The sequence below is a fragment of the Vanessa tameamea genome, chromosome 18 (genome assembly GCF_037043105.1).
Source record: "Vanessa tameamea isolate UH-Manoa-2023 chromosome 18, ilVanTame1 primary haplotype, whole genome shotgun sequence".
In the NCBI taxonomy this organism is placed as follows: Eukaryota; Metazoa; Arthropoda; class Insecta; order Lepidoptera; family Nymphalidae; genus Vanessa; species Vanessa tameamea.
Window position 1 is genome coordinate 10,970,514 of NC_087326.1, and position 144,071 is coordinate 11,114,584.

A 144,071-nucleotide genomic window follows, 5' to 3' on the forward strand; every position below is an offset into this window, starting at 1 on the left:
TTGTAAAAATTAAGACAGTAGGGACTTTAAAAAAGCGTTTTCTTGCAACCTCAGACCAGTGACGTAAGCTATGAGAAAAATATTTTTTGCTATTGACTTCATAGACGTTGCGACTATTAACGATTCTTACCAAAATTGTGTAAGTACAAACCATACTTCCACCGAGTATAGATAGACGCCTGATATTTTGATCTGAGGGAAGACTAATTTTATAAAAGCATAGCATATTTAGTGTCTCTGTTTGTACTTATTAGATTTATGTACTTGGTACCCACCAAGTAAGATTATATTTCTGCTTGCCACAAAAAGCTTTATTGGATCTCAATTTGCCTTCACCGGGATACTCACATTCTTTCTCAATTGTTTTGTGTTCTTTTCAATCTATCTCTATCTTAAGGTCTGTTTTGAACTCTTTAGTAGAACTCAACTTAAACTTATAAATGTAATCTTATCCTCAACACCTAATTCTTCCTTTTGTACTATATATTTTTCCATACAATTAAATTAATTTTCATGCTACCCTTTACAAACCCTTTAATTCCTTATTTATTTATTGTATATAGTACTTGTTGTATATAATGATATGTTCATTTATACATCTTAGTCATCTACACTTTATTATAGTCTGTTGTCTGAACTTTATTATAGCTGTTTTAACAAAAATATCACGTTTGTTATTATTATTTTATTCATCGTAGTTTCTATTCCTTGAATATCGTCAAACCTTAATCATTTTCATTGAAGTAAACCTTCATCATCAATTCCTTAAACCTTCATTTTGCATTCTATTTTATATTGTATTTCTCTTTTATATATATTGAAGAAAACCCATTAAAATTCATCATGTTTCGTAAAATTCCAGCGATTTATCTAGTTAACTTAGTGACATGAAATTGGCATAGACTCAATTCTTGAAGAAAATATGTCTTATTAGGTTTTAAGTTCTACTCTAAGAGTTATAGCTTAAATTGAAAATCAGAGCACATATTTGATGCCGTATTAGGAATTAATAATGAGCGTAGAAAATCCCAGTGTACTATTTACTTTTGTAAGATTTATTTATTTGAAACGATACTATGTTTTTAGAGCATACCTAAAAATAATAGCAAAATCTTAAGGTAACCACGTAATATAATTTTTATCTTAGGTAAAGTACTTTACATGTAAGTTATCTTAATTGAAAATGCTATTAAATAATACTAATATGTTATTATTATTTAAAATTAACACAACAATATGTTTGCTCTTAATAAATAATTATGAAGTGCAAAACCAAGTTTACGAACTAAATGAATAAGGTTAAGAAAATTATACGTATGTATAATGATTAAACGATTGTATCGCTTAATCATCAATCGTAATGAACAAATACTTAATAAATTATTCTAGTAATTATATTATGTAACCTACGTATAATATTTACTATATAATCATACATATAACCTTAAATTAATTATTTTTATATTATGCTTAAAGTAGAAGATTATATTTTGGAAATTAAATGAAATAGTCTAAAGGTAATTCATGCTTTTATATTATTTTATGAATTTCAAGAAACCGTTTAAAAAAATCGCAATAGAATTAATTGGTCTCTTCGGCTGTATGTTTTGAAGCCTTTTCCACCATGTGTGATGCGTGTATAAATAAATTATCTTGTCAAATGTCAATTGTCAAAAATCTATACATAAGTCAAAAACATCTAAACTCATATTGTGATTAATAATAAATATATATAAAAAGTTATTGATTTATATAGCTTGTTATACTTTATTAACTCCTAAATAGAACTTAAAGCTATGCAAGACTTCACAAGTATATTGAACATTATATTCATTATAAGCGGGGGTGTGTTAACTTTCGTGATCCTATTCATTTTCGCAAAAAGACAAATAACAAGATTCGCCCTTCGATCCAGGCGAGGCCCTCATATACCCATTGGTGCGGCAGCGAAAAAGGTGACATTCAACAGAAATCTTATTTAATTTTCTTAAATCTGTAATAAAACTATTGGGATTTTACGAGTTTTGTAAAGTAAGATTGCAATAAATTAAAATAGAAATAGTGAAAAAATACCATTGTTCTTACTAATAGACTTATTTTTGAACAAATATTAGGATTCGTATTAACAACTGATATCATAAAGAAATATTTAAAAATATTAGTTTTCATTCCAGTGCTTAAAGAGAGAAATAGAACGTCGTATAGAAGCAGTTCCTCGGATCACGCACGAACCACGCCTGCTATGTGCTGAGCCCTCACACTACATACTTGAACCACAGCAGCCTTATCACTATAGGTTCCGTGCCGTTGATGATGTTAAAACATTAGGTAAAACTAGTTTTGAACTGTTTATTTCAGCTACATAGAAATAATAACCAGATCCTGTTAAAAATACTAAAAGATAAACAGCCATAATTTATTTTGCTCTGTACTGCCTTGAAGTAGTATTAAATTTATAACATCTTAGGCCCCACGTTACCTGAACATTGGTTGTGAATGAAATGATTAATATATTTATAGTGCTAATATATACTGTGAGGTGCTGACAAATTACTATCAGGTGGCTGATCAGCCCATTTGTATTCCTATAAAAAATACACATATACAACTCTATGTGATTTATTCAGATACATACATAGTATGTTAAGAATAAATTTTTTTTATTTTTGACACATGAATAATATAAATGTAGATTGTAGTCAGGGCCAGATCTACCATATAGCTTTTTGGGCTTCAGCCCAGGGCCCCGTGGTTTCAAGGGGGCCCCAGTTGAGTCAGGTCAAAGTCAAAAATAGATAATAATGCATAATAATCCATAACTTTATTTATTTTAAATTAAACAGATCATATGGTTTGAAATCCTGTAATTTCAAGTCCTGCAATTAATCAAACGCATTCAATTAATTTAATTCAAGTCTACATTCATATATATCTTAGGTGGGCCCCTAAGTAGTGTTAGCCCTAAACTTACGGTCTGGCCCTGATTGTAGTTATATCCAATGGGATGGCATATTAATGATAGTCTCAGGAGTTCGCCTTCAATAGTAATATTTGAATTAGGAACAAATATATAGGTTTAATTTTACAAGACTGAATTTTATGAATGTCTAGTACATATGTGTTTTCATTTGTAAATTATATTCTGTATAATAATTAATAATTCCACTTCCTGCAGAAGACGAAATAGCTCGTCAAGATCCCGTCCTGAAACGTCATTCGCGCGAGTCTCTCCGAGCATTTCTCCTGTCGTCTCTTGCGGCACCCCTAGATGGTCGAGGTCAGAAGTTGGTCCACCAATTCTGTGACGCTTACGAGTCAGCGAGACACCACCCCGCCGAATTTGGCGAAGATGAGTACAGATCGTACAGTCGGTTGCTATTGAAACTCCTGGATGCGTAAGTTTTAGTACATTGATAAGGAAACTAACATTAATATAATTAATCAGCAATCAGGTAATTACAGTGCCCGACTGCTGAAGAGCGTGTCGTGCGTGGGCGGCGCGCGTGCCAGCCCGCAGCGCCGCCCCGCGCGCCTGCTGGAGCCCGCGCGCCCGCGCCCTGCGCCGCGCCCCGCCAACCACTACACCGCGCTAGAGGTACCCCTACACTGCCTGACACATGACCCCCAGTACACCTGCTGACATTATTTCTTGATGGAATCATTTAACAAAATCATCATTAGCTATAATATTTAATCACTCAGGATGTCGATCAATGTTTTAATGTTAAAACAAGATTATTTTAAATTATACTGACAATTGTTATAAATTAATCAATATGTTTTTCTGAATATGTTTGCAGAACATGCCGGTGGAGGCAAAACTCGAAGAGGAGGTGCTCCGGGTCCCAGTAAGGAGCCCTACCGAGCCGCTGGTCAAGGCGCCAGCCGATGAGACTGCTCTCTGAGCCCGGCGCGCGCGGCACGACGCGCAGACATTGTAGATACACAGACACCCTAGGGTGGTGCATGACTTCACCATATGGCTGTACCAGTGGAAGTGAACATAAACAACAGTGCAGCATTAACTACAGTGGGACATTATCACATGTAACAATTTAAAAGGAGGTGTTTTACATACGAAATGGAAAAACATACTCCTTTACTTTTTATTTGATTTTATTTGTTGAATAAATATGATTGATCAATGAGATAAACGTCATCTCCCTTTTGGTAAAACGTTTCTAGACTCATAGAGACGATGATTGGAACTGGAAAGTGACATTGAGTGAATGTAACTATTGTGTACAAAGAATTCATGATTGTATAATATAAGTTATATGTGATGTAGTTATTTAACAGGTAATATAAATGTTAACTTATTTTGTAAATAAAAATATCATACTTGAGTTAAGAAAAGCTTCATTTAAAAAAAGTATGAAGTTATGTAGAAAAAACTCATACTTCTCTCTATTATTTAGTGTAATTTTAATTAAAAATAGCTCAGATTTGTTTATGTAATCACTCGGACATATTTAGTGCGCATGTGTGCGTATCATTATAACACATCCGTACTATATTTATTAGTATATAGATATTTTAATCAGTCTCACCGATAGGACATTTAGCTACATACTATAAACATGATACATCTTTGCAGTGACATTGTTATAAGATGTTTAGTGTTCCACAGATAAAAAAACTATATGTTATAATAAGTCTAGTAATATTTATAGCATCTATAAAACGTGATCTCTATGTAAAATATATTGAATAATATAATCAATGAATGTTAACATTATATAATGAAATAAAAAACATTTTAGTATATATTATTGTTTTATTAAACATTTTTGATCAATTGGATACAATATTGCCATCTTTTTTTTTTCACAAAAAAGCGTTTCGTGTTTTAATGTTTAAATACAAAATAACAATGTCAAATAATCTTTAATAATATAATAATAATAACTTTAAACTTGTGGCATTTACGTAATAGGTGGTAATCAATAAATTTTAGTGTCAATTTAAAAAAAAAATTAGTGTCTTAGGCTAGGGAAAACTATTGAATATAGCATTTGATTGGTATAGACATTTTGAAATTTTTATTATTAATCTAAAAAAATAGGATTTGTCTCAAGCAATAATAAAGTTCAAATTCAGTCTTTCACTCAGATATTTAAAGGCTACTTGAAACTCCTTATTATAGATTAGACATATGAAATTAAATACATTGTTTTATCTCTGGTTTTTGAAACGCTCATTAAAGGGAAAAATTGATTTAGCTTTAATCTGAATGGTCATTGGTCGGTCACACAGATGACGCAATAGACGACCAATGAGCGATCAGATTGTTAATTAATTATTCTGGCTGATGGTTTTAGAAACTGAAGGTTACATGATTTTGATTTAGAGAAGCACCATAGAGAGGAATTACTAGAAGGTAAGAGATCAATATCTCCCATTTAATTTAAATTAAGAAACCAACCCTTAGATCTTAGATGTTATGTCCCTTGTTCCTGTTATTACACTGTTGTCTTTGTATAGTACTTGGGCAGATTAACATTTAAAAACGTTGTTCATGAATTTTATAAATATCGTAATATAATACATGGCAACACTCATTTTAATATCTCATTAACAAGCTTCTGAATCTTCTAACGCGATAGCAGTCTTTCCATAATTCATTTGCCTGTAAAAATATTTTAGTTATTCAAATAATGCACTAATATTCTTATTATTAATAGGATATCAGCGTTATTACAATATGTATAGCACGTGCTTATGTGTTAGTACGGACAACAAAAAATCTTAAATCTTTGTTTTCGAATAAAAACATTATGTTGATGAAATACTTATTTTAGCGTTGTTATATAAAATGCAATTCGAATGACAGCAGTCACTATTCCAACATGGCAGGCAAAGTATAAGAATAATAAATTTAACGAGTACGGACTGGAATTTCCTTTGAACGTTACTACAGCCGTTGTAACCCCTATTTTCTCCCAGCCCGTTATATCTTGCGTCATTATATTTACTGATGAAATAACATCATTAATAAACGCTAAGTGGTGGGTTACACTGACCTTGAACGCGTCTGACGGGGGACAGTCGTTCCTATTCTCATTTTATTTATTATTTTTATACTTTGAACCTCGTCATCTCTATGTAATTAGTTAAGGATTACGTAAAGAATAAGCACAATTAGCAGTCTTTGAAATAAAACTTTGCTTTGTATTACTGCTGTTGACATTTTTAATGAATTGTAAATTAGCCATGAATAGTTATAGTAAAAAGTACTACAGAAACAAACACACCATCTCCTTAGATCTCTTCAATATTCCTCCTTTAGCATTGAAAAAGAGAATTAAAATATATTAAGCACAACGTTTTTTTAAAACATTTTTTTATATCCAAATGTGTTACATATTATATTGTTTAAAACAATGCTTTGTATATCTTTAGCCGATACGGCCTACTGGGATCTTAATTCTTGACTGAATATTGCAGCCCTAAGCCCAGGCAAGTACCGCTCAGTTTTCGTGAGCTTAATTTGTATTTATAATTGATCTCGTACTTTGTGGAAACAACGTGAGGAAACTTGCACGTGTAGAATGAAATACTGACACACGTCTGTACTGACTCGCAGCGAGTGGTGTTATTAGTTTCAAATATCATCTATATAGGATTTTTACGTTTTTAATTGTATTCCAATTTATTTTCAAACTAAATATTCTATCTTAATTTCCAAATTATCCTCATTCTTGAATACCGAAAATAATATCAAGAAGACTTTCAAAAGTATTTTCTTAATTGAAAAAATAACCAAAAATATTCTTCGTACACTTATATATTGTACTTACATCCTCATCCAGATCTTCTGCGTAGTGAACTGTTCCGTGTGCCTCAGTGCGAGCAGAGCGCGCTGGCAGCAATGCGCCGTGTTCGGCTCCCGGATGGTGTCGCGTGTGTGGCACAGCCATTCCAATAACTGCCGCGGTGGGTAGGTGACATGTGGAAAGATACACCATTAAAAAAAAACCTAATCCGTATTCGTTCCGTTAACCAAGGAGTGTTATCGTGGACATGTGTCTCACTTGTTGTGAAAGTAAAGTGAGTCATCTAATCCTTAGGGCTGCTAAGTACTGTCAGTACCGGTCAGCCACTCACCGGCAGCGCGCAGGCGCGCCAGCTGTGGCGCCCGACGAGCGCGGCGGCGGCGCCGGGCAGCGCGCGCCGCAGGGCTCCGCGCGCCGCGTCCGGCTCGAGGGACCAGAAGCCGCTGAATACCACCACGCTCAGGAAGAACACGTCGCACAGGAACAGCTTCTGCGCCTCGTCCTCCGTCCTTCGAGATACGAATTCGTGCATTTCGATACTGTATAGGACACCGTTCCGATCGGTACTCAGTGATTTAGTTGACGATATTAAAAAATATATTTACTCGTTAAAAGCGACTTGCGTCCGTGCCAGCAGCTGCAGAAACCAGTCCGTGGTCGATTGCTCGTCGGTCTTGGCGGCCTGCAGCGCCGGCAATATGCAGCGAAGGAAGTTCTCTTGTTCCCTTTGAAGTGCAGAATTTTTTTTCAGTAATCGAATGGTTAACATCAAAATTATAATGAACTAAAAATATATATTATGGTGGTACAGACTCGTACATTAACATAATATTACCATGAATTGTAAATAGCTCATCTATTTATGTATATCTGTTATTTAGAATCATTTTAAATATATCACCGGTCTCGTCGCCTTCGTATTTTGTCACGTTTAAACGTACCACGTACGCGTGACATTTATACGTTATACAAATATATATCTGAATGCCTAGTTGGTCTAGTATAAGGCCGCAGATCCGGAGGTCCTGATCTGAAATCCCATATCGGCCGTTAAAAAAATATTGGGTATTTCTTTCGACAAATTCACGGTAACAGCCCGGAATTTCGAAATCATTAGTGTACACTAAACATTAGCAACTTTGCGGGCCTCGGAAGGCACGTAAACTCCGTTGGCCGTGCACCTAAACTGGTTCCGGTCGTGTCGGATTTGCCTTCCCATCGGATTACGAGAGTGCATCTGTACTTTCACCCCCACTCGTGGTCTAACTGGTCCCCATCGAGTCAATCAAGCGAGCGGCACGCACGGCGGGCAGGCGGCGTGCGCGTCCACCAGCTCGTTGAGCCACACGAGGCCGCGCGCCGCCAGCGCCGCGCGCACCCGCGCCGCGCGCCGCAGCAGCGCGCCCGACACCTCCCACCAGCCCGCCGGCGACGTCATGCGCTCCAGGTGCTTCGTGGGCAGCCACGCGCACGTCTCCAGGTACACCGGCCACACCTGCGACAGGCCGCGGTTATGGTTGCGAAAGTAGCTCTGTCTGTTCCAGCTTCGCGACCAGCGCAACGAACGGAATTTGGTATGAAGCGAGCTTGAACCTCGAGGTCCTCACACAAGTCCTAACATCTGACCGACCCCTAAAACGCAAGCGAAACTAGCGCGCTATAAATGAGACGGTTTGGTAAAAGTATGTAATACGTCGATATCGCACAAAAAAAAACAAACAAAACTTCCGCACTGGATTAAATTACGTGAGGCGTTCGATTGAGATATTCATTGGAATCATTACTGAAATCTTATTATCAAAACACAACAGCACTGAGTTTAAAATATATGTATCACGTATATTCCATATTTAAATTATTTACGACGCGCTGTATCGCAGTTCAAGATTCTACAAGGGTTAATATTAGGTCACTAACCTCTTCTCATCTGTTAATAAAACAGACAATTCTCTTGTTGGAAAAGAGTAATTATTGTAACTTTACGATCAAGTTAATTCTGTAAAATTACTATTAAAAAGTGTCAATAATACTACTTAAATAAGGAATCCGAATTCTCACTAACGACTTGCCAGCATATAGCACGCAATCTCACACACAAATACAAACTTACTCACACACGCGTGCAGTCACATACATGCATATAAGACATTTTGTTAGATACATTAATTTAGTTTATTAATTACTTTATCGTACTTGTTTTGTTATCTGTCCTACCTTGATTAAAAATTGGTAAAGTTTTGAAGAGGAACTGACTCTCGACACAGCTAACGCTAGTTCGAGACACGAGGCTAACATAAAATTGTAAATACTGGTTATTTGGTTCATTGATATCAACGGAACGTAAAACTTACCAAATGATCATCGTCGAGAGCCGAAAAATAGTTTTCGACGATTTGCGAGAGGAGGGTCCTATTGGCGTCATGTATCCTATCCGACTCCAAACATTCTTTGATAATCCTCATCTGCTTGATGAAGAGCAGCTCCTCGGGGTCCTGACTCGACTTTGGTAGCTGATAGAAGGACTCAGTGAGACAATTCTCAAGAGGTGTTCGGATGTTGTTCGGAGGTACGGTTCGACAGAAGATCGGGAGGTTTTCGAAGAACAGCATTATGTCAGATTCCTGAGTAGATTAATATTTGCAAGGATAATATACATGATGTGGAAATTATTGAATTAAATTTATAACACGAGTAACTTAACTAGACACGTCCCTGTCCTGCGCGGAGCCCTGTCTTGTCCGCTTAGTACTGATAGCATATTAATTACCGTTGCGTCTGGTACGTCTTTAGCGCGAGGTGTGTAGTTAAGTCACACGGGCTGTAATGTTGTCTTGAAATTAATTAAACGTATGATGATTTTTGGCAAATTTCATGGATAGATGTAAGTATATAACAAACGCTTTTTAACCCTTATTGGATTATAGTATATATTATAAATGCCAAGCCGAACAAAATCCTCACAGAAGAGTCGCTTCAACAAACCTCGCTGCGTCCGGGCACGATACTCTGCAGGAAGTTCTCGATCAAACGTTTGGCAGACACCGAGGTGCTAGCTTGCCTGGCCGCCAGTTTCACGCAGCCTGCCTTCCAGTGATAACCCCTGTGGAACACTTCGTGGAGGAAACAGAAGTCAAGAGGTGGTAGAGGCTTCGGGTAATCCGCTGAGAGAGTGTGGAGTATGGCCAGGAGAACCGCTTCTGGGTAGTCGTAGGATGGAGAAGTCGCCTGTAATTAAAAAAAGTATTAAACAAATTATTCAGCATCTTGGTTACATGTTGAGACTTTAAACTGCTTAAAAAACCGTTTAACGTCCATCCAAGGCCACTGTACGCTGACACGTGGTACCGTGACAGATGCCTGAACTGGATCCAAGACCCACTGGTGAAGAGGATTCTGGTGGTTTTTAGTGTTATGAATTAACACATTCCGATGTAATGCCGTCGCACCTGTCTCCGGAAGCACTCCATGAGGCCGCGCACGACGCTGGCGGGCGGCAGGTGCGCCAGCGACGGCGGCTCGCGCGCCTGCGGGCCGTACACGCCGCTCCGGTACGACTTGATCTCGCGCTCCATCAACTTCGACACGAGGCGCTGCACGCTCGGCAGAGCGATTTGGTTTGAATTCTTGAATACTTCCGGCCAGACTTCGCCTGAACGATTCAGTGGAAAAAGATCATTTTCGTAATTAAAGCTCAGGACTTGGTGATGGCTAATCTGGGTAGGCAGCACCTGCTCTTGTTTAGAGTTGGACAGCACTCCAGCTACGACAACTAAGTAATTGTTACGTCTACAGACGTTTAAGGAGCGTCCGAAATACATAAAACTTACAAGAACGACAAAGTCAACTGTAAGCTTCCAAGAGATGAAAATAAGCAACTGCGAAGGAACTTAATAAAGTATCGACACCGGTGTGATCCCGGGCCCATTATATTGCACTAATATTACGTTTGTCCAAAGTTAACATTGTCAAAATTTAACAATTTATTTTGAATTGAATGATTTTTCTGCCTACCCATCCCTCTTGGGTTGTGATTGTTTTCTACAACCGCACATTGATATCATTAAACGCCATTAAAGCTGTTTTCAGTGAACATTTCAAAACATACTTACAAGGCACATAGTCGAGTACATCCTCGGGTTTCCGAGCCGCGTCGGCGGGCGTCTTACAGTACGATGGCGGCAGTTTGACTGTACGTCGGTAGATCTGTTACACACACATAAGTACTAGCTTAAAGCTATTTCACTGGCCGCTTGTCAAGTGGAATAGTTTAAGCGACTGCTCCGATTCGGACGTCCTTGTTCTTCTGTTACCTGTACATGTAAAACTACTAGGCACTAACAATTTAATGCATTAACACTTTGGTATTTCGGGGTAAAATAACTAATGCACTTGTTTCTTCAAAGTTATCACTTATTAAGAACAAGTAAGCACAAATAAAGTACTCGGGAAAGTCATTGGTGTTACTAAGACAGGGCTAGGGTCACCAAGCGTGCTTGAGCTGGTCGTATTCTTCTCATTCTGGCAAAACGGCCAGCTTGCTCCTATCTAGTAACATAAAGTCGTTTTGAGTATGTATTGCTTCAAGTCCTACCTCGGGTATATCTTTGAGCTTGTAGTCGTCGACCCTGTAGAGCGCCAGCGCGTCGCAGGCGGCGCCCAGCACGGCGGGCTCGTCGGCCTCCGCCACGAACTGCCACAGGCGGCGCGCCGTGTCGCACACGAGCTGCTCGAACTCCGCCGTCGGCACGCGCAGCGCCGGGATCTCCGACAGCAGCTTGCACAGGCTGCATCAGGCACGGTTCATTGCGACTCAGCCGATCAGCGACATGTAGATCAAATAACTTCTAGCTAGCGAGTATAGTTTAAATCCTCTGAATAAGTTACTAATTGGTAAATCATATGTAAGTTACTTTTGCAATGTAACATTAATTTATATATTTCGTTGACCCATGGGGCCTCCCTTGTTCTTCTACTTCTAGCGATTTCTCTGAAAATAACAGGCTCCCTGAAAAACACAAGTGGTCACATCTATTTAGCTGGGCGAACTGGAAAAAATAACATTTCGCCAGGACGAAATTTTCAATTACCGCTTGCTACCTGCGTACACAAAACGAAGGTTCCGGGAGTACCTGAGCTGCACGGCGGGGCGCGAGTCGCGCGCCAGGCGGGGCTCGATGGCGCGCCAGGCGCCGGGCGGCGCCACGGCGGCGGCGCGCCACAGCCGCGCCAGCGCCGCCAGCGCCAGCGAGCTGGCCGCCGCGCCCGCGCGGTCCGAGCAGCGCGTCAGCAGCGACGATATCACGGACACCAGCTCCAGGCCGTTGCTGGACGGCCTGCGGGCGACTCGTTACTCAGACTTATGGCGCCGGGCTACAGGAATACGATCGTTGTTATCGAGACTTCCTGTAGCCCGTTCCAACGGCCACTAGAGAATTAAGAAAAATAAACAATATTTGATATCGAGTTGACGCATCTAACTGGCTTGGATATTCTGTGATATTCGTAATGGATTCTCGAAAAAAGTCATTTAAAAATCGGTAAATAAATTTATAATTTTACCTTTGATAATGAAGCCAATTTTTTTCATACAAGTTTTGTATATACACTGAATATGCCATAACCATCTCGGGTGTGGCATAATCTCGTGAAAATAAATGATTACTAACCGTAGCTCACATATCTTCAAAACGGCCTGCGCACGCGCCGCGTCGAGTTCCCACTTCAACTCCGCGGGGGAGCTCTCCGACAACGTCTCCTGCAGGTACGGGAAGCAGCGGGCCTGCGCACGCGCATGAGTAAGGTAAAACGTTTCGCGAAATAATAATAGAATGCCAACCACACTTTAGCTATTAAACAACAATGCTTTGTTGTTCTTATAAACTGGATCAGTGAAAAAGGGCGTGGGTTGACAGCACATAAGCAATTCTATTTATTAACTAATATCAAAGCCTACACACATACGCAGGAAATATTATAATAAAGGCGAATGTATGGTGCAGTCACAATACTCTGAAATTTTTCCGACCGGAAAAGATCATGTACGGGACCCATGGTTTACGAGCTTTCAGGGACACTGAAGTGGAAGTACTGACTTTCGAATTCTGAGAATTATGAATTATTATATCGAATATTTCGTAAAAAAAATTTTATATAACATGTTTGTCTATGAATCGAGAAATAAAATGTTTTCAAAGATGCGTTTATTTCTTCATTTACTGCGGAAATGCATTGAGGTATCTTGTCTGTAACTAATAAGTGTATCGATCTAATTCATAGAAGAGGAATCTTTAAAATAAGGACGCAGCGTATAGCACAGACAGACACACATACCCGCACACGCCGTATCTGTTTATCGTTTACAAATAGAATTAAAAATACAGTGCAACGCATTTAATGCATTTGCCAGTTAACTTGCCAGTTAAAAGCCCACCTGTGTTTCGGCAAGACTCGTATAGAGCATGATTAGCAGAGAAATTGGAACGCCTCTTCCAACTTTCAACTTGTTCAGTATCGCTACCAGCGCTGGAACGTTTTCCTGTCAAATGTTTTTTTTTTTTTAAATATTACCAACTCGATTCATTTCCTTACTATGATTAATGTCATTGAATAAAATGTAGTTAACTAAAGAACCGAGATTGCCAAGTGTTTAGAAAGCGACTTAACCTCAAGACCACTGAATCATCATGTGCTAAATTTGTTTTTATAATTCATTACGTGCTCGGCAAAGAAAATCATCGTGAGGAAACATGCATGTGTCTAATTTCAATGAAATTCTGCCAAATGTGTATCCAATAGATGGCTAGTCGAATAGGCGGTGCGATTGGCATCTGGCATGGCAAATGGTCATAACTCAGGAGTCAGGACTGTTGCGTTACAAAAATCAACAGTTGACCTTGTAACAGCGCTGTATGGGTTGTTAAAAATAGGTATATCGATGTATTATTTAAATAAAATAAAATAAAAATACTGATTGTAAGTTAACATTATGATGTAGTTTTTAAAGATATTCGATACAAATGATACAAAAATCTTTATCGTGAATTCTTCGCATCTTCAAAGTTACAACATCAATTCTCTCAGTGGCACGACTTTAGGCTGTATTGCCGCCAGCACAAAAATAATCTTAGCAGAATCTTAAGTTACTGATTAAAAAATCGTTTGTATACTTAATAATAATAATAATAAAACGTACGTTTTGTATGTACGTCAGAAAACTATTTAAGCCATACTCACTTTAGTTGTAGCCATCAATGGCAAACCCTTCAAGCACTCCAACTTAACACCCGGTCGGACATCGTTCGCTATTTTATACAATAGTACTGGCAACACCGTCACTGAAACTTCCTTCTTCACTCGTACTAAATCGATAATCAGCCTTATACACTTCAAAACAATGTCCAAATTCCCATGCCTGTCCATTACAATCCCTATAAAAAATGTTAGTAGCTCCAATTTCAACTGTTCGTTCGTGTTCATCAAACCTTCGATCCAACTCTTTAATTTGTCCTCATTATCTCTCAATCGTTCCCAGGTATTAAGCAACTTATAATAAACGTACAGTTCTTTGTCGACGTGAACTAGGGCTTGGAAAGTTGCATTCGACTTTAAATTCGCTATTAGAAGGCCCGTGTCTGGATTTTTGGATTCTTGATGTATGTCTACGATTTTGGAGGCTACTTTTAAGGCGTTGTTTGTTAAGTATGACGGTAGATGGAGCCACTGTAGCGATAGTCCGACGAAGGAGTTCAGACATATGGACGAGAATTCATACTTACTAATTATATTAAGACCTGAAAAAAAAATGTAATTTTGATAATGAATGTGTTAGCGCCTGCCGTAAAAGCATAGCAACTCATCACCTGCTTATTTTATACATATGTGACTATATGTTATCGCGTTAGACGGTACTTATATAATATTTAACTAACATTAGATGCTTCTCACGCCTTTAATTTCCCAACCCAAACGCACGTCAAATATATGTGATGTATACGAATGAATTCCTTGATGAAAATTCCTACAAACGCCCGATGCGATATCCTAATAAACTGTCCAATAATACACGTTCTATTATATACTATATACTCACACAGATTAAACAATTCATGTAGATACAGCGCGGAGGTGTTAATCAAGTTCTGCGCGAGCAACATGACGGTGAAGCCGGCGACCGTTTTCAGTTCGGGCGCGTCCAGCGCACAACACCTTTCGATCAAACTGTAGCAGCCGCGCGGGTCGCGTCTGCAACGGAGTAGTTGATCTATAGTGTTGGAGACATTGCTTAACAAGGAAAGAACCGGACAAAGCCAAGCAAAATAAATTATTAAACGATCCTCCGCTTAACTCAGTCAGGAAGTGTGAATAAGGAAAGCAAAGCCTGCAGTTCATAGAAAAACTAAATCTTCTAGGAGATAAAGAGAGAAATAGGAGAAGATTTGGAGCTCCATTACAACACCACAACGCGTTTATCCACCCGATATTTATTATCAAAATTTTCAAAATTTACAGGAAATTCTGTACACCGCTGATCACAATATGAATTATCATAACCAACCATATCATAACAAACTAGAGATAGAGATTAATGGAATAGAGAAACAAATGTACAAGTGAATGACAAATTTTCCTAATTACAGTGTAAACTCTTTATAACGTTATCCTTTATAAGGATAAGCTCCCTATAAAGTATAAGTGAGCACAACTTGGTTGGTTTGCGTTAAAACCCACATATTGATAAACTCTTTATAGCGATACAGCAATTCTCTATTACGAAGAAATGTGTTCATATTTTTAGACGATAAATATTTATTATCGGTATTATTTTGTATGTTAGGTTATCAGGTAACAAAAGACTTTGAAACTCCGAAACATCCGAGGTCGGTCTAGCTTTTGTTAACCTTAATTGCCTTGACGAAGCCGAATCACCACCAACAATTCAACAAGCCCTAGGTGCCACTAAGTTGGGAGAAATTTTTTTGTTGTATTATATAAAAAAAAATCTTTACCATTATATAAAAAAATTCAGAGAAAAATAAGATCAGAATATCTACATATATCTAACAAAAAACTAGAAAATACGAAATTCAAAATAGGTAACAGTGGTCTTACCCATGTGTTACTAACTCAGCACAAACTCTCGCGAGCATGGGCATGAGGGCCACCACGTGCTCGCGACGTTGCTGATAGATCGCTGCGTCAGTCACCGCCGAATATGCTGCATACGCTTGCTCTATTTGCTTTGGGTTACAAACCTGTAAAATGTTTATTTAAAATTAAAAAAAACATTAAAATTATTACAGATTATATGTACTCCGCGTTATTTTACAAGCGTTTAACTTTAATGGTCCATCCTTGTAGGTCATCCCTAAAATTGCAACTTTTAGAACACATACTATCGTTAACTAGTTTCCGCCCAAAGCTCCACCCGCATGAAAGAGGGTACAGGTGTTAGGTAAAAGGCCTTTTTTGAAGGAGAAGGATATATTGTCAATTTAAATATATGGTCAAAAAAATGCAAGGTATTTTGATTACATTGAATAGTGATAATAATTTCATCACCTGTTGACAGCTGATGCAGGAAAGCAATAGTTTGGACTGAGCATCAGACTGAGGTAAGCTCAGCAGCAACTGCCATGGCCTGATACTGTGGCTTCGATGTGGGCTACATGTGAGCCAGAGAAACACCGACCTTAAGAGTTCTAAGCTGTTTGATGCAATCCTAGAAAACATTCAATTACATTTAAATATAAAAATCATTACTTATAATCCAAAAAAAGCTTAACTGGAAGGTTAAAACTGAATATTATATTACAAACTTACGTATACTCTGGGTGTGTACACAGAGCGTGCATCTGTGCCAACACATCATCTTCAGCATCTTTATTCTTTTCCAGAACAGTTATGAATGGGTGCTGTGGTGATTTTAGTGAAAACTGACACTTGTATTGTTGTCCTGGAATCAAGCGGGACTTTAAATCCAGAACTAAAAGGCCAGCCATTGTTGATATGATCGCTGAGTAGTTACTGAAAAATCATAACAAATTAAATGAGTGCCAAGGTTCTCCCAAGAAAGATGTGTAAACAAGCCCTGCAGAGATGTCACCCGACGCTCAAAATCTCCACAATTCGAAAAGGTAAGGAGAAATTTTCTTGTTACAAACTTGTAAATGGTTATAAGAAAAGCCTACTTTAAAAGCATATGTAAGGATTATTATTTAATAAATAAAATTATATAAAAGATTAGGTTTTATTTATTTCTGCTATGTAGTTACTAAGTAGTACTAAGTCATTTTTAAGGAAAATCTTACAACAACGAAAACAAGTGAATGAAAGATGTTTTATACGAACTGTGTGCTTGGAAGTAATGTGACGACAGTTGACATAGTATGGGCTATTTCGAGAACTCCAAGCTCGACCAAGGCCAGCAGCCCCTGACACGCCGTCAAGCTCACCATATTGTCAGGAGAAGCACATTTATCCCTTAAATATTTTAATTCCTCGTTCTCTAACACAAACTTTGGGCGTTCACCAGGCTTATATTTTGATTTTATTGTCGATAATAATTTATCTATCGCATTGACAATTAAAATACTATTATTTGTTTTCAATTTATATTCAATTTCATCCATTGTTGTTATATTAAACTAATAAAATTACAAAAATGGGTAATACACAGCCGGCTCACAGCTGTTCATAAATGTGTCACTTGAAATGTCACCTCACAGCTGTTTTTTGACATTTTCGTTAAAAAATAGTCGATTTCAACCTTTACCTTAACATTATGAACAAAATATTTTAGGATATGTTTTAAAGAATTTGATTATAACTATTACGGACTATATTTAATTTCTGAACGCCATTTGAGGGGCTACTAAACTCAATATTTTTTCTTTTATGAACTATAGGAAAATCAATTATTATAAAATAATGTTAAATATTTAATGAAAATTTTAAAATAAAAGCATAAATTTCATACGTTCATTGTTTTTAACTCAACTCTCAAGGAAGAAATTATTTTTAATATGGCATCCCTAAGATGCACAAAATCACTAAATATTAGTTTTTGTGACAAACTGACAACTGACAAACTTGAATGAATGTAGAACATAATTCACAATATCCTATTTGCAATAGCAATTATTGTAACCCTTAGGCGTGATTTGTGTAATCATAAATACATATTAATCCGTAGCAAAAATGTCACAACCACCTCGAGAAACTATACAAAAACAAATCCAGCAAGATTGGGCAAACAGAGAGTACATTGAAGTAATAACAGGAAGCATAAAGAAAATTACTGATTTTCTTAATTCTTTTGGTAAGTTAGTGAAAGTGGAAGTGAAAGTTATTGATCCTAATCATACAGTAATAATTCTTAAATGGAATTAATATATCTGTAATCATTTATGTAGTGTTTGGTTATTTATCTTTAATATTTGTTAGTCACTTTCGTTTAATCGAAATGTTGCCAATTCTTTTCTGTATTTGTTATGAATTAATCTTTTTTAACCTAACTATTAGACTTGTTGCTCCTTTTTAACCCAACACATTTAAAAATATGGTTGTAATTGTGTCCATTAGTAACATTTAGAGGTTTAAACCATTAGAATTGCAATTAAAATGTGTTTGTTTATTTGATTTTTATTATATTCTATTAAATATGGTTTTCAGATATGTCCTGCAGATCTCGCTTGGCTGCATTACATGAAAAACTAGTTTCATTAGAGAGAAAAATTGACTATTTGGAAGCTTGTGTAAGTATTATATACATGTTGAAGTAATTATATTTAATTCATATAAGTTCTGAATTATATAATAATAGCAGGATAGGTAGTTTTATAAAAAACAGTACTGCTTTGCATAGATAAACATTAACCATAGGGTAAAAGATGTTTTTTTTTTTAATTTTTAACTAAGGCTGAAGCAGTTGCATCAAAATTTGTGTCTGTATGACAGAATGACATTGTTAAAGGTTGATAACTGACTATATTATATTGGCTTTATGACAATACAATATCATTATTACAGTAATGAATGATTATGAAATTAATATGTAAAAGTAATTCCTTTTTTTTTAGGTCACCAAAGGAGAGACGCTCACATAAGCAAAGAAATATTTTTTTTGTCTGAAAACTTCAAAGCATTTATTTATGTATATTTAAATCTCAAATGCATTCTTTACATATCAATACCTTAATTTATGTATGATTAATGCTGTTTAACCTTAATATCTAACATTAATCCTTATATTCTATTATCTTAAGTAGATTTTAGAATGTATTCAAATATTTTGATTAGATTAAGGTATTGATATTATTTGGTGTGCCAACTTTACTCCTAAGTTTTATTAATGACTTATTTTGTCAGACATGAAATTCAAAAACAAAAATAAGTTTAGATTTTTACTGTGCTTGTCATTAAAATGCTCTAAGCTTACTTTTTGTATATTAAAATAAGTTTAATTGACATTTGATTTCAATAATCATGATCAAGCTCTTTGGTGATTTATTTATGAGATTATCGACTGTACATAGAGATTCTCTATGATCATAGAAGAAAGTGTTCACAAGTATAATATACTGTTTTTACTATTGTGAAAATTATTTACTCTGGAGCTTTCTCGTGTATGAAAGATTAGTGTATACATGTGGTAAAAGGATTTGGTGTGTGTGGATTTATACTTTTGAACTTAACTCCTATTCGCTAGCAACAAAATGAATGCTTTTTAATATGGCTAGTGAAAATAAAAAAAAAATCAAACTGTCAACAATTATGATGCAGTATATATACATATTTTATTATTTTAAATTTGAGTATTAAATAATTCCATTGTTTAATAAAATTGCTTTAAAACCTTTTTTGATTGTTTTAATTGAATATATTTTTAAAAAACCATACAGTATTCAGAAAACTATGTTCTTTTTTTTATTTTTTCAGAATAATAGTACAACTAATGAAAGTGTGATTTTTCACTGTTTTTTATAATTGAAATTACTTATTATCTAATTTCTTTAATTTGACTAACTTGTGGTGTTTATTTAAATATCACTATATTAACTTGAGCATATATTGAATACTAACTACTATAAAAGTATTGAGTATAAATTAATTAAATATATTGATTTATAATAATTTGAATGCAAAATATTTAAAGTAAAAATAGAATGACATGTTATTTCGTCGCGAAATTAGTCTGCAAATTAAAAAAGATTACTAACAAGATTTTAATACATTTTGAAGGACAAATTTTATATATGAAGATACTTCTCTACGGAGTTATGCACTAACAGCTGTACTCAGAGTCTTCCACTAACTTGGATGCCAATTATTTGTCTATTTTTACCAAACGATATTTAAAAAAATAGCAACGTAATTCAGGCTCGTATTATTAACGACGGTCTAAGTCTAACGTCTCGAGGTCGGTTTAGAGCGTAAGAACCTGAATAAGTTTGTTACTGATCCAAAAGTTTTTGTAAAAATGGTTACTTGGGTTTAAAGTTAATGCACGTCTCTGAGAATAGTTGTATATTAAAGATTGCACATTTTAACCAATTCGATGTTCTGTGTACTACTTTTTATCCTGCATTCTGGGCCTGAAATTTACATTTATGTCAGGCACTAATATTTCTTGCACACCAATATATTTATCTTATTTGACAAAACTACGTATTACCTCTTTTTATTGTATGCAATTGGTCTATATTCTGTGATTTAGAACATTTAATAAATATCAAATTGTTAGGAGTAAATCATATTAGTAAAAAAGTAGAAATTTTGTTTATGTCTAAGTCCATTTATCTTTTATCGTTGAAAACATTTCAATAATATCTTTCTCTCAAATTTATTTCCATCCATGTTGTTGATGTAACTCTTTTTATTACAATAAATATATTAGTTATTACGCTACATCATTTAAAAAGTCCTTAGATAGCTTCAAACATAACCGCCACTCCTTGTCCACCCCCACAGCTGGAGACAGCGATTGCCCGCTTCGCTTTAATATGACTGAAACAATTTATATCTGTTAGTACAGTCATTGTAATCATAACAACATAATTTAATTGTGATCGTTTATTTTATCTAATAAGGCTCTTATTAGTACATCAATGGTCTGTCACTTAGATCAGTTCCGTCGATGGATTTAAATCAAACCATTTCTTACACCGTCACTACTATACGGGCAAACGGTTTTAAAGTTCCAATTTGTGTATTTTTGTTATTAGCGGCGAGTCCGCCGAATCGTATGTTTTTTTTTATGAAAAGGATCTCGGCGCTGTTATTTTGGTATCTAATTAATTTTGTTTTTTTTTAGTGTGTATGTGAGTTTGCGTGCGCGCACGTCAGGGTGTCTGTGTGCGTGTGTTTATGTGTGTTTGCTAGCGCGCACGCTGGGTGTGTGTGTGTGCGCGTGTTAATGTGTTATCACTGTTATTTATCATACTTAAGATGGTGAACAAGATGAACAGCCATTCGAGCGCCTGTTGCGGCAACGGGGTTCCCTAACACAAGGGCTCCGCCATTTACGTTGACTTTGCTATCGTCTATTTTTAGCTCTGTAACAGTAGCCAAAACTTGAGCAGCAAACGTCTCATTTACCTGAAAGAAATAAAAGTAAATACAGATATCATTATTGTTACAATATTCTGTACTAAGTGTTTTTAGATAGATAGAAATTCACAAGTGTCGGGGTTAATGCTTAACTGGGAAGTCGTTGTTAAGAAATTATATTTAAAAGTAACAGCTTCACTTTATTAATAAATAATCCACTAACTTATGGCTCGAACCGGGATTTAAACAGGACCTCAGAGTCTACCCGCGGCTTTGCTCGCGTAGAATAAAAATATATTTACAAATTAACTTAAAATATTACGTTAATGTAAAACCTCTGTGTATACCACATTGGTGTGTATTTCAGCCCTTAGGGCAGAATATCCAGAAAAGCTTAAATGAGCATCAATTAATTTTAAATCGGTAGCGCAAAAATAAAATTTCGAGCTCCTAACTTCAAAATGACGGACTTCCAGACTAACCTGTATACGAAATGTCAACCCCTACTTTTTCCTTTTAGGCCTAAAATATCAAGAAACGCTTAAATACGTATCATCTACTTATTTTTCATAAGTAGCCCAAAGATAAGGTTTCATGCTTCTAACTTTAAAACTGTCGGTCTTCCAGACTATCCTATATACGAAATGTCAACCCAATTTCTCTCATTAGGCATAAAATATCCAGAAACGCTTAAATGCGAATCAACTTATTTTTAATCGGTAGCCTAAAAATAAAATTTCGCGCTTTTAACTTCAAATTGACGGACTTCCAGACTAACACCTGTATACAAAATGTCAACGCCTATTTTTCCCTTTAGGCGTAAAATATCCAGAAACGCTTAAATACGTATGAACTCATTTTTAATCAGTATCCCAAAAAATAAAGTTTCATGTTTCTATCTTCAAAAATGACGGACTTATATACAAACTTGCAATCCTTATTTCACCCCCGTAGGGGTAGAATATGCAGAAACACTTAAATAAGTATCTACTCCTTTTTAATCAGTATCCCAAAAATAAAGTTTCATGTTCTAACTTAAAAAAATTACGGACTTCCATACAAACACACCCTAATAATTATAGTTACGGAGATAGAGCTACTTTGGTTCAAAAATATAAATCCCAATTATTCCCTATCCCGTGGGAATTTTGAAAAATCCCTTCTTAGTGCACCTCTAGAATACTCAAGGTATACGTGTGCCAAATTTCAAGTCTCTAAGTCAGTAACGGAAGAGTTTTATCGATAAACTAATCACATCCAGCTGAAACTCAAAATGCTATATAAATACAATCTACTTCACCTCAAATAAATCGACACTATCAATATCCGTGTCAGTAACTTGTAATAATTTCTTCACAGCCGGTACAGCCGCCAGTCCAGTCTCAAGAGGGTCAACCCCAACAGTAGCCCAGCCCGACACTCTCGCCAGAGGAATCAAGTTGTTACGCTTGATTGTAGCTTCATTGGCCAGAACGAGAGCTGCGGCTCCGTCTGCAGGGACCTGCGACATTTTGTCCACGATGGATAGTGTGTCATAATTTTCTGCCTTTAAGTTTCATTAAATTCCTTCCAAAGTGGTTAAGTAAAACATTTTCAAGTATTTTGATTTTGGTCTCAGTGTTATTACCATTGATAAATTTTAATTTAAATATATATGTATAGAACAATTATTAAATATTATTAAGTCCGCTTTAAGTTTCAACCATAAAGTCAAATTAATAATTTACCGATGAGTTTAAAGATGTCACCACCGCTCCGTCTTCGAGCAACGGCAGTGATTTAGCCATATTATCTGAAGTTATGTTGACTTCAGTGAGTTCATCCCTGTCAACCAAAACCTCCTTTTTTCTTAATATTACTTTCAAACTGGTAAGTTCGTCGTTAAAATGTTTTGATTCTTGACCTAAGATCGACAATTGCAATACAAATCAAAGCTTTAGAGAATAATCAATAAATTTTTCCAATGATTAATGTATGGGTACTTTTTTTTACTTTAATTTTCAACGGTAGCACTGATGCAAGGTATATATTATTGATATTTGTACTTTTTTATACGATATCGCTACAATGCTGTGAGTTGTTTGTAACACAGTTATTTATTAATTATGATATATTCACCTGCCTTCCACTTCAAATAGCTCTTAAGCGCAAAATCATCTGACATCTCTCTACTTATATTGTATTTTACGGCAATATTTTCTGCCATCTTTTCTAAGCTCAGTCCTGTATAACTATCTAGAAAACGTTTTTTTATATGATCTTCAAAGTGATATGTTGAGCCGAGAGTTGTGCCAAATCGAACGTTGCGTACCAATATAGGGAGTGAAGACATAAGTTCCGTTCCTCCTGTTAGACATACGTCAGCAGAACCTGTTAAGATCTCCTATAAAATAATTAAGAATGTGCAAAACTATCTATGTACGTACGAGTATATGTGAATCATATGCTTCTAAAAAGTCTTTAAATTAAACAACAATATAAGATGTTGGTTTCTACACGTACAACCAGGAAATATGATCTCGCTTACTTCTTTAGAGTTTCTCGATTTTTTTTTGTGTAATGTTATTTTATATGTGTTAGATTTAGAAATTGTATTATATTACATATTACCGTAACACCAGTGAGAAGTGCTTGTAAGCCCGAACCACAAGCCTTATTTACTCCCAATGCTGGCTTGTCAATAGAAACTCCGGCATAAATACCACAGTATCTCGGAGTTTTACCGCCATCGCATTGACTCAGCTGAAATATTAAGTTTTAGCTCAAAATAAAATAAAATATCAAAGTAACATAATGTTAATATATATGAACTAACAAAATTAACATTTCCAACAACCGTACTGTCAACTAAGGTTGGATTTAGATTTCCAGAATTTAAAGCATCTTTTGCCGCGGCTGCAAATGCTTGTGATGCTGGCAACTCTCGGAGAGAACCGCCATATTTGCAAAATGGCGTTCTTTTCGCGCCAACCACAAAAATACCTGTGAATAGCACAGAGGTAGAGTTTACTATAGCGATGATACCTATCTATATGTACATGATTAAAAATAAGTAACTACATATTTTATTTTAAAAAAGTTATTTCTTTGATTTATTTAGTACTAGTATCCGATATTGTAAGTAGCGATCAATAGTATATTATTAATAATCATTTAAAACAGTATAATTGACTTCAAGATAAAGTGTAATCGATGCGTTTCTGCCTTAAAGTAATACTAATACAGTTTTTGCGATATTTTACAACTCACCTTTAGAAGCGAGTGCCATGAAGATACCAAGCGAACTGATAAAAATTGATAAAATATACAGCGGATTTAAAATAACCTCAAAAAGATATTGTCACGAGCAAGTTTTAACAAAACAATTTTATCTATAATTGTATAAAATTTTTGTGTTTGTTCACGTATTTGTATATTATAAACAACTCATTTATGTGATAGCTTAGCAATGGTATGTTATTTTACTGGAAAATTAGAATATCAAAGTATTGTTTTAAATCATCAATATAATATATGAAATACGCACGTAAAATTTGAATGTATTTGATTGTGTTAGCTATTTATTTTTATTTATATCATAATTTAATGTTTTTAATTAATAACAATGTAGTTTATTCCGGCGTTTGTATTTAACGGCTTATCTCTATGAGTATGTAAATAAACTTCAAGTAAAGGTTATATTTATTAAATTGTGTGCTAAAACTTTCATATTTCCAATTTTATTGGTACATTATGCTAATGTAACTGCATGGTAACTACCTATAATTCTGATAGATTGTCGAATTAATATTAATAAAGAATTATTGTTAACCGAAAGGAAAGTAAACAGTCTGTTGATTTTTTTTTGTGTTAAGTATAGACTATTTATAAAAGGTAATTATTTGCGTAGTTTATTCTGTATAGTTCAATTGACCTGTTTAGTCGAGTGTTTCTTTAACAGCGTCGGAAATATTAATAAAACAAATTTGATTGTAATAAATATTTTATTACGAAATATAAAAATAACATATTGATAAAAAATTAACATTTCTCATTGCATTATATAAATAATTCAAACTGCTTCAATAAGCACAGCGATACCTTGTCCACCCCCAATACAAGCTGAACCGATACCTCTCTTTAGACCTCTACGCCTGGAAATAACAAAAAAAAAAATGTATTATGTTAACTAATGAATTTATAATAATATCGCGTTCTTAAACTAAATTACTACTTAAACTTAAATATACTACTTGTATCGTTTATTAAGTTATACGATGTTACTTTCTATATTAAAAATGTATTAACTACTAACCTCAGTTCATACGCCAGATGTGCGGTGATCCTGGCACCAGAAGCGGCAAGCGGATGTCCGAGCGCAATAGCTCCACCGTTGACGTTCAGCTTGCTCTGGTCTAAGTCCAAGGCTTTGACACATGCAAGAGCCTGGGCTGCAAACGCTTCATTGATCTGTATTAAATAAGTACCTGATTTAACCTTTGTTCGTTGACAAAAATCTTTCTTTAAATTAAAATTATGAGGATGACAGAAGATGAAAATTCAAATATATGATTATGATTTACAGTTGAAATACTTGGACCGTGGAGTAAAATTGGAAACATTTAAATTTGAGCGCAACGTGTGCGTTATTGTGTCAACGGCCACAACCCTACCATAGGAGGACTTTGCCTAGATTTTTGAAATTGTGATTCTTGAAATATTTTTGGCATTCTCGCCACCATTACAGGTGGTTAAAATACTTTTTTTGTTTTTTGTAAAATAAATTTTAGTTTGCAGTTTCTTAATTAAACCCTTATCTTACAATATTATTCCTATATGATAGTAATAACTTTAAAAAAATTACCTCGATTAAATCTAAATCATTAAGAGTCAATTTAGTAGCGGCGAGTAGACTCTGTATTGCGGGAACCGGCCCGATTCCCATCATGCTGGGGTCGACACCGACGAAGGACCAGCCAATAAGACGGGCCAGTGGGGTCAAACTCTGCTGCTTGACCGCTTCTTCACTTGCCAAGACAAGAGCGCCAGCACCATCATTCACACCCTTGTAGCAAAATATTTATTTTTTATTGATTATTATTTTAACGACTAATAATATGAGTTACAGAGTCGAATTATTTTTATTAAAGTTCAGTTTAAAAAAATATTATTGAAATAACCTGTGCATAATTAAAATCAGCAATGTTACAATTTACAACCTGAGCCAACATTAAGAAAATACTTTATTAAGTATTGTTTCAGTGTCAACATCCATGTTCGGAAACAGGACCGTCATTTCCGAGACATAGACGTGTAAACAAGAAACTTGTAACTCCATCACTGACTGACTGAGATTTTATTTGTAGAAAATCCCCAATTTTTTAAATTGTCACGATAACTACAATTAAATTCTGATAGGACTAACGAGGCAATCACATCGATATCAGCCATCATAAAAGTCATATTCATACAGACCTTTTAATTTTCTTATGATCTTATTCTAAGAAACAGTTATAAAAAGTCTCGATTCTCAAGAAAATAGTCTTACCGAAGAATTTCCTGCAGTGACGACACCGCCTTTCCTGAACAATACTGGCAACTTATGAAGATGCTCAAGTGTAGTATCTGGACGTGGATGTTCGTCTTTATCGAAGATAACTTCTTGTTTCTTCAGCTTTACAGGTACTGGCGTTATTTCTGCTTTGAATACACCGCTATCTTGCGCTGTGTAGGTATGAACATTTGGTTAAGTTACAAGTCATCTGCCTGAATCAGCCAGTTGAGTAGAAAACGATAGATCACTCACCAATTTTCCACCTCTTCTGTGATTGTAATGCGAAATCATCAACTTCTCCCCTCGTAATACTGTACTTATCAGCTAAATTTTCGGCAGTTTGTGGCATCGTGAAGTTGCAGTATGTGTCTAGTGAACTGGAAGTGAGAGCATCTTCGAAGTCCACTTTAACACCTAAGGGAACCCCGAAACGAACGTTTCTTACAACGAATGGAACAGCTGACATATTTTCTGTTCCACCAGCGAGTGATACTTGAGCGGCTCCTGTTAGAATATCCTAAAAATATCAACAATACAAAATAAATTCTAAATAATGAACAGAGTCTTAGCAGTAAAGGTCATATTTAAACTAAGATGTACCTGCGCACTGTTTATAATAGCCTGGAATCCTGAACCACATAATCTGTTTACGCCGAGCGCTGGTTTTTCTTGTGGAACACCAGATTTGAGAGCTGCATGTCGCGGAGCTAGTCCTCCATCTGAACTAAGACTCAGCTGGAATAATAATAGTATCATTAGTGGCATTTTTTCGACTGGTTTTTTAAATTCAGACAAGCCACTTTCATATGTGTGACCATTTCTTACAGCTTTAATGTGCCAACAAACCCGGAAGATGAGAAGTCATGTCTCATGAGCCTGTAATGTGCCGGCCATTGTATTCATTTTGAATATTATTTGGAGTTTACTATTACATGCATAGTTTCGGTTTATTTAATCTTTTATAGTAAAGATTCTGTTATAATATAGACTATATTAAATTCTAAAAAGTTTAAAATGTTCCAAATTCCATTTCAACAGATTTTCCTTCGGTTATTTTTTTTTGTGATATTTTGTTCGGAAGGAATATAAAGTCTTTGTTTAAAGATAAAATATACAGATAACTAATAAATAACAAGAGAAAAAAAAGGGTATTTTTTGGTAAATCGTGACATGAATGAATGAATAAAACCTACAATTTTTTTTTAAGTCGTAATACCCACCGTATTGACCAATCCAACGTTAACTGTATCCACTATAGCAGGTGCTACATTACCAGCTTTTAAAGTATCTTTCGCAGTAATCGCTAGAAGATCAGCAGGAGAAATGTTTCGTAGCATGCCTCCCATTTTGCCAAACGGAGTTCGTTTTGCTGCCACGATGTACACACCTGGCAAAATGTTTGATGTTTTTAGTATAATCAACAGCACCAAATGTTAAGTTATTAGTATAAAATATTTAGTTTCTGTTAGTAGATTAACTCTTGGTTTTATAAGTATAATATACACCTCCTTTTTCTGAAAGCTATAATAACTAAGTGGCATTAATCTTAACGCTACGTCGTCCCATGATCGGCTGTCATCGACAAATGACCGTTCGATTATATTATTAGCTAAATTCGTTTATTTTTTAACGCCGACGGCCAAATAGTATTTACGATGGTAAGTTGACACCACCGCCCATAGACATTGGCGCTGAAAGAAATATTAACCATACCTTGGACGAAACATCGGCAATGCGAAAATTGGGAGATACCATGTAACGTCTATTGTTCCTGTTGTTACACTGGCTTACTCACCCTACTAACCATAACCAGGATACTACGCAGACGCAGACGCACACATATGTAAAATACTCTATAATACGGATCACATTTACAATTACATTACGAAAAAGCAAAGGCAATTAAGTCCTTTACGAAAATATACAAGAATATTTTTATAGCACACATTATAAAAAAAAATGTTCGATATATGAATGTAATGCGAAGTCATCTCTCTATCTATTATAAAATAAAAATGTGCAATATGAATATTAACTAACTTCGTTTTTTTTTCAATGTTAACGTTATAATTCGACCAGTTCAAAAACTAGGTGTAATTAACATTTCTACCTAATAATAATGTTGGAGTATTAGATATTGCATAAATTAGTTATAGTATAAAAACAAATGAAAACATTTGAACGAAATTAATTATTTAATATATTCAGTTAATAGTTGTAAGTGTAAACGTACGTTTTGTACCAGGTTAGGTGCAGACAAATATAATTAGTTGAAGGCATCCAAACTTTAAGAAGCTCAATCAGACAATCTACTTACTACTAAACCAACTTTAAGTATATTAAAAATGGTATTAAGCAAGCTTGAACCCCAAGGAAAGACAGGCTACTTTTAATGCCAAATACCTGAACATCCCCTAAAACACGAGCGAAGCCCCGGGCTACAACTAGTTGGATATATTTAATTATTATTTATTAATTTTGTATCGTTCATAGCAAAAACAGCATCACTAAGATTTCGTATGCCTAATTTGTGTTTCATATTAATGTCGAACTCGGCGACGAAGAAAAACATTGTGAAGAGAAGACTTGTATGAATCGAATAAATAAATATATTTATCCACGAATCAGTACTGGAGTAGTGTGGTGAAATGAGTCGTACACCTTCTCATCATGTTGAGAATAGGCAGAAATTGAATGTCACTTTTAATCAACAACATTTGTTTTCGGACTTAAAATATTATCAACTTAGCATTAATCTAAAAAAAATATTGGCAATCTAAAGATTTTATATTATCGTTAACATTCGATAAATCCTATCGTTAAAGAAATTTTATAGGACTTTGGTCATTGACTATTTGCATCGGTAATTGATGATGTTTTTTATTAATGCGACTGTGTTTTTCATTTTAACTACGGATATCTTCTTATTTTATTTATCTACTTAAAATGACTAGGTAAACTAAGCGCAAATGGTAGCTGTAACTCTACTTTCTTGTGGAATTTCTCCCTATTTGGCAATGACAATTGACGTGGTATTTGGTAACCCGTAACCCTTTATTCAATTCAAACACACTCATTTTATAAATAATAATGAAAATAAAGTAAATATATACTTATTAAACGTCATGACACTTATATCGAAATAAAGTGTTTCTTTTAAAACATGATTATTTAATAATACCTAATATTTAGTAATTTTCAATTTTACTGAAATTTATTGATTACAAAAACAATTCATTTTGCATATTCATATAGTTACTGTGCGACATACAGCCACTAACCAGTCAAACTCGAACGTAACAGAGGTCAGTGACTGTGGTTCCACAGTTCCACAACAATTCCTATGAGTATATTTATATTTTAATAGGAACAAGTTCATTGCTTAAGTTTAGTTACTTGTACCTATGTTTTTCTGTTTGTAAACATAACCTAACATAATAAGTATTTCATTAAGTAACGACTTATGAAATCAGTAAATATTAACAATATTAAAACGAACCGGTTTAATAATTAAACAAAAATATAAATACTGACATCGAAAGTAACTTAACTTTAACATTAATTAAGAACGAAACATTGGATTTATTGAAATACCTTTATTAACAGCAACAGCCATCTTTAATTTATCACGTAAACAAAACTAAATATGAACGACGAACGTAATCGCTAGCCGACTGCCGACACGACTTAGCGTGTGATCGGTTTGAAGTGTTTGAGGCAAAATTAATGATAAGCGAGCCCCGCTATATCTAACTTGATTACATGTTTTTAAATATTATTATGCTAGTTCTTGTCCTAAAATGCTTTTGAACATTATCATTTTATTTTTCAATTTGTACCACTGCTCACAGACATAGGAGTTGTGCTTCCAACCTTGGGAGCTAATGTATAATAACATTAGCTTGTGCCAGTAGTAAAGTATATAGGTTTATTTTTATAAAATTTTCAATAAGTTCAATTCTTAAACATATACTGTATTACCAGTATCGTCTATCGATAATGTTATTATGTAATTTGTAGTTTTATAATAAAATATATAATATTTATAAATATTTTATTAGCAAAAAACAAAATGATGGTGCAAATTCTATTAAGCACTACTTATCTTAAATTAATCTGTGATGTCTTGATTAAAATTATTCTAGTATAAAGATAATAATGAATAATTATTTTCCAGTAAAACTGGAGCTACGAATGTGGATTTTCGAGCTCCCCTAAACAGCCACCCTGAGCAGATACCCCGATTTGCTCGAAGGTCGTACATAATGAGTTTACCAGTTCCCTATGAGTGATTTTTTTCAACTGAAAACTTGTCTATTATTGTATGTGGATTCCAATTCCCGAGCTAGTGTTTGCTACGTATTTCACTCCCAAAATGTCGACGCAAACGTGTTTGTAACTTTGGGTATATTCATGGTGTATAATGCCACGTTATATCTTACCGATTTATAAACATACTAGCTAACCGTCACGACTTCATGCGGTAAAAATAAGAATTTTGTTTGCATTGCAGCATCTCAGCGTCACGTCCAATCTAAGCTATCCAACCAGATTCATTTAATAAAACACACAAAAAAATCATCGAAATCAGTCCAACCATTTACCAATTCAGAAGATTACTATATATAAAGATTGAACATTTCCATCAAGATTACTTATGAAGGTATACTAAAATAATGAACTATATAAATTCTAAACATTCTAGACTGTGACCGCTATATTTTTTAATGTCTTATCTTTTGATATAAAACATGACAGCTAATTATATAATAAAAAGATATAATCTACTATCGTTATCTTTGCGTGAATTTTTATCTGTGAGCAATAAGTTAATTCGTTGATCAAATATATTAGCTTTAATGTCACTGACTTCCCCCTTTATTTGTAGAAGTGTACGAAGTTACGTAAATGAGTGAAACAACCCGTAATATGACATTACTATTGTACACTGCTAGAAAAAATCCTTCTCTACTATTAAAGTAACGGTTTAAATTTTCATTCGACGAAAATATTCTTACGATATATTCCATCATCAAACGCAAGATGAATTTATACACATTACTGCAGTCTTTATATCATATATATATATCTATCATATATATAGTACTATCTTCGTCCATTTCAGAGAGGCAGATAAAATTCTTTCGGAAAGTTAAGTAATCGCTACAAGTTCACATTTTCAAGGTCATCACAGAGTACCATCAGCAAAATTATGGATATTAAATAATATAATAGAAAAGAATTGGGTTCAATACAATCTATATTATTTATTTACATAGATTTAAGAATAAAAACATTTCGAAATAATACGATATAACAAGTTTATTTTATTTTCATTTCATTTTCTTGTAAAAATACAAATAAATATATTTCATTGCTGTGACGTGTCGTTAAATTGTAGTTGTCAATGATTTAAATACTATTTTTATATTGATAGCAAAAATATATAAGATTTATGTTGTCATTTGAGTATTAACAAATCAACAATTCAGGAAGACAATTGCTTTAAAAACAAAGTATATATAATCTCATTGTTTCTGTTGATTACAATTGTTTGAAAATAATGTAAAGATTTAAATAAAAAATACATAAAAAAAATTGTTCCATTATTTACATAAATTTAATCTGTACGTAGGTAAATATGAAAACAATTTAGATACAAGTTTTTATTTTGTATATAAGTATAACATGATAACTAGAAAAATTACAAAAATATATTCCAAAAAATAGCTCTCTAAGTGTATTTAAACATCTGAATAGCTTAAACATTCATGCTATATAATAATACGTCTTCTAGTATATTATTCTGTATAATTCCAAGGTGGTCCCGTCTTACTTTCATCAGATATAAGTATTTATTTGACACACACATGAAGCAAATTATAAAAAGTATTGAGTATAAACTAACATCATTAAAAAAATGTTAAATCAATCAAACTGATAAATATTTGACATAGCTGACTTCAACAAAATACAAGACAGATATGTACATTTGTAACTACATACAGTCTTAATCTATTAGTTCGGTTTAAATGATAATTTTAAGTGCATTTCAACGGAGAGAAAAATTGGAAACATATTTCATTAAACCATGCTGTTGACAAGCAATTGCAAGCATAACATTGAGATAACTATTTCAATAGAAAGGCACCATTAAGATTATGCTTATTGCACATTGTCAGTGTTGTAATTTGTTACAACACTAGCTATTATAGGCTTACGAAATTAACAATACGATAGGAGCTATCCTATTTGATAGAGATAACTTCCTAAGACCTTTAGAGGAACAATGAATGGACAGGTAATGGTCTTTGAGTAATATGTTAGACTACTTCAACCATAACTGCGATGCCCTGTCCGCCACCGATGCACGCGGAGCCGATACCTCGCTTCAGGCCGCGCCGTCTGTTGAATATAATATACATATAATCCATAAAATTATTTTTTATTTAAATCGACAATACATTAAAACAAATGTATATTGTTCAAATTGTTATTTTTGTTGTTTAGTGTTCAAATATCTTTAAACAATAAAAGTTATCGTTTCTTTCATTTTTTATGATTTACGAATATAATGTTTTTCCGGTGTTGTATAGTCTGCAATGTGCGGAATTTGGTGCGCAGCTGGGTGCGGAGTTTGGTGCGCAGAGTAGGTTGTACGGAGTTTTGTGAGGAGTGTGGTGCAGAATGTAGTGTGCGGCGTGTGGTGGCTGGCAACACCGACCTGAGCTCGTGCACGAGGTGCGCCGTGATGCGGCTGCCCGAGGCGGCGAGCGGGTGTCCGAGGGCGATGGCTCCGCCGTTCACGTTGAGCTTCTCCATGTCCAGCTTCAGCGCCTTCGCGCACGAGAGCGTCTGCGCCGCGAACGCCTCGTTGATCTGCACACAGGACTACTGTCAACGCCTCCCATCGCTACTACTCGACTACCCCGGGGTCGGGAATCACAGCCCCATCAAGAGCCTTCCAGACAGGCTACTCTAAGTCTATCAAATCCTTTAACAGTGTGTAAAAGGCACGAAAGTAGCGATGAGCTTGATGCTCAAATCGAAGGAAAAAAGTAGCGAATATACAAAGAAAACAGTCAGGTGTACACGAACCGGACATAGGGTAACTAAAAACTGAGCCCCTCTCCCCACATACATGGGCGAAGCTATTGGCGGAAACTAGTGGAAATATATTCAGTACTACAATCGTAATATTTACCGATTATAATATCATATCAAATCTTTATGACATAAAATGAATATTCAACCCATTATTTTTTATAAAGGTCGTCCTCTTCACAAAACCAGCTCACCTCGATTAAGTCTACGTCGTTAAGAGTCAGCTTAGTGGCTTTGAGAAGATTCTCAATTGCGGGAACCGGTCCGACGCCCATGATGCTAGGGTCCACTCCGACATAGGACCAGCCCACGAGCCTGGCGAGCGGCTTCAAGTTCTTCGCGGCTTCCTCGCTAGCGATAACCAGGGCCCCAGCACCGTCGCTTATACCCTGTTGGCGTTCATTGATTATTTAATATAATTAAAATATGAGAAAGCAGATGGATAAACAGGCCACTATGATATAGCGTTCTACATTGTTATAGACTACTCTTTATAGTTTTATAACATAAAGAAACTGGCATCTTTTTTTTTTATTGCAACCAAATTGCCCGCAATTATACTGGCTTACTTCACCTATTTTACCAAAATTAATTATTAAGTAAGCTTGTAGATGGTAAACATCTTTAAAATAGTTTAAACTCACCGATGCTGTACCAGCAGTTACAAGACCTTCCTTTTTGAAAACAGGGGGCAGCTTCTTTAGACCCTCGAGTGTTGTCTGAGGACGAGGATGCTCATCAACTTCCACTTTCACTTGCTTCTTCTTAATGGTTAAAGTGACAGGTTCGATTTCGCCCTTGAAGACACCAGCGTCGCAGGCTGAGAAATAAATCAATTTATTTTAACCGTTCAAATGATTCGACTACATATATAGGTTTTATGAGAATATGAAATTGATGCCTTTCACGTACATTTTCAAAACAGGAGGAATTTCGAATTTAATTTTATTATTTCAAGTAGGTAGATAGGCAAATTTGCTATCTGACGGTAAGTGGTCATCACCGCCCATAGTCATTGGCGCTGTGAGACATTAACGAGCCTTTACAAGTCAAAGCACCACCAACATTGGGAACTAAGATGTCACGTCCCTCGCGCCCGTAGGTACGCTGGTACCGTCATACCGTTAACAACAATACAAGGCAAAGCTGTTTGGCGTTCCACTCGTCACTCCCCCAAAGCTGTGACGGCAAATCTGAAAGTCCCAACGTACCCGCTTTCCACCTCTGCTGCGAGCGGAGCGCGAAGTTGTCGACCTCGTCGCGGGTGATCCCGAACTGGCCGCCCAGCTTCTCGGCGGTCATGCCCATGGGCAGGCCGCAGTAGGAGTCGGTGAGGCCGGCCCACAGCGTGTCCTCGAAGGCGTGCGAGGCGCCCAGCGCGGTGCCGAAGCGCACGCCGCGCACGGCGAACGGCGCCTGCGACATGTTCTCCACGCCGCCCGCCAGCGAGATCCTCGCCGCGCCGGTCAGTATGTCCTGCGGCCGAGCTTATCACTTGCACGTGCTCTTTATTGGAACGAAGTTCTTTTTTCGACTTACAGTAGAGTCAACTGGTAGAAATCGCAAATGTAAGCGTTATCACGACACCCCCCCCCCCCATCAGGCGAACTTCCCTTCTCTTTCTTATTATTAACTTCTTTTTTGTCATTGTTTAGGCACAGGCATGTTACATTGCTTTTAAATTCAGCTCTAAGATATCAGGATACTAAATTATCACTCACACAAAAATTATCAAACCATGAATCAGCTCAATTTTGCTATCTTAAGTAAATAATTTTATATAGATAAAATCTTCTGTACATTTCATTTGTATATTTACCTGTGCACTGTTCACCACGGACTGGAAACCAGACCCACACAGCCTGTTCACGCCCAACGCTGGCTTGTCTTGAGGGATCCCTGCTTTGAGCGCTGCGTGTCGTGGTGTGTAAATGCCATCAGTTTGAGAAGCCTGGTCCGAAATAATAATTATTACGATGGTAGTGCCGTAATACGTACCACGCATTCATTGATCATGTGTCTGTTTATTTTGTTTGACATTAAAACCTCCATTATTTTTTTTATTTTTTTATATATATTTTTTATAAATATTGGACAACATCACATACATTACTCTGATCCCAATGTAAGTAGCTAAAACACTTGTGTTATGGAAAATCAGAAGTAACGACGGTAACACAAACGCCCAGATCCGAGACAACATAGAAAACTAATGAACTTTTTCTACGTCAACTCGGCCGGGAATCGAACCCAGAACCTCGGAGTGGCGTACCCATGAAAACCGGTGTACACACTACTCGACCACGGAGGTCGTCGAGTAGTATGTACACCGGTTTTCTTTAGAATTTAATATTTAGAATTTTATAAAATATTGTCACTTACCGACATAACTTGACCGACAATCACGGAATCGATCTGGTCTGGAGCGACTCCAGCCTCCTTAAGAGCCGCTGTAGCCGCAATGCTCTGCAACTCCGTCGCGGTCGTGTTTCGAAACACACCGCCGAACGTACCGAACGGGGTGCGTTTAGCACCGACGATAAAAATACCTGCAAAACAAACTTAACTAAATAAACACACATTTAGCTTTTTAAATCGCCAGTTATCAGTTATAATAGCGGAATTAAATTAGCGTACCAAAATTTTTTTATTTAATTTAAAAAAAAATTATAAACAATATAACAAATTATATTTCTAGACAGACTGTCAAAAGAGAGAACGCATCGAAAAAAAATTGTAGCTAAGCCACTGAGTACACACATACTAGTAAAGTAGAGCAATAAATATATTCTGAATTTATTAGGGAACTATGACAATTTGTTTATATTGAACTAAAATAATAATTAGACAAATAATTTCTCTAGGATGTGCTAAAGCTATGACAGATTGTCTATGAATCTCGGCTCTAGAAGCCGACAATTAGTTCAAGTTCGACTCGTAATTCATTGCTAGTAAAAAATTCTTCAAAAAGACTTCAAAATTCAAACATAGAAATTAGAAATGCAGAATTGGCTTTCAGCAAATAATAATAAACTGAACAAAGTTTTAAAAACACAAGTAAATAAATTATAGCTTACTTATTGAAATTAAAATATTCCAATTAATTCATAATATAATTATTAGGGTCTCTATGCCTCTGGAGGGCTTGGGGCCACAAATTGGCTAAAAACTAAACAAGGCTAGTGCCTCCACTAATTTGTAGCCCCAAGCACTCCAGACCTTTAAATCTGACTCTGGACGTAGTTCTTTATGTTCCTTCTCAAGAATATATTTACAATTTCATTTAATCAAATCATAGACAGCTTTCAATAATTACAAACTTTTTTTATTTTTGTCTCATTAACACCGAGAGATTTTAGAATTTCTCCCTTTATTAATGGTATAGAATAACCTCAATATTTTATTCAATTAATATTTTTATTTTTAAAAAAATTCGTCACTCTGTTTATAAGATATGAAATTAAAAGAAAGTTAATAGAAAATGGATAAACATCAATAAAATTTATATCTTACGAGTTACTTTAGTGATACAAAAAATTTAGTTCAATACAAAAACACACTATGTAATGCTAAAAGTATTAACTTCATAGTAAAAACATATAATAGCAGGCATATTACAAAGAGAGATATGATATAGAGTCCAGTGGTTAAAAGACTTAAATCTTACTCAATAATTCCAATGAACTCAGGCCAGCATCATTAAATTTTCAACTGCTTAGTTTGTGTTTATAAGATTTATCTTATATCGGATAACATTGTGAGGTGACCTGTGTGTGTATCCATCAACTTGCATTTGAGCAATAAAAGTATTATTTGATATATATACATCTTTTTAAATTGGTCATAATTTTTTTTTTTTTTCATACATGTAGAAATTTTTTGTGTAAATTCTATGATTAGTAGGCTGTATAAATGCTACAAGAAAATCATCATCTCGCATAGATAAATATAAATAAATATAAATATAAATATTGGACAACATCACATACATTACTCTGATACCAATTTAAGTAGCTAAAGCACTTGTGTTATGGAAATCAGAAGTAACGACGGTACCACAAACACCCAGACCCAAGACAACATAGAAAACTAATGAACTTTTTTCTACATCGACTCGGCCGGGAATCGAACCCGGGACCTCGGAGTGGCGTACCCATGAAAACCGGTGTACACACTACTCGACCACGGAAATCGTCGAAATAGTCGTCGTAGATATAACATTAATTTAAAAAAAAAAACAGAATGATAATAAATGTGAATATGTGTATATGAGCATGATAATCATAATGAGTATGAGTTGTTGTCAGGTAAAAACATTCTATTATTAATATTATAATATACAATGTGAGGTTAAAAATGTGAATCTTGGCAACAAATATATTAATCGGTTCGAGGTCATTGTACTTCAATTGATCTATGATCCTGACTTTGTACGAATCTTTATAGAACTATATAATAAAATAAAATAAAAATAACATATAATGTTCTTATAAGAAAAATATGTTAAATAAGTACAAATATTTACAAATTTAAAAACATTGTATTTATTTTTTCTTGAATTCAATTTAACACATTTTAAGAAATATACAACTTAAAGTAAACTTATTGAAATCTTATTTTCTATCATCAAAAAAAACTGTTTTTATTTCATTTTTTTATCTTCAAATAGAAACTGGAATTTGACCCCAGTGAAAAGTAGTAAGCATTGTAATTCTTTTAGTACATCTTGAAAATATTGTTCGAAACATTAAAAAAATCACTGACCTTTTACTGCTACCGACATGATTAAAATTATTTATGCTGCGTACTTTAACTAAAAAACTATTAAATATAAAAGTTAAAAGTTTACGTCAACACCCGGTAACAAAGTTGCCGAATGAGTGAATTAATTGAATGAACTGAATTAACTTTTTATATCCGCTCCGTAATTGAACGAATGAATTACTATCAGTAAAACCATAGAGTAAAATTTAATTGTATTTAAAATTGATGTATTAATTTGACGAAATAATACAATTATATAAAGTAAGTTCAAAAGAATTGCAATTTTTGTTTAAATTAATATTATATTCAAATATGTGTATTCATTTACGTAGTAGTAGTAATAGAGTAGAATACGAAGTAGATCTAGTTGTGATTTCTATTACGTTATTGATTACCTATTCTCTTTGGTTTTTGACAAAGCCATTTTAATTTGATCTAAAGATAAAGCTAAACTTTGCCCTATTTTAGGAAATTGTCAACATAAAATGCTTATGCAATGAGCGATGGCCGTCCTGTAAGTGGTCAACTGAAGAAATTTGTGTTTCGCGGGAAATCTTCTAGCAACGGGGACACAAGAGGTGAATACTTAGAAATTGTTATACCGGAGTTATTATCAGCTGGGTATTCATTCTACACGTGGCCCTCAGCACCTCTTTTAGCTTGGTATTTGTGGACTCAAAGAAGAAACTTACGTGGTTTACGTATTTTAGAGCTCGGCTGTGGTACTGGTTTACCTGGAATCTTAGCAGCTAAGTGCGGTGCTCACGTGACTCTTACAGATAGTGTTGTTCTACCTCGCTCGTTGAGGCACTTGTCGGCTTGCTGTGAGGCCAATGGTTTAGTTCCCGGTCGTGATTTACAAGTTCTAGGACTAGCCTGGGGACTTTTTTTGGCCGATGTACATAACTTAAGACCTGTAGACTTATTACTTGCTTCTGATTGTTTTTACGAACCTTCTCAATTCGAAGAAGTACTTTCAACTGTCGCTTATTTTTTGGACGGAACTGACGCACGATTTTTGTGTGCTTACCAGGAGCGGAGCGCAGATTGGTCAATTGAGGCTCTACTGAAGAAGTGGGGACTGAAAGGCGCACTTGTGGATTTGGATTCGCTGAGTGAGAGTTCTGGTGTAGACTACAGGGCCTTGATCGGTGAACGTTCCCTGCATTTACTTGAAATCGTGTCTGTTTAGGTTATGGCCAGCACAGCGAGAGCTGCTCGCCTCTATGTTGGCAATCTGGCCTGGACAGTAGGCCACCGTCAGCTACGAGAGTATTTTGCCCAGTTTGGTCCAATACAGAGTGCAAGAGTAATTTTTGATCGTTCAACTGGATTAAGCAAAGGTTATGGTTTTGTAGAATTTGCCAGTCCATCCAGAGCTGAAGATGCTACAAATAAACAGCTGCATACTCTCGAGGGATTAAATTTGAATGTGCAAATGCAACATAATTAGATTTTTATAGAAGTTGGTAGTTTTAATAATGGCTGGGGCACTTTCATACAGTTCTGACTCTGATTTCTCAGATGACGATCAGACTCCACTAGATAAGGATTTTTTTGATGCCTGTAATCATGTTTTGGGGATTACTTCAAAGCTGAAGGATAGTCAGCTTCTGGAGCTATATGGCTTCTACAAGCAAAGTATGGAAGGGAAATGCACTACTCAAAAACCAGGTTGGTTAGATGCCAGAGGCAGAAGAAAATGGGAGGCTTGGAAAATTCTCGGTGATCTTTCTAGCGATGAAGCTAAAATAAAATATATAGATCTAGTTCAGAAATTTGATCCTAAGTGTAAACTTGGGGTACGAAGTGGATTACATGAAACATGGGTCACAATGTCCTCATTGCGGTACTCCCCAGAACCTGAACTTGTGGATCATGAAATGTCATTGTTTGATGCAGCAAGGGAGAACATAGGAAAACTTGTTACAAAATTTTTAAGTGAAAACCCTGAGTTGTGTAATGAGAGGGATGAGAATGGTTTGACAGCTTTACATTGGGCTGCTGACAGAGATGCTACTAATGCATTAACCGCTGCTTTAAATGGGGGTTGCTATGTTAATGCCCTGGACAAATCTAAACAGACAGCTCTCCATTATGCTGCATTATGTGGCCATGTCAGATCCACACAAATCCTATTAGAAGCCGGGGCTTCATTTCTGAAGGACGATGAAGGCTTTACTCCATTGGATCTAGCCACAGACGAAGTCAGAATCATTCTGGAAAATGCTACATAATGTCTTAGTCTATAAATTTGTGTCTATGTCATTTAAAATTAAAAAATACTTTATATCTTATTCATTGTAGTTATTATAAATAAATGTTAGTGCTAATATAGTTTTTAATTTCTTCAATTTTTATGAACACAAATTAGCATTTGTAAAATAGTTATTATATCTATTCATAGCATAACTATTCATGTTAGTTTAATAGAAATCAAAATTTTCAAGGCCAAAAAGTGAATGATAATATCAATTGGTTGATGATCTGGCCGATTTTGGCCACGGCTTTCAATCTCAAGGGAGACCAGCAGACTACGCAGGATATATTATAACTGTTTGCGCAAACAAAAGTGCACTAGCTATTCCCTCAGTCTCCAAATCCGTTGTCACGAATCTGATTCCATTTCCAGACTCCGGGCTATCACTGAGGATTTTTCAATAATACAACCCAATAACTTTTTATTGGTTGGCCATTGGGGCTTGAACCTAGTTCAGGATCTGCAACCTTATCTAGGTACTAGACAAAAGAGGCAGTAAATATTATAAGCATAAATTGAATGAAGACAACAAACTTCCTTAATTTTATAAACAATTTAATTTGACAACTTACCTGGCTGTTGTGTTGACTTGTTATTAAGGGTATGAGAAGGGACAAAAAGTATTTTTCAGTAGTAACAACATTTTATTACATATATTTACACTTATCACAATTTTTGCATTTCTTTTATTTGCTATTTAAAGTCAATCCACACGAGGACACAAACTGTAAAGCCTTCCACACATATAGGTACTGTTGTTTTTATTGTTATAAGAATATCCTATCTTATTGAATATCAAATTACAAAATATTGAAACATTTGAAATTTACAATCTGAGAAATTACTATTTTATAATATCAAAATACTTTTATAAAAAATGTATAATTTTAGTGGCTTATTAATTATTAAGTTATTACCCTACTAGTCACCTTAATTAATCTATTTTTACGCTGGCAATCGGAGCCGGATTAAGGGGCAACTATTGTGAGGGCCTCCACAATAAATATTTAAAAAATATAGATAATTCCGACGAGATAACAATCTTAATGCATGCAATAAAGCCTCTTTTAATATATTATTAAAAAACCTGATCGACAGAAATGATAAATTGTAAATCCGGCCCTGCTTGCTGTGTCTTATTAATTCTGAATACACTCTTCAACAGGCATTTAATAGTTTCCTAGCAAACGTAAATAAGCAAATTAGCCTTTTTTTAATATGTATTAACAATCCATCAAGAAAAATCTCAAATCAAACAGGTACATAATTTAATACTAAAATAATTAACTCGTTATGTGTTTATTATTTTAATATATATGTTGTACATAAAGTATATATACAATTGTAATTCATTTTTATTTGGGTAAATGACATCATTTACCCAAATAAATCACATGCGGCCATGCAGTATCGCAAGAAGTGTTAACAATTACACCTTTAATAAAACAACTATGGGACGTAGTATGAAATCTCCTGTAGCAGCTATTACACTGGTTAACTCACTCACCAAACCTGCCCATAATTACAAAGTACTTATTCATTTACATAAAATCATGGGAAAATAAAATGAGTGGGTGATTTTATCTTGAATGATATTATACAAAGATAATTATCATCTTCGATAACTTCATTTAATATTTATTATATTAATGAAATATTCTTTATTTATATAATAGGAAATTAAAATGTTATATATGAGGTGTCTTGAAAACAGTCAAACAATGCTTGCCCTAAACAAAATGGATTGATGATAATGATACAGGATTTGGTACGAAAAGGGCGTATACGACACACGAGCGAGACGTGCAGGTTTCAATAAACAGGTTGTATATGTTTCGAGTCTTAGCACTACTTCACTTGATTAATACAAGCTTATTATATATTAATCAAGTAATAGCGTTTTAATTTATATTATTGCTCATTAATACATTACCTGGTAAGTGTTTTATAAACAATATTATTTTAAGGCTTGTTTTGAATTGAACTTTAATTATTTATTTTTATATAAATCTATTTTAATTGCATTAAAAACTACATTAATACACGACCGGATTTGGGATGAGAGCTTTAGTTCAGTACTACAATCTCAAGATACTTGCTTACTTTTTAAGAATATTTAATATTCCCACATTGATTTGAATATTCGTCCATGTGAATAATTATCTGTGACCTTCGTTGCCTGGCGATCCAAACTTTAAGGCCGACTGCATAAATAACACAATGAATTAAAAATCATCTAACTAAGAAATCTTCCGATTTAGTCTTCAGATTCAGGACTTAGTTACTATTGCCTAGTTTTCCTTATTTTCCTTGTGCATTTCCCCCGAGTCTAGTTGTTTCAACAGCCTAAACAACGCAGCCGCTTCTCTGATTCTGCTGAACTCAACACAGAACGCTTCTACTTCTATAAATAATTCCTATAACATGAAATATGTTATAATTAGTTCATTACCCTCGAATACTCTAAAATATATTTCAACGCTCAAGGAAAATTTGTATGCAGCCGATGAATACTAATTATGTAAATAATCTTCTAATATCCTGTCATTGTTCGAAATTTGAAGATAATCTTTTTTATGTCATATACGTTGGTGGCCTGACAAGTGGGTAACACACGATGGTATGTGGTCACCGCTTCCCAGAGACATTATTCCTCCAATCACCAACGCACCACCAACCTCGCGAAGTAAGACGTTATGTCCTTCGTGCCTGTAGTTACTCCGGCTCACTCACTCTTCAAACCGGAACACAACAATATTGAGATTACTATTTGACAGTATCATATATTATGATTGGATGGATGGGGCTTTTTGCGAGCCTGTCTAGTTATACCTGGGCACACTTGCACAAAACTCTACTACCAAGTAGACCGATAAAGACATGGATTGAGACTTGAGTAATTTATAAAAGACTATAAAAAATCACAAGCTTCGTCAGCTTTAATACCACAGTCGAAGCTCTCTTGCTGTTTGCCTAGGCCCCAGGGGCGGTCGAGTACGAGGCCCTCACCTTGACGTTGATGATCTTGTTCCGGATGAGCGACTGCAGGAAGACGCAGACGAGGCGGACGAGCCTGTTCTGCATGTAGCGGTCGCGGATGGTCTCGCAGGTGGAGATGCAGTTGCTGATGTAGAGGTGCACGAACTCCACGGGCAGGTCCACCGACGTCGTCAGCCTGCGGGACACGTCACCACTTCAGCCTCGCCCGCCGTGTCGTATCCATCAGGTTTACTTACTCATATTTACACAGCTGAGCAGAGCCTCACAACGAGCAAGTTGATTTGAAATAGTTTCCAGATTAAAAATTCAAGAGTTAGGTATACTATTTATCATGCAAGCTTCGAAGGCATTTTCGCAGTTTTTGCGTTACGGCTGCATCGCGTTGTATTCGTTGTGGACAAATACAATACAATTAAAAAAAATGTTTAATTTGTACGCATCGAAATTTAATGTGACCTTAAGGCGAGGATTCTGGTTAGGACAATGTGAAAGATCTAAGTTGGACGAACAGAAATCAGTCACAAGTGGTCGATTAATGTCGTCAGAATAACTACACACACTGTGACTTAGGCTGGATATTTGAATATATATAACCGCGGTTCAAGTTATATTATTCATGTAAATACGGTGTTCATCATTTTCGTCTGTTTTGTATACGCGAAAGTCTAGGAGAAATTGAAGAAGAAATAGAAATTGAAATAGGTTATTTATCACCTAAACAAGGTCGACCTTGTCCAAGTCAATATTTATTACTCCGACTAACATTTACTAGCCATTATAAATAATATCCGGATAAAGTGGTTAATTTATCACACTGTTAAGCTATTCAGGCATTATATATAATGTATATTTAAACACTCCGACTGTATATATGTATGTACGTGTACAGATGTCCTTTCTAATAAAAATCTGTTGTTTAAATTGTTAATCGTTCGTTCGAATTAAAATCGTCGTAAACCTGTTGACAACTTCCATGGAGTGCAGCGACATCTCCATGTTGACGAGCACCGAGAAGTAGTCCGTGATGTGTTGCGAGTGGATCAGCTTCAGAAGAACGGAGATGGCCACCATCGGGTTGTTCTCCACCAGCTCCGGCAACTGTTCAAATCAAAATATACTTTATTCGAGTGGGCCTTTGAATCGTAATTATATGTACTTAACATTTTATTATTCGTACCAGACAAAAAATAACTTGAAAATATAAAAGTCGTGCTTATCCCGTTCACCAAATAGACATATAGATACGTACATACAAAATCAGAACGACAGCGTACAGTGAAAATTGAATATAGGATATAGAATTACCTGGTAGGGCGCCAGGCCCACGTCGTACACGACGTCGGGGTGGTGGTCCAGCAGGCCCAGCAGCCTCTGCTGGTGCGGCACGCTGAGAGCCGCCTTCAGCGCCAGTTGCGTCAGCTCCTTGGCCTCGTCCACCACGTTCACTTCCTTCTCCTCCACCTTTTTCTCTTCCTGCTTCTCTTTCTTCTCTTCCTGCAACATCGTTGGTCGACGTTTTGTTAAATAAATCGTGAACAAAAGGTTTACCATTTATTTAAAGTTACGGTGATACATTTATTTAAGTGGCGGTGTGTTTACATTGCCAGTGCCAATTTACTCGGTCGTAGCTACTCCTGCCCTCTCATTAGATATTCTACCACCAAACAGTAGTACTCAGTATTATGGTGTTCCAGTTTGGAGGGTCAGTGAGCCAGTGTAACTACAGGCACAAGGGACATAACATCTTAGTTCCCAAGGTTGGTGGCGCATTGGCGAAGTAAGGGATGGTTAATATTTCCAACAGCGCCAACGTTAATAGGCGGTGGTGACCACTTAACATCAGGTGGCACATTTCCCGGTCCGCCTACCTATTACATAAAAGTGTGTCATGGCCGAAAATGACTAATTATCACCGGGTAAACATTTTGGCACATCATCTTTTTCAAATAAAATAAAAAAAATATGAGCAAAACTAATTACCACTTTAGGCTTTTGTTCCTTCGGTAGGACGACCTTCTTCTCGACCTTCTCCGGCGGCTTCAGGCCGATCAGCCCCTCGAAGTCCGTGTCGTACAGCGGCACGTACACACCTCTGTTGACTAGATTTTTCCACACACCCTGTATACGACAACAAAATCACGAAAAATGCGACACTGCGTAATACGATTGGTATTAGCGAGGCGCGGTTAATTAACTTACAAACTCAAAACTGCTCTAGAGGATTTCCTAAGAGAATCCAGGGCACTCGCTCGTGGCGAGTAGGCATTCAAATAGAAGACCGCTATGATGGTTCACTTTGAGGCATATTTCGTTTACTATCATACTAAAATTGACCCATACCTCGTCTGCGAAGGATATCTCCGTGGGGTCGAGGAGGAATGTTGGAGGGGGGATGGGTCCGGACGGCTTGAGCGTGCGGTGCAGCGGCAAGTACTCGTTACCCATCAGCGCTTCTAGGAGCTCCTTCATCGCCATGCGGTTCGGTGGACTCCTTTAAAAAGAAAGTCATAATATGAATCTTCGTTAAATATAACATTAACTGAATATTTTCACAGACAAATAAAAAGATCTGTGTTTCGTGTAAATATAGTGCTTTTCTTGTGTAAGCTATGGATACTGTTATTATATTTTCAAAGTATTTACACAGTGTTACTTCGCGATAGAATATACGATGAGCGGGCGGTTGTGTTCATGTTATCAAAATCAAAATATACTTTATTCAAGTAGGCTTTTACAAGAACTTTTGAATCGTCTTTTAACAAACTATATTAAGTGAAGCTACCACCGGTTCGGAATGTAGATTCTACCGAGAAGAACTGGCAAGAAACTCAGTACAGTTACTCTTTTTCAACATCCAAAAATACAGTTATGTTAGTTAAATACAATTATATATGTATTTAATATATCCTGCCTGGAAGTCAGCAAGTGTTAGCTCCACGCTTTTTAATCATCTGTATAATCTTGTATTGAATAATATGCCTTCTTTACCGATGTATTTTTTACAAATGATTTGAAGTTAAGAAAGGCTGTGTGTCGCCTCTAACACTTCTAACACACGAGCTTGGCTTAAAATGTGTGCAGTAATAGTATAACTCACTATAAATTTGAATGTAACTCTGTCTGTCTGTTTTACGGACAATAATTGCTACCTCCTGACGACCAACCCTTAAAATCTAGGCCTTAGTGCCTCAGTGCAAGCAGTGTTCTGGTAAACGTTGCCCAAAAGTGATTTTAGTTTGCCCTTCTGGGGCACCATACCGATGGTCGGAGGCTTAGCCATCGTCGGCGAGGAGCCCTAACGCGCGGGCCCGGGTTTTTGGATTCCCTGCAGCCAGGATTAAGACGAGCCTGACTGAGCGGATCAATACTTATTTTCTTCTGTCAGTTAACCGATTTTCTTTCGTTTGGCAGCAATAGCTATATTATATCAATTGTATTCATATTCGAACTTTAGTTTTATCGATAAAAAACAGAAAATAGGAGACGAAATATAAAAATGGAAGCATGAAGATACGGATTTGCAATAATGCATGCGGTCGATTTTGGACCATTAGGAGAATACATACTAAAACATAGTCCTTAGATAAAGGTACTCTTTACTGTATACTAAAAAAAATACAACATACCCATCACTGAGCGGCACTAAAGCTGGTGCGGTCGCTCTCGCAACTGAACTGATGTCAGCTGATCGTTCAGCCGTTACAGATTGAATGGAAGAATAATCAAATTCTAGATCTTTCGATGATACTTCAGTTAACATCACCTGCTTTGCAGACTTCTTTAAGACCTGGAAATAGAACGAATTTTGGATAATAATAATAATGTCACCCAGAATATTTTGGGCCACAACACTCAAACTCAATGGAGACCAGCTGACAACGCAGGACATACTACTGTGGACAAGTGTGTACGCAAACACAGGTACACTCTCAATTCCCTTCCGATGACCCGATGGAACGGTAAACCTGACAAGATCGGAAACAGTTCAGGTGCAGGACTAACGGCTTTTACATTCGGGGTTGCTACTGAGAATTTTATTGAATGAAAAATCAAAAACTATTTATCTGGATATTTACTACAGAGAATATTCTGTATATGTATGTAGTATGTATAAATAATAACGTGTTTTTGAGACAGTTATAACATTGAGGACTAGTAGGAGTATGTTTAAAGTGGATTGTTCTTCAAGGTCAATCTTCAAGGTAGATTGTTTATGAACTGATAAGGTTTCAATATTTAGTAACTCATTATCACAAAGATGTTAATTCACCAAGCATGAAAGCAAAACATCATAGAAAATTAATTAAAAAAAAAATCATTCACTCACACTGTAACTAATATCCAAACTTAAAACAAAGTACAATTATTCTAACATTAATTTGTAGATAAAAAAACAACTATACCAACAATACAATGTTATACTTACATCCTTAATATTAACTGGTATAAAACCATGTAACTGACCAATAAAAAGTCTCTCTTGCGGCGCCAGAGGCAATAGACCCGATTTGCCGTCCAGGAGGTGGAGGAATAGTGAGCTGAAGGGATTTTCCACTTTGTAGAAATCAAATATTAGGGCCAGTGCTACCACTCTCTGACCGGGGAGAGACAAGTCACCACCGGTTATGAGTGATGACAGGAGAAGACATACTGAAATCAAATGTTATATTTTGAAGTGTTCATCAAATAAGTTAATAAATAGAAGAAAGAATAAATACAATGTTTAATTTAATTAAATCATCAATGGTGGTGATGAATTCTAAAGATCGACACAGATAACAAAATATTGTAATGGTTTGTTTAATTTATCAAATTAGTTGTTGAAGGAAATTACTTCAATAGAATGGATTCGTTTTTAATTTATGATTTTCTAAAGAAATTCTAAGAAATCTTGACTATTGCAATATTTATCTTTTAAATCTGAAATTTATATAATGTCTCTAAAAATTTAATTGTTCATTCATGTTATTCCATTGAAATGGAATATTTTTCATATAACATAAAATTTTACTTCGTGGTAGGGCATGGTAGCACAAGCTAGACTGTTTGAGTAGGTACCACCCGCTCATAATATATTCTACCGAGCAACTAAACTTTGTATTGTTGTTTTAGTTTGAAGGGTGAGTGAGCCAGTGTAACTACAGCATAAGGGACATAACAACTTAGCTTCTCAAGGTTACTCACTAGCTACCCTTTATCAGAATAGCTGATATTAATTGAATTTGTAATCATTCCTTAGAATTAGTTATATTGGTAGCTATATTTTTTATATAATTATATAGTAACTAAAACTAGTATTAAAAATTCAATTATGTATGTGTGAGTAGGTTTTGGATGATTTTTAGTTCTATGCTATAAGATGTACTTATAGTATATCTTACTCACTTATATCAATTTTGAATAGATATTATATTCCAACTTCAAGAGGAGTAAAGCAAATTAAACAATTTTGTACAATGAATTGTTGCAATTGGTTATTATATTATTACTTTGGATGTAGTATTGAAGTGGTAAGTGGTGAAGTGGAATACTGTTCTCTAAAGATATAGCAAACAAAAATTGTCTGTAATGCATAATGTAACAGAGCTATTAATTTTTAAAATTCTTCTGTGTTTTTGAGGTCAACTCTGAAATACTAATTGTTTTAAAATATGGCTTAGAGGACGAAAAATACTACATAATTGTCAATGTACCTTGGATTATTATCTAAACCAGAAGTTGTTTTGTAGAAATAAATGAATAAGATTTCACTTTACAAGGTATATTATATTAAACGTTTTATACTAACAATTAAAATGATCTGATTTCGGAAACCTCTTTTGCACTTGAGCACATATCGATTCAAGACTTTGGGAGTCTACAGTCTGCTCTGAGAATAAGCTGAAAAATAAATATACGAATTTAAAATGAATATAAACATTTCCATTTTAGGTTATTCTAAAAAACTAAACGAAACATACTCTAATATGTATTTACTATTTTCGTTAATTAATTGCTGGGACATATTTATTTGTAACTAAATAAGTATGTGATTCAGTTCAAATTTGTTATGTTCAACATCCATAAATAAAGGCACTTCGTGTACAAAATACAAATACACAACACAACAAATATTTGAAATGTTAAAGTCACAATAACATTGACATTTACCATTTGACATTACAAGAGACAAAATGTAGCATTAAAAATCAAATTTACAATGATACAAAATGTATATTTTTTTAAGACTTTTCTTACTATTTCTTACCGAATGATGAATTTAACATAATGGTCCATATTTTAAATATTTTAAATTAATTACAAATGACTTTATTTCTTATACGTATTCATTCAAATGACGAACATATACAATCAAAGCTTATATTGTATCATCATTTTCCTGTTATGTAAATAAAATATTTGAGATATAGAATTTGAACTAAAATGAACAATGACTTGCTCAGAAACTATATTGTGAAAAAATAAAATGTTTTTCTTTTTAACATTATAATAAAGAAAGCACATAGAAAGTAATTAAAATTTATTAAACTACAATGATTTCATGTGTTATCTTAAATGTATGTTCATTCTAATGAAGAAAAAATAATAAGCTTTAAAGGTATCTTCATTTTGCGGTTAAGTAAATATCACATTGAACAATTGGACTATGGACTAAATTAATGAGAGGCATGTTCGAAACTATAATCTTTTGTTTCAAATTATATTTCGTCAATAATTATTAAGAAAGCATGTAGAAAGTAATTAAAATCTATAGTATTTTTTTTAACATTTAGCAATATTATAAACGTGCATAGCACTGCGCATAATATATGAATGAAAGTTTAAGCTATTGCTTTTTTGGTCTGAGAATCAAAGACATTAGAAAAATACGTACGTACGTATTAGAAAAATATCGAACCAGTGTTTGAAGTAATGAAGATTAGTTGGGTATCAAAGAGTACGTAAATTAGATTAAATACTTCATTCCTGTTTATCGCAAAAATTAATCGCTATCTTTAAAAAGGATGATTAATTTAATCCTATCTATAACTGCTTCGCTCTTATAGGGTTAAGGAGTCATTCGGCCTTGAAAATCTTCGTACAATACAATACTTACTTATTAATTGTACAAGTGTAATTGTACGTACAATTACAATTGTACTATAAGTGGAAGAAAGACTATTAATTTTTACGTAAATAATATTTCTTGTGACAATAGCGTCTTGTCGTATTGGTAAAGTCAATGCACCTTTTTTGGGGTGATTTATTTTATACATGGAAAGAACTATTTTTATTTTTATACGTATTATGAAGTGAGGTGCTAGAATCTAAAAATAAAGAATTTAAAATTTAGATATTTATAAAAACTTTATGTTAAAATAAAAATATAATGTACACAAAGCAGATGATTTATTTTTATAATATGTATTCAAGAGCGTAGGGACCTATAGGTACCATAATTGAGCGCGGGACGTAAGTTTTTATTAAAATCAAGTTGATCATACTATTATAGTTTAATAGAGTAGCTACTGAAATGTTAAAAATATTTTTCACAAACCCGTTTGGCTAAGGAATCTAACACTAGTAAAAATATATATCGAAAAATGTTAATTGAGTGAATTACTTTTTGATTGTACCTACGGTTTTCACTAAAACCAAGATTAAATTGTTTAATTTAATTTATTTTATATTATAAATAAATCGTTAATATGCTCAAAATAATTCTATAAGTTACAAGAATGTTAGCCTTGACGTTTTTGCAGTAATATTACAATGTTTTTTCTGAAATCTGAAAAGTATGCCACCAAGCCGCTCTAGTCGTACCGACAGACATTACAAATAATGTTGAATGACTGATACTATTACTTATCTAAAAAATTAACACAAAACAAAGAATATTAAACTTTCACGATTTCAAAACCTAGTTATCATAGCAATGTTAATTGCGAACGGTCGCTCGTTTATCGCCCATTTCTTGGTCTGATAAGATTAGAATAGTCATATGGATCGCAGAGCGCCATCTTAAATGCGCCTTGTGCAAGGTTTTTGTAAATAATACAATTTTAAGAAACATTATGTGTGCATTTTAAACGGAAGTGATAATGTTGTGGTGTTTTTATATGGTGTTATCGTGAAATGAGAGATATCCGTTCAGTGGTAGTCATGCATAACCCAAGGCCGTTGGAGCTACCAGCAAGGCCTGTGGAACCTCATCGGAGTAGATCGTCTTCTTGGTCTTGGCGAAGGACCAATAATCTACCTCGACCGGAACCCCGACTATCATTACAGTGTCAGGTATAAAATATACCGTAGAAAAATAGATTTAAATTGAAATTGTTTATAGCTGTGACTTCATATAATTTCGTATGTCTATTACGTATGTGCCTACTAATTTTCAGTAGGTATTCATTTAGTAGCGTCGATATATATTTAACACGACCATAATATTGAACCAACTGAAAAATATGTTTTAATATACCAGTTTTTAATTAAATATATATATTTAAATGTGTTATCTATGGGTAAAAAATATTATCAATGATTATATTATATCTATTATGAACGGGCAATTAAAATGCATAAAAATTACACACTAGATTTGATAAAATGATTATAAAAATCTTTATTGTAAGAAACAATTTTATCAAACTTAAGATTTATTTCTCAGAGTCATATTGAAAAACGGAAAGTTACGTTTTGTTAATACGGATTAACTGCTTAGCCCATTCACATTCAACATTTCACATTATGATAGATCATAGTTTCAGGAGGGGTAATGGCTTACAAATTACACAAAATTAATTTGAATTTTAACCTTATTTCACAATTGATAAATAGGGTAAGATCTGTAACCAATATACAAGGGTTATATGTATATTCATTTAACGTTAAATGAAATTGCTTGGCGTTATTCTGATTAATACAGTCAGACAGGTGTTTATAATCATTAATTTAAATAAATATAACGGAATTTAACCTTCATTTACATCTTTCTGCCATCTCACTGTCTTTATTATCCATGGGAAATTATTTGGTGTATATATATACATAATAACTTGTAATATTAAAAATGTGCTCGATATCTTAAATATCAGTCATGCATATTTCAAATTTCTGTCTAGCTTTGCGTATAATGTGGTGTAATGCGTATAATAGAAGTGACATTATGACAAAGCCTGTCAACCGCTGTCAATTGACTGTCACAGAAGGTGCAGACGATACTTTCCATGATATTTTAGTTTTTTGTTTGTATTTTTCCTTAACCGTAGTAGTGGTTCTATGTCGTAGAGTTTATTTTCATAGTTTATTATATAATTAAAAGATTCTGATGATACCGAACTGTGGAACGTATCCTAAAGAGGAGTTAATAAAAATTGTATAGCAAACGTGTCATACTTTTTAGTTATTTCAACCGATGAGCTTAGAAAAGAAACGCCAATTGTTTTGCATTCCGATTAAATATTAGTATAATTTCACATGGGTGATGGCTTGGCAGTCGGATACACGCGTAAGTTCACAAATTTATTCTATAACTACCAAAGGACACTAACAATTAATCACTAACACACGTCCTTGTGATTGATTTAACATTTAAATGAAGTGTATTTGAGCTGAGAGACGTTTCGATGAGTGCCTTCGTTTTATTTGAATATCAATATGATTTTATTGTGCAACTATTTAGAGTTTGCTAGACTTGTGTTGCCAACTTATTGATGCTTGTTGAAGGAGTTAGAGAATATTTCGTGTATAATTTTCAAGGGTAATGCTCCTATTTCAACACTTTAGCTAATAGTCTTTTATATATTAGTTTATACACCTATGTAAGGAATATACTAATGAGTTGATTAATCTTGTTGATAAAATATGTAAGAAATCACCTGACTTTGTTATGAAGGCACAGTTATATATTTTACAGTTATTGAACAGTAAATTATTGAGTAAATATCAGTATACTTTAAGTTTCTTTTATATTTTAAGTTAATAATAATAATGTAATTATAGAATATATCAAATTCTCTCACTGTTGCCATTGGAACATTTTATTGAAATTATATTGTACAGTTTATATGATACACAATCATCTCATAATGCCAAAATCTATTAGCAACAATGATGACTAACCATGTAGTCTGCTATTGTCTGCTTCTAAATAAACAAAATATAAACAACAATAAACACGTAATTATTATTACTTTTTTAAATATCAATAAATATATTAAACACAGTTTTAAACAAATGAGGTGTGTGTTGATTGGTTTTTAACGTTCTTTTTTCATCTGTCACTTCAACTCTATTTAAATTGGATTGTTTATTTAAAAACATAAAAAAACTTAAAACTGTATTATTTTTTACTTAAAATTTTATAAGTTTAATTAAATTGTCTGGTGCTTGGCTGCTGTTATCATGACAAATAAAAAAATGCAGTTTTAAATTTAAACTTTCTTTAAACATGACCTTAGCTTTATCAGAATTGAAATTACAAATAATTAATAAGATTTCAAATTAGACCTTATCTGTAGGTCACTAAACTTTCAATTGCATATTTTATTTACATTATTTAAAAAATAAAATGCTATAAAGTTATACTATCAATTAAAATTAACTTATAATATTCAAACTTTGCTAATATTTCTTATTGATTTTGTATTCTTGTATTAGTATCATGTTAAGATCTAGTTCTACTTTGTAATATGTTCTTACTAGTACTTTACAACATTTTAAGGTTAAAAAGATCAGCTGACTTTATAGGGTTGCTGTGGGAGATAAATTTCTTAAGATTTAATCTTGAAAGAACAATTGTAAGCTGGTACTTCAACACCAACTTGAAGTGCCTCTTCATTTATACATAGTCCATGGGTCTTTTTATGTCTTTTAAAGCTTTTAAAATTGAATGATCTTTAAATGAACTGTTATTATTATGAAAATGGCTGTTAGTATGTCTATTAAAGATTTTGGCATAGTTTATCATCATAAAATATGGCAAATATAATATGTTTGGAAAAGATAAGGTATAGAGCTATTTAAACAGACTCATGTAGATTATACTAAACAATATATACTATTTTTTATTTTTTTGATTACAACCTTTTAATACAATTCTATGAAAGTGTGATAATTTGTAGGTATCTTCAATGACATATAATATATGATATGATAGAATATAACAGCCAGATGGTCCGGTGTATTTAGCGAGAAGAAGCAATTATCTAAACAAAATGAATTGATGCTGGATAGGCTAAATAACAGTATTTATTTTACTATTCGATGGTCAATGCCTTGGTTCTGCAGGTGTGCGATTTGGCTTCACACTTAAACTAAATTTAGTAAATAACTGTCCTTAAATGAATTTGAAGTATCTAATTGGATTGTTAATAATGAAATTTTTGGAATTGTTGACATATCTTTGTTTTTAATAAATTCAGACTGTTATAGTTATATCATAATGTTATTTATCATTAATATTTAGACTATATAAGTATTTGAAATTCGTGATTTCTTGCTCTTCATCAAATGTGTGATTAAATTATCTGATTTTAATATTATATTCTATTGTTAAATTATATCATTGATTAAAATATTAATCTTCTATTTAAATATACTATAAATTTATATATTTAAATTTATTTTTCATACTATTTAAAAAAAAAGTAGAAAAAACATACTATACCGCATATGTCTCAGTTGAGACTTTTGTATCAGAAACAACAAAAAAAAATTGCATTTAAATTTATCCTTGATATTTAATGCTTTTTGTGCCTTACGAAGTTTAATTTAAAAAAAAATACATTCATTTTATGAGTAATCATGTCAATAATTATGGTTGTCTGATTGATAAGGGATGTTTTTTAATATACATATAATATTTTTATTTAATTTAAGATTAACAATTATTGTTTATTCTTCCTGAAATCAAGAGATCAATTTTTCATTATATTATTCTCATAAATGATTTGAAGCAACATTTATCTGGTTTTGTTCTCATATTGTTTATGATTAATTTTAAATTGCCTTCCTCGTCGGTTAAATCTCTAGCTATTGTCTACACCTCAAAAAACCTTTCAAAGAAACATTAAACATTCAAAAAAATTATATATGCATAAAATAAATCATTTCCTCCGTAGTCGTTGTATAAGTGTACTTGGAAATTAGATAATATCTCGTTTTTGTTATTTCGATACGATACGAAAATAATTTGTAAAAATTGTATTGTATTTATTGACATTTTAAATATTTGTTAAGAATGTGGACAAAGCTGCACGGGCGGCTTGTATTTTAAACGTGCAAATATTATAAGTTAGTCTTTCGTGAAGTAGGCTGTGTGCACAATCGCATGAGTGTAGTCGATTATAAAATAATTAGGGAATGATAACATTGATAAGGTAATATTACCGGTGAAGTCCCAGCTACGATGCGATGTCGGTTGGTTTTTTCGCGTTTTGTTTATTTAATTTAATTGTTCTTTTTTTAAATTTCAGACTGATGAGAATAGCTACCTGCTTCGGTTGAAAATAGTGGGGGCTTACTCGTTAGCAAAGAAGGATATATTTGGTGCTAGGTGAGTTTTTCTATATTTTTATTTTTCATGAGAAATATATATTAATATTTTTTACGGTATAATGACCGACTACCTATATACATATGTACAGCCTGTAAATTTTCCACTGTTGGGCTAAGGCCTTCGCTCCCTTTGAGGAGAAGTTTAGGACCATATTCCACAATTCAGTGAAAATTTAGTGGTGCTTGCCTGGGTTTGAACTCGCAATCATCGGTTAATATGTACGCGTTCTAACCACCGGGCCATCTCGGCTTCTATATAAAAAAATATAATTAGGCAAAGATAAACAAATTAATACCCTTTCTTCGTTTACTTATTAAGCGATTTTTTTTGTGTGGTAGATACCGACGAACTATAAATTTATCAATAAAAAAAAAATGGATTGAGTAGAAAAAACATTTTGAAACTTGTAACTGATTTTTTTTCCCTGAGGTTTTCAATGATTACGATCAAAATTCGAGCTCTACTACGTATAAATCCTTCTTTTATAATTATCTAAGCCTGTTGCTTGTTAGCGTAGCTGTCGATTATTATAAGCCGGCCATTGAAAATCAGCGATGAATCTCGAGGGTCCAATGTATATAGGCTTTTAGGTGGCCGACATAATCTGAGTGGCTATCCTATTAGTGACGTCACACTGCGGTGTAGTTCAAATTAACACTTTTTTTATTTGTACGTTACGCTGCTTTTCGTTTAGTAACTTTATTATTTTTTTTATGATTTAACTGTGTATATCTAAATAAAAGCTTATTATTTTATATAACATTAGTAATCATCATTTGTTTACCTTTGTATCAAAAAATATTTGACGTAAACCTTCCTCTGGAATGGTTTTTTCCCGGGTTCTTGAGGCGGTTAAATATTACTTTTAATGATAAATGTTCCTAATATAATTTACCACTGGTCTTATTTTATACGCCCATTGGTTAAGAAGCAGTATGTCTTCTATCGAAACCACACGGCGGCGCAAAACTTAACAATTGTATCAAGTCCATATAGTTATGTTTTCGTAACAACCATTGTTAAATATTGCCGCGTCAATTTTTTTTTAATCACCTTCAATATTTGTCACGGGTTGTCATTTATTCGGACACAAAACTAGACAATGATTTAAATACTCGTATTGTCGAGATAATTACAAGTCGATTTTATTTAATTGTGTTTGATGTTACCGCCTAATGTACAAACCTGATGGACTGCTAATGTAGTTGTTATTTAGTTATCTTTGTTCTTGTAACATACAGGCTGTAAGGGCACGTTATATATGTATGGCGTTATGATAATATGCAGATGAAGCTGCTTTAAATAAAATATGCTGCGGCTTTATGTCGGTTCATCTCGGTGGTACCCACTCCACAGTTATTCATCCTTCCCCAGTAAAACTTTTTATTTCTGCAACTAATTACAGACAAAAGGTAAATATGATATTATAATGTTACGCTTTGAAGTAGGTGACACTTCTTGCCAGTGTCTATGGATGAAGATGATTTCGAGTCTCGTTGGCCTTTATAAAATATTAAATTTTAAGATTAGAACAGAACAGGTTATTGTGTTAATGTTACGCCAACTGAATTACAAAAATCGTCGTCTGTTGCCTTTTTTTGGGGAAGAAGTATTATAAATGTTTACTTTTCATATAATTTCAGTGATCCATATGTCCGCGTGGAACTGCAGAAGGTGGACGGTGACGTCACGATTGAAACATTTCTCACGAAAACTAAGAAAAAGGTATAATGATCATATCGAAATATATATTATTTAAGTAGATTCTTAGGGCGTTTCCTCAACGAATGCAGTCGCCTGTAGTTGGATCAGTAGATTTTAAAATTTCGGACAGATTGTATAGTTATATATTGCGCACTGTAGTGTTCTTCTCAACCACTTATGTAAGTAGCACATTGTAAACCAAAGGATTTTTTAAAAAAGTATCAATAACAGCCTGCGTCAGTACTAGCCTAAGGCCTCTGAATCTCAAGGAAAGGAGGCCTTTTGAGGAGAAGTTTTATACACATATGTGTAGCTCATTTAACTTCATGTTACCAGGTCCGTCTCAGTCCAGGGTGTAGGGGTAAAAAACCGGGTGACGAGTGTTAGGGGGGGGGGGAGCGACTTTGCTTTGTTGCTGATGGTCAAGTCCGGGGATAGGTGAGGCACCCCAAAAGGACTTTTAATAATATTTTAGGAGACCATCTGAGGAAGGACTGGACAGCGAGTAACATGCACTATATCTCTCTTCAAATGATTGTTGCTTGAGCACTAATCATCAATTTTATAATTTAAATCTAAGCTTACGAATACATTATTACTGTATGAATATTTTATATTTCAGACTCTAAATCCAGTATGGAATCAGGAGTTTATATTCAGGGTAAGAACGCAACAGATACTTTACTGTCTTGTAGATAATGCAAACGGCATTTTTTCGATATTTATTTCTAAACTTTGAAAATAATTTAGTTTAGTTTGTATTTCTAATAATGTTCGATGTATTCGGCCGTATCAACCGTGCATTCGAAAGGCTGAATTAAGTCATTTTTTTACGATTATTTTCTTTCGTCGCTCGAAGTAGATAAACGAGGATCCTCATGCGATTATAAATAATAATATATAAATGAAGTGATCTCGGAACGGCAAACGTAAGATACGCTAGATAGATATAGTCGATAACCGAGGGAGGGGCGCGCAGGTGAAGCCGCAGGAGCAGAAGCTGCTGATCCAGGTGTTCGACGAGAACCGGCTGACGCGCGACGACTTCCTGGGCATGGTGGAGGTGTCGCTGGCGGGCGCGGGCGCCGAGAGCGCGGCGGCCGGCCGCGCGCCGCCCGTCAAGTACGCGCTGCGCCCGCGCAGGTCCGTGTAAGTAGCGCGCTCCCCGGGTGCTTCTCCCGCCGCCGCACGCCGCACGCCGCTCGCCTTGCTCAACTTCATCATGACGGATTACATATACAATTGATTAACAGATTAACTCGGTTTCGCTATTACAATATCAAAATGATAAACGGTTAATTAGATGCAGCAGCTGTAGGCTCGACTGTTTCTTAAACATCAAACTGTAACAACTTTTTTTTAAATGGAATGTTTTACACCTGTCCAAAGTTATTACAAGTGTAAAATTATTACTCGATGGTAGGACTTTGTGCAAGTCCGTCTGGGTAGATACCACACGTTCATCGGATATTCTACCGCCAAGCAGCAATACTTAGAGCAACTACAGGCACGAGAAACGTAACATCTCAGTTCCCGATGTAACTCTGTCTGTCTGTTACTCTTTTACACCCAAACCGCTGATCCTATTTTGATGAAATTTGGTGTATAGCAAGCTTGAACCCCAACAAAGGATAATGACAAAAACCAAAAGACCAACTCCTCAAACGCGAGCAAGACCAGGTGACAATTACTAAGCTTATATATTTTATTTAATTGTATTTATATAATGAATACTATAAGTGTGTATATTTGTGGCATGACTTTTTTTTTCCTGTTGTTTTCGCCCTTAAAATTGAAGCTTTACGTTACGTGTAATAAATGTTTATTCTCATTACTGTGGGGGCGCGACTTGGTTGTTTTTGCTGTTCAATATTAATTAAGCTTACTTTTTTATTTTAAAAATTATGAAATTTTAAATATTACTATATTTCATTGAGTTAATATTGTCGTTTTTTAAAGGATATCTTGTTAAAGGCAAATATGATTAGTTATATTCATCCATGTTACAATATATTGTTTTTTTTTTGTCAGTAATATTCCTTTATAACTACTACCTACGTCCGATCGTCTGCCGGCAACACCGATCAGTTCGGTGTGGCTGTAGGGTTGCACCAAGGGTCGGCTCTAAGTCCTTACCTCTTCCTGCTAATTATGGACGCTCTAACGGAGGACATACAGGAGGAGGAACCCTGGTGCATGCTTTTTGCCGACGACATTGTACTGGTTAGTGAAGATGGACCTGAGATCCAGAGCAGATTGGAAGATTGGCAACAGAAACTGGAGAATGTTGGCTTGAAAATCAGTAGAACGAAGACTGAATACATGTTCTGCGATTTCGGCGGTCTCTCCGGTCCTGAAGCCATAGCGCTTGATGGCGTGGCCCTGCCAGTCTGCTCCGACTTCCGGTATCTCGGTTCACTCTTTCAAGGCGATGGCAAAATAGATCGAACGGTGAAGCACAGGATTAACACAGGGTGGATGAAATGGCGGCAGGTTATGGGAACAATTTGTGACCCTCGTATTCCCCTTAAACTTAAGGGGAAGATCTATAAGACCTGGTCAGACCTACTGTTCTATATGGATCAGAGTGTTGGGCTATAAAAGGGACGACTGAAAGACAATTGCATGTGGCGGAGATGAGAATGCTGAGAGGAATGTGTGGTGTTACGTGAATGGATAGAGTAAGGAATGAGTACATAAGAGGAAGTTTGAAAGTGGCACCGGTAACCGAGAAGCTATCTGGAAACCGGCTGTCTTGGTATGGGCATGTTATGCGGAGGAGTGAGGACCGTGTTGTGAGAAAGGTTTTGAGATTTCATGTGGGTGGTTATAAGGGTAGGGGACGACCCAAGAAACAATGGATGGATTGTGTGAAAGACGATATGGTTAGAATGTTACTTGTGAGATGACGTCAGACAGAGAAGTATGGAAGAAGAAGACACGCTGCGCCGACCCCAAGTAAAATTGGGATAAGGGCAGGAGGATGAATATTCCTTTATAATTTATTCTCATTTTGCATCTATTTGTAAAGTTTGTAAATAGTTTGTTGAAAAGTTAATAGCTCACCCGGTTTTGATAACTATCTCTATCTAATAATGAAGCGTTGTGAAATAACATTAAATGTAACATCGCCGCAGTATGTCTGATTGTAATAGGGTGTTCTACTATGTTTAAAAAAATTACTTCAAAATGTTGATTTCGGTAAAATAAACTGTTTTCTGTCATAAAATTAAATTAAATTTTTATTCGTTTCATTCGCACAAACACGCTGTCAGTCATTTTGGTGACGTCACATTGATAAAAACAGCAGTCGTGTATGTACGATCGGAAAATAACGAACTACAATCAGTATCGTTGGTGTGCAATGTACAAATACTAACATTTAAACTCCAGAAAGTTGTTTATCAAAGTGTATATTGAAATGACAGTTTTTGCCTATCTGACGTCACACCATGGCGGCTCGTGTTTTAGGTCACGTGATACACGGACTATAAATTACGACTTTTAATTTTAATAAAATAAAATAATGATGCGCTTTTATGACTCAAAATCAAAATATTGAAGTATATTTCCACATATATTTTAATTTTTATCAAATTTCATAATTTATTTTCCACTATCGAAAGTACTCTATTGCGATAACTTATTTATTTAAACATTAAATCAAACATAAAATCCAGTGTGTTCCATATTTCCTTGGTTACATTATCATATCATCTCATCATATCATCTCTTGTTTTAAGCAAATTTCGGTGGTTTTTACCGTTGGCTCTGGACTAAATGGTGATCAAGTTCGTTTCCACCTTAGTGCCCGTTCCCGGGTGCGCGGGTACATCGAGGTTTACCACGCGCTGATCGGGAGAGTGGGCGACCCTGGCACAGAGGAGGCCCCGAACCCGGCGCCTGATGATTGGGAATTGGTGGAACCGGCGCCTCAAGTTGGAAATGTTCAGCCGGTAAGTTTGTTGTTATAATATTTATTTTAAACGTCAGAGATATATATAATAATCTTCTGTATGTGTGTGTAACAGAACTCCTAAACAGTTGGACTGATTTCGTTGTTTTTTTTTGTGTGTATGGTGTGGGGTCCCTCTTTGATTGGATCCAATAGGTGGCGCTGCGGTCGTGACGGACAGCAACATAGTAATTTATAAATTGTTTTAACGCAACGTTCGCAACTAGTCTGATTTGTTGCTACGTCTGCTTGCTTATCGTACTTTTGACTATTCGACTGTTATGGGTATACTATGACTGCATACTACGGCTTTCTCTACGGTATTGCCTACAAACGTAAAAGTTAATTAGTTAAACGAGGCTGTGTATTCTTCGAGTGTCAATGTTAACAGAAAGATATAAATTAATGTTCAACTAAAAATTCATAAGACAACGTTTATAAGGTCGACATTTTGTGTAGATTATTTTAAATAATAGTGATTTATTAAGGAACAATAATGTAGCTTGAATAGGTTAATGGCCATCCTTCACATCAATAAGTCTGGCAGATGCTTTATATATGTATATAGCCTATTCCAATGGAAGTAGGAAAAAAGATAAACAAACCTTTAAGATTTACGTATTACATGCGATTTGTTAATAACTCAGCTATATTGTGCGCTACTAAGAATTTGGGATTAATATATTTTCATTTATAATACAACAATATTGCCCTTTACTACTTATTTCCACTTCAATGTTACTTCCAAAATTCCTATAAAAGTTCCTTCCACGTTCAAAACGCCATTTTTTCGCAAATCCATAGTGAATATCATAGATTCATCGAGCTTTTGACCAATGATGTCCCGTCAATTTGCTGTCAAATGCTGTTTATTTGGCTTTTCTCCTCTTATGCTTGGAATAGAGTATAGTACGGTCTTAGCTCAGCTGTGAGACATTTACTGACTCTTAATGTTTATTTTCTATAAATAATGATTGTGACTCGAATGCAAGGTCTCAATATATTCATATTTTTTTAAATAGTCTGTTCATATAACTGTTTTTACCGCAGCCTGGAACGTCTAGTATGGACGGAGAAAGCGTAAGATTGTCATTGATGTATCGCTAGTGTCACGTGTTATTTTAATAAAATACACATGTGTGTGTTCACGAAAAAATGTGTGTGTGCGTATGGTATATACGAAATGCACTTATATGTGTGTGTTGATAGTCATTATCATTCATATTGACGGTAAAAATGTTTATTGAGTTTGGCACATTGTTAGAATTATAATATAAGATTCATTGCTAATTTATTTATGTATTTATTTGAAATTTATTAATCACAAACAAATGCAATCAAAGCAAAATAAATCAAAGCGGCGCTTAACGCCATCTTCTAGATATATTTCAACTTTATCTAAGCAGATATTCAAGATGGCGGCAAATTTTAAAATAGATTAAAAATACTCTCAATTAACTATAATCTCTGTAAATAAATGTATACATCTGTAGTATACTGTATATGTATTATATATTGGATTAATAACTGAAAAAGCTTGGTGGTAGCCAATGGTGGTAGGCTGCGTCATATATTGTACCATCAAACAGCAATACTTAGTATTTTTGCAAAAAACATATTGCTGTTTGACGGGTGAGTAAGATATTTATCCTACAGGCACAAGCGGCATAACAATTTATGGTTAACATTTAGTGCCAATGTCTACGGACGTTGGTGACTCCAAATATTAAATAATTAAAAATAATTGAATCTCTTAAAATGATTAATTATGTATATATTTTTACTTCGTGTAGTCTGCGATGACTAGCATGGACGAGGATTCAGTAAGATGATGTTTCCTTCTATCTCTAGTGTTAGTAGTGTGTTGAATGTGACCACGACGAGTATCTCAGTTCACGTGTACTTAGCAGCACTCGCTTTATTTTTTTAGTTTGTCTTATAAAAACGCTGTAGTGTGTGTTTTGATGCAAACTCAAAGCTCGAATATATTCGAATGATTATCAATGATTTGACTTATCAATACATTTTTTTTTATATTATTCTTTAACTCCATGGTTAGTTACCAACAGTGAGCATAATCTCAGTATTATACCAGACGAGTATACCTGTAGTACATTGTAATTGATAAAGTTTAGTTCGAGGGAAATTCCTCGGAATACCAAAGACGGGATTGGTTTAGATTACAATTCGCCTTATTTCAGGGGTATGTGGCTATGTCCATATCGTTTATATTGAATCGATACTTATAATTCCTATAGGACAATGTCACACCAAGGTAGGCACATATTTTCTTGCTACATTATAATCAAAATATATCTTGTAACATTTTAAAGTGAATCGTCATTTAGTTAAATTTTTATTTATCTCTTTTAACGTAGAGTAATATATAGCTAAGTAGACTTTATTACGATAGTCGTAAAGCTTAGTTTTGAATGGCACTAGGTGTCCACGGTACCGTCGCTCACCGGAGACGACTGGCTGCTGGTGGATGCAACGGACTTGCACGATTTAGTAGGTTTTCTTTTTGTTTTCATTTGCTTGCATATTTATTTAAGTAATTGTATGTTAATTATATTTATACATGAATAAGTGCTTCGGATGTACAGTTCACAGAAGAATATCAGGTAAAAAAAATGGGTGTGCAGAAATAACGCTGTCATGGTCACTTGCACTCTTGTTCTAAATTTAAATGGTATGAAATCTTAACTAATCACGTTTTTATATTTATTATAATATAACTCGATATGACGTCCTATTAAGACGTCTAGGGAAGAATAATTGACCTTGACATTTGTTGTAAAGGTAATCATCATATTTAGTTCCGTCCCTGAAGGTATCACATCTCATCAAACAATTAAAGTTGAAAAATCATTAAGTGTCGTAACGGTAAGTACAAAGGTTAGAACGGTGTAACTCCCAATATGTTTATGGAAAGCTCAGAATATCTGTTGCTTTTAAATTTGCCAAAATATACGAGCTGAGGCGATCATTGTAATGTAAGTAAGAATGTACTACCAAGTCTGATGATGTATTCTCGTAGGTGATCGCCGGCGACCCTCTGCCTCTCGGGTGGGAGGAGAGACAGGATGCGAACGGGAGGACGTATTACGTGAACCACATAGCGAGGTCCACGCAATGGGGGCGGCCGACGTTTACGTGAGTGTTATATACGTCTTTGTATGTGGATTTCTTAGCGATTATTTGTAATTAATACAAATGGGAGTGCATCTGTATTGAACACACATTTGAAATTAAATATTGATCTAGTGTCCGTTCAGAATCTGTGGTCAAAATCATTCAGGGGACCAATTTATGGTTTGGATACGAAATAACATCAATTCTACATCGGTCGTCGTGAATCACAAGGGATATAATTCTCTGCAACATGTTGATCCTCTTTATATTTATTTAATCGTAATAAGATAACATAATCAATATATAGTAAATATATATTTTTTTTAAAACGTTATAGTTGAGACTTGAGGATATGAGAATTAGTGACCCATATTACATAATCTGTATATTGACCGGTGTTGAGGCTTTGTCCAAGCCCCCTCTATAGGTACTACCCTCTTACCCTGGTATTCTATCTCGAAAAGCAAATTTTTTATTGCTGTTCGTGAATAGTGCGTAAGCAAATATTCTTTCGGGCCCGAAATTAAACTATATAATTTATAGTATACTATTTAAAAACAATGTCAAACAATGTATTCGAAGTGTAGCGATGGTTCAAGGAGAGTGTATCTCGGTGCGCAGGCGCAACATGAGCACGGAGTCGCAGGCGGAGCGCATGGAGACGGCCGTGACGGAGTTCCAGCGGCGCTTCCACATCTCCGCCGACGACGGCCACGCCGCGCCCGCGCCCGCGCCGCTGCAGGTTCGTGGGAAGCCTCAATCCGCCTCCACTTCTATTTCATTTGCGCCCCTTTGTTATTCGATTACTTACTGAGTACTCTGTTTTAAGATATTGTAAAGAATGTACTAACTTTGCAGCCTATGTTTAGTTTAGTAGTCGTTATTTTTGTACGACACAGTTATTAAATATTTGTTCTCGATATACCAATTTTTTTGATGATTTCTGACAGAGTTACAGTTCTCTACATTCTTTACAATAGAATAATATTTGAAATAGTTTATTTAAATAAATATGCAATATAACGAATCGAACGAAAAATGGAACATTCTTATAAAACTGTTCCATTTAATGTTGTGAGAATGTAACGTTGTGTGAATTGTAATCTTGAGGAGCTTTCATATGAACAGTATCTTTTAATTTATATTTTGTGCGTGTGAAAGAAACTTAAGCTATAATGCCGTGCCTTGCATTGTGCATGAATTTATGTTTTTGATACGCTGCATGCAATTTTTAGGTATTAGGATAATCATCTCTACCCACCGATACATAAGACTCATATTCGTATACGTTTAACGTAAAATAATAAGCATTACGCAGCTTGAAACCCGATGCATATAGATATTATGTGCTTTGTAAAACTAGTCATTTTCCTTAATTAAAAATATTCTCAATATGTTTGCTTATGCATGGAATAAATAAAGCTGTTTTTGTTAAATATAAAAAACACATATACTATGACGAAAAATACCATTATTCTACTAATAAGATACTTTTAATAATTAATCCCATTAAAAGTATTTGGTTTTGGTCTGTGCAATCTTAACGTATACTTCGTTTAACAGTCATCGCTAATCACGAATCATTTTACGGAAACATATAATTTTCTTATATTATTTACCTGTTGTGGATGTGCGTTAAAAACTGACACATTTTGGGTTAAACATTGTCATGATTCGATGACCGTAAATATTATAAATAAAGATAATCACAATACTAATTAATTTCATAATGGGGTTGTGAGAAAGTATTGTACATCTTGTTTTAATTATTTTGTAAGGTTTTCTTGCAGCATGGCCTATCGCAGGAGGAACGATACACCTGATAACACTGTTACTTACGAAAGTGCACCTTCACTGAAATCAAAGATGAATGTTAATAATGGAATTAGAAGTGCTTTTAAACTTACCTAACTGTCCAATTTCAAAGTTATTATTATTTATTGTTAATAGCATCGGAAGTGAAGATGCATTTGACGATATCATTGTAATCCATTCTAATATACAAAGGACTCGAGTTCATTGTTCAATCGTACATAAAGTGTCACGAAAATATCAAAGACATAATAATCATCAGCAGCTTTACACATTTATTTTCAAATAATACTCGACGAATCATGTCCAACGTCACACTAATTTTGGTTTACTTAGATCGAATGGCTTGCGAAACATTGTAGTAAATGGTTGTATTAATTTAGGTGCATTAGTTTGCCTCAGCATTTGATCAAATTTATCAACCAGCCAAAGCTGGCATTGGCTACAATTTCGCAATTCATTGGTTTATTTGCAACATTCAAACCGGGTGTGTTTTCAAAAACATCGTGTTGTCCTCACTGGTCATAGACAATTCGGCACATGTTGACTTAAAATGTAGGGGTGTGAGGTATTATCATAAAATTTTATCATTTTATAGCCATAGTTATTGCAAGCATTGGTAGGTAGGAGTTATATTACATAGTTTATTACATTATATAAAATATTGAATCATTTAGGCCTGTTCCTTAATTAATACTTAATTTTTGAATAGCAACGGCATCAAAATTAATATCAAATGTTTTTTTTTCAAATCATGGTTATAAAACAATAAAAATAAATTAGAATGAGAATGAAGTGATCAGAATATTAGCTAGCTGGTGTCAATTCGCAATCTCTAACAGGAGGATGTGAGTGAAAGGCGAGCCGAAAACTCAACCGAAAATACTCCATTTTCGACGCCAATCCTCTCGCCCGAGCTGAGGGAGCAAGTTTCTACGGAAACATCGACAAATATAAGCAATGACTGTGATACTAATGTAAGACAAAATTTAAACGAAGAAGACGATGTAGTATGTGGTAATGAGAATGTTGCCCATACAGCTGAAGCAGACAATAATCAAAGTGAGGACACTGCTGAAAATGCTCAAGAAATTAGCGATAATCAAAATGCTAGTCAAGAAACAGTTGAATCGGATGTGAACGCAGTCGACACTGAGCTACAATCAGGAGTCGAATCACTATTGAATGATACAGAATCCAACGGAGACCTCGTTGACGACGACACAAGGACGGAGATAGAGGAAATAACGTTCGGTAGAGAGAGAACCCTAACCGAAGAAACGGGCGATGGGTCGGGGGAATCGTTGACGTTTGATGAAAATCACTTTAGTACGCCTACAGGAGGTGTAACTCCCGAAAGGAGGGCGTCGACCTCCAGAAGGAGAAGGCCGACGACAAGTTCATTGGATGACTCCGAGGTAAGCGGCGAGCGGATTTGTGGGCGTGATAAGTAATGCGTAAAATTAATGTGTTCTGAATGTGTGCGTTTATGTCCACAAATGTATGACCCTTTTAAACAAACATAATATATATAGAAAATAGACTTTATGCACTGCGTGTCATGGCCCAGAAACTCGCTTGTAACCACGATTGTGCTTTGGGCGATTGTCTATGAGTGGTGGACATATAGATGACATTTTCAATGCAAACTTTTGTCACACTTGGGATTCAAATCGTCATAACATTTGAATAATGTATAATAGTATTCTATATGTCCATGTTGAGGACATTGTGAAGGACAACAGGCGTTTGTGGCGTTGATTGATACCCGTGCTCCACGCTTTAGACTAACACGACGCTAATACACCATTACTGAAGCTCACACGAGTTACAAACCTCAATGTCTTGTGCTTTCGTGTATACTCATTCCAAGCTATATCGGTTATTTATGGCAAATCTCTGACATATGTAAATTCTAAGCTTTTAGAACGTATTTTATTGTTATACAGATTAAGGGATAGTGTAAAGTTTTTATAAATATAGATGTCGTTAGTCGTTAGACTTATTTTCAAGTGCAGTCAGATGCAGTACAGATTTTATATTTTGGGTGCGAATAATAGCTTTTATTCGTTAGGAACCATTTCTTTGAAGCCTCTCCATTTGTTATACATTTTAGTTTCAATATATTTTACTAATCATATTAAGCTTATTATAGTTATTTTTCTATAGAAATAATATTGAAATATTTAGCAATTTTTATCTATAACTATATACGCAATAAGCTTTCTTAAGATATATAAATATATTTAATTATTAAGCTAGCTTTTAAGGTACAGGTTTGATCCGGGTCAGATATTAGGTTATTAATCCTCTCAAAAAATATCCCATTGTGTATAAGGACTTAGAAGTTATCAGTATTTATACTCTGTGCCTTAAAAAGCATGTAAAACCAGTGGTTCTGAAACTCCTCCAGTTTGGGTCTGTCCATCGTTCTTTCTTCTCTGTTTTATAAGCTAATAATAAATGATTTGATTAGTTTGTCTAAGTTTAGAATTCATTTAGTTTTGAATTATGTAGCGCTAGTAGAACAGGATTGAATTTCTAAATAGTTTTAGAGTTAATTCTGACACATCTCTTCTTATTTCGTCTCCCGTCTTGCATGCCCCTGTAGCTGTAGATCTGTTGAGTGTATGACGTTTGTGCGTGCTGTGTAGATAGAATACTATATTTGTTTTGCTATTTGCCGATTTTATCGTATCATACAGAAAAATCGCTTGTTTTCTCTTCTTAGTATTGAAAAAGGTAATTTTAACAATATTAAGCTTTATAATTAAATTTGAAATATTCGTTTTTTTTTTCTTTATAACTATAATAACTAACTTTTGTATACTTTGAAAGAATTGAGAAAATATTTTAAATTGTTTAATCAATATAATTTTATCAGTTTTCCCTTATAAAAGTCGTTCTTGCATCAGCTGACATGTTTCAGGATGAAACGGACGGGTCCACGGATAGCACGAGGAGCAGCAGCTCAAGTAGCAGTCAGAGTCAGAATTTACCCAACAGTGACGGTTTGTATATTTTTCTTACGGTGACTCATTTAATTATGTTCTGTTGATGTTACCGCCTTTGTATCCTATGTTTTATATTGATTTTAGTTATTCCTTATTGATAATAATATTTAGTATATAAGAATATATGTCTCAAATCGAAAATTCCGATCAAGGTTTAGTAAAAAAGGCCTTAATAAAAAAAATAGCAAATTAGATTCAAAATATATGTCAAAGTCAATTGTAATCAAAATTCTGTTGCTGTTGAATTGGCAATTCTCAGACATAGCAACTTGCTATTACCGTGAACAGGTGACGTTTGTAATCTAGTTGCTAGAAACAAATACACAAACACACAAGGAACGTTCTCAGTAATATTAAGTTAACTGTTCGCAGGTTTGCCGTCCGGCTGGAGCATGCAGCGCGCTCCGAACGGAAGGATATTCTTCATAGACCACAATCAGAAGACTACAACTTGGATCGACCCCAGAACAGGTTAAATAAATACGCACGTGGCACAGAGTTCTTATAAATTGTATTTTAATATTTTCTCCAAAGTACTCGACGCTCCTTCTAAAATACGGTAGTACTGATTGTTGTTGTGTTTCGGTTTTAAGGGGGAGCATGCCAGTGGTACTATAGGGACAAGGAACACAATGCAATTTAGGTCTCAAGGTCTTATATAAGGAGTGATTATCTTTCTTACACACTAATGTCCAAGGGCAGCGGTGACCACCCATCGTGGTCCCGTGGGCTCCGCGGTTCGCTTACCGCGCCGTGTGCGTGCGTGTCGCAGGCTGCGCGTCCAGCCTGCCCAGCGCGGCGGCGGCGGGCGCGGACGCGGACGAGCTGGGCGCGCTGCCCGAGGGCTGGGAGGAGCGCGTGCACACCGACGGGCGGATCTTCTTCATCGACCACAGTGAGTGCCGCGCGGGATGTCGACGTCGATGATACGAGCCTCCACCTTTGAATCCGACCCTGCACATGTACGGTTGTATACGTTTCCGCCCCCAGACACCCGCACGACGCAGTGGGAGGACCCGCGGCTGTCCAACCCGCAGATCGCGGGCCCGGCCGTGCCCTACTCGCGGGACTACAAGCGCAAATACGAGTACCTCAAGAGCCAGCTGCGCAAACCCGTACGTGCAACCGTATATTACATTTGCATTGGAAGTAGGGATATATGTATGCTATCGATTTAAATCCGATTCATTCCGATCGGACCTTGGAGTTGTCATTGAAATATTTAATGGTATCCAGATAAATGTTAGTGTCACCGTCGGCGGTGTCGATCTGAAAACATTGGTACTGCGAAAAATGTTAACTACTTCTTACCCCGTTGGTTAACTACCAAACTATGGTATTTTTTCTGAAATTTTGCCTCACTATAGAAAAATATTACGAAACGAACCAGCCAACGGTAATACTGTTTGATAGAGATGATAGACATCCGTGGTACCTTGTTCAGAGCCTACTGCTGTGTTGAGTCAATGTGCTACCTAATATCTAATCTATAGAGTTCAGCTTTATCTCCGTTACCAAGTTCACCATTAATTATTAATTTTCAAGTTTCGTTATTAATTGCTTACAGAGCAACGTTCCCAACAAGTTCGAAATCAAAGTGCGTAGAAGTTCGATCCTGGAGGATTCGTACCGCATTATCAGCTCTGTCAGTCGGCTGGATCTGCTCAAGACCAAGTTGTGGGTGGAGTTCGAGTCGGAAGTGGGGCTTGGTAAGATCATTGGATTTTTAATAACAGTGATGACACTAGAAACTCTTCGAATAATATTATATTATCTGTAATATTTTTTGAAAGTGTTCAATATATCTCTCGCCAAAGTTTTTTTGATTTTGTATAAGAATGCAACGTAAATAAGAAAGTGTATCGTTAAAGGGGTGACTTGATTTGAAACATTTTTATATCAGTATTTAATAACAAGATTCTCCACTAACAAATGTCATGTACAGTATTCGCTATTGTTGACAAATTTCTCAGATTACGGTGGCTTAGCTCGGGAATGGTTCTTCCTGCTCTCCAAGGAGATGTTCAACCCCTACTATGGTCTATTCGAGTATTCAGCGATGGACAACTACACCCTCCAAATAAACCCCAACAGCGGCGTTTGTAACGAGGAGCACCTGAACTATTTCAAGTTCATCGGCAGAGTCGCCGGGATGGCCGTGTATCATGGGAAGTTGCTTGATGGTGAGTTCAGTGAGTGAAAATCAGTTATTTTGTGTATAAAAATAAGTCTTCAATTTACTTTCTCCCACCAGCGTTCTTCATCCGTCCATTCTACAAGATGATGCTCGGCAAGCCCATTGAGCTCCAGGATATGGAATCCGTCGACCTCGAATACTACAACTCGCTCATGTGGATCAAGGTACTGCACGCTATACTGAATTGTATCCTCTACTCTCCAGTTCGATTTTGTACAGCAGCTGTTTTTGAAATAATTTTAACTTTCAATCCCTTTCATTGTATTAACGTGTCACTGGATTAGCTGGTGAAAGACTTTTGCTTCGACAATTATCCTGTCTAATATTATAAATACGAAAGTGAGTTTAGTTATATTCGATCACGGAGAAAATTTGCATAAACATCGTTAGGGGTACAGGAAAAGACACAGGGTATCTAGCAGCTTAAAGCACCCCCCCCCCATTCTCACGTGGGAAGAATATATAGTATTTAAAATTAGTTGGCGAACGAAAAGTGCGCTGAATTGAGTCGCGCCCGCTCGCAGTCCGGCGGGTTCCAATGTATCGAAAATAATCTGTCAGCTCCGATTTGAACATAAATTCGTTGACTATTGGAATATTATTATTTCCTTTTTTTTATACTTTAAATATACTTTATATGTAGTTACATTTATATTAAAATAAGCTATCTTCTAGGAAAATGACCCGTCGGAGCTGTATCTGACGTTCTCAGTGGACGAAGAACAGTTCGGAAAGACTATCCAGCGGGAACTGAAGCCCGGCGGAGCCAACATCCCCATCGACAACGAGAACAAGGACGAGTACATCAAGTGAGATGATTTATTGATAATATCATGAGTCAAAAGAAATCGATCTTCATTTTTTTTCTACCGCCTGTCCTGTCCATATCTGCTTGGCCTCGTGTCGAATATAAGTGAGCCGATTTGAAACAATTTGTCACTTTATATGTAATGGCTCGGCTTATGACCAGTCGCCAGTACCCTTTAGTTCAAACGAAGCTTGTACACCGTTCCCCTTCCAGGCTCGTGATCCAGTGGCGCTTCGTGAGCCGTGTCCAGGAGCAAATGTACGCGTTCCTCGAGGGTTTGGGTGCACTGGTGCCGCTGCCGCTGCTGAAGATCTTCGACGAGAACGAGCTGGAGCTGCTGCTGTGCGGTATCCAACACATCGACGTGCGCGACTGGCGTGCCAATACGTTGTACAAGGGAGACTACCACGCCAATCATCTCGTGGTGCAGTGGTTCTGGAGGGTGAGTCACAAAAATTGTAGTATATAAGATACACAGATTTAATAGTCTTCATTAGATCGAGGTACGGACTGAGAGGCGATCCTTGGTGCAAGCCTGCAGCCACATCCAAGCTTCATCTTCATTTTTAAATATATATAACACTAATAAAAGTTGTAACTGTGGTTTAATGTTAAATGGCCTACCACTCGATTCGCAGGTGGTGCTGTCCTTCTCCAACGAGATGCGCTCCAGACTGCTGCAGTTCGTGACGGGCACCTCTCGTGTGCCCATGAACGGGTTCAAGGAGCTGTACGGCTCCAACGGGCCACAACTCTTCACCATCGAAAAGTGGGGCTCACCGGAGAACTATCCCAGGGCGCATACTTGGTAAACACTCTTCGAGTTGATTACAGTGATATAACAAGTGGTGCGCCGGAAACAGTTCAGGGGCAAACTTTACACCCACCGAGGCACGCACTCACTATCAAATTCCATTTGCAAGCAGCTATTGACAAGTTTGGACAGAAAACGTTTTTTTATTGCAACAACCCGGGGTTTGCTCCCAGGACTTTGTGGTCTGCGGTCCTATCAGCTAGCTTAAGCTTTCGATTGACGAAGATATTTATGTATGGACTAAGAGCTTTGGTGAGGGCTTTGTGCTGTGGATGGTACGCATCCAGATTAGGTGGAATAGGTGTCATCCACTTATTATATATTCTAACAGTAATTAACAGTAAAACCGTACGATTGTTGTCTTCCGGTCTGAATGGTGAGCGACCCAATATAACTACAGGTATAAGGAACATAACATGTTCATTCTCATAAATTCTCTCAAATTGACGGCGTTTTGGTTACGTAAGGAATGCTTAATATTTCTTACAGAGCCAGTGTCTGTGGATTATGCTGACCACCTTTTATTCGTCCACCTAATATACTACTAACAATACTAGGAATACTAACTTAACAAAATAGAAATAACTCTAAATTTCTGTTGACAGTTTTAACCGCATTGACTTACCGCCGTATGAGAGCTACCAGCAGTTGAGAGAGAAGCTCGTTAAAGCCATCGAAGGGTCGCAGGGCTTCGCTGGCGTCGACTGAGAACTACAGGTCCTCGATATACTTATTAGTGCCCTGCGCTTATGAGGACAATATCAACGAGGGCACATAAAAATATTTTAAATTCCTATATTTAACGTGAAATTCATTCGTTATAAAAAGTTTTGTAAGGAAAGCAAGAGGTTTGAAACATTTTATTCATCGTTTTTTTTTATAAATATTAAACTTCACACTTGCTCTGTTTTAAAAATATATATAAAATTATTTGTTTCGTTTTCTTCCCTCTGTATTAACTGTTTTAACTATTCCATTATTTGTTTAAAACTTAGTCTCAGTGTATTTTATTCTTACATCCAATATTAACTTAATATTATTAAATCGAAATTCAAATACGAATAGCAAAAGTCATATCGCAATACTTAATGTTAAATGTATTTATTAACGGCCTTCCGTATTAACGTTGCTTAGTGTTTGGTTAAATAGTGTTTTGTCCCTTTCTGTCATTACTGAGGTGATAAATGTTAGAACAAGACATCGTTTAACTATTCGCACTTAAACAACGATTATAGGAAGTGTTTTAATTAATTTATTGTCACGAAATTGTCAATAATATAAAAATATGGTGCCATTTAGAGATGACTTAATATCCAATATAATGTCAATAGGGTTGCTGGATTGTATAATTGTATACAATGTGTATAATTAAAATTTTAAATTGCCTTGTGTACATTTTGATGATGGTAGGAAATCTACTAAGGCTTCCTGGGTAGGTAACCAGGTTACCAGCAATCCATTCCACCAGATTTAGGTATGAAGTGCGAGTGAGCCAGTGTAATTACATATAAAAAAGATAAATTTCTAATGTGAATTGGTACTGCTTGTCCCCAAGTGGCTTATTAACTTCTCCTGCCTTATTGCTATCAATTAAAAAGTATTATTTTTAATTAAATAATTATAAGTAATAGAGAAGAATATATATTAAAAATGAATGTTCTATTAATAATTCTGGCAACCCTAAGTGTGAAGATGCATTTAAATAATTGCGTAAATCATTTTCAATATTTTCATTATTTATATATAATTACTAATTATACAAATATTTAATACGTTATCGCAATTTGAACCTTAATAGGTCAGTTCATAAGAGTGATATTAAAGTAGCCTTCATTTATATTAATGTAAACGTTAAAATTATACCTTAATTCAATGTATTAAGATGTATATTTGTTTGTCCTGCTTAGCTGGTATATCACAGTCTTATGTGATTTACTATTACTATTGAATATCATATAAATAACTTTATAATTTCATATCAATTACTATTTAACAAAAAGACACGACAGACTTAATTTAAAGAAAAAAAAATCGATATTATCAAATGTTTTTGAAATCGCTTAAAATGCTTTCGCTTAAATATTGCATTCAGCTATTTATAAAGTAAATAATTATCACAAGTAAAATCAATGGCGTCATTAAAAATATCTACAATAAACTACGATGTAACGCAACAAACTGTCTATGTACAGACTTTGAAGTATACAGCGATCAAATATATTTGTATATAGAAAATAAAATTATATCTCTCAATTGCTTATGTATTTCATACCGTCTATATGTAACAACGATCAAATATCAAAATCAGCTTAACGTTAAATGATCCTGTTAATATTTTTCTCCTGTATCATAGCTGAATGCGATGTTTTATTTTATTTTCGTATTAAAATAAATATTATCTGTATATAGTCTAGGTTACGGTGTAAAAAAAATTGCTAATGTATAAAATGTTTAGATTTTCAAAAGTTCCATCTAATGGAGGGTGATTTGACACAGTGTCGAGCAATTTTTTTTTTCGTAAGCTTGTATTTATTTAGTTTAAAACATATTCCGACCTTATTTCGTGTTAAGTTATTTTATAATCGTTTTACTTAAATCGCATAGTTAGGTTATGAAAATATATTTTTTAATAAATATTATTATTATTATTAAGCGAAAACTTAGTTACGGTTATTATAACTTTTTATTTATTCGTTGTACAACAATATTCAATGCATATGTTTTTGATTTACACAACAAAATTATATCACATATTGATACTATGAAATTTGAACAGAAATGTGAAAATATTTCAATTTCTACTTTGACTAACTTTGTGGAGAATTAACGGTGTAAATTTTTTTTAATAGATTTTCTTTGAGAACGCAACTTTGAGTGAAATGTCAATTTATTTATTAATGTCAAATAGAGTGATACACTGCTTTACACGTAAGTGTTGTTTAGGAGTGTTTAGTAATACATGTTCTGTCTTTTTCTTTCTGATGTAAAATTAATTAGAAAGGAAAGAGAGATTCGTGTTTGAATAAATATTTGCTAAACAACGCTTATAAGTAATACCGAAACCGAAACGTCTAATGCATGTGTTGGATGAGTTGAGATATATATGTGCATCCTTTTCTAACAACTATATTCTATCAACTTTATTCTTTCGAAATTATCTTTCTATCAAACTGTCCTTTTCTGTTATCGGCTAAGGTATGGTTTTGTTTACAATTTCTACGAGTTTCATTGGTTCATACAAATACACATTGTTAATTTCCAAGGAATATATTGTAGCAACATTTTGAAATTTCTATTCAAAGATATAAATAAAAAAATAAATTTGTTAATTTTTTTTTTCAAATGTATTGACTCAAGTTTATATTCAGTTATAAAAGTCGAGCAGGCGATTTATTATGTAAGAAAAGAAGCAATGTAGTAAATAAATGAATTTTATTTATATAAATTATTAAAAAATATATATGGTTAAAAGTATTTTTGAGTAATAAATCACATAATCCTTAAAAATACAGTTTCCAAATCGCTGGTTTTAAGTCAGTTTAATTACTTTAGATGTAATCTAAATGCTCATTGGTCACCTATCACGTCATGCTGCCACCGACCAATCACCGTTCAGATTAAAGCCAAATTAATACAATTGTAATACACTTACCAATCAGGTGCAAATCGAATTCGATAACCGAAATAATAGTGTTTGCTGTAAAAAAACTGATAATATTAAAAAAAAGTGCTATCCTTATTTACTCCGCACACCAGAAAGGGATAGCAATATTTTTTAGTATTGTCCAATAACTTTATGATTGTATCGTCGGAATTGACACCAATATTTGCTAATATGTTTAAGCCAACTTCTAGGCTTTATTTTTAAATGTTGTTTGAGGGGTGATTAATATAAAAATGTTGTCCTCTTCTTTCGAATGTAAACTTTATGATGAAAGTAAGAGAGAAGGCAGTGTTCCACTAAACAACCGCGAAAGAACTTTTATGAATAAAGCCGTTTTTTTAGACAATATTATACCGCAGTTTTATCATATCGCCATTGAATTAATTGTAAACGTTCCTATAATTCTTTTTATTATATATTTTTGTATGTTGCCATTCTTAAAAACTCGTTGCAATAAAATTAATATATCGTGGTTTTCGTGGTTATTAAATTCTTATTAATTTCTGTTTCTAAAATTGTATAAACTGTTTTATTTCTGTTTAATTTTAGTGATTTAGTTTGTATATTAAAAGTCGTCGAAACGTATTATTTCGTTGCGTAAAACCTCTTTTGTGCTTATTGTCGAACATTAAATGTCGTTAAACATAAAAATAAATTAATAGACGGGTTTTGCTATGAACGGATAATATAGAATATTGTTTTTATATAAAACACAGTATTAATTATGATATTTAAAAATATATAAATGAAATATTATATGCCATACACTATTTATAATTAAATGTAGTATATGGCAACACTATTTTCGTATTTTTTTTGTAGAAAACTTAAATTTCTTTTTTTTCTTCGAAATGATACGTTTTTGGCTTTAAGCGATAATGTATTGAATTTGTTAGTTTGGTTTATTAAGAACAATGTTTGGTGTTGTCGAAAAGATGACTATTTTTATTACGACTGTACTTTTAACGAGCGTCTGTACATAGTTAATTGAAATGAAGGATTAATAATGCAAATAAAATATCGATTATATCGTTAATATGATTTTTTTTTAAATATCCTATCCAAGGTAGCAAGCCATGGAACGCTCCATGTGTGTACTGTAATGTAAGCAGGGGGGCCCTTGTATGTTTATTATTTACATATCAGTACATTTTTTTAGGAAGGCATTCGAACAAATAGACAAATATTAAATGTTTAATACCGGGAATAAAAATGTTTAAGAGCCGAGATGGCCCAGTGGTTAGAACGCGTGCATCTTAACCGATGATTTCGGGTTTAAACCCAGGCAGGCACCACTGAATTTTTATGTGCTTAATTTGTGTTCATAATTCATCTCGTGCTCGGCGGTGAAGGAAAACATCGTGAGGAAACCTGCATGTGTCTAATTTCAACGAAATTCTGCCACATGTGTATTCCACCAACCCGCATTGGAGCAGCGTGGTGGAATATGCTCCATACCTTCTCCTCAACGGGAGAGGAGGCCTTAGCCCAGCAGTGGGAAATTTACAGGCTGATTATGTTTATGTAATACCGGGAAGAAAAAATATACCGGGAAAAGGTTTTAGTATAATATTATTAAATAGTCTTAAGTTTCTTTTCCCGATGATAAGTTGATTTTGCTATATATTATGTATTAAGTAACGGATACGATAAAATAAATTTACAACGTTTGACAAAACTGTTATTAAATTAAAAATCTTGAGTTAATTAAAACTAACAGAAATACTATTGTTAAATATTTGCATGGGTATCTTTAATTTAAAAAATAAAATTTTTCATGTTTACGAACGAACTTAATCAAATCAAAATCATATAGAAATTGTTCGCTTGCCTGTTGCAAACTTTGTGTTATATGGTATATAGTCTCTGTATAGTATACACAAGTATATGTACAGGTACATGATTTCATGGGTATATATGAGTCTCTATGCGAGAAAACTCGGTTATAACAATTAGTATATAGTAAATGAATATTTAAGCAAGACTTATAAACTTAATTATTATAATAACACAGTAGTACCTCCCTCGTGTATTTCTGGTAGCCTAAAGGTTGACTGCTAGATGCCTTCTAATATTAAGTCCGCCTTTTGTAACGATTACAGTAAGTTGGTCGTTTTTTTTTTTTTAAGTAGTACAATATACGCAATCCAATACAATGTTTTATCCTCAAATTCTTAGGGCAAAGTATTCGTTTCTATAATAAAATTCCGCAGATATTTTAAATTTTGCCTATTCATAAATTCAAATCCTTGCCTTCAAGACCAGTTGTCGAACAGTACACAGTAAAAAAAAATATATCATACTTAATTTGCTATAAAAATGAAGATAAATGTCTTTCGAAACTGTGTTTACTCATACAATATTGCAATGGTTCTCAAATATTAAGTTACGTCATTAATAGCTATGGCCTTATTGGTTCTATAAGTCATCATAATCATGTGCCGGTTTTTCTTTAAACTTGATATAATATTATATTGCTTTGCGTTTTCGTCATTAGTATTTGGAATTATTAGAAACATGTTTATGTAGTTATCTTAATATTATAAATTCAAATCAAAATCTACTTTAAATAGTTTTTTGTATTTATCATTAATTTTTTTATTTAATATTAAAGATCTTATACTACTACAGTCATCAGTTACAATTTGGGAAATATTTCGTACCTGACTCTCCTGTCCCTCAAGTTCAAACTTAAATTTCTCATTAATTAGGAAGGTAGGACTTTGTGCTAGCCCTACCTATCATATCATATATTCTTCCGCCAAACAATAATACTTAGTATTTAGAGTTCCGGGTCGCAGGGTGAATCAGCCAGTGTAACTACAGGCACAAGGGAGCTTCTAAGTTCCCGAGGTTGGTGGTGCATTGGCTATGTAAGGAATGATTAATATTGTTTAAAATTCTTATCAGGTGGCACATTTGTCCGTTTGCCTACCTATTACATAAAATCAAAATTGGTGTTTTATTTCATGGCACTGAATCCTTAATTTACTAGACTGCTTGGTTGGCCACGATTGGCTCTGTTGCATTCACGCGAACACTACGAAGAACTAGTTAATTAAAATCGTATCGTAACTACCATTACTATACAAACTTGACCGATATGGGTATTTGTTAACTTGACGTAATATATGAAGGACGAGGCCTGCGGAGCTTGAGCAATGCTTTCGTAATGACCGTTGATCGTGTTAAGTTCAGTTTGCTTTTTCTTGCGCGTGCGCACCGGTTGCGGATTACGATATATAATCTAATTAATAAAAATCCTTTGATAAATAATTTTTTTAAAAAAATATATTGGTAAACATATATACGAAATATTTTTTGTTTTGATTATTTGTAAATTTTAAATTTCGTTTTTGTTCATTAATATAAAAATGTGTTTTTATTAAAAATATATTTGATGTTATTTTTAGAGACTCAGACTAGTCAAAAATAAATAAGTGCAAGTGTTGCCGCTATGAAGTGCCATAAGACATTACTGTCAGTATGTTTCGTGATAATGACGCTATGGCCGGGGTGCTTCAGTGACCCCATGATGCTAAACGGTAGGTCATTTACAATATAAAAATACTCTTAGACGTAAATATAGATGAGAAAGATGTACTTGACGGTCTTAGGAGCTTTGAGGATTTTTTTCACTTCTCAAATCTCTCACTCAGAGCAAGATTTTGGGCATAAAGATTTCTGACCTTTGTCAAATATTTTGTTACAAAAATATATTAGTACTTATCTTTATAATGGATATGGAATAGGACAGTTAATAATCTAGGCAATTTATAATATTAAGCTATATTGTAATTATAATTTAGGCTATTCATAAAATCTAGACTAAGCTTTTAAGACGATTCTAGCAAACCTGCAATCATTTTACATTGCTTAAGTTATATAAGCTAACTGCTTTTTTAACTTTCTGTTAAAAACTAATCCCTATTAATATTATAAATGCGTAAGTAGCTCTGTCTGTTACATCTTAAATTTTAACGGATTTAGATAAAATTTGGTATGTTGATAGAGTTCCGGGAAATGATACATACATGGCTTATATTTTTTTTTTATTTCACTCCTCGAGAAAGTAAAATATTGATGAAAGTTTGTGTACTTTAAAGTGTTATAAATTTGCGCGGGTAGTCGGGGGGTCTTAATAACTCAATCGCAAATGCTACTGCTCCAAAGTATAGACTTATATTAAACAAACTTTAAATTATTTATTCGAAACTTAGAAATATTTAAATCAATTTATGAATTTATTAAACTGTTACGAAAAATGTTTCTTCATTGTTAAGCAAAAAAGCTATTTGTAATCAGTTTAGAAATATAGTGTTAATTAGTTTCAAAACTTGAAAGAATATATGTATTTAAATTTTTAGTCTAGATATGATTGCATGTAGACTAAATCAAAGTCATGCTTTTAAGTTAAGTTTCAACTCTCAAAATATATTTTAGACGATACCCACTTTTGTAGCGATTAAAATATATACAGCGATTTAATTATATTCTATTCCGTTAACTGAGTACCAATGAGGCGAATATTTTTAATGTTACATTTATTATACTGTTCTCATGAATCTGTCTTTTTGAGAATATATTCTTTAAACCTATTTTATATAGCTATATTCTTTAAATATATATATATATATATGTATGTATATATATAAATATGATATTACATTATTGTCGGTGGTATTCCGACTTAGGAACCTTCAAGGAAAAAGCCTACAAATAAAGGACCGGCATCGCACCTACAAGCACCCCGGTATTGTAGATGTCTATGAAGGGCTGTGGTAGTCACGTTCCATCAGATGAGTCTAAAGCTCGCTTGCCACCTATTGTAAATAATATGTTGGTTAAATCCTTACAAATACTTACTTATTTAACCTTATTTAATTTACTTAATAAAACGTCAAATTTTTAAAATTGTCGTAGTGCTGTCTTTGCTCGTGCGTACCTACAAGAGCCTAAAATCCGATTATCATATTCATAATATTGAAAAATGGCGAACTTACATACAATCCCAATTTTACTCTCTAAAGTGATGAATTTTCAAAACCGATCACTATACAACTCATTTTTAAACACCGACTCCTATATTTCTAAAATGACAAAACTTCAATGCAAACTTTAGTCCCTATTTTAAATACGCTGTATTGATTGTCTTTAACCCACAAGCACAAGCATAAACCACGAATTCCTTATATCTAAATTTCAAAAATGATTAATATAAAAAAAAAAAACATTAATCCTAAATTTCTTTCTCTTGGGTGATTAATTTTCAAACATTTTTTATAGTACTCATCTAGGTTCTGTCCTCCTGTTTCCTGTGCAAAATTGTCGGAAAGACTCGGTTTAGGTTGTGCTGTGTATGTCAGTCAGCCAGATTTAAAATGTTAGTAATATACATATTATTATTAGTATATATTGTATCACTGCGTTTGTCTTTCAATTTAACTTGTGTTTCGAAATCATTTGTCCGTCCTCCACCTATACAATTTAAAAAAGTATATCAACCCAATAAATATCCCACTGGACACAAGCCTCTTGTCGAGGACAAGATCTAAATCTAGCAGATCTTGGTATATTAAAATTTAAAATTTGCGATCTTTAGTTAAATCTGTGCATAAAGTCTATGGGGCATTTTGGTTTGATATTGTGCTCTAATATGGATTAATAGGTGATTAAACCCATTGACATAAAAAAAAGATATTGACAGACATTGCATTTCAATTTGAAATTTGTTATCGTAAACATTTTACATTCATTGTAGACTTAATTTTTTTAATATATTTTTTATGTAACTGTCATTATCGGCTGCGAAAAGGTTCATTCAATGTGTTGATCACCGTGCGTAATTATGTACTAGTATGATATTAGTACGATGATGTAAAGGCCAACGAAAAATAATTATCGGTGACTTGTTATTATTTAAAATTGTTTGACCCACTTGCATAAAGTAGAGAGCCGGCGACCTTATTACGAATCAACTTTATTTAAATACAACAATAAGGTAAATTACAATATATAGACTAGTTTTTTACCGTTAATATATTAAGTCCCGGGAAGAACCACTGAGGTATAGTTATGTTTATAATGATTCTGGAGATCAGTGGTGAAGGATAACGTCACGATGACTTGCACCGGTTGGGTGAAAATTTGAGACACGTGAGTTGTGTATGAAAACGTGTTCTAGAGTGGAGACCGCGTCTCGGCAAACGTAGTATAGGACGTCCTCAGGCACGGTGGAGTGACGATTTGCGCAAGACGGCTGGCAGGAGCTGGATGCGAGTTGCCGAAGAAAGACCACAGTGGCGTGCTTTTGGAGAGGCCTATGTCCAGCTGTGGACGAATGTGGTCTAATGATGTACTGTGTATGCAATATTCATTAGAAGAACGTTATGATAAACAGTATAAACTTTCTTGTTATCAGTGGTTTATTAATATATCTTAAAGAAACCGTACTAGCTTTAAATACACGCGATTTAAACTATATTTTTTATACGAAGTCAACGAGGAATATGGTCGTACTTATAGTTTATTCCAACCACAAGACGATTCAAACAAATAATGATCATTGACATCGAATTGACGCAATATCATTGGGAGCTTGAATGATCTACGATAATCATTATGGATTTGTGAACAAATGGCGTAGTGAACGTCAACGGAGCTAGAGTTATTAGCAAATAGTTTGGTTTACGTAAATCTATGTTTGTTTATCTTCATCGTTCTAAGACTAGAGTAGATTATACTCGTGTATGGTTTAATAAACGTAGAATGATCCGCTAAACAACCAACCAACTAAAGTCCAACGCTCGGCAGTCCACGTCCGTTTTCACAATAGCAAAGGGGCCATTCGTTTTTTTCGTCTTGTCACTTCCCAAATTCATTTCGGCATTCTCGTTTCTCGGTGCATGCCTTTGACCCATAACCTTACTAGGCTCATAATTTATGCCTGACATAAATATTTGGTAAAGAGATAAATATTAATAACATATAAAGACCTCGGTCGCTTCACATCATGCTAGTTGCCCTTTAAAGTTATAAAATATATTTAAAAAATCTTTATGGAAAATTTTGTAGGTCTTATAATTATTGTATTTTAGAAGTTCACGGTGAACTGGTTCTTAATGTAACCGTTGACGTTCATACTAGTGTGATCCTGCATCGTGGCTCGGTTTTTACACAAAACCAAATAATAGTTGATTTCCAAACGATCTGATTGAGAGTTCAGGAATATTTGACCTCTACCAACCAAGGCACAGACTTAAATCATATTTGACGCGCGTGGTATTCATTAATAAACAATATTTAGGTTTTTATTAAAATGTTTGACAAAGATAGCTTGTACAACTTTCCGATATTACTCATAGAACAGCTTTAAATTAGATCACATAGTGATTGTTTTCAATAAATCAACGCAATGCGTTTATTTTATATAAAATATTTAAAATGTACTTCATTTTTTTTTTCATTCATTAACAGCCTGTAAATTTCCCACTGCTAGGCTAAGGCCTCCTCTCCTTTTGATACACTTATGGTAAAATTTCGTTGAAATTAGAATAACGCAAGTTTCCTCACGATGTTTTTTAACCGCCGAGCATGAGATGAATTATAAACACAAATTAAGCACATGAAAATTCAGTGGTGCTTGCCTGGGTTTGAACCCGCAATCATCGGTTAAGATGCACGCGTTCTAACCACTGGGCCATCTCGGCTCTCAAATTGTACTTGTTTCATTTAATTTAATACACTAGAATCATACATAGTTTATATGTATATTACAATAGAGAAAAGCCGTGAATTTTAACTTTTCTATCTATTTTTATTTTTGTTCTTCAATATAAAACTTGTATAACCCTTATTTCTCCCGTCTGCCGGCGCGGGTAGCTATTTACCGATAAATTAATAGTACGTAAACTATTTATTAAATTTTGTATGATTGGTATGATGTATCTCTTGCTTATTTATCAATCTAAAGTTTTAGTCCCATTTGAATGTGCTGGATATTGTTTTATAAGCTTGTCTTTTGACAGATCTCTATTGTCATTCGTATTTATTTTATGTCTGGTTCGTAATAATATGGCTATATATTATAATCACACGCAGTCAAATCTTAAGCGCAACAAGCGCCCGAGTGCAATCAGTGTTTTGGAGATCTCCCTTAAACAACACGTCACATTATTTTTAAGTGATCTTCTTAGGCACTTCACGGTTAATTAAATCTTATATGTAATCATCATCGGTGAGGCGACGCCAACGCGCGGTGCCCGGATTTTCGTACCCTGGCCAAAGATGGACCTGATATCACGGGCTTTTCAAAATGTAGTAATAAATATGACAAATAACCTAATCTAGTTCTTAATATCTGATTATATTACTTGACATACTGATGTAAGCTTAGAGGTTCGAAGACGCGAATCTTAACCAATGATTTCGAGTTCAATTTCGGGCAAGCACCATTTAAATTTGAAGTTTATAAATAAGTTTGTGTTTATAATTAATTTCGCGCTCGTTGGTGAAGGAAAACATCGTGATTAAAGCTGTACATGGCATTACACCAATGTTAATATATGGCAGACGTCACCCTACGCGATTGTTTACAAAATGTATATCTACATTGCAACGAACGCCCGGTTTTAGCTCGCATGAAATAAAACTTAATAGCACTTGTGAAGTTTACCAATCGAATAACAATAATTACCTACTACAATTATTTTAATAATTAATTAATGTTTCTGTAAAATTTTACTTTAAATTTTATTCACTGTGTAACTAGTTTTATCTTGAGAATAAAAAAAAAAAGAAAAGGTTTAGAAGATTACCGGGAATTTAGGCAGTTCAATAATTGATTGGTTGAAAGATAATTTAAAATTGGAATAATATTTAATGTTTATTAAAAAACAAGTAATGGCGAGAAATAAAGTATTATTTTATCAAAACCTGATTTTTCCATGAAGTTCACTGGTTGAACGGCGTCGTTGAGTAAAATTGCTAGTTTATTTAATTAAAAGGATAAATAAACTAATTAGCTGCGATACACATAGCCTATTCCAATGGAAGTAAGAAAAAAGATAAACAAACCTTTGTTTAACGTATTTCATGCGACGTATTTCATGTGCAGTACTAAAGGTTTATGATTAATATATAATTATTTATAATACAACACTATAACACTCAACTACTTATTTCCACTTTGATTTTACTTCCAAAATACCGATAACAGCTTCGTCGACGTTCAAAACGCCATTTTTTCGCAAATCCATAGTGAATATAATAGATTAATCAAGCTCTCGGCCAATGACATCGCGTCAATTTGTTGTCAAATGATGTTTATTTGGCTTTTTTCCTGTTATGGTTGGCACAGAGTATACATAATTTTATTTATAAGCTCCCTGCACGATTTTGTTTGCCTGAAAATAAATACAGTTTTTGATGCTACAATATCCATAACCATGTTGGCTTTTTTTTAATCACAAATGAAAACATATTCCAAGCCTTTGTAAATAAATATCATTTTCAATCGTTCACAGAGACAACGTATCTTGATCTGCCGCCACTATTCCACTTGGACGAGTGGTCGCAATGTCGACGGCCGAATGATGTCTACTGCATTGTGGACGCAGCTTTGGTATCGTCCAGCCCCTCACCGTTATTTGACTATATAAAGGTAATTAATTGCATGCTATTTCTACAGGTTTACTTGCTAGACCCTTGTGCAAGGAAGTCTAGGTAGGTGCCACCGACACAATTTACTGCCGCTAAACAGCAATACTTAGTATTGTTGTGGTCGGAAAGGATTAGTGAGCCAGTGTAACGACAGCCATAAAGCGATACTGTAAGGAATAGTTAATATTTTTGGCCATCATCACAAACCATCAAGTGGCCGATGTACCCATGTAAATAATAGAAAACTTTTTACCCGTGTTAAACATTTACGTTAACATACTCTGTATGTAATAACATAACCTTTCTAAATAAGTAGTCTATCGAGCTCAATATGTTTTAAAATTGACCTCAATAAAACACTTATGAATCGTCGTGTAATTGTTTATGTTAAATAACAGCTTGTATTTGTATAAACAAATAAAATGTCTGTAATAGCGGACACTATGAGGAGATTATACACAGACTTGAATGATTCTATTAATGAGTTTGACTGCCTTAAATCCATTTAAAAAAATCGATTAAACAGGTCTTATTGTATATTTTTGTCCTAGCTGATGGCAGAATAATTTAAATCGTGTAACTTTCACCAACTAACTTGGTGGTAGGGCTTTGTGCAAGCCCGTCTGGGTAGATACCACCCACTCATCAGATATTCTACCGCCAAACAGCAGTACTCAGTATTGTTGTGTTCCGGTTTGAACGGTGAGTGAGCCAGCGTAACTACAGGCACAAGGGACGTAACATTGGGACTTAGTTCGCAAGGTTGGTGGCGCATTGGTGATGTAAGGAATGGTTAATATTTCTTACAGCGCCATTGTCTATGGGCGGTGGTTACCACTTACCATCAGGTGGCCCATTTGCCCGTCCGCCTACCGAAATCATAAAAAAAACCAACTATACAACGCATATTTGTGTAGTCTAAATACCTCGTATACCCGATAGATTCAGTTTTAAACAAACGTTTATTTATTTATTCCCGTTTAAAATCATTTTTTTTTATATTTCGGCTTTATTTGACTAGAGACCAAAAATTATTTCGCCATGTCGTCCGAAATCATTCATTCAAACATCTTGTAATCGAAATGTCATAATAAAAAGATAATGACATACAGATTATTAATCGTATTTATCTTTTTTATAATCGTAATATACGGTCACTGGCTAACTCTCGTGCGATTCAAGTCGCTGGAGCCCGTGATTCGAAATTTAAAAGTGTTTGTTAGACTAAGAGATTGTTGGAATATTAACTGTGCAAAAAATTTGAACTCAGTGCAAGTGGGTCAAGGACAGTAACATGCTTGCAATATACATAAACGGGTTTTAAGATACGCTAGATTTAGAAAGGAAAAAACCGCACTTTCATGCTTTTTTAAAAATAATTATAAATGTAACAAATATATATATACATTTAAAATTTTAATTAAAAAAAATGACTTCAAATAATAAATATTCTCTAAAAATAAATTATAATAAAAAAATTCTAACGTATTTTTTCACCCTTCTGGCAGGTAGGTATTTTTCCTTCAAATTGAAACGGGATTGAACACTAAATACTTTCCAAAAAAAAAAACAAAGAATTTTCCAAATAGGTTTAAAAGCGACGGAGAACTGAGGTAACACAAAATAAACACAATGTAATTAATGACCTACTTCTTTTTTGGAATCGTTTAAATTTATGACTGCTTCCTTGTTGTAACGGCTAGCTTATAAGGATCCCAAGATCCAGGATGCAAATCTCAGTTCGGGTCAATAATAAATTATCGGTTTTTGCGCAACAAGATATTCTTAGTAGCATCTCTGAAATTTGATGTTAGTAACGTTAACTCGTGGATTCAATAATTTGACATTTAACCAACTGATTTCTATACAAAATTGAAGTCTTGGAATTTCCAGTAAGAAGCAACAAAAAGTTTTTCGATTTCAACAATGTCTTTTAAGTATAAGTAATAGGGTCGACATTAAAACATCCGTCGAGAGGCTGTTGCAACGTTTGCAATACATTTAATGTTTCTTGCGAACTGGTGAGCATTTTATTCGACATGAATACAAGCAGCCCATAATGTTGGTACATCTTATACGTACCACTTACTAATGGACAAGTTAAGTGGTTTCTTAAGGATACACCTCACACTCCCTGTAGTGTGAGGTTTTCGCGCGACAACTTTTCATTCTATGGTTAAGGTTGACATGTTCCATCCACTCTAACTAACGGCTCTGGTTAAACTTATTTTTTAACTGGTAACACCGCTCGCTCCGCCAGGAAAAAAAGAGGGAATGTCCAACGGAATTAAAAAATATACAGCCTAATAATAAGCAGAAAATTCCGCGTCGATTTGTCGTAGTCTCATACTGTTACGTTCAGTAGTTTTCACGTAATTGATGCACAAAGAAAAACGTCTATATATATTTTAAATACATTTAATCTGTAAAATGAGCATTCAAAGGGCGCGTAACATCTACCTTGAATTAAGCAGCTTATTATTATTAGTTACTGCGGTTAGAGGTCGCAATAAGTATATCTAATGGTAAATAACATATATCCGAGTTCAAAAATCACGGTTAACTAGTTAAATAAATCATAGGATTTTAAATAGTCTACTTGAATAAAGTATATTTTGATTTGATTAATTCAACAATTTCATCATCATATTGACATGATGTATCAATGTAATTTGTTGTATTATTATAAAAAACTGAATAGTTAACTTAAACGAGGTAGTCTCAGGACTTTTAATGCCTGTTTGCAGGGTTTACAGGGCCAGGTCTGTAGGCCATGAAGCAACAAAGGAGAAAAAGCCTATTATTATTTTCTAAATAATTGCAAGAATTTCTTTCAGTCGGGTTTTTCAATAATTAAATGCGGGACAAATTATTTTAACAAACAAACCTAATTAAGGTTAATATACTATTCTTAAATAGAATTATATTTGTATTTTACTATATTTATTGAAATTGGAACCTCGCCGTGACAATGGTTGTAACTTTTTTGTTCCAGTTTTCTTCTTAGAAGGGGTAACAGGGTGGATAATTGATTACGAAAGGTTAATGAAGCGCTTTTAGAGTTTAATCTACCTAAAATTGTAATGTAATTTGAGGACAGAGTAGCTTGTTTTATTATATGTAAGCAGTATTGCAAATATTAAATATTTAAGACATTAAATTACTTTGTTTGAAGGAATGAGGTCATGTGTTATGATGATGGTTTAAGTTGAGACTTAACACATCACTATTAACGTTCCATACAACGTCCTCGGGTCGCTTTATGTATTCAATAAAATTGATGATTGATGTCTTCCTTAGTAACGTTAACTCGTGGATTCAATAATTTGACATTTAGCCAACTGACTTCTATACAAAATTGAAGTCTTGGAATTTCCAGTACGAAGCAACAAAAAGTTTTTCGATTTCAACAATGTCTTTTAAGTAAAAGTAATAGGGTCGACATTAAAACATCCGTCGAGAGGCTGTTGCAACGTTCGCAATACATTATTGTTTCTTGCGAACTGGTGAGCATTTTATTCGACATGAATACAAGCAGCCCATAATGTTGGTACATCTTATACGTACCACTTACTAATGAATAAGTTAAGTGGTTTCTTAAGGATAGCTTTTCTTTTATGTACATATATTTCATGGTTTGATTTTATTTTCGTCTTGACTGTTAATATAAGAATGTATATTAAAGCTAAATTGGAATTTGTTCATAGTTTTACTTTTGTAGTAGGCATATATTAATCATAAACCCTTTGTAGTGCACAATATAAGAATATTTACCGATCTTAATATTTCTGTTTTGATCGTTTTATCTCTTAGAGATTACACGAGAAATGTCGCTGGAGAACGTCCATCCATTGCATAAACTGATTCGAGGTTTGCACTATTTGCATAATATATGAATCCCACAAGTGACCTTTTTCTCTCTGCAATTACAGGATACAGGGAGTGTGAGGTATTCGCGCGACAACTTTTCATTCTATGGTTAAGGTTGACATGTTCCATCCACTCTAACTCGGCTCTGGTTAAACTTATTTTTTAACTGGTAACACCGCTCGCTCCGCCAGGAAAAAAAGAGGGAATGTCCAACGGAATTAAAAAATAAACAGCCTAATAATAAGCGGAAAATTCCGCGTCGATTTGTCGTAGTCTCATACTGTTACGTTCAGTAGTTTTCACGTAATTGATGCACAAAGAAAAAAGTCTATATATATATATATATATATATATATATATATTTTTAAATACATTTAATCTGTAAAATGAGCATTCAAAGGGCTCGTAACATTTACCTTGAATTAAGCAGCTTATTATGATTAGTTACTGCTGTTAGAGGTCGTAATATGTATATCTATTGGTAAATAATATATATCCGAGTTCAAAAATCACGGTTAACTAGTTAAATAATTCATAGGATTTTTAATAGTCTACTTAAATGAAGTATATTTTGATTTGATTAATTCAAAAATTTCATTTAGTATCAATGTAATTTATTGTATTATTATAAAAAACTGAATAGTTAATTTAAACGAGGTAGTCTCGGGACTTTTAATGCCTGTTTGCAGAGTTTACAAAGCCAGGTCTGTAGGCCATGAAGCAACAAAGGAGAAAAAGCCTATTATTATTTTCTAAATAATTGCAAGAGTATCTTTCAGTCGGGTTTTTCAATAATTAAATGCGGGACAAATTATTTTAACAAACAAACCTAAATAAGGTTGATATATCATTCTTAAATAGAATTATATTTGTATTTTACTATATTTATTGAAATTGGAACCTCGCCGTGACAATGGTTGTAACTTTTTTGTTCCAGTTTTCTTCTTAGAAAGGGTAACAGGGTGGATAATTGATTACGAAAGGTTAATGAAGAGCTTTTAGAGTTTAATCTACCTAAAATTGTAATGTAATTTGAGGACAAAGTAGCTTGTGAATATTCAGATAAAAATTTCGTATACTCGTATTATATTTAATTTAAGGTAAATTTAATATTACGAGACGAATTCCGAAATGGTTTAATGGACTATCTCTTGCCCGCAAACTTAATCGAAAACAAACGACATATAAACATACACGTATTGATAATCGCGTTCAAATCAATCGATCAAAGCCATCTTGAGCGCACTGTTAAGTTAGCATCACTCGTAAAATGTTGTCAATCTATTTACGGTAATACGCTTATTTACGCGTGTTTAAATTCACTTAAATGACATAATTAATGTAGTCGATGTCGAATACTAGCTTGTCAAATTTCACAATAGTGTTCTGCGGTGAGTTTCGAATTAGTTCTACAGAATAGTTCCTGATTCCAAACACATAGTATTGCGTACTTCTCTTGGTTTACTTTTAAGTGGTACATCGTTTTTAAATGTCAGAATATGTTATTAAAGTAAATATGCAATACAAGTTGCCGTTAAAATAGCATATGATTATTTTATAACACAACTGAAAGTTATAAATTTTTGCTTTTTAATATTTACTAGCGACTCGCCCCGGCTTCGCACAATGCTGATACTAAATATACTGCAGAATGTATTTTTAAAGATCTAAGCATTCACAGGGTCAGACAGACAGCGGGATGCGACTTTGTTTTATACTATAGAGTTATGTATACAGAGTAAATATTACATTACAGTCATGAGAAAAAAAGTTTAATTGATTTAAAATGATTTGCATAATAAGTATTATATTTTAGTTTACAATAATTATTATTGTAAAAAATGTAGTGATAACGTCTAACGAATTTGATTTTATTGAACAGCACTTACTCGACTTGAATCATTTTCAATTTTACACTTTTTCTTATTTGCAATTTTTTTTTTATTAAAAATTGGGCTGTCATAAAATTATTTAAATAAATTTATGTAAAATAGTTTAAATCTAAGTTTTAAACCTGAAAAAGTGTTAAACAGATATTTTAATAATAAAATATACATATACAAACATGAATACATATATATATCAACAGTAATGTGGACTCTACCAAAAATTAAAATGACAGTGTCAAAAGAAAATACATAATGTTTAAAATCAAAGAACATGTTGACAAGAGCCAGACAACGAGCGCACAACAAACCATCTTCGGACCCGCCGCTCAGCTCCGCCTCGCAGACACAGGACCCCGCACAAGGAAGTAGTTTGGTGTCTGCAATTGCGTCGAGCTCGAGCGACGAGTACTTCTCCCCGCCGACGTCGCCAACACCTGTACGTCGAGCGGGGAGACGCCGGCCACCGACGGGCTTGGGAGCCAGAGGCCAACCGGCCTCGAACAGGGTCCCCGCTTCCGGTGGTGGTGTGCAGCGCATGCGATGGACACAACCCATTAATGAAAATGTCATGCGCGCATACTATAGGGCTACAGAGGGGGGAACTAATCTCACGGCGTACCGTGTTAGGATGCTCTCTCTGTTTCGGGCGCTTGAACCAGCTATCAACGTCTCGGCTCAACGACTGTCGGATCAGGTGCGGATCATTCTGCGTAACAACAGGCTGAGTGACACCGTGCTTGACCGGATTCGCTCAGAAATGTGTAATAGCGGTTTCACTTCCGCCCCGTCACAGCCCGTGGTTGAGGGACCACTTCCTGCAACACCACAGGGCCCAGATCATGATGATGTGGACGAGGGTGACATGGCTATTACAACAAGTAAGTACAGTGATCAACTGAGGAGCGCACTGGCGGATGCGATTCGGGAGTATCGTAACACTCCCGCTGAGCTTAGGCCACGGTTGCCACGTTTGCCCATGACTAAACGGAATAGGGACCTAGTGTGCACTCTGGATTCACTGCTCGCAGATTATTTTGAGAGCAGTGAAAATCTCGAAGATACGCACTCAATTCTGTTTTGTGCGGCTGTTGCAGCATATCGTGTAGCTGGTGTTACATTTGAAGACACCGAACGAGCTATACGACCAAAGGCTGCTGCACCGGCCTGGCAGAGCAGGATTGAGAAGCGTATTAATAAGACCAGAGTGCTCATTGGAAAACTATATTGTTTTAAGGAAGGGAATACGCGTCCACGTGTAATGCGTTTCGTGGGGCGGGCGTTCTTGGGGACTGGTATCAGTCCGCAAGAATATCCGTCTCATGTCGTGGAGCGTATTGACTTCCTAAAACAAAAAGTTTATGCATGGGCGAGCCGCATCCGTCGGTACAGGCGGCGAGTGGACCGTTATTACTTGAATCGCATGTTCCAGAGCGATCAAAGGTGGGTGTACAGAACGTGGGAGCGACTTGACCAGGGTGTGAGCGATGGGTGTCGCCCGGATGATGATGCCACGAATACATTTTGGCGCAACATCTGGTCGGTGCCCGTCGACCACATTGAAGGTGACTGGATGCGGGAGGTCAGGCAAGCGTGCGAGCCTTTGGAAGCGATGGGAGAAATTTCCATTGCTTCTGAAGATGTAGCCGCTGCAGTTCGGTCCGTTCCCAACTGGAAGTCTCCGGGACCGGACGGGCTGCATAGCTTTTGGCTAAAATGGCTATGCAGCTCGCATGATTGCTTGGCATCTCAGTTCCAGTCAGCTCTAGAGTCTGGGTCGCTACCACAGTTCCTTACCACCGGAGTCACCCACCTGCTCCATAAGTCAGGTAGTGCAACGGATCCTAAAAACTATAGACCGATTACTTGTTTACCAACGGTCTATAAGCTCCTTACCTCCATTCTGAGAGATAAGATTAATAGTTACATACAGAATAATAGTATTTTGTCTGTCTCTCAGAATGGATGTAGGGGTGGATCACGAGGCACTAAGGAGCTACTCCTCATTGATATGACCATTAGCCAACAGGTTCGTCGTTTTCGAAAGAGTCTGTCGACATGCTGGATAGATTACAAGAAGGCCTATGATTCCGTGCCGCATACATGGCTCTTGAGGGTGCTGGAGTTGTATAAATTAGATACAACTCTATGCAGTTTCTTGAGATCATGTATGGGGCAATGGCGGACAGTCCTTCGCTATCCAGGATGCCGAACGATTCATGGTAATGACGAACCGATAAGGATTGAGCGGGGAATATTCCAGGGCGATAGTTTGAGTCCATTGTGGTTTTGTTTAGCCTTGAACCCTCTAAGTACTCTGTTAGAGGGTTCAAGGTTGGGCTATTGTTTGCGGAGAGGAGGTAAAGTAATATCTCACTTACTTTACATGGATGACTTAAAGCTCTTTGCACCTTCAGGTTCACAACTAATGGAGTTACTAAAGGTAACAGAAACTTTTAGTAATTCTATTAGAATGGAATTTGGAGTTGACAAGTGCGCGATTATGCATGTAGAGCGAGGAGAGATTATGGAATCTGACGGATTACAACTTTCAGATTCCATAAACTTTAGATCACTGTCCGCAAACGAATCATACAAATACTTGGGTGTGTCGGAAGCGTTAAGCATCAATGTGACCGACATGAAACAATCACTGCAGGAGCGTTTCTTTGGTCGTCTGAAAAAAGTACTCAAAAGTCTTTTGTCGGGTGGCAATAAGGTTCGCGCCTTCAATGGTTGGGTCATGCCGGTCTTGATGTACTCTTTCGGCATACTCAAGTGGACTCAAAAAGAACTAGACGCCTTGGATAGGAGAGTCCGTGTCCTGCTGACTGCATATCGGATGCATCATCCTCGGTCTTCGGTGATGAGATTGTATATCCCACGGAGATGTGGTGGCCGTGGCTTTTTAAATGCCAAGACCCTACATAACCGTGAGGTATACAAACTCAGGGAGTATTTTCTCCACACTGACTTGGATATGCACCGAGATGTAGTTACAATGGACAAGGGGCTAACTCCGCTCTCCTTAGGCAAAGAGAACTGGCGCAAACCTGTAGTACTAAGTACTGAGAACCGCAAGGGGGTATGGAAGAGCAAGGAGTTACACGGACGCTTCTATCGGGCCCTTCATGGACCCGATGTGGACTTTATAGCATCCGTATCTTGGCTACGGTTCGGCAACCTATTTGGTGAAACCGAAGGGTTTGTCTGTGCAATTATGGACGAAGTTATCATGACGAACAATTACCGGAAGTATATTGTGAGGGATGGCACGGTGGACATATGTCGGGCGTGTCACACTCCGGGCGAATCCCTTAGACATATTATTTCCGGTTGTTCTCGTCTTGCTAACGGAGAGTATTTGCACAGACATAATCAAGTGGCCAAGATTATCCATCAACAACTTGCACTTCGATACGGTCTTGTGGTATCAGAGGTACCCTACTACAGGTATGTGCCCGACCCAGTTCTCGAGAATGGTTGTATCACACTGTACTGGGACCGATCTATAATCACTGACAGGACTGTTGTCGCCAACAAGCCTGATATAGTGGTGATAGATCGGTCAGAGCGCCGCACGATAATTGTTGACGTCACCATCCCTCATGACGAGAATCTCGTGAAGGCTGAGAAGGATAAACAAATAAAATATCTTGACTTAGCTCACGAGGTTGTCGACATGTGGGATGTGGATACAGCAGTTATTGTGCCGATAGTCGTTTCAGCGAATGGCCTAATGGCCAAGAGCCTCGACCAACACCTTAAGAGGCTCTCGTTAGGCGGCTGGGTCAAGGGCCTGATGCAGAAGGCAGTACTCCTCAGCACGGCGCGTATTGTGAGGAAGTTCCTCTCTCTGGGGCCCTGACCACTGGTGGCTTGGACCTTGTTCCCGCCACTGGTTGGCCTCTGTATTTTATATTTTTAAATATATTTTATATATTTTGTATTTTATATTTAAAAATATATTATGCATGAGTGTAAATAAATAATAATTTAATTATAAATAAGTAGATTAATAATATTAAAAATAATTGCATACAATTCAAATCTATCTTAATTACACTGAAGAAGTAGAACTTCTCACGGGATTAAATACACATTTTTTAAATAATTTTTAGCGGCGATTTTAATCAAATTACAACACTTTATCCTAGTTAATACTAATTAGTCTACGAGACTGTTTTATGTGTCGGCGTCAAAAAATTTTAATTTTTTTTTAAACTTAAGCTTTAAGATTTTGTTTACACTTGCAAACATGCGTGTCCATGCAAATGTTTATCTATAAACAATCTTAAAACAAAATTTATTCTTTTAGGCATATTCCTCAAAAACTCAAAAGCATTACAACCGGACGATGGTACATCGAGGCGTGTGCATCAGCAAGTGTGGGGTTGGGGGTCCGGACACTCGGAGTGATGCCGCTGAGCGCTGCCTTAACAATAGCTTGGCGGAGTATGGCCTGCAGGTATGGATTACTAGTTTATTTCTTCATATTTATATTAAATTATTTATTTACAGTGAATTACAAATAACCCAGTCATAATATATTATACCGCCAAACAGCAACACGTAGTATATTTATGTTTCGGTTTATTATTTGCTTCTTAAATTGGTTGTGTATTGACGTTGACCCAAAATCTGTGGGCGTTGGTGATCACCTACCATAAGGTGGCCAATTTTCCAATAAAATGTTTATAAAGTCCACGTATGTTTTTGTCAATTTCAGGCGAAGGTGTTGACGTTGCATTTCTGTAAAACGCCTGAAACGGTTTATAGAAGTCCGTCTACGGGAAGTTTCAACATCGTAGTGTTATCTGTGCTGGTTATAACGTCGCTGGCAACAGGATTACACATTTTTGGCGGACGATGTGCACGATTTGCGGGTATGTAGGATTTTTTATATTATTTATATTTGCAGTGATAGTAACTTTATGAAAAATTCATATTGACTTATATGTTTACTACTAGACGTGCTGCCCGGTACTGTGATTTTGAGCACTAAGTTACGGTCATTTAGTTGTATGCGAGTAAGCAAGTAAAGCTGAGGGTTTTTGAAAGTAAAGATTTATTTTAATGCTTAATAAATTCGGATATTGTTTGTGTTGTTTTTTGGTCGTAAAATGATATTATTATATACATACGCACTTTCTTTAGACGATTTTTATACGTAACCACGTATAAAAATCGAATTACTGAATTTATTTTGTTTTTTTTTTTATTGTAAACAAATTATATGAGGTAATTTATATGTACGACAGACATCTTGATATGCCATTCCGCTCACTCGTTACTAGATTTATCTGAGAAAGAGCAGTGCAACCGACATGCCGACAAAGATTACAGAAAATACATAAAACAGATATTCCAAAAGCGGAAAAGATGAAAAATAAATTTATTTTAACAAATACTGATAAAAACATTACAATTTTTACATTAATGTCGAATTCCATTCTCCGACACTGTAAAAAATATTGTCAGAAAATAATAAAGTCATCTAAGGGCATACATTTTCTCCAATAAGTATTATTAGATTGATTTCTGTTTCTTCTTTGTTCTGACTTAAATTTGTTATGTTGATTATACGTGTTGTTATAATGATTCACTAATTCACTGAATATTATTACAATTATGACCATTATCGAATCAAATAATTTCATTATACTCTCAGAGACAAATAGAAAAGATATAACCTACTGTGCCACATCTGCGCGATCGTCTCAGTTTAATCATTGAACTTTCACTTTTGAAACAAGTTACTTCATTTTTTTATCAATTCATTTATTTTCAGAGAACAAATTTCTGCTCGCTTTTTCATTGAAACAAAATTGGCAAATTTTGAAGCGAATCAGGTCTGAATCTCACACTGACTATCGCACGAAAGACCTCGCTTGTTTGGAGGGACTCAGGTATTGATATTACGAAAAGTATTCGTTTCTTGTTTTATTTGAACTTTTTTTCATAAGTTCTTCTAATGTTTGCTTATGTTACAGATTTTTGGGAACAATCGGCGTTATTTTCACACACGTTACTTTAATCTTCGTCTTTTCGTACATTGACAATCCAGAATTCATTGAACACGTTAGTATTGTGTGGTATTTACAGTAATTATACTACTTTAGTGAAGTAACCGTCTGCAAACTGCAGGTATAAGGATGCATTTCGAAGGTTTGGTGGTCTGGAAGTTGGTGAATGATATTTTCCTTTAAGTCCAAATGAAGGACATGAATTGAGGATTTTACGTTGATTACAAGATTGTTTTTTTAAGGAGTTTTTTCTCGTAGTCTACGTTTCCTTTTAATTTAAAGGCAATAATGCTTTTTCCAGATGTTTGAACAACTGGGCGGTAAAGCGGCGTTTAACACTCCGCTGTGGATGCAGGTGTTCTTCTCCATCTCCGGCTTCCTCACGACATACTTCGTCCTGATCTATTCAGAGTCCGGCTCGTTCACGTTTATCAAATGCCTGCTGTCATGCGCTAATCGTTATATAAGGTCATTTAAAGTAACATAGAATCTATTTTCCGGAAAGCTTTACATAAAATCATCTGATTCCATCAACGTACTATCTGAGAGTAACTGGCAATGGAACTGTGATATAAACCTTCGCGAGCATGCGCACAACACATTAAAGTTACATCGAAATCGGATGAATATTCATATTAATTTAAAAACCAAAGTTAGTCCATTAATGTTTTCATATCTCTTATATATTTTTACACTATTTAAGATTTTTTATTTTTATAATATACATAGATTAACACCAGTAGCATTATTTGCTCTGTGGTTCACCATCACGTGGTACCCGCATCTGGGATCGGGTCCCCAGTGGGTGTGGCTCATCGAGCGGGAGGCGCATGACTGCTCCGAGCGCTGGTGGTACCACGCTCTCTACATACACAACTACATACCGCTCGGAAAGTTCTGCATGGGACACACCTGGTGAGTTAATTTCTTAGTTATAACAGTAACAAATTAATGTCAAGTCAATAATAATTAGATAGCCTATACGAGATTTTTTAGTCATAGTTTCCTGATGTTTCCTGACCATTACAATCCGGGAATAATAATCTAGTAGACAAGCGTGTTCTATCGAAGACTACATCAGTATCGTCAGGTTTAACAGTGGTCAAACGTATGCCTATAGAAAAAAAGTATTTTCTAGAAAAATAATAAGTGGCTATAGTAACTAAAACCATCCGAATGTTGGACAAAAATCTCCTCAACTCTCGAGGAGAAGACTTGGAGCTTATGGCATTAATGCAGGTTGGTGGAGATACTTGTCCCAGTATCCCTAGCCGTGCAGATTACCATCCTCATAATTTTTCTTTACTGAACGAAATAAGTGGTTTTTGCTCGGGTCACTGCGCTATTTCAATATTTGTAGATGTTAAGAATATTAAATATATTCTTCCCTAGATTTACTGTAATACTACTTCAGGTACTTGGCGGCGGACATGCAGCTTCACGTCATCGGTCTATTGTTGCTTTTCATCTTCGTTAAATGCAGACGCGCTGTAAAACCAGTTGTGTTCGTACTGATTGTTGGATCTATTATTGCGACTGGCTTAACGGCTTACTTTTTAAATTTGACACCGATTATAACTGCGCAATCACCTGAGTAAGTATAATTCAATTTCTTTTCTGGATAATCAATTTACCAAAAGTTAAAACATTGTTATAACAGACTTTTATGTAGACTTAAAAAGCAGTTTTGTATCGTCCTGTGGCAGGATTAAATTCGACGTAACGTTAATGTACCGAGAGTAGCCGTCATGAAACTCATAGCTGATCTTTTTCTCATATTAAATCCACGTTCATCTGTTTACAATTTATTTTCTGTAAGAACAAAGTAAACCAAAGTATTTTTCTTTTATTATAGAAGTTTAAGTTAATTTTAGTGCTTATCTTGCTATAACATAAAATAAGTGTCAATAGTTTGACTGTATTTGAACCGTCAACTGATGAGAAAGTCACCTGTTTATTCACACCAATATTTGTAGTTTCGACTTATAGCATCAGTTTGTTTTTAAAGGAATGTAATGTAGAAGAAGTGTTCTCGGTTCATGAAGTTTAGGTTTCTCCTGTGAGGTCGTTCAATGCTTTAAATGTGAATGTCGTTGGTCTAGTGCATAAGGCTGCATACATCGAGGTTCTGTATTCAAGCCAGAAATTCTCCGTAACAGAAGACAGCTTTACCACGCTCATGCTTCGACAAGCATAAAGGTCGCAGCGACTGAACTCTTCCCTTATAGGGGTGCACAAGTATTCAGGATTATTAAATTATATGCCGTTTTCAGGATCGTCAGTAGCATGTTCAAAGGTTCACGAATAATGAAGATATTGTACTTACCTGTTTGGATGAATCTCTCCGGATATCTATTCGGCTTAGCCACCGCCTTCATATATTACCATAACCAGACTGTTGGTTACAAACTCAGTGAAGCAAAGGTAATTTGAAAATTTATAAAAAAGTTCTAGTACTTTGCCGCCAACCAGAATTAAAATTAAACTTGGTGATGTTGTGTTCCGGTTTGAGGGATGAGTGTGTCATTGTATCTGCGAGCACAAGGAAATAATATCGAAATAAGGAATGGTTTATATTTATTACAGTACCGATGTCTTTGGTTGCCCAAAGTGATCGTTTACGATCGGGTGGCGAATTAATCAGTCTGATTAAAAAATAAGTAGCCTAAAGATTGTAAGATGAAATATTATACTAAATGAAGCTCAATTAAAACCCATAGATTGATATTTGGTAAAGGCCCATTGTGTAACGTAAATACAATTTTCCTATATACCCCCTTCACTATGATATGTTCCAACGTGTAAAACCGCCTTTATGAACACCGTTTTGATTTATACGGACTTGAATACGTAATCGGATTAAACGATTTTCAAAAATATTTTCTCCTTAACTACATCTACCATCACCATTCCCAGTGGTTTAAGCTGTTGTTTCACGCATCGTTGTCGGTGGCGGGTGCGATGTCGCTGGCGGGTGTAGTATTCCTGGGAGAGACCGCTCCCCCCCAGTGGCTCGCCGCTGTTTACAGCTCACTCGATCGAGTGATCATCGCACTCTGTTTCAATGTCTTCCTGCTGGGATGTCTCAATAATTGCAAATGTAAGTATGTAGTTATTATTTTAATTCTTTGTAACTATCAGCAAAGTGTTAATTATGCATTGATGTACGTAACATACTAACTGTTTTCAATGGTGTTTTTCTTGTTTGTTTTCATAGGGGTTGTCAAACAGCGAATAGTAGCATTGGAACCTACTCGTAGCGTACAATAAACAATTAACATATAGAAAACAATAGGGTTAAAATTAGTTGATTAACGATTTTCGGTTTCAGCTATTCTGAGAGACATCCTTGCTTGGCGAGGTTTCCAAGTCGTGGGCCGTTTGACTTACGCTGTGTTCATTGTCCACTTCATCATCATGAGGATGACTGTGGCCTGTAACACGCAGATTGGACACGTCTCCGTCTACTCCATGGTAATTAAAGTATTATTTATCTAAATATGTACCATTCTTCACAATTGACTGGATTCATACAAAATGAATGCACACCGTCATTTTGCGCTGCTTATAAACGTACTGTAACTTGTCATTAAATTCGAACCCTTAATTATGTTCTTTTATTTTACTTTTGTATGGTTGTCTCATATAAATGTCTATTTTAAATGAACAACAATAAAAACATGGAAAAAATAATCCATCAGTCATCATAACATAATAATAACATAATCACATCAGCCCGCATTCGTCCACTGCTGGACATAGGCCTCTCCAAATGCACGCCACTGTGGTCTTTCTTCGGCAACTCGCATCCAGCTCCTGCCAGCCGCCTTGCGCAAATCGTCACTCCACCGTGCCTGAGGACGTCCTACACTACGTTTGCCGAGACGCGGTCTCCACTCTAGAACACGTTTTCCCCAACGGTTATCGGTTCTACGACAAATATGGCCAGCCCACTGCCACTTCAGCTTACTAATCCGGTGGGCTATGTCGATGACCTTGGTTCTCTGACGGATCACCTCATTTCTGATGCGATCCCTCAGAGATACTCCGAGCATAGCCCTTTCCATAGCACGCTGAGCGACTTTAACCCGGTGGACCAGCTTTGTCGTGAGTGTCCACGTTTCGGCTCCGTATGTCATGACGGGTAGGACGCACTGGTTGAAGACTTTCGTCTTAAGGCACTGTGGGATCGACGATGTGAAGATTCGTCGTAACTTCCCAAATGCTGCCCAACCTAGCTGAATTCTTCTATTCAACTCATCCTCAAAGTTGTTTCTACCTAATCGCAATGTCTGCCCGAGGTAGACATATTTTTGAACAACTTCGAGGACGGTACCGTGTATCGCAATCGGTTCCGGTAGAACATGTTCATTGAACATGACCTTGGTTTTATCCAAGTTCATCCGTAGGCCGATGCGCATAGAAGAATCAGCTAGCTCATTCAGCATCTGTTGTAGGTCCTGCAGCGTTTCTGCCATGATGACGATGTCGTCTGCGAATCTCAAGTGAGAGATGTACTCGCCATTGATGTTGATGCCACGCCCTTTCCAGTTCAGCGTCTTGAACATGTCCTCCATTGCATTAGTGAACAATTTGGGGGAAATAACGTCCCCTTGTCTCACTCCTCGATGCAATGGTATGGGATTCGTTTGCCGACTCTGTACTTGGACGGACATGGTGGCGGCCTTGTAGAGACATCTCATCACTTGGATGTATCGCCAATCAACTTGGCAACGCTGCAGGGACTCCAGAACAGCCCAGATTTCAACCGAGTCAAAGGCCTTCTCATAGTCCACGAATCCAAGACACAGGGGCCGATTATACTCATGGGACTTCTGTATAATCTGCCGCACTGTGTGGATGTGGTCTATGGTGCCGAATCCGCTCCGAAATCCGGCCTGTTCCGGGGGTTGGAATTCGTCGAATCTTCGCGCAAGACGGTTCGTGATCACTCTTGAAAACAGCTTATAGATGTGGCTCATTAGGGATATGGGTCGATAGTTCTTCAGCAGGGTCTTATCTCCCTTTTTGAAGAACAGGACGACCACACTCCTACTCCACGCCTCCGGAGTTCTCCCTTCGAAGAGGACAGAGTTATAAAGCTTCTGGAGCTCCCTCAGTACGGGTTTACCTCCTGCTTTCAATAGCTCTGTTGTAACGCCGTCCTCTCCAGGGGCTTTTCCATTTTTAAGCTGTTTAAGAGCAATCTCGATTTCGCCAATACTGACTTCTGGCAGGTCTTCGGTGAAATGGCGTGTTAATGTAGCTCGAGGATCCTCATTTTCGGGATCAGGTTGAGATGCATGCGATGCGTATAACCGGCCGTAGAAGTCCTCTACTTCCGAAAGAACTGCCGGCTTGGAAGAAACGACTTCTCCACTTGCTGTGGTCAACTTCGTCAGGTGGCTTCTTCCAAGAGATTGTACGAACACCTTAGACCCCCGATTCTGCTCGATGGCTCTTTCAATCGTAAGAGTATTGGAGCACCGGAGGTCGTGTCGTACGCGCTTGCTGATCTCTTGGTTTAGTTGCCGTTTCTCGGACGAAGTGACAGGTGGGTTTTCACGTCGTTTCTTCAGTAGCCCTAAAGTCTCTTCCGAAAGTTTGGACTTTCTGCCCTTACGCTGCATGCTACAAAATCTCGTGCCTTCTTCCCTGAGAATTCTCACTACATTTTTGAGGTTCTGGTTTACGTCTGTTGTGGTTTTCATGGCAGCGAATCGGTTCTCCAGGTTTGACTGGAACGTTTCAGATCCCGCAATGGTTTGGAGCAGGGATGGTCGGAGTGTAGACTTCATCAGACGGACGCGCTCGGCCTTAAAATTGATATTCAGAGAGCCTCGGACAAGTCGGTGATCACTACCGGTATTGAACCTGTTGATCACTGAGACGTCTCTGAATATGTGCCTTTTGTCCGTCATGACGAAATCGATCTCATTTTTGGTCATAGTGTCGGGGCTTTGCCACGTCCACTTCCTTTGGGGCTGCTTCTTGAAGAAGGAGTTCATCAAGAAGAGCCCCTCCCGTTCGAGGAAGTTGACAAGCATTTGCCCCCTATGATTTCTGCTTCCAAATCCATGGGGTCCTACTACCGATTCGCTACAATTCTGTACTCCCACTTTAGCGTTGAAGTCCCCCATGACAACGTTGTAGTGGGTTTTCGTGGTGGAGTGGAGGGCCCTCGATATATCATCGAACATTTCCTCCACTTCATCGTCCGAGTGTGTCGAGGTCGGTGCGTACGCTTGCACCACCTTGAGGCTGTACCTCTCGGTGAGCTTTATAATGAGGTACGCTACCCTGTTCGACACACTGGAGATTTCCGTAACGTTGTCAGCTAGGGACTTATTAACCAGAAACCCAACGCCTCCTTGGGATTGTTGGTCTCCCTCTCGGAAGTACATTAGGTGGCCCGATTCGAGGGTTACGGTGTCCTCTCCCTCTCTACGGACTTCACATAACCCTAATATGTGCCACCTAATTTTCCCAAGTTCCACCTCGAGTTGCGTTAGATGCGAGTCAAGCCGTAGCGTGCGTCCGTTGTACGTCGCCAGGGTCAGTCGGTTGTGGTGGCCTCCCGTAGCCCGGTGATTCTTAGCACCCCCCGTCCCGCCGTTACCACCGTCGCCACCATGACGAGGAATAGCGGGACCGCCGGGAACTGGGGGCCGTGGCTTACGTGTTTTCAGCATTTGTAGGTATTGCCCATAATCGCCACGCTGGGCAGGCGGGTTGGCGATCGCAGGACGCAACTTCTCGCACCGGTGACGCTGCTGCCCGTTACCGGCCTGTGGTATTTAGTTACGCCTATTTTTGATGGTTATACCGCCATCAGTCGGTCGCCAGAGCCTCGTTTGCTGATCGGCAGGATGCACCACGGGCAGGTGAGGTTGGCTTGGAGCGCCAAGGTGTAGTTTGCGCCCCCTTACATCCATCCTTACAATAACATAATCAGCCTGTAAATTTCCCACTGCTGGGCTAAGGCCTCCTCTCCCGTTGAGGAGAAGGTATGGAGCATATTCCACCACGCTGCTCCAATGCGGGTTGGTGGAATACACATGTGGCAGAATTTCGTTAAAATTAGACACATGCAGGTTTCCTCACGATGTTTTCCTTCACCGCCGAGCACGAGATGAATTATAAACACAAATTAAGCACATGAAAATTCAGTGGTGCCTGCCTGGGTTTGAACCCGAAATCATCGGTTAAGATGCACGCGTTCTAACCACTGGGCCATCTCGGCTCTCGGCATCAGCCATCACCAGCGCAGTTTTCATATGCTTAACCTGCTAGACTCTTTATTGATTTAGTTTGAAGCCTTTAAGTTTTTCTAGAAGGAATTTCTTTTAAATTCCAAGACCACCACCTTTTGAATATTAGATAATTCTAATTATTTTGTAAATTTTGATATAATTGTGGTATACAATAAATAATATTATAAATTTTTGTTTCAGATCTCTTTATTTGTAGTGGGTACGGTTCTATCATATCTCGTAGCGATACCAGTATATCTTTTTATAGAATTACCTTCAATACAGCTCTGGAAGGCGCTCATTGGTTTAAATGGTTCCAACAAAGTCGAACCTGAAACCAGCCAACCAGAGCCGTCCAAAATAGATTTAGTAACAAGTACACAAAGAAATAACATTCAAGGCGTTGCTTAGGGCTTAACACGTTGAATTGTGTGTGAAAACTACATTTACAAAAAGACAATTATGTAATTTATCTTGTGTTTTTCGTTAAAATATCTTTAAGTGGTATGTATTAGAATCCGTGATGTGTCAGATGGTATTGTTAAGCGATTGACAGCAGTGAAGATCCGAATTATGTTTGAAGAATTGAAACAACTATATCCAACCGGATACGACCTTTAGTTTATTTAATATACTTTTAAGAGGATATCCAATCACTAGTGATAATATCATTGTTGCTTTTATTCATTATATCTTTAGAAAGGAATAGGTGATTTATCCTGTCGGTTAAGATTTTTAAACATATTTGCCATTAGCATCTTGTGATAAAATCAAAATAGACTTTATTCAAGTAGACTTTTGTAATCACCTTAGAATCGTTAATCAAAACTATATTAAGTGAAGTTATATACAAACGCAGTAATTTTAATAATAATAATATCTTTGGATATACTTTTCGGTAATTTTGGAGGTGCTAAGACCATGTATACTGGCAACTTTATTAAGTATTGAATTTAAAATAAACTTTCACGAGTGTCATGAGTCTCAAGGTCATCACTTTATTGAATGGGTGCTAGCAATATTTATGTTCACTTTCGTCACAATTATTTATAAGTTTATGTATTTGCTCATTATTGTTATTATTATTTGATTTTTGTTATAAATTTTGTATATATTTGCTCTATTTATTTGCTTCTTCTCTTCTCTTCTCAGAAGTACCTTTGCATACTTTGTGCAAACAAATTAATATTTATTATAATGATTAATTTAATCGTTGATATATTAAATAGATTACACGCTTACTGCAGATCCCGAAATCCAGATTTGAGACCATTAAAAACCAGTTTTTGAATTTTTCTGTTAAAAAATCGACAGTAGCAGTTGCGAGTTTAAAAGTGTTAAAAAACCAGTGATTTAAAAAGTACGGAAAGTCATACAATGCCGTCCCATCTATCGAACTATGAAAGTGAGGCAAAGGAGAGTGCACCTGTGATATCCCCTGATCGTAGTTGGCTATAATTGGCCTTCAAATTTAATATAAAATATGTTTGTGTGCGTAATCAATACAATGTATTGTTTGTAATTTATGTTTTAAATATAAGGTATGATTTTATTTGTAACAGCTAAAGAAATACAAACTTTTATAATAAATAATAACTGTCTATCTCTTATTTATGTTAAAATATTTATAGATCCATAGACACTGGTACTGAAGTTATTTAAATAATCCTCACACCAAAATTGGAAACGCATTAAATTTTAAAGTATGGTTAAAAATTCTAACAGTGTCATGTCAAAGGGCAGTGATGACAAAGTACCTTCAATTAACACATTTGCCACACTGCTACCTATTTTAAGTATATAAAAAAGAGACTGCCTCGTTGGTCAAGTCGATAAAAAATTAGAGCTACTATGTAACTGCCCGGAGTCTCGATGTTGGTAGTAGGTATGCGTAAGAGCCTCGGAAAACATGTAAAGCTGTTAGTCCTGAGCCTGAACTCATTCTGTTTGTGTGGGATTTGTCATCCCATCGGATTATGAGATTAAGGGAATAGATTGCACCTGTGTTTACGCACAGTCTTGTGCACTATAATTTGTCCTATTTAGTTGGTTGCTCTCCCTTGAGATTAGCCGCGGTGGCCAATATAGGTCAAGGCGACTAAATGATAAATGATTATCAGACAGTTCTTATCATTTCGTTTCAAATTACAGCAGTAGATGTTCTACTGTTGGACAACGACGCTTATTTCTCCCCGCTGCTGCAATGCGGGTCGCTACCATCACACGTGGCACTATTCATCCAACACATAGAGGTTTGAGGTGCAAGAGATCACAAAAACAATTGAAGTTAATTAAAATTCAGTGGCGCAATTCACGTGTGCTAACTATCAGATCCAGTGACTACTGGATCATATAGGTTCCATGTTAACTCAACAAAAACGGCGACGAGGTGATGAAATTAAAAAAAATGCATTTTACGTTTATATCAGCTTATATTATAAGTATTTAAAAATGAATACATGTTTAATAATTAATTGATAATTCAATCATCATTATCATTATATCATAAAATTGTAAAAAATTAATGAACAATTAATATGTCCAAAAAATATCCAAAATTATTTTTAAAAACAGAACGCAAATAAAATATAATAAATTTGAATGCAAAATTTTTTGTGAGTATAAATTTTGCAATTACGTCAATAAATCACGTTTATAAAAGAAAATACTTTGAAACAGAGCATAACAAAAGAACTATCATATAATACTCCAAGGGGTCCACAGGTGACTTTTCAAAAAAAATTTGGTTAAACCTATGATTAAAAAACACCTTTTATATGTTTGGTAATTGGGATTAATTTGGACATGATAAGGAAATTGTGATCTTTTATTATACTTTGTTTTGAAAATAAAGTTTCACGCATGGCTAAACTTAGTTCACCAAAATCCATAGTGTGGAAGATTACTAGTACAATGAGAACTATGATTGTATCTAACAGTCTAACCGCACATTCTGAAACGCTGTTTAAAGAAAAATTTACTTTGATTTGTTGATGGTAGCTGATGTCTCAGCTTCTACCAATGGGCGTTTAATATTTAGTCAAATATGAAATCTGACTGGACTTTTATACTTATTTAAATCCAGTGTATTTTTTAGTTAGTGGACTAAATTGAGCCTCGACAGAACTTAAAACTTATGAACTAAGAATATTTTAAAGCAATCCCATGTCAATATAATCATCAATAATGTCATTAAGCCTCTCTTTGTAGAGATCGTTCGGGCTGACGACGAAGTCGTTTATCTCAATGTCCTTGTTGACCTTAGGAGCATCCTCTTCTTGAACCGTTATGATGAGAAGACAGAACATGCTGATCAGAAGACCGAAGGGCATCACCTAGAATAGAATAACATTTGAGTTTTTCTCATATTTAATTTATGTCATCTTTTTATCAGGTCTTAGTAAATTCTGAATATTCATGGTGAATACGGCTTCAATCAAGCTCGTAATGTATAGTACCGATTATATACATCATAATTTATTCTACTAAACGTGAAAATTTCTGATCTTTGTCACCTTTACGGATTTGAACGGATTTAGTTGACATTTGTTTATCTACAATGAACTGATTCAAAAGATAAGTTACCTAACAGGTAGATGTCAAAGTCGTCTATATAGCGGTTCTAAAGACTTAAAATTTAAGTCCCGATTGAATTCTATGAGGTGAACGTATACAAAACACCCTTTATAATATATTGCTTTCACAAAATATCGCTTTAAATGACTGAACGGTTTAACCACTGCAATTTATATAGATTAAAACAGGCAAGGACTTAGAAGCACACATTTATAAATAAGGTTGTTGTTGTGTATGTAGGCCAATTCTTCAAAACCCAACGATTTGGCTTGGCTCCACGAAGCTCCCGGGTGATTTATAACTTGTACCTTCTTTAAAATATTGTTGTGTATATAGATGAAATTTTGACAAAGGCATGGAAATTGCCCGAAACTGGGTACCGGTCGAGTTAAAGTCAAATTATGACTATATCAAATACTTATTGTTGGTTTTTATGTTTATTTTGATATATATTGATTGAAAACGTTTGATGTTTGTACATCAACTTGATATGTAAATATATTTGTTATTATTTAAATTAATAAGTCATTAATGTTCAAATATTTATTAATGCAGTCGAGTTAAGTGAGAACGCCTTCTGCATGACAATTTTTTATTATACAAAGATATGTCATTACGTTATGACCGTGTATGTCATGTTGATTTCGTTCTTATAGTGACTAGTTTATAGGCTGCAGATTTTATGGTCTTGGTTTGAAGCTCGGCTCGAACATAAAAAGTCTTTTCATTCAGTGTTTTCGTCGACAAATTCTCAGTAAAAGCACAGGGTTTTAAAGTTGTTTACGCACTCGTGCATTGCAAAGCACGTACAGTTCCATCTGATTATAAGAGTTCGGGAATAGAGAGTGCATCTGTGTTTGCTATCCATTTTCACACACCTTGCCAGTTTGAAAATTACTGCTTGATGTTAAATGTCTGTAGTAAAGAGAAGTAGTCTTATTGTGTTCATATAGTTATTACTCGAAACATTAAACAAATGACTACAAATACGGAACAGTCAATATACTATCTGTATATTATATGATAAAACACCCACGCGCATCGAGACGCATTCTTTGTTTGAACGCGCTAATCTTTGAAATTACGAGAAAAATATTTTTGCATTTGAGGAAGATTAATAGGCTATTTAACGTCACGCTACAACTCACTGAGGGGAGGGTTACGCAGGAACGGTTAACGCAGGTGAATCCGCGTGGAGCAGTTAGTTATTGATAGGATCTGTATATATATATACCTTTTGTAATTCATAATCGAAGTCGTCCCTCGGGTAGACTTCATCAGGATTTAAATTGAGTCTCTCGAGAGCGGCACGCAGTTCCGTATAATAATGTTCTATGGTGTCTTTCATGTGATGTTTCCTGAAGTTCTTGTCGGAGCCGGTGAAAATGAAGTACATCAAATCTATGATGGGGCTGCTCATCTGCAAGGTCTGGTAATCCACGGAGATGACGTCGACTTCGCCGTCCTGTGAATATTTATTTATTTTGTTTATTCATAGTTACATTTAGTTTTTCATATATGCTTAAAAAATAGCTCATTTGTTTTAAGATAAATATAATTTTTAAGGAAATTCATCAATTTCCTTAAAAATTTCATTTCCTCGAAAATCTCATATCGAGGATCTCATACACCATCGTGTATGAGATCCTCGATATGAGTTTCAAGTATTTTTATAAAAGATAATTAATTAAATCTATATGATTTAATTTGACTAATCTTGCTGGTAAATGTCCCATTGCTGGACAATGAGTGTGGAGCTCATACCACCGTCCCGCATCAACGCGGAATGGTGAGCATATGCGCCAAATTAAACCGACCCATGTAGGTTTCTTCGATATATTATTCTTTACCGCGAAAAATACAGAAATGCCAGATGAACCCAGAACCTTCGATAATCATTTACGTATTTAACGAGTAACTGAGGACCAATGAAGAAGTTTACATAATTTTTTTTTTGATACATTATAAAAATTTAGATAAAATAAAACAAACACGTGAAAGAATCGATAAAATATCTTAAGAAATAAGAAAGTTATGGGACTTTGAAGTTGGGGTTTTAAGAATAATTTTGTTATACGTGGCGTTCCGTCGTGTGACGTCATTTGACCTAGACGACACATCGGGTGTTCGCCGAGTACGTACGAAATACGAATGTATTGTTGTGTAGTTGCTCACGCCATTCGATTCGTATTTCGTTTATTACCCGATGGCAGAAGTTAAAAAAAATGCTTACAAATATTATATTGTTCCTATGTGTCAAAGCACAACATTTAAAAATCCCAATAAAATATTTCGGGTACCAAATAATATAACAATAAGGAAAAAATGGTGCAAAGTAATGAAGCGTGATTTAATTGGCCCTAAAAGCACCAAATATGTGTGTGAAGATCATTTTGATGTAAGTAACTATTAATATATCTTTTGAGTCGTGAGTAAGTTTGGAATAACTGATTCAGTAAAAATAACAACTTATATATTTTATGTAAATTTATTTAAGTGCTGTGAAAATATAATTTATTTACAGGTTGAAAATGACACAGAAAATTTAGTAAAACATCGACTGGTTGGGGGAACATTAAAGTTAAAACCCGAAATATATTCTCATAAATTTGACTGTCAAAAGGCAGTGAAACCTCAAAAAGAACGAGAAGCATATGAAAAAAGATGTCGGATTGAATTTTATGAAAGTCTTAACAAAAGAAGCACCGTCGACTTCAAGTCAATCGTCTTCTATTCAATGTTTTGAAATTATTGAGTGTGATGCCATGGAGTCAGATGAAACAGAGGATCCGCTACCAGAGAACATTACATTTCCAGAATCAATCGATTCGAATCATCCAAATAAAAGGAGAAACAAAAGAGTTCAAGTAAACAACCAACAACCAGTACTAAACTAGAATCAGTTTTTTACTTATAATTAGGTTTTTTATTTATAAATCATATTTGTAAGTTAGACCATGTGGTTGGTTAAATAAACTTAAAAGGATGTACTTACTTAAAAAGTTTAACTCCTTTTATTTCAGCACTAACATAAAACGGATTTGAAGAAAAAAAGTCCATCACTGTGTATATATCAATATTAGGCAAATTATCACTTTGTCCTTTGACAAAACCTTCTTCCATTATAGTAAAATAAAAACTAAACACTAATAAATAAAAAATAATAAAACGACTTTACGTTAAAAAACACGAAAAATACTTGAATGATTCGTTTCGTGGTGCGGTGATACCGAACAGGTCAAATGACGTCACAGGCGAATCGTAAACTATAGACGTTCCGTACTAAAATACGTAAACTTTAATAATCTATTTCTAAGTCATTTATTGATGGATTTCAAAAATTCTTTCAGTGATGGATTAGTTTTGATCTATATTTTAATACCATTACGTTGAATATAATATTAACAACATCATGAAACTTCCTCATTCGGAATATCGGATTAGGGATGTATGGAAACCGAATGTCTCGCAAATTGAGTTGTTTTGTTGGACAGATAATTCCCAGCTATCAAGGTATATAATAATAAAACAAAGGCTGAAATTATTCGTGCCGGTAACGAAATTACATGACGAGCATTGCATGTAGTGAGGAAAAAACAGATTATTTATATGTTATCATCCAGAATCTCGATTCAATAACGATCAATTATATACTTATTATATTAATTATGTATTTTCCTTATTATAAGGAACACGTTTTTCTCTTTGTCAGGACAAAATAAGATATACTTTTTAAATTATACTTTGGTTGGCGCTTCACCTATGTTATAACACGTGTAAGAATTGCCGGGAGTGGGGGGGAGTCTCTGTACCCCAGGAATTTAGAGAATTTCCCAAGGTAAAAATAATAAGATATACTTATTGGAGGCCCTGCCCATGTACAAGCGAACCCGTGATGCTTCTAAAGAGACTGAGTGGGTACTGACGTTAAACGCTTCGTTATAAATTAAATAAAAATATCAATGTTATTCAAACTTCAAAACCAAGAGAATCAAACTCAAGATTGATAACATATATAATAACAGTATCTAAAACGGGATATTTACCATGTTTTTTATTTTTAATTGGTGGAGCTCGATATTTCGACATTATCTACGAATGTCTTGTTCACGAGAAAAAAAAAAAAAAAAAATATAATATTGAATATTGAATGTGAAATTGAAATTCAATTGCATGAAATGGTTCTCTTATCAGTTTGACAATCCGGCGAACATATAATAAATTATATAAGATATATAATATATTTATATTTTATACACACGGCGTCATAATTGCAATTAATTAATATTTGCACGTAAGATTAACATTTGACAGACAGATGCGCAAATAATACATAAATAATTACAATGTTGTTTATGGATACCTCGCCATACGAGACATCAATCACTTTACGGTCCAAGGACGTTTTGAGATTTATATTCATTGATATAGTCAAATGCAACCCGTCTCAATTTTTTGTTATATTTTTTTAAACCAATGAAATATAAATATTCACTAAACAATCTTTTCGCGTATTATTTCACACGGTTATTAATTTAAAACTGTTTTTAATAACAAACGGGTAGTAGTCTAACAAATGGGTCACCTAATCATAAGTCGCCGCCTATTCGACAATGACACAAGATATATTTCACTTCAAATACAACACTAGAAGTAGGATGAGTGATGAATAGGTGATATATATACCAAACTAGTTTGCACAAACCCTACAAAATTATATTTTTTGTAATGTATTAAAATTTGTAAACATGGAACATAAATATTTTATAAATATCGCTATGTTATTTAGTCAAGACAAGCGACTTCGAAAATTTTAATTTCAAAATTGTGTTTATCGTCAAACAAGAATACTCATTATTGATGTGTTCTTCTTTATCCACCAGGGACATAACTCTTAATTAGACGACACCTGGTGTCGTATTTATGGCATATGACCTAGAGCATTAATGTCCAGGTAACTATTATCAATGAGCTTATTTCCTCTTTGAATAATTGAAAAAATCATAATTGCTTTATTATAATTCTAATAACGTAAGGCATTAATACTTACATCGTGAACCCTATGTAATAAGTTACTTGGCCTGTAGTCCCCATGTGCTAGTACTGGACATCGTATAGGCTTATAAAAATTAGTAAAGACATTCAGTACAGTCATTTCCTTTAAAAAATTCGACATTCTCTCTTTGTTCTCTGGCTTTGTCACTTCCAGAGCGCTGGTCGTAACGTTCTTTAAAAAATCTAAGATTGTTTCAATATTGCTATCAGACTTAAGTCCTGCAGTCTTTTGGAACTCTTCTGGGTCATCTACAGACCATGCGATAGACAATGCGTGCAGCTTACCTAAGTTCTGAACGCTTTTGAACGCATACTTCCAGTCTATTGACTTAAATCTGTCAAAGGCTTGAAAGCCTTTCGATGTCATGTCTTCTAAAACTAGTGCTTCTTTGTAACATTCATCGTTGCTTGCATAAAACTTTGGCGTGACAAGTCTGTGTTCAACAGGGACCATGTGTCGTTCCTCTAATTCCTGATAGATTTTAAGCAAATTGTTGTAAAAGAAACTTTCAGTTTCGAAAATTCTTAAGGGTGCAAATGCTCTCATCTTCTCGCCCATGGCTGCCACTTTCACGAAGAGTTTCAGATCATCTTTCCCTGGTGCTGAGACCGTGGCGAGGTGCAGATAGCTGGTGTAGTTGGCCCCACCACTCGATATGGACTTCACAGATATTTCGCCGTCTTCATATTCCTGTTCCTTAGCTACTTTGTCCAATATTTTGTTTAATATTTCACTATTGTCATCCATTTTTAGCTCTGTAATTTAATTAATGATAGGATTAGTTTCTTTGCTTAAGAATTAAGCACGGAGATGGGGTCAACTATTTAATAAGTAAATACATTTTGTCTCAGAATATACATTCAGTATAAATAGTAATCTGAGTACATTTTTTTATGTGATAACACAAAAATGTCACATATAAATTATCGATTTACCATATTTTAATGTACTTTTACGTTCTTAAACGTCCTACCTGTATATGTAAATGTACCCGTATTAAATATTTAGTAATTTGAATTATAGTCTAATGTAAATTTCGTTTTACTGTTTTATTTTCATTGGGACAACCAACAGTAGATACAATATCCAAAATAAAAACACATTTTTTAAACTATTACATAATAAATAATAATTAATAAAACCAATAAGATAAACCATATGATTAGAATTGAGCACAAAAGTTAAGTTTTGCAGTCGCTTAAGCCCATATGCTTTACTGTAAAGCAATTCTACCAATGATAATTTACATTATTATATTTTTTTCTGTCCACTATGATACAGTATGAAAACAATATATTTTAGCAAACAAAAAACTAAACTAAAGTTACCTTTTACCTTTTATGACTATCAGAAATATAAAATGACTTAAAATTGTTACTTGTAGAATGCATTTGTCTAGCACAGATCTATAAATATTTATTCACTTCGTGGAAACTGTTGGATGATTAAAGATATATGTGGACCGAAAAATAATAAAAATAATCCTAATTGTATATGACCTGGGTTTAGTTACAATTAATTTTATTATAACACAGGAACTCAAAAGAATAAGCTTATCCAAGTGTTTACACCAGAAAGAAGAGTAGCATAATATATTACACTAAAATGATTAGGGCAACGATTCCGTTTTTTTTACATTAACAGCCTGTAAATTTCCCACTACTGGGCTAAGGCCTCCTCTCCCTTTGAGGAGAAGGCTTGGAGCAACGCTGCTCCAACGCGGGTTGGAATACACAGGTGGCAGAATTTCGTTTAAATTAGACGCATGCAGGTTCCCTCACGATGTTTTCCTTCACCGCCGAGCACGATATGAATTATAAACACAAATTAAGCACATGAAAATTCAGTGGTGCTTGCCTGGGTTTGAACCCGAAATTATCGGTTAAGATGCACGCATTCTAACCACTGGGGCATCGTGGCTCTAACAATTCCGTGGCATAGCATAAATTATAATACGTAGTTATACTATATGGCATATTCTAATATATTGTACTGATTTTTCCGGCACTGCACTACAGGCACAAGGGATATAACATCTTATTTTCAAAGGTTGGTAGCAAAATAACAAGTGTCCATCTATCTTCATATATACTTACATATGTATATTCAATACAATCATAACAATTATTATTGCCCTGTTCCTAGTACAGTGGCCACTATACACGGAACAAGGCAATTTAATACTTATTCAATGAACCATTGTATATTTTTACCTTTCAGGGTCAGAACGGATTTATTTGCCAAACAATTTCCATCTTTTTTAATTTAACCAAATACTATTAATGGTATTTAGTAAGGTGGAATTAGTGATCGTTTATTTTAGTGAAAGATAAACAAAGATCAAGCCTACTTGGATACAACTCACTCATTATATGCTGCCAAACAACAATACTTGTTATGTTCAGTTCGAATGGTGAGTGAGTCTTGTTGTTGTGTGTGAGATTACATCTTACATTCCAACATTGGTGACACATTTGCGATGTGATGATTTGTTAATAGTTCTTACAAAGCAATTGCCTATGAGAACTTGTGACCACTTATCTTCAAGTGAGATTATTCAAAAGTGCTACTTGAAAATCGGTTCCATAAGTACATGTCATATACAATAACGGTAATGGCTTACTCATTTAAATTACTCGGTAATTTAAAGCAGCATACTCCAAGGGGACCTAAGGTAGGTAAACCTAAGGTCAAGCTGATGGTAAATATTTTTTAAACGAAAAAGAGCAGTAGTTGTAAAATCCAATATAGGTGGCTATCCTACTATTGATTTTTTTGTTCTTCTTTTAGAACGAACATTGTAAAACTATGGATTACTATTCAAAAGTACTTGTATTAATAGTCTATTACTTGCAACAAGATCTATTTTGCAAATAACACGAGTCTGACTGTTTTATGTGTAAATGTTTGTTTAAAATAACGTAGTTGATATGTTTTATCACATATATGTACCTATATAAATACAAATATTAGTTTGTGGGAAAGAGGTAGAAATTATATTAAGTATATGAAATAATTATTTGATTAAATGATAAAATAATCCCCTATTTGTAAGTGATTATTATTAAATATACCTTTAATTGTACTAGAAGAAACCGTCCGTTCATAATAATGTGCAATTATTTTTTTTCATATATTAATATACACATTTTTGTATATAAAGTTTATTGTTTATTGTCGCGATGGCTCAGTAGTAAAAATATGTGATTTTTAAATAAAAATTGCAGGTTAGCACGAGTGAATTTTCATGTGCTTAATATATGTTTTGAATTAATTTTATGCACGGCAACTGTTAATTTTTTCACTTTTTACTTAAACTAAACAGTAATGTTTCGTGTGAGAAATACACGACACACACATTGATACACGATTTCACATTGATAAGCGTCGACAATATTGTATTGTTTTATTTTTGCATTGTTATATTATATTTGTTCTATATCATTATCGTTTACAATATACATATAATGAAAATTGTAGATGAATTGTACAAGGAGTAGGAAAAACGGATATCCGACTTTAAGTGTTTGTTCTAAATCATTCAGAATACTCGACACTATTGTGAACCAACGCATGGTATAATAACGAATTTTATTTCTATAAAAACAAACTGATAAGGCCTATCAGTAATGAAGTTAGGTCGCTAAACCCCCCAATTCCCATAGGGGGAAAAGAAAGAAATTAATTTTATGTAATAATAAAGTTTATCTAAAGAAGACGACATCCGTAAATAATAAATATTATACATAGACATATGTACATATTAATAGATACAACATAAAAAGATTAAAAGACGTCTCAACAAAATACACAATCTCTAGCGCGCTTTTTACAAAATCGTTCTACAATTTACTTAAATCGAAGTTCGATTGTTTTCAAAGCAAATGCGACTTCGAATTGACTTCCAAAACATTTTTATAATCTTCGGGTAGCTAAAAGTTCTTCAATTGCCGCAGGAGTGAGAGTTAATCATAAATAAAAATATATTTCAGGCCAAAACAGTAAAAATTAACCTCGTAATATTGTTTGTACGTATTTTTTTATACACATACATGACATTATGTCATAAAAAATTAAATCTCGGTCGCGGTGTAATGCGTGGCGATTATTTAGACTTTTTTTCCTTCATCATAAGATTAAAAAATGTACACAAAATTGATATTACTGGTAAAGAAATATAATTTCCTTGATAAACAAAGTCTGAACGTCCTTAGTTGTTTGTTAATAATTTTCTCTTGGTGTCTAGTTAGCTTCGGAGCCCTGGTGCACCATACCCGCTCTTTACTATTTGGCAATGTAACCAAGACGCAAAACGGAAACTGTTCAGTGCTTGTAAAAATCTATGTAATAAAATATTTTGATAATTAAATTACTACATTTTCTTGTGAATAGCTCAAAATTAAGATGTTGAATTATACTTTTGATAATATTTAAAAAAGGGGGTAATCAAGTACAATGATTACCCCCTATTATGTATAAATTATATTTTTTACGATCTTATTAAATAATCTATTTATTCAAATTACATTTTGATATTCAGCGTTATTATTAACATTAAAATTATATTTTTTCGCTTTAATAATCTACCGGAATCGACAAATTATAAAAAAATCAAACTACCTTACAAACGTGTAAGGCAATTTGCAATTTAAACGATTAATACTATTGATTATTAATTTTTAATAATATGGAATGTTTAAATAAAATCGAATATTTGAATAAATGCGGGAAAAAAAAACAGTATAGGTTTTGTTTTTTAAATTAGTTATTGTCGCGTAATTGTATTAATGATTAAATTAAAGTCTTTAAAAAAATCAAATAAGAATAAAAAAAATACTTACAAGATTAGAATCACAAAATCTGATAAATTATTTTGCAAGCGAAGAAACGACTGCACACAGCATCTAGCAACCTTGAACTAAGTCTACACATAAAACTATTTAGATGATAGATTCTTAATACACATATTTGTTTGATGTTTTATATAACTTCCTGGTTTTAAAAAGCACGGGTTTGTCACGTTACTTATGACTACGCAGTGGAAATAAAATTGAAACTATGGATGCATTACCTTTAAGGAATAGATTATTTGTCACACACATGGATATACTGTATGCTTTAACATGCGTTGCTTGTTTTATAAGACTAGGGCAATTCCATTCATTGCCAGCATGCAATGGAGACGGAAAATTTAAATACGTCAATGAAAACAATTTAAGTTTTCGTAAACAAATAAGTTATCATTTTGTGATGATATTTTTTTGTAATACTACCTTTTTAGAACAGTGATATTTTTTCATTGTAATATGAATAGCGTTATAAAAGCGATCGACATACAGCATACATCTTTATGAGTTTGTTAAAATATCTTAAAAACTACTCGTTCCAATTGCAATGTAAAAATACTCAACATTGCCTACAAAAATGATTAAAATTAATACTGTTATTTATTTTAATAAAGAATAATATAGTACGTAATAAATTAAACGAGTCCTAAAGTGGAAAAACGCATCGTACCCTGCGTTGCGTTTTCCACGTTGCCCTGCTTAGCAGTACCAAAGACCTTCAAAATTGTGGACTCTAGTGGGTTACGGAAGAACCGGGAATATGCTAGATGATTTTGTGCAAAAGTTGAATACGTTTTGCTGATAGTGAAGTGCCAACTCAATCACAGGGTTGTTTTAGTAGTATCCGTAAAGTTAAAAGTAATAAGAGTATAAATTTTTTGAAATAACAAACGTGTCCTTAATCCACCGGAGCCACCGGAGACCTGCCAACGATGCAGGTTATAATAATATACTGGAGTTGTGTGCAGCAGATGCTTTTTTGGTGCACGCCTGATATTATAATTCGAGCAATGATTTACACATATGAATATTTGAATAAAAAAAAACACAGAAGAATCTCAGTTTTTTAAAATAGTGTATTAATATTGACGAACATTTTTCGTTTAAATAAAAGGTAATTTTGTATATTGGTAACAGGCGCACTTCCCTCTCGATCACTTTCAAACATTCTTATTAATGAGATATCACCACCAATTTAATGATAAATTTTCTTAAAAATGCTTTATAACCTTTTTATAACGAATTTTAAAGGAATACATAATTTATTTCAGTGAACTCAAGTGTTATTCTATGTAGGTCGTCGGATGAGTTAAAACTATGTTCTGGTCAATGAGCAGTTCTTCAGTGATGTCACTATGCTATTTCTTGACTGAAAACTTAAACTAAATCATATATTTCATTTACAATGGCTTAGTACAGCGACGCCACTTCCACTAACTAGACGGTTACAATGAATTATAAATTAAAATAAAAAAAATCATAAAGGAAAATTGATAATACAGATAAAACAACAAAATTAAAAATTAAACTTATACATATATATACAATACATATGTGATATATTTTAAGTTGTTTAAGTTGTTCGTTGTGTGAGTTTAAGTTGATTCACAAAATTTCTTGGATTTATAATAAATCATTTGTAAAATGGCGGGAATTAGTTGTTTTTAGAGATGGGATAGGGATACGATTTATCCAAATTTCGGCAGCTTGAACCGATTTGACAATTTTTACTGTAATCAATGGATATCATATATATCATAGCTGGACAATAAAACTAGCCATTTTTATATACTCATGGCTATTTATTTCGGTAGGAACAAGTAAACCTTAATTTACAATATGATTAAAATTACTATCTTGTTCTATTTTATTAAATTCTAACAGTTGATCATAATCATAATTCCTCATACAATCTCTAACTGCTAATCTCTTATTTAGTATGAAAAGTAATTTTTTTTGAGCAACGAATATTGTTTCCCTACAAAATTTGAACATTTAAGCACTATTGTAGTATCTAGGAGGTAAATTTTCAAATTACCCTGTTAATATATTTTGTTATTGTTATTTGAGATTTATATTTATAATGCATCGACGAAGAAGAAGAATTTAATTTTTATCACATTGTAAGTTAAAGTTTACTCGTACTTTACAATGTTTCGCTTTCGAGAAAGCGCCATAAATAGAAAGGAACTTTTTATTTTTACCGAATTATTAGCTGAATTTCGTATTCGGTTCAATCCACATTTGGCCCATTTCTAGTTATTTTGTTTTCTCAAAATATCACCAATGCAAGGGTATCATATCAAGCCAAACAAATCAAGAGATCAACTAAAAATATTAGATTTCAACTATGAAGCATTTCGGTGCTACAATATGCTACAGTGCTACACTCTGAAAATGCCTACGTACGAGTACTTGTGATGGAAAATTGTGGTAAAATGAATGCTCAGTGACCTTTACTATTAATGAAATATAGACTATTTTAATAAGGATTATAAGGATTATAAGGAAACTTATTAAGTTTTTGTAAATTAGGTTATATTTTCAATGTAAACAATTTATATACTTAACTTCTTTTCTTTTCTTCTAGATACAGATAATATAGGCGTTAATAAAAACGTCAATCGTAATAAACAATTTAATGACTATATTATTATACATACAGTTGCTTAACTAACATTATTTTTAAAAAATAAATATATGAAAAAAAAATATAAATAAATATTTACTCCACATTTTATTTTGTATGTCATAGACGTAGAGTCTACGTCCAGGCTCACTCACTTCTAACTAGAACAGCAATATGATTCAGTTTGATGGTAGTTATAAATACTTAATTAGAACTAATTATAAAAATATCATCAAATATAAAGTAGTAAATTATATATTGTATTTTTTGTATTTATGTATTTGCTATATTTATTGAGTTGTATTCGTTATTATTTCATAATGTAAGTTTTTACTGCACCACCATATTGCCGTCTTCCATACACATTATCCTTCTAACCCAAAGATTGTCTGGAAGAAATGGCTTATAAGCCATAAGACCGCCTTTTGCTTGGCCAATTTTCTTTTAAAGAAAATATATTTTGTATCTTTTTGTATATTTGGTGTGCAATAAAGAGTTAAATAAATAAATAAATAAATTATATAGCCTGACTATTTCTATCGTCAAATGATCTATATGTCAGGCGCCTAGCTTCATTATAAATTCAGCGAATAGCCTAGCCTTTTTAATAAGCGGTGCCGTTCAATCAGATAGCGCTGTCTAAAAGAAACTACATTTGCATTTCTATGTTGCAATTTTTTTTTATGGCATTGGTCGGCCGTTGAGCATATGGGCCACCGATAGTAAGTGGTCACCACCGCTCATAGACAATGGCGCTGTAAGAAATATTAAGCATTCCTTACATCGCTAATGCGCCACCAACCTTGGGAACTAAGATGTTATGTCCCTTAATTGCCTGTATTTACACTAGCTCACTCACCCTTCAAACCGGAACACCACAATACTGGGTAATGTTGTTTGGCGGTAGAATATTTGATGAGTGGGTAGTACCTACCCAGACGGGTTTGCACAAAGCCCTGACACCAACAAAATGCTAAAAGTTTAATTAAATATTTTTAAGTAGCCAAATAATGGTGTTCTAACCTAATAAAAGTATTTTTTAATTATATTGGCTTATGTCATATAGACCGCCGCTTCAACGGCCCCGTTTAATGAAATGGCTAAGCTATTAATTGAAAGGCTACTTACAGTAACGGCTATGACATATACACGACCAAGTCGAAGCTTTTTATAAAGTAGAGATGTGATTTTCATTGTTATTATGGGCTTTGATGATCATAACGTCTTTTCTTGGTTTTTTTACTAGATGTTTTGTGAGTTCCGTAAAAGGTGCTTCGACGAATAGAAACAACGGAACCGCAGTTACGAATGAAACGAGTGTGATGCAGACGGACAGAACGATCTGTAATGATAATTTATTTACATAACATAAACATAATCATAACATAATCAGCCTGTAAATTTCCCACTGCTGGGCTAAGGCCTCCTCTCCCGTTGAGGAGAAGGTATGGAGCATATTCCACCACGCTGCTCCAATGCGGGTTGGTGGAATACACATGTGGCAGAATTTCGTTGAAATTAGACACATGCAGGTTTCCTCACGATGTTTTCCTTCACCGCCGAGCACGAGATGAATTATAAACAAATTAAGCACATGTAAATTCAGTGGTGCCTGCCTGGGTTTGAACCCGAAATCATCGGTTAAGATGCACGCGTTCTAACCACTGGGCCATCTCGGCTCTTTATTTACATATAAATATTTTATTATTTTCAATTATAATCGGAAGGAATGCATGTAAATGGGAAATCTGATGGTTACTGCAGACATTGTATGTATGTAAGAAATGTTTTCATATCTCATAAAGTTAACGGGAACCACGGGAACTTAAGACGTTACCGTTTAACGTCCCACTGCTGGGCTAAGACCTCCGTCTAAAGGAGAAGTTATCGAAGCTTATTTGACCACGATGCCCCAATGTGTGTTGGTCAACTCTCGATGTATTTTACATCAATTAATGTTTTATCGAAAGTCATAACCTACAAGTTAATGATAACAAATTCGTCTATACTTAAATATTATAATAGATGAAGTCATTTCGCCCGTAAAATCTCGGACAGATGTTTATTTCCCGAACGTTGGTAGATTTTTGACAGTCAAAAAGCAAGTTTAACATTTCTTTAATGAATAAAGATTTTGACTTTGAATTACATATATATTAATATTATGTATTAAAACTTTATTCATATCAAAATTAAATTCGAATACTTTCTAAGTCATGTTACTTTCGTAATATTTTTTTTTTTATAATTACGCGTAAAGTATTATTATTTATTATAGATGTCACCCCATAATAATAATCGGTAAGTTTTTATTATGAATCTGGTGATCTTAATTTCGCAGTAATGCAACATCCTTACAAACAATAAATTATTATCAGATTCTTACCGAGTTAAACATCGTAAAGTATATTAGACTTGTTTGCTGGTTAGTGTATATTATTACGTACATGTAGTGTACTAAATACACACTATAGGTCAATTTGCTCGGTATCAACCATATATTTGATTCGAAAAAAATCCGATATACACCTGTAATCAAAATATATATTTCATTAAAACGCACATACAATCAAGCTTATAATAGAAAACAACGGAACATTATACATAAATACACACACACACATGAACACACACGAACGTGCATAAAGTCAAAAACAAATATATTTAATAATTTTTCATTTAAAAGTTTATTTGTTTAAATAGGTATATGTGAAAAATATATAATATTACACACGGTGCTGCTCGCCAGTTCTGTTACTTGAACTTGGCTGGCACCCTACCGCGTGTCTAGATTTGTCGCATAAAGAACTGATGTTTTAGAAGAGAGAGGCCTCCTAGTACATGTTTTATTTACTAGGACGTGCTCAATCTTGTACATTAGAATCAACAGCCGACGCCAGCCATAGATCAGCGACACGCCCGTCATCAGTAGGAGCTTCTGATACCGGGTTAATGGCGTGATAAGCAACCACAAATTACAAAGTAGGTATATTATAATTATCAGAGTTGCGTGAACCAACGGTTTCGTTTGGAAGTTAGCTTGCGACTCACCGCTCTCAAAACAATTAAAAATGTGTCCGTTGTCCCTTCAAACGATTCCGATCACGTGACTCATTACGTCACGGCGCTCACACCCCACAGATACAACAAAATCAACTGAGTTACTAATTATTCGTAATCGACGACATATATATATATATATAACAATATATCTTTGAGCGATTTTACAACGACCATTGTCAAGGAAAACTAGTTAATTGCACAATATTAAAGAGCAAAAGTAATTAGCGCAGGTACAAATTACCCCCCCCCCCTTTCCTTATTCTTAAAATCCGATTAAACCTCAACCGGAACAACAGCTTTACGTTTGTTCCGAGTCACGGACGTGTGAACATGCCATCTTAACTAATAATCACATTCGTTGAAACTAGGGTTTGAACCTAGTATCTCGTCTAATAAGCTAGCCACGAGACTAACGAGGCAGAGAAATATAAATAAAGAAATTCAAAATCAGTCAAGAAGTCAGAAAGACTTTCATTGAACTTACTCTCCAATTTGAAAATCATTCCAGCGATCAGTATTGCCGATAATATTGCCATTGTCGGTTTAGCTAAAGAGGCGTAAATCACTCTTAAGTACAGAGGTTCCTTCTCCGCTTGTCTATAGAAAACAGCACCACTCATAATGGAAGCGATAATCAACGGACCCACGATCCAATGAATATACCTGTAATTCTAAAAAAAGGCAAAAAATATATAATCAATTATTATTGTACGTTTGATTGATTCTTCAATTGTTATGTAAATACTTATTTATTTAACTCTTTAAATTAGAATATATATTGTAAAATTATTGGAAAACTTTATTATTTCTGGTCTACCTAAAATGTAACCTTGTTACTTAATATTTAAAATAGCAATGCTCTAAGTACCACTCTTTGAAATATACGTGTTTCTAAGTACACATGCAAGTTATTACACAGGACATTTTATAGTATACAAGTGCACTCTGTATCTTATCGTTTAGACTACGGCTATCAGACACGTCCGGAGTTAGATGCAACCCAGGTTGGGTTAGGGTTTTTACCCAATTTTAGATACACCAATTGTCAACTTTTAAACTCCGGACTGCTATTAAGCCTTGTTTAATTGAAAATACTTTTTAGTAACTTGACATAGGACAATCAAATTAATAATAAAAAAAAAAATCGACTTTATAACAAAGTTTAGCAATCCTTGAAAGTGTAGTGTGGTTATATTAATAATTTCTTACCGAATATTTTTTTATATTTATTTCCTTGCTTTGCCACTTGTACACGAAGTAACCGAGTGATATTCCTATAATGTAGCTGGCAAAGTTAGCGTGACCCATTTTATAAATCTCGTTAAAAGTAGGGTCCGTCTTGAAATATAAACTGCCTTCGCTGTAATTAAAACAAACGAAGTTAGTGAAATTAATTTTGTTGAAATGAACACTCCAAAAGTACTGCGGTACACATAACTCCTTGCTTCTAAAAACCACAGCAATAACTCTACTTTTTATATTTATTATAGATTATTTCTGACTGATTGATAGTTAATCATTTGAGCAGAAGTTTTATTATAGTTTTGTTGACTGAGTAAGGAGAAAGATATCCGATCAGGAATGTATTTAGGACGAAATAAAAATATCTCTGAAAAAAACAAGGAATTAATATTGAAAAATTAAAACACTGGATGGTTTGCTAAATAAGTACATCAGAACGGAATTATATTCATGGAGATTTTCAGTTAGTATTTCACGCAGCCTGTTTGCATGTACCAGCTTACACCGATGGCATTGAAGTGTCGAAAATTGCGTTTTGAAGCCAAGCCACCTCTACTTCAACATTAGGGGGTGGTATCAGTGAAATCGAAAACCAGGCTTGAATTTGAGCAGATTTAGCTGCTTCAAGTACTTCTAGCTCCACCGTCATCTTATTTTATTTGGAGTAAGAACGTCCGTGCATTGGAAGTGTGAAGATATCAAACCGTGCTTACGAACGGTCTTACAACATCACATCAAGAATTAAGAAGAATTAAGAATTTTAGTCTGCTGGTCAATATAATATTACAATAATATAAAATAAAAGGGTCGTTTGAATTATTCTGCTGGACTTTATAGCTTGGATGAGACGAATGCGAAGAGACCAATCACAGATACTTTCTAGAATATGAAAGATCAGACGCGAAGCGACACCGGTGTGTCACCAATGTGGCACAAACCGGGGCTTAACTTAGCATATGCGTGAAATGCGTAGATCCTGGTCCAACAGGTCAGACAAGACTTCTCCCTGCGAGCAATCGTGTAGGCGATACACCACAGGAAAGTGGCGTGGAAGAACGTAGCCTTCTTCTGTACGACCGTTATGGTCCAAATGAAGATAGCGGAATGGAAATCGTATTAAGTCGATCGGAATGTTTGTTACTTAACCTTTCATTGAATTAAGTTTAGAAAATGTTCAGATAAATTTTAACAAATCACCTCGGCCAAATTATCATGATGGGATAAAGATCCCGAATATAGGTGTGAACAGCGGCCATTGTAATACCAATGAGAAAAAGAGACGTCAATATCTTCCTCTTCAGTCTGTAGGTTTTGAGTAGCACGCATAGGACGAGCCCCAAGCAGAGCATTTGCATATCTACAGCGAGATACCTGCGAAGAAATTATTATCTTTATTTATATTATATTCCATTTTTTTAATTTTCCGATTGGAAGTTGAATGTTTCAATTGGTAGTTCCCTGATATTCATTTGTAAGATATTATACTATTATAGGCAATATACATTGCTAAAATTAGATAAATGATTTTTATAAATAAGATAAAATAAGATTCACAATACCAAGAGTGCAGCAAGCACTGGGAGTCGTACACGTAGTTGTTCATGTATATGAGATTTAACCACCACCGCCGTCTACAATCCGATATCATTATCTTTCCTGTTACCTGAAAAAGATCAAAAATATGTCCAATAAATATTATTTGCGAAATCAACATGCGATTATTTACTTAACTAGTTACAATACAATTTTATTTGTTATAGTATGTCTTAAAGTAGTTTTGATGGAAATATTACCTCCCATAGCGGTGCAGGTCCTAGAAATTTAAACCATGTTGCCGTCAGAAGTATAATAAAAGCATAGGCTGGTGTCAATCTGAAAATATACAAATAATTCAAGGTTAGCGTCAAAAGCAGGTGATAAGTAAGACTGACGTAAACGATGTTCAATTTGGTTTTTAAAAACACGATATACATTTATTTAATAATCGAAATATTCATTTTTTCTTGTCAAGAAAATTTTAAAAGTATCTTAAGGTTTGGCTCGAGTTGACAGTACACTCGCGTTACGCAAGCTACGTAAGACGTTAATGCTCTTCTTGAAATTTCTCCAATCGTAACTTGTGTTTGCACAAAAACGTGAACACTACAAAGTCTCCAGCACAAATCACTTGAGCGGGGATCATATCATCATCATCATCGTCATCATCTATATTTTATTTAGCTCTTAGCTTTAGCTTTTAGCTTTTAGCTTTTAGCTTCCACCTCTTTTAGTTGTTCTGTCAACCCTGGTACTTAATATGTAGTTGTTGTTTAACTATTAAACTGAAGCATGATCGATTACATGATTGATTGGAACGGAGTGATCTTCGTACTGGAACTGAATATTTATAAAATTACGGCTTTACCGTAAGAACTATCAGTTACATCGTAGGTGCCAATAAAGATTACGTTTAGTTTTTTAGAATTAAAATATTTACCTGAGATATCTGGTGATTATTCCCTTAGGAACCATACTCCAGTTTAATTGTTGGTTTTTAAAGCTTATTTCAATTTTATACGCCATAAAGAATCCAGAAATGACAATGAAGGTTTGCATCATAAGTGATGAATTAAAAAGCATATGTTTCCATATATCGGAGTATAACTGAAAGTAAACGCGAAAAACAATTTAGTTGACTTTATTGATGGACTTAAGTAAGACATAGAATTGTACTAATAATTCACTGTAAATACTCATAGTATTGTTTATTTAATTGATATGAAGTACAACACCAAAACATTGTACCTGTCCATATGTTAAATTGTCTAAAATATAGTATCTAAAATAAAATAAAATATATCAATTACCAATTCGTAGTCATGAACATTTTCAGCGGCAACCAGGTACGGTATTATACAGTGAGTTACTATCACGCCGTACGCCAAAATACACCTATAGGGAAAAAACAAATGTTACATTATAGTATATTATATATACAAATATTGTAATCAAACAGTGCTATCCCGTGAGCACAGTCAGTTTAAAGTTTGTTTTAGTAAGGTGTGTTACTTAGTGGTAGGACTTTGTGCAAACCCGACTGATAAGCCAGTCACAGTCACCAACCACGCATCAGATCTTCAAGTATTCTAAGCAACAATAGTGACTCTTATAAAAGATTCCGACGAAATTTAAATATAGGTAAAAGAAAGGTTTAAAATGATAACGTAGCATACTTTAAAGCATAATAAGCTTACCTCAATCCGTTCAAACTTTTAAGTCTTTGCAAACGCGGATCCAAAGGGCGTTTCGTTGAGGTTAGCATTTTCCAGTTTCGTTTTATTGAAAATGATAAAAGAAAACATGCTAACATACCTAAAAATGAACAGAAATAAAAGTTTATTATAAATAATATCTTCACGTAAATCTCTCATTTTATTTGTGTGACTTGTAATAAATTAAAGCTTATTACTATACCTTCGTTTTTATTCGTATCGTAGATATCGTAAAGGCTTCCGCATACATTTAAAAGTATTAAAACCAATACTATAAATCCTGTTATGATATCAGCAAAATCAATTTCGACATCGTTATCAGACAAACTGGAGCAGGAATAGTGTTCTATTTTTGTTCTTAATTGGTATTCTTCCCAAAAAGATTGATTCAGGCATCCCTCAAGGGTTTCGTCTGAGACCGATGTTTTATTGTATATGTAACGCTGGCAATTTTTAGTTACACACACACCATATCTCAGTTTTGTGTGATTGAAATGCGACTGTTTAAATTCTGAATATTCCTAAAACACCACATTATTTAAAAAATATGTTAAATGTTATTACATTTGATTTACAATGATAAATGAAGCGCCAATCTAAAGTTATTTAAAAAAAAGTCAATTTCGTGGCATATACTGACAAATATAATAATATATAAACCTCAATAATTTGGAGAAGTTCACTCGGCTCATCAGACACCAGTGTGAAATGCAATAAACAGAAGACGTCGCTAGGTTTTTGTAGACAAGAGTCGTAATCGTCGAGTTTATATATAGGCGGCATGCGTTCATATTCAGTAGCTGCAATATAAAAATATATTGTATCAGAAAATGTGACTGTTATTATAAATATATTTATTTAATCCGGCAGTTTTTATAAATAAGAAAAAAGAAACAATACACATGACGTATTTATAACAAAGGATGATTATCACTTATCAAGATAGGTAAGATTTTTTAGCACTGAGTACGTATAGAAAGATCGCTTGGCGAGATACGGATTATAAATTATTATGATATTTTTTATTATTTTATATTCTAAAATATTTTTTGTTCAGTGTATTTACCAAAATAGTCTCTAAAATTTCATTTGATTGAAGTATTTTTTTAAACGTTGTCCGCGTATATCGCATATTTTGTATGTATGTGGTTGCTCGTGGGATGTGTATATGGTAAATTAAAACGCAAAATCACATCATATATCTGAACCTTTGCTTAAGATTTTAGATTTATTACATCACCTACGAAATTAACACACGAAAATACAATCCCTGGTTTGAATGAATCAAGTTGTAGGTATAGCTACTGGACATATCAACTCTATTTGCCTAGTGATTATTATCTTTACAAATAAATAAAATTTAAGTGTCAAAGTAACTCCCTTTTGTATGCTAATATAATACCTTGTAGTTATCACAGTTATAAAAATCATTATTTTTAATATAAACATATTATAAACAGACTATCATAATCATTATTTTTAATATAAACATATTAAAAAATAATGATGATGATAGTCTGTTTCATTATAATCCTTCAAAACAGGTAATAATTGTAAATTCGTCAAAATCGGTTGATCTATCAGTACTTTTTTGTTTCGTAATTTATATATAAAAAAGAAATATTTAATATTCCTTACAAAACATAGGGGATTACAAAATAGGGGAATAGGGGTTGGAACCCTAAAAATAAAGGTGTTATGTCCCTCGTGTGATAAGTGGGTGGTACTTAACTTGCTAAAAGACCTTTTTTTTTTCGCTGGAAAAACGCATGACGCGTTTCCCCCACGATGATGTGGGGTGGTATGTGGGGCTCGCCGGCGCTGAATACGCCGGAGTACCCACTAAAAAACCAGCGGTACCCAATCCGTCTTTACAGGGGGGCATCACGGGATCGCTTACGCATGCTACCGTGACGCTCCGACGGTTGGCCCATAATGGGCCTCCAAGCTAGAGGAGTTCCCAGGGTGCAGAGAACCCCCCTACTCCCGGCGACGCTTACAGCGGGGGGAGAAGGTGCGCATAGCGTTGATGCCTTCTCCCCGGTCTTCTTCGTCGGAGCGAATCCGCGGAGGCACTCTCTTCACGCGCCCGCTCCGCAGCCTCTTTCTGCGACATTACACTTTCGCAGAAAGAGACCATCTCGTTCCAGCACCTCTCGCTGCCTAGCATGGCAGTTATCACGTTCGGCAACGAGAGATCTCCGCCGACTATCGCCACCAGGGAGGCCTCCAGGCGGCACACTCCATCAGGGTGTGACGCGCCGTGTCCAATGGCGCACCGCACGCATGGCAGGCGGGCGTCATTTCCCGTCTCACTATCTGGTGCAGGTACTTACCGACACAACCATGCCCGGTAAGCATCTGAGTTAGCCTGAATGTGAGTGTGCCGTGACTCCGTTTCAACCATCGACTCAAGTGGGGGCGGATCGCCTCCACTGTCGCCAAGCCTGCTGTTGGGGACCCCAGCTCCTCCTCCCATCTGTTAATAAGAGCTTGTTGGGCAAGAGCCCTTACTCGCTCCACCTCCGCGGACCCTGGACGGTCGCCACTCGCTCTGGCTTCTTCCCGGAAACGGTAAACTTCCGCGAGTACCTCCGCCTGGAGTTCCCAGGGTGGATCGCTCGCAAGAAGTCCACGAAACCGTACGGTATCCACGTATCGCCCTCACCGCTACGATCCTCTGCAGTCTCCGCAGAAGTGCCTTGTTCCGAGCAGTGAGAGCGTCCACCCATATTGGTGTGCCGTACAGCGCCATGGAGCATACCACGCCGGCATATAGGCGCCGACATAGCGAGTCTGGTCCTCCCACGTTGGGTAGGAGGCGACCTAAGGCGGCAGCGGCATTGATAAGCGTCGGGCCCAGTTGGACGAAGTGCTGCCCGAAACTCCATCTTCCATCCAGGATCAGACCTAGATACCTCATTTGGGCCTGCACCTTAATCACCGTCCTTAATACCGCCTAGACCACGTCCCCTCGAGCCACCGCCTCTGTGGTTCGGATCTTCAGGGCGTTCAGGGCGTCCACCGTTGAACGACCAGCCCTGAACCCGTACTGTGTCTCTGAAAGACCCGGCCCCACCTCTTCGAGATGCTGAACAAGACGAGTAGCGAGAATCTTCTCGAAGAGCTTGCCCGTCTCGTTCAGCAGCACAATTGGTTTATATGCCGAAGAAGAGTCTGGGGGACGCCCCCCCTTTGGCAACAGGACCAATTTGCCCTCCTTCCACGACTTCGGGAACTGCCCGCTAGACAGACACTCCTCAAACAGTTCCCGAAGCCTCCCACCTAGGTGTACCAAGGCGTCACGCAGGACTCGTCCTGGGACCCCGCCTGAACCCGATGCAGTAGTAACTTGCTAAAAGCCCTACTACAAAGTTACAACAAGTTAAAGTTTACGTACAAAGTTGTTTAGGTTATCTCTATACTATTTATAAATGTAAGTACTGATTATAATCGCTAAAATTCATATGCCGAAATTTTGAAATATTTTTAGATAAGCTTTGTATTGTTTTCGTTAATAATAAATATAAATATAATAAATATATTATTCGAGCCGAGATGGCCCAGTGGTTAGAACGCGTGCATCTTAACCGATGATTTCGGGTTCAAACCCAGACAGGCACCACTGAATTTTCATGTGCTTAATTTATATTTATAATTCATCTCGTGCTCGGCGGTGAAGGAAAACATCGTGAGGAAACCTGCATGTGTCTAATTTCAACGAAATTCTGCCACATGTGTATTCCGCCAACCCGCATTGGAGCAGCGTGGTGGAATATGCTCCAAACCTTCTCCTCAAAGGGAGAGAAACCTTTAGCCCAGCAGTGGGAAATTTACAGGCTGCTAATGCTAATAAATATTGGACAACATCACATACCCCAACAAACATTTGACAGGTCGCCACAACTTGCCAACTGTAACTTTTGGTTCTATAAGCTGGTCGCCGTTACGCCGCTATAACGTCGACATCACCAAGAAAAGGCCCATTTTATACGACTTAGTGTCCTATAAGAGTCATGTAACCGTCGCATAATTTACTTTTTGGTCGCATAGTGGTCGTATAGAGGTCGTATAGAGGTCGTGCCGCAGACTTAAAGTGTTTATTACCGCTGCTTTACGACATTTGTTCGAATACCAGTGTCCAACACGCTTCTTACCAGACTATATTTTTTGTAAAAGTGACTGGATAAAATATTAATTGTAAATTGAGTTTGAAAGCTGTCACGAACAAACTTAATTGATTGTGAACATTATTTTTTATTTATTCATCTCTATGTTTACTTCGAAACTCATGTTCAAGGAATGTTGATCTGATGGGAAATTAATTTTATCGAGTTTTATGCGCTAGTTTTAACTATATAATGAACGCGCTAGTGTAATCAATTAAATAAATAATATTTTATTGAGATTTTTTAAAGTAAGTTTTAAAAATTACCATTACACGATTTAAAGTGCAGGACAAGACCTTTATACAACTTCTAAACGACGTTTTAATTTATGTCATTAATGGATTTGTAAATATTCCGCCATAGAAAACGAAATTAGAGTTCAGTTTAGTAATTGCCAAGTGTGTAAAACCTTTTTATTTGATATAATTATTGAGTATTTATTGGTTCAGCTGAGATAAAAAATGATACGTGATATAATAAATATCGATAACTTTTTAACTAAATCTTTTTAAAAGATTTTATTACATTAATACGTTTTCTTGGATCTTTTGGAACTGAACCGGGTATCCTTTCGTTAAGAATTTTGTTTAGGTCCCTCAAAGCAGTTTGTGAAATGTTGTAATTAATTGCCCATTTTTTTGATTATAATGAAGTATATCATCACTAACACACAAATTATCAAACATTTCGTCAAATTCGTCTACGTTTGAATTTACTTTTATAGAGCCACAAAATGCACTTTCTGCGCTTCGATTAATACGTAGCTCAGAACTCACTAAATTTTATACGGAACCATCTCCAGTTAGCCTACAGTTAACTTGTCGCGTACTTATATTCGATATAATACAATTGGAGGTAAGAAATGATTCATAGGTTTTTTTAACTTTCCTCTTAAAGTGGAGACATTTTTTTATATTTGCCCTTAGCTTTTTCTATCCATTTCTACTCTGTAAAATTATTTTTACGAAGACGCAAATGAATGGCGGTGTGTGTAATATTTAGTGTATTTTAAAACTCTTATAGGACATTCAGTCATATAAATGTCGTAAAATAGTCATATTGACTTTAATTCGTATAGGAGTTTTATACATCACTCTAATACGACTATAGTCGGTATAAAAGTCGCAAAGACGTTTCTACTGCCACAACGCTGGTTACACGACTAAATACCGTGTAATAGTTGTATAAAACAGTCGTATATACGTTTCTACGATGTTTTTACACGACTACAAGTCGAATAAAATTTCGACGGCACTAAATCGAATAACAGAATAAAATTACTTCTATACAACGCTTATACCATTATTAGTCGCGTAATTTCTTCTTATTCGACAAAAATGTTTGTTGGGACATTACTCTGATCCCAATGTAAGTAGCTAAAGCACTTGTGTTATGGAAATCAGAAGTAACGACGGTACCACAAACACCCAGACCCAAGACAACATAGAAAACTAATGAACTTTTTCTACATCGACTCGGCCGGGGATCGAACCCGGAACCTCGGAGTGGCGTACCCATGAAAACCGGTGTACACACTACTCGACCACGGAGGTCGTCAATATTGTTATGGACCGGGAGATGTGACACAAAATACTAGGTCATTTGTACCAGTACGGCGGTTCTTCAGGGGTCTAATTACGTAAAGGCAAAAAGGAAAATGATGGTCATAGCGCTCGCACCGGCGGCCCAATCGCGTGGGCGTTAATCGAACGCGTCGGATAAATAACGAGTGTCGAACGATTTGTTCCACAAAAATGCTTGTATTTTCAGATAGACGAAAAAAAAGAAGTAGGCGGTAGCGTAATGCCATACTTCTCGGGTGTGACTTACAGCCCGCCATACCGACGCGAATACATTAATTTAAATAAAATAATTCAACCATTTGTATCAGGCTAATTTTTGCATAGCATATCATCGTCGAGTAGCCATTCACGAAAATCACGTTGCCATACTTTTCCGACAGTTCCCAATGGCCGCCATACAACTGCAAAGGAGTATTTTTTTTTTCGCCAAACGATTTGTACCGTATTGCATTTGAATTTTTGGAAAGTATTTGGCAAAATGTGACCGTTATTATTTTTCCCATACTTCTAGTAGGGGAAAAAAGTGCTGCCATACTTGAAATACTTATTTATTTGACACGTTTTAAAAATACGACTGTAAAATACGTAAAATCATTTTTTACATCATGGCATCATTGTATTCTCGTCATTTGGATGCAATTGTACATAAAAAAAATTATTACAGATTGTAAACATGGGGCGGATGACTGTTAGACTTGAGCTAAAAGGTGAAAAAGGTCTATTAGGTTAGAAAACGAATTGAAAGTGGATAATGTCACGGGACACGCCTATAACTCCATTTGTAGGAAGTTAATCAATACTTCCGCAACCAGAGAAAATGAAGAATTTTAAATACATTCAAAAAAGGAAGTACCAACTTACCGTTTAAGAAATATATCACACCGTAGCTTTCGTGTAATAATAAAACCAATATTAATAATCGTAATGTTAAATTCATTATTAAAGATTTGTGCTGATGGAAATTAAATCGGAATTATGTCGCTACTTTTTTGGAAAATTGAGTAACAAAAGTTTAAGCCAAATATCAAAAGTGGTTAAGTTTTTAATTCAGTTGCAAGTCTAGACTCAGACACACAGGTAACGACTACACAGTCTTGTTATGAATACTGTAATGTTCGTCGATGAATACCATCGTTATTATAATATATAAGCTTTTGCAAAAACGCAAATATATACGTATTTAAATTTAATACGCACACAATGACAACATATTACATGATGTATGCGATTATGATGATAATATATTAAAATTAAAACTAGTAAAAAATATATTTACATAACATATTGATATTGTTTTGTATTTATATAATAAAAGATTAAAAAAAAACTACCTTGTCAACGAAATGGGCTCTTGAAACAGGTGAAACTGAGAAGCGCAGCTGTTTACATAATATTATAATGTACTAAAACATTCTCCGAAACGCACTACTATTCTCAAGTAATAGTTTTATATATAACAAAGACAGACATATATATAGGAAGGCAGACACATTGACATTAGCACTGCGAATATAAATGCCACTAACTATGAAAAATCCTCCTGACCGATTTGGTCACAGCGATCACTTAAAGATGCTCTCTCTGTTGCCTCGCTTTCAAAATCTCAAAGCTCAGACATGGTAGCCCGGTCTGTGTACACCACACACATTCAACTCCCAGACTTCAGGTTGTAACAGACAATTTTTCGAACACAAATATCCCAATACACTGTATTGACACGCACTAACCTCTGGAAGAGCTTAATAAACCTAGGTGATACACGTAGCCTACTATAAGGTGAAAATTAAAATTGCAAATTAAACGTAATTTACATTGAATTTTCAAAACTCAAATTGTATAGAGTAGTAATACATTCCAATGTAGCATTCGTCGAATTAGTACCTTAACCTACCACGGTACCCATCACAATTCAAATAGCTCTGGCATACTACCTTCGGGATGAGGCAGATATAGAAAGAGAGCGAAGTGTGTTGTTTGTGAGTAATGTAACCGTTTGCAAGTTATTAAGATTTATTTTTTTTAAATACTTCATTTAACACCCTAAGGCTGTCGATTGAACAGACGCAGAAGTATTAAGAAGAACAATGCTGTGTTGTGCAATAGTGTTCAGTAGATACAATAACGCGTAAGAGCCGAGATGGCCCAGTGGTTAGAAGTTAGAACGCATGCATCTTAATTTCGGGTTCAAACCCAGGCAGGCTACTACCACACACAACAATGTCAGTACTCCAATTCACGTTATAGCTAAAAATAATCTTCAAATAATCACAAAACTCGTTTATTTTTAAATGTTTTAAGTTTTTATAAAACAGTTTTTAAGGTTCTTTAACACGACATAATACTATAACACAAGAAAATATTATTGAGTTTCGTTAGAAATATCAATGAGAAATAGATTATTTTTAAAAATGGCTTCGATTGCGTGCAACACGAAACTTTGGTCAGGAAGCTACGTCATTATGGAATTAGGGACACTGCACTCAGTCTTCTGATTTCGTATCTGAGCAATCGGATTCAGAGGGTTGATGTAAATGGAAAGAGATCTCCCGGGTCTCCAGTTACTGTGGGGGTCCCTCAAGGATCAATTCTTGGACCATTCCTCTTCCTTGTTTATATAAATGACCTGCCACATCTCCTAGGTGATAAACTCGAGATAGTATTGTTTGCTGATGATACTTCTTTAATTTTTAAAATAAAAAGACGTCTTTCAATATATGACGATGTGAACAATACTCTCTCTGAAATAGTAAATTGGTTTAGTGTTAATAATTTAATGTTAAATAGTAAAAAGACTAAATGTATTAAATTCACTACTCCCAATGTAAGATGTGTCAAAACGAGTGTATGCTTAAACGGGGAAGCATTAGATGTTTTAGAATCAACAGAGTTCCTTGGTATGACAATAGACTCTAAGCTCCAATGGGGCCCCCATATAAATAAGTTGGCGAATAGACTCAGCTCTGCAGCCTATGCGGTAAAAAAAATTAGACTTTTGACTGATGTGGATACGGCTCGCCTTGTGTACTTCAGTTATTTCCACAGTATAATGTCGTATGGCATCCTACTCTGGGGTAATGCAGCTGACATTAATACTATTTTTGTACTGCAGAAGAGGGCTATTCGTGCAATTTATAACCTGGGCCCAAAAGATTCGTTAAGAGATAAATTTAAAGAAATTAAAATAATGACTGTCGCTTCTCAATTTGTTTTTGATAATGTTATGTATGTACGCAAAAACATAAACGATTTTCCCAGAAATTGTGACGTACATTCTATTAACACTAGGAACAAGAATAAACTTGTTACTCCAAGTACCCGATTACACAGGGTTAGTAACTCTTTTTTGGGGCAATGTATACGTTTTTACAACAGGATCCCAGAAAACGTTCAAAATTATTCAATTATAAAATTCAAAAGAATCGTTAAAGAGCGTTTGTGTGCTAAAGGATATTACAACACTAATGACTTTTTAGTTGACTGCACACCTTGGGAATGAAATGATCGCCTCCAGGCTGTTTCAAATAACTAAAATATAATAATTATTGTACATGCAAAATGAAAAAAAAAAAAAAAAAAATATCCCGCTGAGTTTCTTTCGCCGGTTCTTCTCAGGTCCGAGGTGCTAAATTCCGAACCGGTGGTAGATTTTTGACAATCAATAAGCAAGTGTAAACACTTCTATATTGAATAAAGATTTTTGATTTGATTTGATTTGATTTCGCGATTGCCCTAACTCACTACCAAAATCACCAAATTTCCGTGTAACGTTTGTGTGAGAGGAAATATATTTAAAAAAATCTGTTAAACGTATTCTAAGAAATGAGAAAGTTCATACTTCACTTAAATAGAGGAAAAGTTGTTATAAAAATTCAGGAAATTAGGATGCAACATAAGTTAAAAGTCATTTCGCAAAAACAGACATTTTTGGGAATTTAAGTGAAGACTATTGCTCCAAGGAAATGGAATGATAACAAGATTAAGTGGACTACAAGAGCTAAGTGCCCTTGAGAATCGCACGCACACACTTACAAAATCGACAAAAACGGCAAGCCCGTGAACTAATGGTTAAGCGAGGTGACGAGGTTACGCCCAGATATTCTAATAGATGGCGCCAAACCGAGCGAAGTAAGATCAATCATAAATCTCATAAAACATAGATAGGACAACATAATTGTTTTTATTTCTTTCGATGTTAACTAACAAATGATTATAAAATAAAACTGATTCAATTAAACTTACAATATTTTTATTTATATTTTGTATACATTAAAATAGACAGTTAAATTTAACCTTTTTTTTCTTTTATTTATATTATTATACCACAATTAGTTCTTATACTAAATAACATACCAATTTTTAACATTTTATAAAAGTTTGATAATCTATTTATATAATAAAATCGTAAGTGTTCGAAATCTGTAGTGTAGTAACCGTGGGGTAACATATAGCGTAGTGTTTGTTCGTTTTATTAATATCGGTTCACAAAGAAAAAATATGTATTCAATTTAAAAAAAAAACATCTAAATATATACTAGAAAAAACTGTCGTCAAGTCGATTTAGTTGAATTATTGGTTACCTAGGTTAATCATACTAGGTTTAATCATAAATCTCAATAAAATAGATAGGATATTAGAATTATTTGTGTTGCTTTTGACTGATATTCGAAAATGATTAAAAAATAAAACTGATTTAATTAAACTTAAAATGTTTTTATTTATATTTGGTACTACAAAAAAAACATTTAGTGTTCATTTTTTTATTAAAATCTTTTATTTAATTTCACTTATATGTATGAATGTATGTACATATGTCCTGGAATCTTGCAATCAATATTACACCCACTTCCACTGAAGCTATGGAGCTGAAAGTTGGCACACATATTTAGTCTCGATGACAATGCACGATTCATGAATGGCTGTCATATTCAATCCAATATAGCGGACGTTACAAAAAATTTTAAATTTTTTGAATTACGTACAAATGACACTTCTAAATATTCTAGTGCTCTAGTTCACAACAATTACATTTTTTTTGTTACGACTTTATTTTTTTTGATTATTAAAATTAGTTCATACATAACTTTAATTCCTATTATAAATAAAATCGATAAAATTAAACTCTTACGCAATATAAATAGCTTCCGTGTTATTGTTTTCGCCTTCCTTTATTCTGTAAAAATTAAATATATGTTAGTAATTATATTTTTAATAATTATAAAAGTATGTATTTAAAAAATATGTATCTAAATATGCCCCATAGTACTTATAATGAAAAATATCATATTGCTTCGAGTTCATGGGGATCGAACGTAGTCACTCTCAATAGATGTTTTCCTTACTTTGACCAAATACTCTATTGTAATATTTAAAAAATAGCTCGAAAAATCTGATTCAATGCGAACTGATTGCACATTATTCATGATTTATAAAAAAATATATATATGTTTACTAATAAAATACTCTTACCTTTTAATATCGTTCATATGTATGTTCGGCGCTTAATTTATATAAACGCTTTTTAGTTTTCCTCACGTGTTTCACTTTATTTCCCATATTTACACAATTAAAATTTATAACAAATAATATAATAAAAAATAAATGCCTAATTACTACTACACTATTTTAACTTAATAAATTTATTTACAAGAAAGTATAATATTTATTATCAGAAAACGAAACAATGAATTTACAATTAAAATTACAAAAAAACATCTCGTAACGTAATGATACGGCGAAAAGATCGACACATCTATACAGCATCAGGCATCGGCCGGCAATGTCTGTACACGGCGTTTAAGGAGACTACACGAGCTAAATGCAAGTTTTATAATGCAAAAAAGTATATGATCCAATGCAGTAAACCAAATGAAAAAAATATATGATAATCTTGATCTTAGTTATTTGTTATTTTGAAAACATGATGTAATTAATTTGGTACGATAGAAAAAAATCGCAAAGTTACCTCTAAAAAAATCTTTTAACAAATAATAACTATACTTATATTCATTCAATAATTCTGGTTTTTGTCAGATTATTCTACAAGCAATATACTACTTTACCTCTGCGTCACTTTTATAGTAAAATCAATAGATTTTTTTTAAATCAGATATTCTTATTTTCGAACAAAATACGTACGCATGTGTGCGTAAATGCCGTGTACAGACATTGCCGGCCGAGGCCTGGTGCTATATAGACGTGTCGATCTTTTCGCCGCATCATTACGTTACGAGATGGTTTTTTGTAATTTTAATTATAAATTCATTGTTTCATGTTTTCTTATAATAAATATTATTCTTTCTTGTAAATAAATATATTAAGTTAAAATAGTGTAGTAGTAATAGGCACTTATTTTTTATTATATTATTTGTTATAAATTTTAATTGTGTAAATATGGGAAATAAAGTGAAACGCGTGAGGAAAACTAAAAAGCGTTTATATAAATTAAGCGCCGAACATACATATGAACGATATTAAAAGGTAAGAGTATTTTATTAGTAAACATATATATATTTTTTTATAAATCATGAATAATGTGCAATCAGTTCGCATAGAATCAGATTTTTCGAGCTATCCTTCAAATATTATGATAGAGTATTTGGTGAAAGTAAGGAAAAAATCAATTGAGAGTGACTACATTCGATCCCCATGAACTCGAAGCAATATGATATTTTTCATTATAAGTACTATGGGGCATAGTTAGATACATATTTTTAAAATACATACTTTTATAATTAATAAAAATATAATTACTAACATATATTTAATTTTTACAGATTAAAGGATGGCGAAAACAATAACACGGAAGCTATTTATATTGCGTAAGAGTTTAATTTTATCGATTTTGTTTATAATAGGAATTAAAGTTATGTGTGAACTCATTTTAATAATAAAAAAAGTAAAAACGTAACAAAAAAAAATGTAATTGTTGTGAACTAGAGAACTAGAATATTTAGAAGTGTCATTTGTACGTAATTCAAAAAATTTTAAATTTTTTGTAACGTCCGATATATTGGATTGAATATGACAGCCATTCATGAATCGTGCATTGTCATCGAGACTAAATATGTGTGCCAACTTTCAGCTCCATAGCTTCAGTGGAAATGGGTGTAATATTGATTGCAAGATTCCAAGACATATGTACATACATTCATACATACAAGTGAAATTAAATAAAAGATTTTAATAAAAAAATGAACACTAAATGTTTTTTTTTTGTAGTACCAAATATAAATAAAAATATTTTAAGTTTAATTAAATTAGTTTTATATTTTAATCATTTTCGAATATCAGTCAAAAGCAACACAAATAATTCTAATATCCTACCTATTTTATTGAGATTTATGATTAAACCTAGTATGATTAACCTAGGTAACCAATAATTCAACTAAATCGACTTGACGACAGTTTTTTCTAGTATATATTTAGATGTTTTTTTTTTTAAATTGAATACATATTTTTTCTTTGTGAACCGATATTAATAAAACGAACAAACACTACGCTATAAGTTACCCCACTGTTACTACACTACAGATTTCGAACACTTACGATTTTATTATATAAATAAATTATCAAACTTTTATAAAATGTTAAAAATTGGTATGTTATTTAGTATAAGGACGAATTGTGGTATAATAATATAAATAAAAGAAAAAAAAGGTTAAATTTAACTGTCTATTTTATTGTATACAAAATATAAATAAAAATATTGTAAGTTTAATTGAATCAGTTTTATTTTATAATCATTTGTTAACTAACATCGAAAGAAATAAAAACAATTCTGTTGTCCTATCTATGTTTTATGAGATTTATGATTGATCTTACTTCGCTCGGTTTGCCGCCATCTATTAGAATATCTGGGCGTAACCTCGTCACCTCGCTTAACCATTAGTTCACGGGCTGTCCGTTTTTGTCGATTTTGTAAGTGCGTGCGTGCGATTCTCAAGGGCACTTAGCTCTTGTAGTCCTCTTAAAGATAATTTAAAACTGCATTGTTTAAACGCCGAGATGGCCCAGTGGTTAGAACGCGTGCATCTTAACCGATGATTTCGGGTTCAAACCCAGGCAGGCACCACTGAATTTTCATGTGCTTAATTTGTGTTTATAATTCATCTCGTGCTCGGCGGTGAAGGAAAACATCGTGAGGAAACCTGCATGTGTCTAATTTCAACGAAATTCTGCCACATGTGTATTCCACCAACCCGCATTGGAGCAGCGTGGTGGAATATGCTCCATACCTTCTCCTCAACGGGAGAGGAGGCCTTAGCCCAGCAGTGGGAAATTTACAGGCTGATTATGTTATGTTATGTTTATTGTTTAAACGAGTTATTATCAAGAA

At 34.9% G+C, this 144,071-nt stretch overlaps 12 protein-coding genes across 19 annotated transcripts; 5 read left to right on the forward strand and 7 right to left on the reverse strand.

The window, feature by feature from the left end:
* The first annotated feature begins 1,700 nt into the window (after positions 1–1,700).
* Positions 1,701–4,183, forward strand: LOC113398806 (protein C1orf43 homolog). Of its 2 annotated transcripts, none has more exons than XM_026637747.2 (5): positions 1,701–1,955; positions 2,175–2,328; positions 3,179–3,395; positions 3,463–3,595; positions 3,801–4,183. In XM_026637747.2, the coding sequence occupies exons 1-5, from the start codon at positions 1,797–1,799 to the stop codon at positions 3,903–3,905; spliced, it is 768 nt and encodes a 255-aa protein (XP_026493532.1). In that variant the 5' UTR covers positions 1,701–1,796; the 3' UTR covers positions 3,906–4,183. The 2 variants fall into 2 exon arrangements, with proteins under 2 accessions (XP_026493532.1, XP_026493523.1); XM_026637738.2 differs by having other exon boundaries at positions 1,717–1,955; positions 3,176–3,395; positions 3,801–4,177.
* An 881-nt stretch (positions 4,184–5,064) lies between these two features.
* On the reverse strand, positions 5,065–17,469 carry LOC113398143 (focadhesin). 2 transcript variants are annotated; one of them, XM_026636761.2, is made up of 20 exons: positions 17,124–17,469; positions 16,596–16,799; positions 16,335–16,494; positions 15,885–16,027; positions 14,866–15,017; positions 14,010–14,566; positions 13,207–13,311; positions 12,443–12,555; positions 11,906–12,109; positions 11,368–11,560; positions 10,886–10,979; positions 10,223–10,425; positions 9,759–10,001; positions 9,128–9,397; positions 8,081–8,271; positions 7,382–7,501; positions 7,108–7,285; positions 6,801–6,928; positions 6,255–6,283; positions 5,065–5,629 (listed from the first exon to the last, which is right to left on the reverse strand). In XM_026636761.2, exons 1-19 carry the CDS (start codon positions 17,402–17,404, stop codon positions 6,262–6,264), a joined length of 3,561 nt encoding a protein of 1,186 aa, XP_026492546.2. In that variant the 5' UTR covers positions 17,405–17,469; the 3' UTR covers positions 5,065–5,629; positions 6,255–6,261. The 2 variants fall into 2 exon arrangements, with proteins under 2 accessions (XP_026492546.2, XP_026492540.2); XM_026636755.2 differs by lacking the exon at positions 6,255–6,283 and having other exon boundaries at positions 5,068–5,629.
* Positions 17,470–17,833: 364 nt separating this feature from the next.
* On the forward strand, positions 17,834–18,989 carry Hspc300 (Haematopoietic stem/progenitor cell protein 300). Its single transcript, XM_026637148.2, has 3 exons — positions 17,834–18,093; positions 18,447–18,529; positions 18,854–18,989. The coding sequence occupies exons 1-3, from the start codon at positions 17,973–17,975 to the stop codon at positions 18,878–18,880; spliced, it is 231 nt and encodes a 76-aa protein (XP_026492933.1). The 5' UTR covers positions 17,834–17,972; the 3' UTR covers positions 18,881–18,989.
* Positions 18,990–20,675: 1,686 nt separating this feature from the next.
* Positions 20,676–24,680, reverse strand: LOC113398465 (3-ketoacyl-CoA thiolase, mitochondrial-like). Its single transcript, XM_026637221.2, has 8 exons — positions 24,573–24,680; positions 24,139–24,305; positions 23,934–24,065; positions 23,442–23,706; positions 23,051–23,226; positions 22,624–22,824; positions 21,217–21,371; positions 20,676–20,780 (listed from the first exon to the last, which is right to left on the reverse strand). The coding sequence occupies exons 1-8, from the start codon at positions 24,589–24,591 to the stop codon at positions 20,699–20,701; spliced, it is 1,197 nt and encodes a 398-aa protein (XP_026493006.2). The 5' UTR covers positions 24,592–24,680; the 3' UTR covers positions 20,676–20,698.
* A 627-nt stretch (positions 24,681–25,307) lies between these two features.
* On the reverse strand, positions 25,308–30,601 carry LOC113398042 (3-ketoacyl-CoA thiolase, mitochondrial-like). The gene is made up of 8 exons (XM_026636624.2): positions 30,451–30,601; positions 28,077–28,243; positions 27,457–27,591; positions 27,109–27,373; positions 26,851–27,026; positions 26,167–26,367; positions 25,618–25,772; positions 25,308–25,456 (listed from the first exon to the last, which is right to left on the reverse strand). Exons 1-8 carry the CDS (start codon positions 30,470–30,472, stop codon positions 25,375–25,377), a joined length of 1,203 nt encoding a protein of 400 aa, XP_026492409.2. The 5' UTR covers positions 30,473–30,601; the 3' UTR covers positions 25,308–25,374.
* Positions 30,602–32,658: 2,057 nt separating this feature from the next.
* On the reverse strand, positions 32,659–38,870 carry LOC113398056 (3-ketoacyl-CoA thiolase, mitochondrial-like). The gene is made up of 8 exons (XM_026636632.2): positions 38,725–38,870; positions 36,343–36,509; positions 35,780–35,911; positions 35,172–35,436; positions 34,605–34,780; positions 34,155–34,349; positions 33,581–33,735; positions 32,659–33,261 (listed from the first exon to the last, which is right to left on the reverse strand). The coding sequence occupies exons 1-8, from the start codon at positions 38,741–38,743 to the stop codon at positions 33,180–33,182; spliced, it is 1,191 nt and encodes a 396-aa protein (XP_026492417.2). The 5' UTR covers positions 38,744–38,870; the 3' UTR covers positions 32,659–33,179.
* Positions 38,871–39,116: 246 nt separating this feature from the next.
* On the forward strand, positions 39,117–41,057 carry LOC113398065 (acyl-CoA-binding domain-containing protein 6-like). The gene is made up of 2 exons (XM_026636644.2): positions 39,117–39,853; positions 40,191–41,057. The coding sequence occupies exons 1-2, from the start codon at positions 39,221–39,223 to the stop codon at positions 40,959–40,961; spliced, it is 1,404 nt and encodes a 467-aa protein (XP_026492429.1). The 5' UTR covers positions 39,117–39,220; the 3' UTR covers positions 40,962–41,057.
* Positions 41,058–42,847: 1,790 nt separating this feature from the next.
* LOC113398035 (CCR4-NOT transcription complex subunit 11) lies at positions 42,848–50,124 on the reverse strand. The gene is made up of 10 exons (XM_026636618.2): positions 49,945–50,124; positions 49,773–49,864; positions 48,411–48,634; positions 47,611–47,771; positions 46,325–46,475; positions 45,965–46,102; positions 45,290–45,478; positions 44,943–45,082; positions 43,994–44,159; positions 42,848–43,401 (listed from the first exon to the last, which is right to left on the reverse strand). Exons 1-10 carry the CDS (start codon positions 49,986–49,988, stop codon positions 43,276–43,278), a joined length of 1,431 nt encoding a protein of 476 aa, XP_026492403.1. The 5' UTR covers positions 49,989–50,124; the 3' UTR covers positions 42,848–43,275.
* A 1,758-nt stretch (positions 50,125–51,882) lies between these two features.
* Positions 51,883–78,661, forward strand: Nedd4. 5 transcript variants are annotated; one of them, XM_026636563.2, is made up of 21 exons: positions 51,883–52,258; positions 56,440–56,519; positions 58,166–58,247; positions 58,849–58,887; positions 59,206–59,375; positions 62,035–62,182; positions 64,624–64,692; positions 65,222–65,337; positions 65,938–66,058; positions 67,971–68,546; positions 70,058–70,139; positions 70,515–70,613; positions 70,915–71,037; positions 71,133–71,257; positions 71,710–71,851; positions 72,116–72,325; positions 72,397–72,503; positions 73,015–73,148; positions 73,361–73,589; positions 73,786–73,955; positions 74,567–78,661. In XM_026636563.2, the coding sequence occupies exons 1-21, from the start codon at positions 52,100–52,102 to the stop codon at positions 74,667–74,669; spliced, it is 3,084 nt and encodes a 1,027-aa protein (XP_026492348.1). In that variant the 5' UTR covers positions 51,883–52,099; the 3' UTR covers positions 74,670–78,661. The 5 variants fall into 5 exon arrangements, with proteins under 5 accessions (XP_026492348.1, XP_026492356.1, XP_026492377.1 ...); XM_026636571.2 differs by having other exon boundaries at positions 59,206–59,369; XM_026636585.2 differs by lacking the exon at positions 51,883–52,258 and adding an exon at positions 53,127–53,471.
* A 2,401-nt stretch (positions 78,662–81,062) lies between these two features.
* On the forward strand, positions 81,063–106,916 carry LOC113399063 (nose resistant to fluoxetine protein 6-like). The gene is made up of 13 exons (XM_064217734.1): positions 81,063–81,170; positions 87,150–87,286; positions 97,360–97,509; positions 97,771–97,927; positions 98,833–98,950; positions 99,035–99,122; positions 99,369–99,535; positions 99,797–99,982; positions 100,482–100,661; positions 101,341–101,491; positions 101,984–102,167; positions 102,399–102,541; positions 106,522–106,916. Exons 1-13 carry the CDS (start codon positions 81,083–81,085, stop codon positions 106,729–106,731), a joined length of 1,959 nt encoding a protein of 652 aa, XP_064073804.1. The 5' UTR covers positions 81,063–81,082; the 3' UTR covers positions 106,732–106,916.
* Positions 106,917–108,805: 1,889 nt separating this feature from the next.
* LOC113398657 (uncharacterized) lies at positions 108,806–120,050 on the reverse strand. 2 transcript variants are annotated; one of them, XM_026637515.2, is made up of 4 exons: positions 119,794–120,050; positions 114,947–115,707; positions 111,131–111,361; positions 108,806–109,655 (listed from the first exon to the last, which is right to left on the reverse strand). In XM_026637515.2, the coding sequence occupies exons 2-4, from the start codon at positions 115,697–115,699 to the stop codon at positions 109,473–109,475; spliced, it is 1,167 nt and encodes a 388-aa protein (XP_026493300.2). In that variant the 5' UTR covers positions 115,700–115,707; positions 119,794–120,050; the 3' UTR covers positions 108,806–109,472. The 2 variants fall into 2 exon arrangements, with proteins under 2 accessions (XP_026493300.2, XP_064073805.1); XM_064217735.1 differs by having other exon boundaries at positions 114,947–115,709; positions 119,797–119,855.
* Positions 120,051–125,292: 5,242 nt separating this feature from the next.
* On the reverse strand, positions 125,293–131,918 carry LOC113398310 (nose resistant to fluoxetine protein 6-like). The gene is made up of 10 exons (XM_064217801.1): positions 131,885–131,918; positions 130,645–130,820; positions 130,313–130,505; positions 129,967–130,084; positions 128,527–128,605; positions 128,293–128,396; positions 127,931–128,104; positions 126,701–126,851; positions 125,976–126,162; positions 125,293–125,366 (listed from the first exon to the last, which is right to left on the reverse strand). The coding sequence occupies exons 1-10, from the start codon at positions 131,916–131,918 to the stop codon at positions 125,293–125,295; spliced, it is 1,290 nt and encodes a 429-aa protein (XP_064073871.1).
* Positions 131,919–144,071: the final 12,153 nt, after the last annotated feature.

Excerpts from the sequence above, each read along its gene's own strand:
- LOC113398806 (XM_026637738.2), top strand. The coding sequence starts at position 1,797 with ATGCAAGACTTCACAAGTATATTGAACATTATATTCATTATAAGCGGG. Across the intron at positions 1,956-2,174 it reads TTGGTGCGGCAGCGAAAAAG|TGCTTAAAGAGAGAAATAGA; the intron begins GTGACATTCAAC and ends TTTTCATTCCAG. Across the intron at positions 3,596-3,800 it reads ACCACTACACCGCGCTAGAG|AACATGCCGGTGGAGGCAAA; the intron begins GTACCCCTACAC and ends ATATGTTTGCAG.
- LOC113398143 (XM_026636755.2), bottom strand. The coding sequence starts at position 17,404 with ATGGATGAAATTGAATATAAATTGAAAACAAATAATAGTATTTTAATT. Across the intron at positions 13,312-14,009 it reads CATTGATGGCTACAACTAAA|GAAAACGTTCCAGCGCTGGT; the intron begins GTGAGTATGGCT and ends AACATTTGACAG. Across the intron at positions 7,286-7,381 it reads ACGCAAGTCGCTTTTAACGA|GACGGAGGACGAGGCGCAGA; the intron begins GTAAATATATTT and ends CGTATCTCGAAG.
- Hspc300 (XM_026637148.2), top strand. The coding sequence starts at position 17,973 with ATGTCACAACCACCTCGAGAAACTATACAAAAACAAATCCAGCAAGAT. Across the intron at positions 18,094-18,446 it reads TGATTTTCTTAATTCTTTTG|ATATGTCCTGCAGATCTCGC; the intron begins GTAAGTTAGTGA and ends TATGGTTTTCAG. Across the intron at positions 18,530-18,853 it reads TTGACTATTTGGAAGCTTGT|GTCACCAAAGGAGAGACGCT; the intron begins GTAAGTATTATA and ends CTTTTTTTTTAG.
- LOC113398465 (XM_026637221.2), bottom strand. Across the intron at positions 23,707-23,933 it reads CACTTCTCACTGGTGTTACG|GAGATCTTAACAGGTTCTGC; the intron begins GTAATATGTAAT and ends ATTATTTTATAG. Across the intron at positions 20,781-21,216 it reads CATCTTGTTCACCATCTTAA|TCATATTAAAGCGAAGCGGG; the intron begins GTATGATAAATA and ends AAATTGTTTCAG.
- LOC113398042 (XM_026636624.2), bottom strand. The coding sequence starts at position 30,472 with ATGGCTGTTGCTGTTAATAAAG. Across the intron at positions 27,592-28,076 it reads ACGTTGGATTGGTCAATACG|CTGAGTCTTAGTTCAGATGG; the intron begins GTGGGTATTACG and ends TTATTATTCCAG. Across the intron at positions 27,374-27,456 it reads CTATTATAAACAGTGCGCAG|GATATTCTAACAGGAGCCGC; the intron begins GTACATCTTAGT and ends TGATATTTTTAG.
- LOC113398056 (XM_026636632.2), bottom strand. Across the intron at positions 35,437-35,779 it reads CCGTGGTGAACAGTGCACAG|GACATACTGACCGGCGCGGC; the intron begins GTAAATATACAA and ends GCTCGGCCGCAG. Across the intron at positions 34,350-34,604 it reads TAACTGCTGGTACAGCATCG|GGTATAAGCGACGGTGCTGG; the intron begins GTGAGTTTAAAC and ends GAACGCCAACAG.
- LOC113398065 (XM_026636644.2), top strand. The coding sequence starts at position 39,221 with ATGAGCGATGGCCGTCCTGTAAGTGGTCAACTGAAGAAATTTGTGTTT. Across the intron at positions 39,854-40,190 it reads CGCTGAGTGAGAGTTCTGGT|TTGGTAGTTTTAATAATGGC; the intron begins GTAGACTACAGG and ends TTTTTATAGAAG.
- LOC113398035 (XM_026636618.2), bottom strand. The coding sequence starts at position 49,988 with ATGTCCCAGCAATTAATTAACGAAAATAGTAAATACATATTAGA. Across the intron at positions 46,103-46,324 it reads AGATATCCTTCGCAGACGAG|GGTGTGTGGAAAAATCTAGT; the intron begins GTATGGGTCAAT and ends TGTCGTATACAG. Across the intron at positions 45,479-45,964 it reads AGGAACAAAAGCCTAAAGTG|GAAGAGAAGAAAGAGAAGCA; the intron begins GTAATTAGTTTT and ends ACGATGTTGCAG.
- Nedd4 (XM_026636563.2), top strand. The coding sequence starts at position 52,100 with ATGAGAGATATCCGTTCAGTGGTAGTCATGCATAACCCAAGGCCGTTG. Across the intron at positions 65,338-65,937 it reads TGGGGGCGGCCGACGTTTAC|GCGCAACATGAGCACGGAGT; the intron begins GTGAGTGTTATA and ends CTCGGTGCGCAG. Across the intron at positions 70,140-70,514 it reads GAATTTACCCAACAGTGACG|GTTTGCCGTCCGGCTGGAGC; the intron begins GTTTGTATATTT and ends AACTGTTCGCAG.
- LOC113399063 (XM_064217734.1), top strand. The coding sequence starts at position 81,083 with ATGAAGTGCCATAAGACATTACTGTCAGTATGTTTCGTGATAATGACG. Across the intron at positions 81,171-87,149 it reads TGACCCCATGATGCTAAACG|AGACAACGTATCTTGATCTG; the intron begins GTAGGTCATTTA and ends AATCGTTCACAG. Across the intron at positions 99,536-99,796 it reads TGCGCTAATCGTTATATAAG|ATTAACACCAGTAGCATTAT; the intron begins GTCATTTAAAGT and ends TAATATACATAG.
- LOC113398657 (XM_026637515.2), bottom strand. The coding sequence starts at position 115,699 with ATGGATGACAATAGTGAAATATTAAACAAAATATTGGACAAAGTAGCT. Across the intron at positions 111,362-114,946 it reads TATTACATAGGGTTCACGAT|GACGGCGAAGTCGACGTCAT; the intron begins GTAAGTATTAAT and ends AAATATTCACAG. Across the intron at positions 109,656-111,130 it reads TCGATTATGAATTACAAAAG|GTGATGCCCTTCGGTCTTCT; the intron begins GTATATATATAT and ends ATTCTATTCTAG.
- LOC113398310 (XM_064217801.1), bottom strand. The coding sequence starts at position 131,918 with ATGGGCCAACCGTCGGAGCGTCACGGTAGCATGC. Across the intron at positions 128,397-128,526 it reads GACCTGCACCGCTATGGGAG|GTAACAGGAAAGATAATGAT; the intron begins GTAATATTTCCA and ends GATCTTTTTCAG. Across the intron at positions 126,852-127,930 it reads ATCATGATAATTTGGCCGAG|CGAAGGCAGTTTATATTTCA; the intron begins GTGATTTGTTAA and ends TTTTAATTACAG.